This window comes from Amblyomma maculatum, chromosome 6, assembly GCF_055883805.1.
Source record: "Amblyomma maculatum isolate TAMU_Amacu chromosome 6, ASM5588380v1, whole genome shotgun sequence".
NCBI classification, from domain to species: Eukaryota; Metazoa; Arthropoda; class Arachnida; order Ixodida; family Ixodidae; genus Amblyomma; species Amblyomma maculatum.
The window spans coordinates 126,238,359-126,382,537 of record NC_139349.1 but is presented as its reverse complement, the minus strand read 5'-3'; positions in this window follow the sequence as shown (position 1 = coordinate 126,382,537).

The following is a 144,179-nucleotide window of genomic DNA, read 5'->3' as shown; positions in this document are numbered from 1 at the left end:
GATTCTCAAAGACGAGATCTATGCAAGTGCCTCGCGAGGTTGTCACAGCCGTGGGACGCGTTACGAGCGAGAGGAACGGGATGTTCTCCCGCATAAGTGTGAAGAAATTCCTGTTTGTCTATGTCAACATTAAAGTCCCCCACTACTAACATCGGTGTCGGCTCGGGCGGTGCACATATAATGATCCGCCGCCACCGATCTGGCTCTCTGATTGCCACCGCAGAGGGGTTGCATTGGAGGAGTAGCGAAGAAAGGAATTAAGTTCGAGCCGGCGCTTTGACGACCGCAGACTCGCAGGAAGAGGGGGGAGGGGGGCGGCGTGTACACCCAGTGGCAAACGATGGGGGCAGAAGCGCGCGCAGCAAGCGGACAACGCGATAAAGGGAGGAGGGAAGAGATAGCAGCGACTGACTGATGCTGCTGACGCCGACAGTGAGTCAACCCCAGCTGCGGAGTTTGTTTCAGGGACAACGCCGCCGATGCCGACGCAAACAATATGATACCCTCGCTTCCGCAGCGCCAAGAACCAGGTCTAGCCGTGGGAAGGTGGTCACGTATTCGCCGACGTGCCGGGGCCTACGTGAAATAACCGGCGCGTCGGCAACTGAAAAGCGCCCTATCCGCCACACAGGAACAGGGGGGGGGGGGGGGGGGACCCTCCCCTCCTCTTTCTGCATGGCGGCGACGGTGTTCTATGCAGTCACATTATCTTGACTCCAGCGGCGTCAGCGGCATCCAGCGGTATCAGTCGGTAGCTGCTAGCGCTGGGGGGGATGAAAGGGGGGCGGAGCTGGTTACGAGGCCGACGCCGACGCGAAACCCAGGAACGGACGCCAAAGAGCTGCGCTCTAAAAGTCGGTGGCAGGCTAGCCCCCCCCCCCCCCCCCCGCAAGTGGTGGTGACCTACCTGCTCCAGCCCCATCAGAATGTACCTCTATCTTAGTAGAGGAAATGTATTGTCTTCCACACACGTAGATACTTGTACACGCACACACACACACACACACACACACACACACACACACACACACACACACACACACACACACACACACACACACACACACACACACACACACACACACACACACACACACACACACACACACACACACACACTGTAGTATATACATGGGAGGACAAAAAAAGGTGCGATCTAGCAACAATCAGATATTAATAGTTATTCCGTGTTCATCAATACGTACAGAACCCAAGCTCAAAAGGAATTATTACAATGGGAAACTTAATGACAGATGAATAAATCTTATATGGCAATACACTTCCTCATGATTCGAGGTATGTAACAAAGGGTGGGGGGAGGGGTTAGTATGGCAAAGCTGGCATAACAAGCGTGAAGTCCCGAACGACGAAGAAACGGGTGTACCAGCGCTGCAGAAACCGCGCCTCTCCATCTCTGTCCAGTTGATCAGAGAGATGTTTCCACAATAGAATGCGCAGTCGCTGCAGCACTGGGTACATGGCGCTGGCTGGTTGTCTGCGGACTTCAGCAAGGCAACGCCTCTTCCACAGCCGGAAATATACACAGGCGACTACTAGCCGCGCAAAACATCCTCGTGGTGGCCTGGCGCCAGAGCCACCGTGCACGTAGAACATCCTTCTCACGAAGCGCTACATGACCAGCGCGACTGGACATTCAAAGAACTACGTGCGGCCACAGTTTGGACATTGGTCATTCGGCACGACATGCTATAGGCGAGGCGTTCTCGCGTGGGTAACACGCTCCATCGCCGGCGCTACTCGAAATCGCGGACCTCAGAAGGCACACGGCTCACCGCCCATCGGCGCCACTTGTTGACGGCCGTGCGAAGCTGGTCGTCGCGGTTTAGACGCGCGGAGGCAACCATCTCACTGACTTGCATTGCGGGCACCTCAAAAATATTGAGCTCAGGCAGGTCGCTGTCGACCGCTGCCTTAAAGCCTCCTACCGTTTGACAGAACCTGTGAGGCCTTTCGGCCTGGGGGCCCAGGTGCTCTCTGCCTTATTAAAAGTTATATTTATACGGGGGGTTATTACCGAATGCACCTCTATCTTATACCGCAAAAACATTCTTATATTTAAAAGTTGTAGTTCAGTTGAAACGGTAGTAGCAAGAAACTGCAACATCTTGCAAAGTCAAGATATAAAATTCTTTTGAGTTTCTTGCAATGCACAAAGTTGTTATAAATAGTGCGTGAACAGCAGTGGTGAGCAGGATTTTATGATGTAGTTGCAACATCCTCAAGAACTGAATGTGGATAATCAACCCTCATGTGTATCATTATCCATGCATTATTACCGCGAAAGCGTTACTTCGCTATGTTCGCAGAACCCGACCTCGGCGGCTGCGTTTCGTTGTCGTCGAAACGAAGCGGCGTCCGTGTGCTGTGCGATGTCAGCGCACGTTAAAGATCCCCAGGCGGTCGAAATTTTTCCGTAGCCCTCCACTACGGCTCCTCTTTCCACTTTCACTCCCACCTTCATTCCTTCCCTTATGGCGCGGTTGTGGTTTCTACAGAAAACAAGTGAGACAGTTACCGCGCCTTTCCCTTCCTAAAAAACAATCAGTCGCTATGTTCGCAGATGTCTGTCCGCAGACTGTGTCCGCAGACCGCGTCCGCAAAATCTTTTCCGCAGCACTTGCGGATAATTGAGAAGTGGTAGAGAGAGGTTAATTAGTGGTGTCAATCAATAGACGCTGACGCAATGTTGCTGAAGAAAACATTAAATAACTTGATTAGGTAATTAATTAGAATATCCGGTTCACAGGAAAGAAAAGTCGCTGTATATTCCACACTTATTGTGTGGACACCTGAACCGCACTGTAAGGGAAGGGTGGAAGGTGGGACCGAAAGCGAGCGTGGCAGTTCCTGGCCCTACGGGGCTGGGACGGTAGGTCAACGCCGCTTGCGGCAGGGGCTAGGCAGCCACTGTTTGTTATCTGTTGTAGGCCGTTATTGCACCCGCCACCGCTTCGGTGGTGGCGGACGACGGCTGTTGTTGCGGCGCGCGTCTTTCTTTCCCTCTTGTTTTTTGTTGTCTATTTTCTCTTCTGTCCGCGCGAGGCAGCGGAGGTGGCTCAGCTGCAGAGCCAGTAGCAGGCCCTTGCATTTTCTTTTCCTCCTTTCTACAGCCACAACAACAACAATCGAAAGCGGAAAGAGAGAAACGGGTGCCGTAGCGGATATGACGTCAATAATGTGACGTCACGCAACCGGAAGTAGAGCAAAAAAAAAAAGGGCATAGGAAAAAAATGGTGCACAATTTGAAGTACCAAAGACTAAAAGGGGTCAGAAAGAAGTGAATTATTTTGAGGTAGAGGATGTGCCATCAGGCAACCGGAAGTAGAGCCATAAAAAATCATAGGAAGGGATTAGCGCGCAATTTGAAAGTACCAAAGACTAAAATGGGCAAACAAGAAGTGAATAAAGCTACTAGAAGCAACCAGCAGCAGCATCCTTACTTTCGCATTACTCCAATGTAGATTCTCCAGAGCTCTTTAATTTTTTTAATGATGCTTCGATTCCACGACCCAGTGGTTCTTAAGACGACGCACTATTCTAAGGAACAATTATACCCCAGTCAGACGAGAAAGTTTAGCGTCACTTTCAACGAGCGCACTCGCGTTTAGTGTCATTCGCATCGTGTCACATGATGAACTTTAATGTCAATCGCTGCCGAACACACTCGGCGTGAAGTGAGTTTGGCAAGCAAACTCACTACACTTTGTCCAGCAGGCGAGTGTGTAGTCTTGACAGCAGGGCAGTGGCATATCACTCATACATTTTTTAAGAATTACAATGTTTTGAAATGTTTATCGTAATTTCATGACCGTTTCTATTAATTGGCAAGAGATTTAAGCTGTCACCAACTGACAACGATGCGTACACATGAATAGCTACCCTCGCTCTCGGTGCTTGCGCTAAGGCGAGGGCGTTCGTCTGCTGCAGCACTTCGATGGTATGTGGTATCTCAAGCTGCATCAACGAAGTTGGAGTTATTTTAACCCAATCTCTAGAAAGTCGTCACTTGACATGGAGCAGTTTGCTCAAGTACCGACCGGAGACACCACCGCTTTTCCTCCCGCAAGCCGCCAGCGCCAAGCCAGCACCTTTACGGCGCATCCGGCCCTGCTGTCACCGGCGTCAGTAAAGTGTGCGAGAATTTGTTTTTCCCGTAAATAATCATCCCTGAAGTAAAGCAATGTCAGTAATTAATTCTTTTTGGGGATCGTTGACCCATATCGAGTCGCTAATAGGAGTATTTGCTGCAGCACAAGCAAATTTCTGCTCGCAACTTCATAGCCATCGTCGCCGGAGGCTCGGCGCAGCTGACCGTTCGTATGCGCTATCTCCGCTACGTCATCATCGCTTTGGATTGCACCCCTCTCTTATCTCTTTTTATCAACAGACAGCAAGGTTGACAACAAGGCAGGGCCGCGAGTGAACCATAAATCTTATTAAGCTGGCAGCACGAAAGCACCGACCACTGATACTTCGAGGCGAAACAAACTGTAGGCCTAGCGACAACCACGGATGAGCGCACGGCCAGGACTTTCACCGCGCGCTGTGCCGTTCACGGGCGCTCGCAGCCGGTACTACAGCGGAAAGCAAGTAGTATCCGGTGCTGTGAATGCTGCTAACTTTTCGCCTACTTTCGTGATGCTGCGGAAACCGGACCTCATTCGATGTTGTGTACAACGGCAAGCAAACGCTGTGAAGACGTGACGATGCTGCCGTATACGTGAGTGCTACGCCGCTGGACATTTTAGACTGCATACAAGCGCCGTCGGACATAATTTCGCGTGAAAAATGCACGCTGCTCTGAATCATACAGCTCGATAACTTTTCGCTGTCGAACACCGGTGATTCCGCACCATATGTATACGCGCTACAGGCATTTTCTCCATTAACAATGCAAATCAAAGTGGTAAAGCTACGTTCGCGATAACCGCGGTTAGCAGCGTAACTACATAGCATAAACGAGGTCGGTTTTGCATGTGAAAAGCAGTAACCCTGCACGTTAGCGAAAAGCGCGGTTAAACTAACATGCCGGTGCGACATCGCGTTGTTTTTTTAGTCAAATCCATGTACTCAAATGCACAAATAAACTGGATATTAGCTTGGGGTCATTGTGCTTGCCATACATTTGAATTTTAAGGTATTTCCGTGAAAACTAATTAATTTCCACATAGGGCTGCAGCATCCGCATCGGCACTGCCGTCATTTCAAAATGACACTTGATTTTGCCGTGTGACAGCGAGCACTGAAAGTGTCATCCTTCCTAAGTAAGTGCACTTTGCGAAAGTGTCACTAAACTTGCCCGTGTGACTGGGGTATATTACTCATATGGTTTACGAATGGCTTTCCCATTGTGTGTCCTGAGGATATGTTCTCAGGATGTGGAGAGAAGGTGCTACCGCAGTTGAAAAGCCTTAATAAAGTGAATTGTGCAACAATTACGTCGATAAATGCTCAACAAAGTATTTGAAGATTTGCTCAGTCCTTTAGAGTGCATATACTCATCACTAACCTTTACCTGAGACGCAGCCTGATAAATAAGGATGTCAGGTACACGGCGGCGGAATAGCAGAACTGGCTAGACTGTAAGACGGACAGAAGCCGCATTTTGCTTGTTATAATATTCAGCTTTATTATGAAAGCGAAGGTGAACATGGTTGTTGATTTTCATTTAGATTGGAAGATTAACCCATATTTCCTAGAAGGAAAAATCTACAGTTGAGCACTCTGGCACTTTCTTCGTTGAGAAAACTGTACAATAATTTTCTCAAATATTAATATGCTAGTTTTATGCTGAACTTTACATCAAACACCACTATGTGCACTTCAGCAACAAATAGAGTGGTTTTATTCATAGCTGTGATGCTGTTCACTTTTTTTGCACAATGTTTTCGATAATGTTGACTTGCAGGTTCGGGCGTGAGTTAATAGTGCGTTTTATTTTCGTTTAGCAAAAGTGGCGCATTACCTATTAGATTCGAAAACATTACATACCCGTGAAAAATTGTACTAGGGTCGATATAATCTGAGTATACCACATCTGCCAATTTCCACAACGCACTTTTAATAAGCAGCGGCCTCTTGATATAAAGTTTCCAGTTTCTTGCGTCATCCGAGAACAAGCTTCCTTGAATGATATAGGCCTTCAATCGATCTATCGAATGATCAATAATCAATCAATCAATAAAAAATTTAAACAATTGCGCTCTTCTTTTATTTTATCGCAACTGCAAAAAAAAAAAAAGAAGAGAATGCTGCAATGATTACAATGCTGACTACATAAGGTTCGAAAGAAGCGTACAGTGCCAGTGCCAATAAGCGGCTTGCTCTTCTCACAAACACTCAATATAGAATAGAAAGAAAACATTCGAAACTACAGAAAAGCTATTGCTCACCTTCGAATTGGCCTTTCTTTGACGTACGAGGAAATATATTTGCAGAACACGTTCTGAAAATTCAACAAAATCTGTTCGGTCTAGCCAGCATTCAGATTGGAGGACCTGCCGTCGATTAGCTGCGAGTTAAATAAAAGGACACGTGCACTGCGAGTGGTCAGAGAGCAACAGCTATAGAAATAAAAGGTTAAAAATTTGCGGGAAATAGTAAAACATATTGCGTTACCATACCAACGAGGAACAAGGTTGTACAAACTCTAATTCTACAATGGGTGACAGAAGGAGCTAGTCCTACGTTTTGTCTTCTTACATGCCGGTTGTTCGAATTGCCATGTAAAGATTTACTAGAAATCCACTGAGTCAAAAATGTGTGCATTCATAGGAAGGATAAATCATATCTGCCATCCGGGAGGGCGTTTTCGTTTGCCGCATGCACTGCGTTTTTTGCTTCAGTTAGGGGAGCAAATTCCAACCAGCTGGTTTTATTTTGCATCCAATGTTAGAGTGCTTAATTTATATAGCTTGATCACATATTCTCCGTTGTTTAGGGTGGCATGAGTGCAATTTTTGTAAACTCTTCTGTACCTCCAACTATTCTTTCGTGTCACAGGATGTCGAAAGCCGCTAGCGTTATTTGCTCTAACAGGGCAAAAACATCAAAAACAGAATGTTTACACTTGTTATCGCTGCATTCATTGTTCCTACGAGCAGAGAATGAAGAATAATATTAAGCACAGAAACTTAGCAAACAATGTGGAGAAAGAGCACCGTGTATCTAAAGTGATGACGTATACTAGCGTTTGTGGTCTCTGCGTTCTACCTTGATCATCATCATCAGCCTGACTATACCCACTGCAAGGCGACGGCCTCTCCCATATTTATCCAATTAACCCGGTTCTGTGCTAGCTGCATCCACTTGACCCCTGCAAACATTTAACCTTATCCACCCAGACTTTCTGCCGCCTTTTGCTACGCTTTCCTTCCCTTGCAATCCAGTTTGTTACCCTAAGCGACCATCGGTTATCCTCTCTTCGCACTACATGTCCTGCCCATGTCCATTTCTTCTTCTTAATTTCTACTAGAATGTCGCTAACTTGAGTTATTTCTCTGACCCACTCTGCACGCTTCCTATCTATAAATGTTACCCCTACCATTATTTGTTCTATAGCCCTCTGCGTTGTCAACTTAAGCAGAACCTTCTTGGTTCGCCTCCACGTTTCAGCCTCATACGTGAGTGCAGGTAAGGTGCAACTGTTGTATACTTTGCTCTTGAGCGATACCGGTAAGCTGCTAGTCATAATCTGCGAGTGCTTGCCAAATGCACTCCATCCCAATCTTATTCTTTTTCTTATTTCCTTTTCGTGGTCCGGGTCTGCGGTTACTACCTGTCCTAAGTAGACATATTCGCCATCTACTTCCAGTATTTCGCTACCTAATGTAAACTGCTGTTCCTTCCCGAGGCTGTTGAACATTACCTTAGTCTTCTGCAAATTGATTTCAAAGCCTACCTTTCTACTTTTCCTGTCTACGTCTCCAATCATTCTTTGCAGTTCATCGCCTGAGTTACTTAGCAACGAAATGTCATCAGCAAATAGCAGATTACTGAGGTATTCTCCATCTACCCTTATCCCTAGCTGCTCCCATTCCAAGTCTCTGAATACTTCCTTTAAACAAGCTGTGAATAGTAGTGGGGAGATCGTGTCTCCTCGTCTGACACCTTTCTTTATAGGAATTTTGTTACTTTCTTTATACAGAACTGTGGTTGCTGTGCAGCCACTGTATATATCTTCCAGGACTTTCACGTGCGGATCGTCTACCCCTGATTTCCTAATGCCTGCATCACAGGCTAGGTTTTTGCTGATTCAAATGCTTTTTCTTAATTATTGAATACTATATGTTTAAAAGCTGGCTATATGCCATATATATTTATATCACCTGGTTGATGGTACGGATATGATCGTTTCCGAAAACCTGCTTGATCCTTTGCTAAATTGCAATCTAATGTTCTCCGGATTCTATTAGCGATTACCTTAGTAAATACCTTATACGTAACAGGCAGTAAGCTGATTGGTCTGTAACGTTTATGGTCATTATCGTCCTTTTTCGTATGAATGAGGATATTGTTTTCATTCTTCCATGGTTCCGATACCGTCGATGACACCAGGCACTGCGTGTACAGTGTGGCCAGTTTTTTCATCACGATATTCCCCCCGTCCTTCAACAAATCTATAGTTATCTGATTCTCTCCAGCTGATTTCCCCCTTTCATAGTTTCTATTGCTTTCTTCCTTCTTCACTTGTGGAACGTCTTACTCTTTCCCTGCCGCCAATCTCATTACAGTCCTGACTACTTTGGCTACTGCAGAGATCAGTATGAAACTCCTCGGCTACTTTGACTATCTCCTCCATATTCGTGATGGCGTTGCCCGCCTTGTCCCTATCGCATTTTTGCCTCTGCCCATTTTTTTAATATTATTGCCTCAGGGCATAATAGAATATGAAAAATTAAATCTTCATCATCGCTTTATGGTAATGCTTCCCACGTTCTTTACAGCATGCTCAATTTTCTCCATGTTATACATCCTTATATCGGCAATTTTGCGTTTATTGATTAGCTTTGATATCACTGCCAATTCTATCTGGTCTGTTGGATAGGAAAATTTCATACTTTGGCGTTTTTTAATCAAATCCTTCATCTCCTTAGACAGCTTACCGGTATCCTCTCCAACTATCCTACCGCCCATTTCTAAAGCACACTCAGTAACGGTATCTCTGAAATTTTGTTCATTGCTTCTAGGCTAACGCGTCATCTTCGGTTAGAGCTAAATACGTATTCTGTCGCTAGATCCTGAACTCTTCTGCCCTCCCCCTCACCGTAAATTCGTTGATGAACTTCTTTCTTACTAATCTGCTTCGTTCCCTTTTCATACACCTGTTACGGTCTAGTTTTATAAATCAGGGAAGGGGATTTCTTTTTTTTATTCGGTGGAGAATTGCGCGGCACCGGGATTCGAACCCAAAGTCATTATTCATGCGAGGCGGATGTCCCTGTCTAAAAAGCGCTGGAACTATGTCTGTGGAACCTAAACGCCAACTCGCCCAACTGTCTGAGTTAGCCATGAAGAAGTTTTCAAGCACTATGACGGCCAAGGCAGATGTGTTGATCTTGGTGCGCGAAGCACGTTATGTCATGCTTAAGGCATTTTATTGTTTTCCCTCGCGATGTTATCTACGAATGAAGAAAAATTAGTAGATTATTTTTTACTAGATACTGCGTGCAAGATAATCCAAAATGCAGGAACCCTTTGGTGCAGATATTTTTAATTCCATCTTTGTGGTGAAAAATAGGGCAAGACCGCAGTGGTTAAGGAGTAGGTTCAGCCAAACTAAAAAGGCATGCCATGACCTTAAGTGGGATAAATAGGTTTTGTAAAGAACTTAGATCACCTTTGAAGGTTGAGAAGTCTGGCAATCAAGACAAAGGCTTACCATCTTTACTGCCTTTATAGCATAGGCTATGTCTTACAACTGCACTCAGTCGCGATCCTTGATAAATGCTCCACTGCGACTAAGTGAAAGTAATGTGACGTGCCGCGAGGGTATGCTCCTGTTCAACTTTGGATCCTTAAATACCCTCAGTGCAAAATGCACAGGTAAGCGAGCAGTTTGCCCTCGTGGGTCACCCTGTTTAATAATTCTTTTAGAACAACAGCTCTACTTATTACATACAAATCTGAAGGCCATCTGACGCCGAACTTTTGATCTTCATGCGGTGTAGCAAAGGCGTGTCCGTGACGCCATAATACGCGATCGGAAGTACATCTCTGTTGCAGGTGCTGTGCGCGGAACCGTTGGCACTCGCTCGCCTTGCGTAATCTTGGATGCGCAATAAAGTCTAAGCCAAGAGCAACAAATTGTGCAACCATTTCTAACCGAGCTTCAGTTCGCGTATACAGGTACAGCCGCGTTAAACCACTGCTGAATTCTAAGCCTCCTTTATAAGGACGGCGAGAGCACCGCCTACCATAAGCAGCTAAAATCTAAATGACACCAGTTCCAGAAGCAATGCCACCACAAACCTTAAATTTTGTTTTAATTTAGAAGAAAGTGGATACCGAAAGAAGAAGTGTCGCAGTGATAATGCGCCCTCCAGGTTGAGGAACCAAAAAAAGAGACAGAATTTTTTTTCCAGCTGCGCTTGAGGATGATCCTGACCGCACCTAAAGCTCGTACCTGGTTCGAATGACGCCAGAATACCGAACGTTCTTTCTGGAGTTTGTCAATAGCTGCCCTAAATCTGTCTAAAATGATAAATGATTTTAGCCACGCGGTGACTTTTGCTTCGCGTCATATATCACGCTTCCACCAGTTTTGTTTCATGCCAGACGTTACGTTTTACGTGAACGTACTTGGCTGCTTGAAATTCTTAACGAATAGTCATTGCAAGCAACATTCATTTAACTACTTTGAAATCAACACTAATTCAAAGAAACTATCCCAGTACCTCCTTTAAATCGCCCTCGAGAAAGCAACGAGAAACACGTTTAAACCGCTAAAATGTGTCCACGAAACGACAAAAAGCCAACACTGAACGTTAGCCTTCTTTTGCAAAGGAATACTTCAATGCTCTTCCAAACGTAAATAACATTCTGCGGAAATAACACCTCAGGCTAACGTCTTAAGAGCGCCTGCATTTTACCGAAACACCATGGGTAACATGCAAGTGTAACACAAACCTCAGTGATATTCTAGTACATTCTAAACAAGATAACAGGCGTCCAACAGAACCGCATTCTTGCGCTGAACCCAGATGTAAGGCATGCAATAATTTACAAAAACACAGCGCGTTGCAGAACTACTGGAAGCGATTTCACTTTTCACATAAAACCAAGGTTTATTTGCGCATCGTCAAATGCTCTTTACCGTCTAGGATGCCCCTTTTCTCATGACAAGCAAATAGGAGAGGCCCGGCCCTCAATGAACATAAGGGTAAATGATCATCCGGCATACACAGGAAAAGAAACCTTCCGGAAAACAGTTTCCTAGCATTTCAATTTCAATGACTTATGTTCGAAGAAACTAAAATGTTTATTCTAAAATAAGGCTTTAAATATTCAAGGTACAGAAAATATAAGTAGGCATATTTAATCTCTAAAGTTATAACTTCAGAGCCAGCAGGAATAAATATCTCGAAAACAACAATAAAATACCATATAATATTTACTCTGCACCATAACCAGATCGGTCCCTCACGTCCCCAGAGGCAGTCACCTGGCGCCGCCTGCAAGCCAAGAACCACATGTCTCCCAGATGGAGATACATCACGCAAACTGGAAATCCGGAGGACCAATTCTGCAGATTCTGTTAAAATATAGGAACTTTAAAACATATCCTCTTGGAGTGGAGCCACTCCCCGGGCTATAATTTATTCAAGGACGCAGAAGCATGGGAGACCGCGCTTCATAGCGAAGACCCAGCGACGCAGGCCAACATTGTCCGTCTGGAAACCGAAGCGGCGAACCGCTCCGTCTAATAACCCCTGCCCCTTAGGGTGACATCGGGCTCCCTGGACGCCTGCGAGTGGTACCGGAGCTCCGGTGTCACCTCTTCCGGACAATAAAAGTTTCCACCACCACTGCACCATAACCTGTCGGCAAGCAGCCCCATATACCTTTAATTATACAGTACACTTCAGACCCTTCCGCAATAGCATAAGCCTTACGTGTTCCGCAAACACGTTTCCTTCTTATAACTTTCTGCTTTAATTGGCCCTTGAACCTTTGTTTTATTGGCTTGGCAGGTCTGGTTCACTGTCCTGCCATTATTCTGTTTGTTTGGTCTTCTCCCCCCTCTGCGGAAAGGTTTTGAGAAATGTTCCCTTGCACATGTAATAATTATCAGGACCATTTGAAGTGCCTGTCGCTTTATGAAGAAAGATGTGCCTGCACCGAGCCTGCTTTAAGTGCGTGCTGATCATCCAGCCCGCATTATAACTTTTCCTGCTGCTCCCTATTTTTAATTCCTTTTTACTCCCACTCTCATCCCTTTCCTCACGGCGCGATTCAGGTGTCCACAGAGCAAGTTTGACAGATACTGCGCCTTTCCCTTCCTGTGAACCAATTATTATTAATATTTCAGTCCACAGGACACCGGTTGCAGGCTGAGAAATTAACCTTAAAAACACTTTTTCGCTCATTGATCTAATCTCTTCTCACCTCTACTCCTTCCGCCACCTCTTCAGCTTTTCTTCATCGGAAGCAAATATGTATATAAACCCCTGCCATTGATGTTCGCTCCGCCTAGACGAAAACACGTCCACTTGTTGAAACGTTGACTGGGCTTGTGAACTGAGACTCCCCCTCTTCCATTCTTCAGTGCTATTTTAGTCTTTGTAGCCATCTTCTTTCTCTCAATCTACCCTGGGTCCTGCTCAATATAATGCAGAGCTCCTCAATACTACCAGTTCCGAAACTTCTCATAGGGCCCATGTATCAAAAAACGGCGGTTTCGATTGGTCAAAATTTGGCTGTTTACGAATGGTGGCGGCACCCGCGGCTATTAAAGGAAACTGCGTCGAAATTACAAACTTTCTGACTGTTGATAAATGCACTACCATTACGGAAAATAAAATTGGTTGAAGACTTGCAGCCGCCAAAACTGTTAGAATAGAAGCTATATAGTTGATTAAGATGCAAAAAAATGAGAGAAACATTTCATTTCCAAATAGCAATAGCGGCAATAGCAAAAGCTTGCATTGAGCGCTTCCAAATGACGCGACTATTTATAGATACCCGACAAAATGCGTTTAGCAACTGGTATGATCCAAAATCTCTGAATATAATGTGGCTTGATGTCATAAACATTACCTCTAATGATGATTAGCTTGACAAGAGGGAAGAAAGCCAGCTCTTTTGCTGATCAGAGGTCTTAAAGCTTTCGCTTTAAAATATATCGATAATAATTGTGGACAAATATTTTAAACACTGCGAATTGTTAACAATTCGCAGTGTTTAAAATATTTGTCGACATTTATGGCTCAAACACTCTGGTTGCTGCAAAACAAATTTATTTGCCGCATCACCATTAAACGAAAGACGCGAAGAGTTTTGAAAAGAATGGAATAAATAAGCACTGAAATCTAGGAACCTGGCACCCCGCCAGCATTGGTACCGAAACACTTTTTCACTTGTGCCACAGCCGCGCGGCAAAACACGAATAGTGATCCCCATAACTTAGCGAACCATTAGTTATATCTGCCTGGGGCGGGGAAAACTTTCAATTCTCCCTATTTACCAAGGCTAGTTCCACTGTTGTGAAAGTTTGTTTGAGAAGCATCTAGAAAACAAAAAGCGCCAGAACGATAGAAAAGAGGATTAACTTTCACGAGAAATGGGAGTTCGGCGGAGAATGCTGAGAGAGCGGACTGAGAAAAATGCTTTGAACTGCTGCGTTTCTTGTTTTTACTCATACGCAGAGGCTCCCACAATTTTCCAAACGGCTCTGCGGAGAACCCAGTTCTACAACGCCTACCACCTATAGTTAATTTCGGCTGAAATTCTCAAGTACAAGTGAGACCAGACCGCAAACAAAGCCTCCCACGCGAGAAGTTCCACGCCGGAAAGGTGGAGATTATGGGGAAGGGCAGGGTATTTTCTAAAACCTCGATTCAAAGAAGAAGCAATCTTCGATGCAGAGGATCAAATATAGGAGAAAAGCAAATGAAAAATAAACAAAGGGAGGAAAGACGGGTGAGGCCTTCCCCTGCGAAGATCTCCTGCTAAAGGAAATATAAAACAGATAACAAGGATAAAGCTGGTACAATGAACCTGCACCGGACGCATATCTACGCTCAACCTATGGGAAATTCTCCTAATTGCTGGGAGGCTCATTTTGTGGACACTGTACGCAACATTATATAGATTGTTCCCACAGGAGCGCTGCACCAACACTGGATTAGCAGCCGGGTTTCAGCGCGGAGCATACAGGCTAAGGATAAGGCAAGCGAAATACAACGTCCCGGGGGAGTGCTGGGGTTATAGTAACCGTGAACCACTGTCTCAAACAATGGTCGGCTTATCATTGGTTACGCCTGGAACATAGAGAGGAGGATGTTAGACCGTCGGCCAAAAAAGGACGCTCCCAGGAGAGGAAGAAACCTAGTTCATGCGCAAGCATTATTCCATATGGAGTAGTCTCCGCTGCGCTGGATCGAAATAGCTCCAGCACGGCGCTGAGTTGGACTTCATATTTTGCTTTGGTGGAAGCTGATACAAAGGAAATAATTCTCGCTCCGCGATACTGAGACTTCTCGGCCAACCACTGCAACCAGCGCGTGTGTTTCTTAAGCGTTTTTCTTTATTAGTGTTCTGTCTCCACAACGCAAAAATTTGGAGCACTGTACCTGCCGTAATGCAAAGGCACAATTGTTTTGCGTTTCTTTAAACATCGCGAACGTTTGATAGCATGCCATGAACACCTAGAAAAAATTACGAGGGACTTTAGCGACTAAACTAGTGAAAGGCGAAAACCTTAGGGCCGCATTATGCTACGCAACTGGCACAATTAGTAAATAATTAATTACTCATAAGGTAATGAATTGTTTCAATAGTCGGCAAGCAGGTATGTAAAACAATTAATTAGTTAAATACGGCTCACTTCAATACTAATGAATAAGTAAATATTTCATCAATCAGTCATTAATTAGTATTAAATAATTGATTGTTATATGGCCATATAAGGCATGCATTCGCGCGTAGTGTGATGGGGCTCTGTGATTGGTCGAGATTCTATGACGTCATTCCGCCTCGGCCAATCAGAGCCGCCGCAAAAGCGGTACACATATGGTCCACGACAGCACGAGCCACTAAAGGCTTTCGCCTTAAAATTAGAGTAACGAACACATCCTAGGTTCGAGAAAATACTTCGTAAAAATAACCTAAAAGAACTAGACGTTTGCGGCGAAAGTATCCATTTACGGCATGTCTGGCTTGGTTGAAAAATATGAAGTTGAAAGCATTTTCTCGGCGACAAAAACAAAAGCCTATGTCTATGGTCCAATGGACAAACAGCAAGTTTTAAAGTTAAGGAAAGTGCGTTTTTCAGGCGCCCTAATCTTGTACTTTGCGGCTGAAGTTTATATGATAATCACGTTTTCCACAAGAAGATAATACTGATGCTCGATTCATCGTGAATGCACAACCCCAATCCTAAAGGAAACGTAGTACGGGTGGCACCCCGGCGAAAAGCACCTGGAAAACGACGTCATATGAGGCCCATTGGCGTTTGCTACTCAGGCAGTCGACAGCATAAATGTGCACACATATATGGCGTTGTAGATGGAACGAGAAGACGCACTGACGCAAGCGAAAACAGAGAGTAGCGCAAAAACAATAAACAGCTCCTACAAAAACTCAGCGATGTGGGTCAATACGACCTCAGCGTAAAGACACAAGCCGGGCAGAAATCGGTGGCGGAATCAGCTTTACTTAGCTGCGGGCCACCTGAAAGAGAAATGGCGGCCACATTGCGAACAGGCGATGGACGAAACTCTACGCACGGTGATACCGATCCGTCGCTGTCGGTCAGACCTGTCCAATATCTCTGCAATCTTGTGCACTCCAGGCAGACTTACTGACACGGCAGCTCTTATCCACCGCAGGTGAAGAGTAGGCTTCCTTCATTACCCCGCCGGGGTGGCTTTATCTAAGTCGGAACCCAAGCCCCTGACAAATAGGCAGCTCCTGTCTTTCCAATTGCTCGGCTTGGTGAATAGCGGCGAACGTTTGGGAGTTCTATAGGTCGAGTGCACCTTCCGTGGCTCAGTTTGCGACCCCCAGATGAACATTCGAACGACGAAGACAGAAGCATAAAGTTCTCGGCTGTCACGTGCTCGTCTTGCCGATAAGCCAGGCAGTGAGAAAATTCGTTCGCCGGTACCGAAGTCAAATTAAGAGTAAGCAATAAAATGTAAAGGCGCTCCGTCTACAAGAATGAGGAATGGGGGAAGATGGTTTGTGGTTTATGCGGTTCACCGTCTCAAAGCGACTCAGGCTATGAGAGACGCCGTGGTGGAGGACAACGAAAATTTCGACCACCTGGGGTTCTTTAACATGTACTGACATCGCACAGCATACGGTCGCCTTGCTTTTCGCCTCCATCGAAAAGAAACGACCGCCTCTCTTCTCCTCCTACGTCCACTCCCCGTGCCTCCGACACATCGTGTGTGAATTGGATCAATAAAGCAATTGCCTTCGTTAAGAGCTTCTCGGTGACTAGAAATACTCTACCACAACATCTAATTCTACTCCAGAGGCGTTTCAGGTAAGAGTGCAGAAAGTTAAGGGAGTGCAGGGACAAAATTCTTCTTTTTGAGCCAGTTCTGCCCCGCTGTAGCGGTGCAGCGGTGAGACGCCCGACTCTTGTGCCGGATTTCCCGGATTCGATGGAGTTGAAACGAAGTGGCGTCCGTGTTCTGTGCGATGTCAGTGCACGGTAAGGATCCTCAGGTGGTCGAAATTACTCCATAGCCTTCCACTACGGCTCCCCTTTCTCTCTATTCACTTTCACCCCCACGTTCCTTCCTTCTGTTACGGCGCGGTTCAGGTATCCACAGAGCAAGTGTGAGGGAAAGGTTAGCCGTAGTGGAGGGTTACGGAGGAATTTCGACCACCATTTTAAAGATCCCCAGGTGGTCGAAATTACTCCGTAGCCCTCCACTACGGCTAACCTTTCTCTCTTTCCACTTTCACTCCCAACTTACTCCCTTCCCCTACGGCGCGGTTGAAGTGTCCACATAAAACAAATGAGACAGTTACTGCGCCTTTCCCTTCCTATAAATAAATCAGTTTTTTAAATCAGAGCAAGTGACAGATACTGCGCCTTTCCCTTCCTGCGAAACAATTATTATGATTATGTTTACTGCTTGTAGCAGCATTACAATGATGCTCTGCCAATGGGTGGAGATGTATTACATCATCATCATCATCAGCCTGACTATACCCACTGCAGGGCGAAGGGCTCTCCCATATTTCTCCACTTAACCCGGTTCTGTGTTAGCTGCATCCACTTGACCCCTGCAAACTTCTAAACCTCATCCGCCCACCTAACTTTCTGCCGTCCCCTGCTTCAAGCAATAAACATAGGCACGAGCTTATTATTTCTTTAGGCCGCTTGTTTTATGGAACCATCGATAACCATATCCTCCTAAAGGTTACAATGATTATCTCTTATATTATTCCATGTGTACTGCTTGCAAGCGAATTTTAACGGTGTTTTTCGCATTGTGTGGCGTCAAGTCTATTTCATTCATGGCATAGGCAGATGCACCGTTGCCTTAATAAGGCTGAGCAGCCAGCATTACTTAAGTACCATGCAGTTTGGGCAAACGAGAGGAAACGAGAATCCAAATACTAGTAACCCAAATATATCCAATTCAATGAAGCGTAGACAAAAAACACTCGTACCGTATGATTTCAGGAAATAGCACCATTATTCACGAGATGCAACGCATGGATCAACGAGCAAGCCTGATACATTCTTGCGCGCTGACATGGCGTCGAACCCCGAACCGACTGCGGCACCATTTTGGTTTTTGGTACTAGGACTGTTGCTGTGTTATCTTGCTTGTTTGTCTTTAGCCTTCAAATATAATTTTGCTGGTCGATGTCGTTCACACTGCGAATGTACTTCATTCCGATAGAGCCTCCGTCAGCTCATTAACACGTTCCCTCCAGGATGCCGGGAACTTCCGGCCTCTTGTGTCTTACTGCGCAACGGGATTGGTGCGCAAGCCTTGCCAATGACCCTTTGCTTTGAATGACACCAGCAATGCAGAGGCACAAAAGCGAAAGCTACTGAAACGAGTTCGCAAAAAAAAGTGGGGTTCAGCAAACCAAACAAAAAACACTATACTGATACCTCTAAGCTGCGGTAACCCTGGGCAAGGTGAACGCCTGAGACGCTGCAAATCACTAAACAATTGGAGCAGAGAAGCGAAAGACCGATAAGGCAATACTCTCGACGGAGACCTTCGGTCTGTCTTTTTTCTGCGAAGCTATGATAGCAATTACCTGACATGTTGCGAGCTTAAACTGCAGTACGCGTATGAACCATTACAGATTGGTCTATGTTAAACAGTCCAAGTACCAAGGAATGAGAGTGCTTGCGCCAGCGTGGTAGCCGCATGAGATACCGAAGAGTTTGGGATGTTATAATTTTCATTCATAATTCATTTCATCCTATAGAGAAAAACTGATTCTTTAAATCAAAGGTTAGTGAAATCGCACTGACATGTAACGTCTCTTGTTCCTAAGACCATTGAAACGTATTTACTTGCAGTAACGCTAAGACTATAAGAAGCGTGATTGCTGATTTAGCGGCGTTTGTTGAGGAGCCGTGGAGTAGGGAGGGTTGTGTTTTATCTCGATTTTGAAGTAGGGTGTGCTCTCTCATCCTCCTTTCCCCTTACTCTTTGGATACGCGCCTGCAGATTTACACCGTACATATAATTACTTGCAGTGCCACATCACGCCTAATAAATAAAGCACAGGTAGGCGATTCTGCTTATGCGGCCGCCACACGGCCATTACTCTTCCATTCCTTACGGCTTCCCTTCTTTAGACTTTAACTTTATTTAAACCCTTTTTTTTGTGGATTTTCATGCTTTATTTTTTGTTTAGGTATTTCAAGATGTCTTTCCGCTGAGAAAATAGTCTGGAACGAAGGCCTAAGCATTTATATACGGGCACCTCACAGACACAGTGAAATTTTTGCCACTGCCCGCTCAGATAAGTGGGCTCACCAAAAGTACGCCGCGGCACCACGTGCGTCAGCACCACCTGCAAACCCGGGAAACCCAAGTAATCGAAAGTATGGAAGACACAGGGTTGCCGTTGTTATCTTCTTCTTACACTGATGGTGCTATGTCTTGACCTAGCCACCAAAAGCGCATCTTCTCTCCTCATTTTCTTGGCATAGAAGCGCTTGCTCTGATATTATATAGTCCATAACAAGTGCTGCCTAACACAATGTCGATAATTGTGGGAATTAAATACACCTTTTGAAGCAATACCTGCTCCTGTGCTGCTATAAACTGGGTGACATCAAACTTGTAGCGGGAATCCTATTTCTTCCAATCTGGCCAAGCCTAGTAAGAAGAGGCCACTTGGATAGTTTCATTCCTTCCTTCAGTGCATCTCTATCTCTCCCTTTTCCATTATTCCTCGCCTCAAGCCTTGGGCGCGGCGGCTTCAGCTCTCGCCTTAAGTGATCTATCAAATATTCAGGGCGACTAGTGGTAAAGGCGCAACACAGTTCGAGGCAAGCGAAAGCCGTTTTAGGACTTGCTATCCTTCTTGCGCAGCACACATTTTCGTTCTTGAAGAAACCAACATATAAACGTTTTTTGACCTACGCTGGTGAGAGAAGAACGATATGAGCCTTATACGCGATACCGCACCTTTTAGAAAAAAGCTCGTCTCCATCCCTAAAAAAAGAAGACTTTGCAAGACGGGCTTTTAGCGTCCTTCTGAAAAAGTTGTGAGCAGGCTGCTCATGGCTGCAAAAGTGAATTGCGACATGCGCTGACTGTTCATCTCTGTCTAGCGCTCTATATAATATCGAATATACTGGGAAACTAATATGAGGGTAAGGCAGCGAAAAACAATAAAGCAAAATGTTGCTGGAGGGATAGAGTGGAGTGTGCTCAACAAGGGTACATAGAAACAAGAAAAAGAAAGCTTTAAAAAAGTGTCTGTCTGGTGATTCGAATGTCCCAATAGCATCGTTTATTAACTCAAAATCGTAGCCAGCTAATAATACTCAATTTCTTATGTAGCACCGAAATTACGCAATTCAACCATTATTGCTTATACGTGTAAAAATATTGCCGTTTCCAACTCCACTAAGCGAGAACCAAACAAGCATAACTAGCCCTGGTTTCATACATTTTTTACTTGCAAGTACGGGCAAAACTTCGCTGTCCAACATCCCTAAACTGTTCATTCTCTAAACTTGTGCACCTTCTTTATTCTCTCTCCAGGAAAGTGGTGTCTTCCTCTGTTTCGAAAGACAGCTAAGCAACGACCCCAGACCTTACCAGTCGAGTTGCAAAGGTCCGTAACTTGACAAAAACAAAAACCTCACACCATTACATGTTCTCTGCCAAGACGACTCATCACAAAAAAAGCCTACCAAGACAAAGGGGCCCTTCTTGTTGCGCATGAAAAGAAAGAAGCGGACGGCTTATATTGCCGCCGCCCTTTGTTTGTAGGTGAATATATAGTCAACCGCGTAATAGCGTGGACAGAGTAAAGACGATGGCCCGACGCCGCGATAGCGATACAAAAATCTACGGAAAATATGGCACGCTTCTGTTTTCATAGGTTTCGTTAAAACTCTATCGGCAAGAACATGTTCAGGTGGTGTTATCTTGCACTTTAGTTGTTCTTTATTATTTTGTGTACGTGCACGGACAGACTTATGACGTCTTTGACGCGAAAACAATTGTGACATACATTGCTATATGTAGGCTAAGAAAATGATGTGATCACGAAGTCGTTGCCAAGCTGAACGCTCTGCGCTTAGTTCACCTCTTTTTTTTTTTCAAAAGCATCCTTCCGTATCAACTTGATCCATAGTGCTTTTCTGAAATAAAAATAAAATAGTTCATAGCTCTGAAAGATTAAGGTGTAAGATGTCGACATAATTTTGACGCTGCAACTTAAATTGCACGGAAGAGTTGTGTAAAAACAGCACTGTTGTCATTGGCTGATACCTTCATTATGTCAGTTACCCGGAGAGTTCAAGTACATTAAAAAAACAAACACCAAAGAAAATGTCATAAGCACACTGCTCCCTCTGTAAATTTCAACTTGCGACAGAATATTAAAGGCTGCACTGTACCCTCTACAGAAAACGTCCTTTATTGCTTTCCCTACGACTTGGATCCCGAGTTCAGACATCGGTGCATGCCCTTCTTTCCGAATGTTGATACTTAGCAGCGACGCTGACATTCATTTGTTATATTCGTCTTCAAGTCATTCACTTTCGGAATTGGACACGCAGGCTGCAGGCCGAATTGCCTCGCATAATTATATTCCGCTCGAACCACTGCTGCCTTGGTTGAACCACTGAACATAAATTACAGTGAATGCATTAAAAGCATTCACTGCTGTTTGGACGCACAGTACGTATTACGTTATATATTCCTTATCCCGGCATCGGTCACTCAATCAGCATGGTTTCCAGACAAGCTGTAAAGTACAAGGACGCGAAGGTACACACAACAAGCGCAGACTCGCGACTGAATTCATATGAAAGGAAATACATCTCATATGCCTTCAAGCGTCATATCGAGGCCAATGCGCTGTTAAGAAATCTGCCTTCTTTTTATACAAGTTAATCGAACGGTCACTCACACAATCATGTCCACGCTGACTGACGAAAAATGCCTCGGCAAGCTCACGTGCAACCTGATCTCTCCTATTCAATATGTTTGTATTTGTTAGCGATGGTAGGCATGGCTTTTCTTGCAGCTTACGGGCAAGCGCGGCAGTACAGGGATAAATTCGACCCTGTCTTCCGTGTTCATAGAAAGCTGGGGTTCCCTTAAGCGGTCATTTAAAGATCGCCCCGTCTGACCGATGTATGCCGTTCCACAGGTTAAGAGAACCTCATATATAACATCCGCCCGACATCTGACATATGGATTGGCATGAGACTCCACGCAGTCTTGCGTACTTATCCCTTCGGACATGACAAGCGGGCATAATGAGGCCAAATTGCTCGGCGCACAAAGCACCACCGGCACCTCGTATCACTTCGCCTCATCCTTCAAACTGTGGGAAACCCTGGGAAGGTAGGGATGCACTGTTTCGCCTTCTTTTTTCTGACCGGCCATCTTCCTGGCACGGCCTGGCTTTCAGCTTCCGTAGGAGCTTCTCTGCCACACAGGTAATGACAGTATTCAGGAAACCAGCTCTCACCAACCTGTTGGTCTGATTACTGAGGCTCGCGTCTACCAGGCGCACGCATGAATTATCCAAGACGCTTTTCATATAATAAGTTGTGATAACCCGTTTTACAGTATTTGAATGTGCCCATCCAAACTGTAAGAGGTCTTTTTGCGCCCGTGGCGAGTACTACCAACGTACGTGACATGGCGTTAAACTCAGGTTAATATCTAAACACTTTAGTTTGTCATGATCCGGAAGTCCTTGGGTAAAATTTAGACCCTTCCCATGTCGTCTAAAAAGGATAAACCCTCTTCTATGGTCACAGTGAGTGGTATATTAGGTTGATGTTTAACAAAAACCAAACGATCATCAGCATACCTATATACTTTTAGAATAACTTCGTCGTCCAATAGGCGCACCAGATCACAGTAAATGGCAGATAAAAAGATATCAGCCAGCACTGGTGTCACACACGACCCAATGGCCCTTACGCTGAACAAAGCTCTGGCTTTTAAAGGATACAAAGGTTCAGTTAGGCTAAAATTTAAATAAATACATAAAATTGTGCGGAGACAAACCACATGTGTTTTGAAAAGCAATCACACCCGTACTTCATATACAAGACCGGACGGCACAAAACAGGGCATAGTGGGGAATAGAAAAGAACATGATTTTTGAGTCAATCGAAAACGCAAGACCTAAAGATGACATCTCCTGCAGGTACGCAAAGATATCTCCGGAGTTCCTCGTCGAGAAAACATCTTCAACAACCAAATACATTAAACTGTTTTGAAGAAAAACGTTTACTACACGTTACTAGGTGTTCCTTTTGCTAACTATGCACCTGAAGGGCTTTCAACTTCGTGGGTTTTTACAGTAAAGAACAATCATAAACTATCGAGGTTACCGCAATTAACAGCTTTCGACAGTTGTTCCAATCTAAGGTTCTTGCAGAGCTCAAAGGCTTGGGTCTTTACCTTGGATAGCTTTACCTTTTTTCAGAATAAATTTCTTATCAAATCCTTGAGCGGCTTTTTCCCCAAAGAATCCGGAAGGCATGGATGTTTCAGGCAGGGGCACTCTTTTTCCAGACAAGCCCCGTTCAATTTTGCTGCTAGGAATCCATTTGAAAGGATTTTCCAAAACGCTTAACAGGCTGACGATTCCTTATCTAAAAAATGACTGATGCAGCCCCATCGTGTGATTATCTGACCTCCAGTCGCTATAGGTTCACCCTAAGCAGTAATCAGCACTAAAGCTACGAGATACTATGAACGATATTTAAAGCATTGCTTTAAATGTTTCATGTATTTTCCTTATACTGGTGTGTTGTGTCTTAAATCATACTGCGGTATTCCGCACAGGCGCTTGTACACACAGTCTATGAATTTTCTGGCAACGAAAGTAAGGAATAAGTAGTAGTCATGTTTATCCTAGTCTACTGATAACAAGCAAACGTTAAACCTGCGATATAGTATGCATCCGAAATGATCCATGAGCAGCCGGGTTTTTGTCCGTATGATGATGTCATCTTTCTGCTTCGCGGACTTTGAAACCTGATTTTTTTTATGCATATCATGAAACGGAATGAAAGCAGTGGTCATAATGTTGTTCAGGAGGTATAACGTAGCTTGCGAGGGATGGAATTGCACGCAACTTGCGAGGGAAAAAGAGAACAATGTGGTTCGCGGGAATGGGCTCTTGGGCACACGTTTCCATTCATTTCACGTAGAAATATCGCACTACTTTACTTGCTTCATCAAGGTCCGTGACATCTAAGAGGTTTGCAACAATAACACTAGAGTAGGATCTGTGATGAGGTTCAGAGAACTATGTGGGATACCAGACTTGTCACTTCGTCGCGAGATGTAAATATGAAAATTTTCGTTCATTTTCTTTTTAAAAAAGAACGTAGCCACATTGTGCGACAGATTATCCATTTAACACACTTTTATGTGAAATTATTAAAGACAGGCCAGATGAAGAGAATGGATGAGTTTGGAATCTTTAGCTTCGCCAGGAACTCTATGCAGCTGATGTTTTTGTTGTTGTTTTTTTCATTGGCCAGTGATCAAGCACGAGCGCATTTTTAAAGCCGGAGTCATTTCAAAGACCGTTCCTGTTCAAATATGGTTGCAGAGAAATCATGGCGGACGTGCTCGGTTTTCTTTTCGCTTCCGTTTATTAATCCGGGAAAAGCAATCTGTCTAGAAATTGGCCGCTTGTTTGCCGACGAAAGCCGCATTTTCTCTGTCCTAGGTCTCCCGAGTGTTTCGTCACAACATACAATGTTTCAGAAGCGGTGCTTTCGATTCCCTCTCATCTCGAAATTTTGTTTTTGTTTCGAAAATATTTGATATTGAGAGCAAACAATGTGACTTAGGTCAGAGCACTGCGAACCGAACTTCGGTGTCCTGGACAAGATGTATTGCTTATCGCTGTAATTTTTTTACAATGTCTCTGTTTCGAATACAATGAATCACACGTAATTAAAAGTGCAAAAGAAAAAGGTAATGATACCGTTTCTAATCTAGGAGATAAACAACATTATTTCACCTAGAAGTGGATTTTAATATTTTATTGTCTGGCATAAGTGAAAGCTGGAATGCAAGAAACACATGCTGGGACAGGCGAATCTGGCCTTGAGCCTCTGTAAAATTATACACAAGTTCTTTTACGTAATGAATGGCCTGGCTACTTCATTATTTCACCTCAATACCCTTCAACAGGGGTACCTTATTAGAACGCCAAGCGAATAATGATAGAATTGTTAATACATTTTGATCACTTTTGTTAGTCTACGAAAGGCAAAGACTGTTTCTATGCCTGGCACCATACCACGTCTCTGTGGTATAAAATGACGACTAAAAATTAAAACAAGTGATTAATCCTTCAAGTTCTTCAACAATCCAGATCTGAAATGCTACACTGCATAAGTGAAATGCTACTTACGTGTACAACCTAATAAAATATTTTCAGGGGTACAGTCGAGAAGTCAGCACACGGCAAAGATTTTTTAGGTAGCGCGTCGAACGACAACGAAGATGAATTTAGAGATGATGTGTGCATTGGTATTCCGGAGGTGTCCTGGCTGTAGAGCGTGAGTTGCAGTTCCGGGAAACAATTGATACCGGGAAATCACGCTGAGCCATCTTTATCATTCTGATTCGTCTTTGAGCAGTGTTATGGATTTCAGTTATTCTAATTAAGATATGTATTCCGATGTTCCGAGGGTTTCGGAAACGGTACTCTACTATCGATCATATCCATACCATCAATCAGGTGATAGAGAAATGCTCGGAATATAACCAGCCCTTATACATAGCATTCATTGATTACGAAAAAGCATTTGACTCAGTTGAAACCTCGGCGGTGATGGAGGCATTGCGAAATCAGGGGGTAGACGAGCCGTACGTGAAAGTGCTAGAAGATATATATAGTGGCTGCACAGCTAGCATAGTTCTGCATAAAGAAAGTAACAAAATTCCCATAAAGAAAGGTGTTAGGCAAGGAGACACAATCTCCCCAGTACTATTCACAGCTTGTTTAGAGGAAGTATTCAGAGACTTGGAATGGGAGCCGTTAGGCATAAGGGTAGACGGAGAATACCTCAGTAATCTGCGATTTGCTGATGACATTGCCTTGCTAAGCAACTCGGGGGATGAACTGCAAATAATGATTGATGACCTAGACAGGAAAAGTAGAAAGGTAGGCTTGAAAATCAATATGCAGAAGACTAAGGTAATGTTCAACAGCCTCGGGAAGGAACAGCAGTTTACATTAGGTAGCGAAATACTGGAAGTAGTAGGCGAATATGCCTACTTAGGACAGGTAGTAACCGCAGATCCGGACCACGAAAAGGAAATAACAAGAAGAATACGATTGGGATGGAGCGCATTTGGCAAGCACTCGCAGATTATGACTAGCAGCTTACCGGTACCGCTCAAGAGGAAAGTATACAACAGTTGTATCTTGCCTGTACTCACCTATGGGGCTGAAACGTGGAGGCTAACCAAGAGAGTTCTACTTAAGTTGAGGACAACCCACAGGGCTATGGAACGAAAAATGGTAGGGGTAACATTAAGAGATAGAAAGCGTGCAGAGTGGGTCAGAGAAATAACTCAAGTTACCGACATTCTAGTGGAAATTAAGAAGAAGAAATGGACATGGGCAGGACATGTAGTGCGAAGAGAGGATAACCGATGGTCGCTGAGGGTAACAAACTGGATTCCAAGGGAAGGAAAGCGTAGCAGGGGGCGGCAGAAAGTTAGGTGGGCGGATGAGATTAAGAAGTTCGCAGGGGTCAAGTGGACGCAGCTAGCACAGAACCGGGTTAAGTGGAGAAATATGGGAGAGGCCTTCGCCCTGCAGTGGGTATAATCAGGCTGGTGATGATGATGATGATGATGATTCCGATGTTCTGGACTACAAATTTCCAACTTGACTGTACCAGCAGGAAGCCTTTTGATGGCCATGGATGTTTTCTCTCTGTACATAAATATCCCGCCCGCCGATGGCATTATGGCAACTCTAGCAGCCTTTGATAAGTGTAATTCTTTCATTGATATGCACAATTCCACGCTCTCCATTCTCATCGAAAAGCTTCTGAGCTCTAACCACTTTCAATTTAGCGAACAGCGTTATCATCAGATAAGCGACACTGCAATGGGAGCCAAAACGTTGGCTGTAGTTTCTCTCTGGTTAACCCTAGTTGAATTGCGAAAGCAACAGCGGAAGCTTCTTTTGCCTGCTACATTATTCTTCGGTCACAGCCTATCAGTGTAAGATGCCACATTATTGGGGACACTTATGATCATCCTTTAAGGGTATAATGCGAGAGAGTAAGCTACTAGCCCACATATAAAGTCACGCTTCAACCAAGCCGTATGGACGTGCCTGCGTGTCGTAGGGGTAACGAGAATGCAAACGGGTCTGGCAGGCTCATTCTGATATCACCCTCCCATATGAAAGGAGCGACCCGAGTCGTCAGCTTCCGCCCGTGGCAGAGGGGTAACGTGAATTCAAATGCCATGATAGGCTGATTCTAATAAAAGCAAGGGGCGTCTCACATGAAACGAGAGGCCCGAGTGAGCGCTCTTGCTGAGTACACGCTAGCCTGAAATACGCTGCTGACTAGCCTATCATCACCACTACTATCATCCTCACTCTAGAGAACAATTAAGATGCGATATGCACAGTGGCAGGAGTGGCTCTTAATGGTGTGCCTCAGTTAGTTAAACCACTCGGCTGGAGATCCGAGGATCCGAGGATCCGAGGGATAGAGGTTCGATGTCCGGTGGTGGCAATTTTTTTATTTATAGGGAAAGCGTAGATATACCTCTTCACGTGCACGGCGTAGCTTCGGCCACCTGAAGTCTCGCTTTCGCTTTCGGAGTGTTGATTTCGCAACAGAAAAAGGCGAAACGATTGCTAGGACACGGCTCGTCAATACCATTCGTACTCACCGGCTACGCGACGAGGCGAAACCTGGCGCAATTTTGTTTCGTGAAAACACGGCTCCAAACTATGTCAGCATTTTCAAGGCGTCACTTGAAATCCCCTTCTTGAAAGGTGTACGAACAAACCACTTTTCTACAGACGTTTTCATGACGACATTTTTTTGGTGTGGCAACATGAGAAAGCAATAATGGAGTCAATCGTCGAGCTAGTTGGTCGAACAACTTGCAAAGCGGCAGCAGGGCAGGCAACAAAACAGAAGAATCACACACAGACACGAGGACAATACTGCACTGTCAATATATTAACCTGAACCAGCGCATCTTCTTCTCCCTTCTCTTTACCTCTGCAGCTAACTTCTTCCTTAACTTTAACTTCCTGCCGGTAAGCGTAAAAAATCTATTTTCTTTTTCAACAGTACCACCGAAGGCTTGCTAACGCATTGATCTCCCGTGTTCCTGATCGCACATGCCTCTAAAATTTCCCTTGTCCACATGTCCTTATTGCTTCGCAAAACCTGCACATTGTGAAGGTCAGAGAGCATGCTGCGCCCAAAGATGCCCAGCTTACCTTTACAATGTGTAGGTTCCGTAAAGCACAGAATAGATTTATGTTCTTATAGTCATCAGGGAAAATAACGCACTATTGAATTTCTAGAAGGCGAAAATAAGCGGTAATCCGGGGGTACTTTTTGTGGGGCATAAATCAGTGCTTTTTATTTTTTTCCCGTTTCCCCTTTTTGAGCTACAAGCTGAGACAGGGACAGAACAATACTGTTTTTTTGAAATTTGAGGCGGAACGACGAAAACCATATTGCAGCTAGTGCTACGTCACCTTCATGCCACTAAGAGATGAAAGCATTTCTCCCAGCTTTCCGTCATTGTTTATACTGCCTTCACTGAACAGCGCCCGCAAATTTCATTTAATGGAGATCTTTTCTAGGCAACGATACAAATCGGCGCTAATAATTCACTGATGTGCTCATTCAGTAACGTAAAGGGCCTCCTGGCACAGGAAGGTTCTTGGAACCAGTTATATGTGCCTTCTGAGTAGCATCATCGCTCACAGTCTGCTAAAGGTCTCCGATGGTCTTGCTTGTTCGGCTTTGTCATAAGTGTTAACTGCCACGCACCAAGACTGGAAGAGCAACAAAGAGGCAAGCACTAATTTAGAGCATGTTCGAACTTATGTGCCCAGGAGCCACTTTATGCAAAAAACTTCCGCCTGAAGGTTACGTTGAAGCTGTGATTTTTAAAAAGAAACTCATTGCGGGGACTGGCTGCCCTGAATGATGGACAGTTGTTTAGGCAACTAGATGCACAAATATGTCAAAGAAATGAGAGAAAAGAAGGACGGAACACTCAAGAAATCCGAATTTTTCTCTTTCACGCGGGGAAATGGCGTATTATTTTCATCAGTCTATTGGAAATAGAGGATAATGAGAGCGTTCGGGTTTGTTGCATCTTTCGCCTGGGCTCTTCTTACGTGATAGTGTTCATCCTTTCATCCCGCTTTTTGGGTTTTCACAGATGGTGTCCTCTTCACGATAAGGTGACTGCAGTTAAATAGCTGGCATTATTCTGTTTCCTTTCTTTCGCTGAGCATGCCGTATTTTTCACATAATCTGACGTTTTTGTTGCGATCTGGCTGCTGCGGCGGCGGAGGCCTATAGCTTTGCAGGAGACGTCTGACCTCAGTTTGTTGACTTGCCCGTTCGACCAGGCCCAGCTGTCCGGTTGGGTTTACAGGTGTGCAAATATGAATGGGTTCAGTAAGAGCGCCATTCGATGTATGAAAATCTCTTTTACAAATTCTGACGTCCCATCGAAAAACTAAACTCACAGAAGTCTTCTGCTTTTAAGGGGCGATTGTCGCGCAAAACATTTGAACACAGAGACCACATTCGCGGAAATTGTCCACTTGTTGACTTGCCTAAATGACCTTTTTTCTGTCACTTATAAAGTGAGATCATTTCCGGCCACGGCTGGTTACGGAGGTGGTGGTACCGATTATATAGTAAGAACTTCTGTATAGAGCTAAAGTAGTGAGTCTAGAAGATATTTTTGCATGGCGTAACTGTGTTGGAAGCAGTTTATTGCTTTCCTTCATTTGCTAATAGTAAAAGCAGGTTACATTTTTAGATTTCCGGTCCCGCCTTACTAAACGTGACATTTGAAGCAATTATTAGGTCCGGAATTAGGATTAGGAAGGAATCAAAAACACCATTCGCCTAACATACGCGTGACGACCACTGTGGACAATATATTAATAAAAAATGCTAAATTCTTGAAGTTTTTGGAACCTCTGCGTCACTAGATTTCAGGTTTCGCACATACATGCATAAACAACGTGCACACACTCAAGCATCAGGAACGGAAAGGCTTTTAGTTCTTTCAGGAGCAGTCGTTTGCGCAAACTTGCTCGGTGACTGAAGTTTTCCTTTGTAAACACGTCCTGTAAACCACGCATCTCTGTACGAGCAGTGTTTGCACGAATACGGTCATCCAACGTTAAAAGTATAGACATGAACCTTATTGGGCAAGTGGTATTGCTTCACAGAAGTAACTTTTTAACCAAACAAATTATTTTACTGTTTCGAAGCACTGAGAATAATGAAATAAAATATAGGAGAAAGGCATACGAACAAAACTGGACATTGACGCAAACAAATGAAATGACGTATTCAAAATTACAGGATGCACTTAAGGCTGCCTACTTGTGGAAATGCGAAATTATTACGAATTACATGCCTATATCTGTTATTTTCCTTCATTTAAAAATTCTTATACAGCACATTCGTGTCGCTTGGTATGCCGATGGCGTTACTACTATCATTACGTGTCATTATTACAAACTATCACTAATAATATCTATTACTACCTTATAACTAAGCATCTATCTAATCTGATGATGTCACATGATTGTAGTTACCTAAATTGCAGTTGTGTCACAATATACGTCTTATCTATATTTTCTTACTATCCATAACTGACACTACATTATAGGTAACTTCATTACCAATTTTTTATTTTAGCTGCTGACATCGCATGATTACCGTCTTTTTCGCCCTAACTTCCTATTCAATTACGACATGCAAATGCATGCTCAAAGTATTCTCAAAAATGACCTTCAGTTAATTGCCCGGTTATCGCCTTCCCTTGTAGTCCAGTTCTTTTCCTGTTTGGCATCTTCGTGCACCATTGTTCCCCTTCGTGCTAACAATTCCCTGTTAAACGCTGCTCACGTAAGCCCTGGCGCCTTCGCAGCCGCGTGTCACTGCCCTCGGTGAAAGCCTGAAGAGGCGCCCTGTAATCCATTCACCCGGCAGTCGTTCGGCCTCGCACGCCAGCTCGCTACTGACGCGGTAGGATGACGACAAACGCCCCTCGGAAGGACCATGAATTCACACGCGTAGATGGGATTAGCGCCATATACCTTGTTAGCGCCAGAAGTGCAAGGCTTGATAACGATGCTTCCCCTCCGTCTCTTCACCCCTCACGCAGCGTTATTTTTCCTTTCACGCATGCCGCCGACGTTGAATCACGCTCTAGCGAGCGCGCATAGGCACAAGGCAGCGGAGCGTTCCACATCCTCCCTCCCCTGTCCGTCGTTTTTGGCTTGAGGGAGATGAGCCATCGTACATAATTGTGCACATTCACGGCATCGACCTGCCGAAATTCCTTGAACACTCCTCTTCCCCAATATCCTGGGCGTAGTTTGATTGTGGCCCTGTGAAAATAGCTAGAAGAGAGGCGCGGATAAAATTATAATAATACGATACAATTATACAATGGTATACATATATACGAAATATATATGTATAATTAATTCGTTTTCTCCTGGATCCAAACCGCATTTCCAGTTCTCAACTGTGAAATAGTTGTTTACAGGGTGATCGAAATATAAGCACGTCAGAGAATTTTTTGAAGCTAAGTTAAATGTTTTTGTCCCAGGCATCGCCTGTCTGTTTTGGGTTTTAGGTTTCTAGATTGGGAGTAAATTAAAAAGACATATATTTAGCGCACCTGTCCTTCTGAAAAAAAAATGGCTCTATAGTGGTTTCACCGCGCTAAAATATAGAACGACAAAAATAAACAGCACCACGGAGCGCGAACTAACAACCATTGTGGTTTAATGTGTTAGCGTGGTTTAACTACTATGAATAATCAAATAGGCCCAATTCCCGCCATTTTGGCTCTATGGTGTCTACAATTTGTACCTTTATGCGGTTCGGTTCTAATGATATTGATACGTAGCACTCACAAGTAGTGGGATGGAGATGAAGAGGTGGAAGAGCGGAGGCATGCGGGCTGAGAAGCTCACTGTTCGGTGAGTGTTCCGAGAAGTAAATAAATTAGTTTTGCCAATCGCCACTTCATAGCAATATGATGACGTTTTGATAATATCAGTTTCTCCTCTCTGCTTTAAGCGACGCTCATATTTACGTTTCATCTTTAACACTGGTTTGTGACAAAATAGCAGGCGGCACGACTACATGGTGAACTCTGAGCCGCGCGGGAGAACCCATGTATTTCTGTGTTTGGACTTGCTGCTACGTAAGCAGCAGCATTGTGCTTTTCGAAAACGAAAACAATTATTTCCCACACTGCGGATGCACTTGCATACGAAGCATATACATAATGGATGCGATATTCTCAGTCACTTGCCTAGTTTTGCCAAACCGAGTAAAACCAACCCGGGCTGCTACTATGCTCTAAATTCTAAAGAACTATATAACGTCCCGGAGAGTTGTATGCCTTTTTCGCTGTTCATTGTTCAAAGACACCGCAACGAAGTTATCATACCGTAGCGGATGAAATGGTTTTAATTCATGTGAAGGCTTGAAGAATGAAGGCTGGTTGCAAGCATCTCAGAGTCCAGGTCGGTCTGCGCGCATCTCCGCCTTCTTCCTTCAACTGTCACTTCTCAGTAAGCCGCCAGGCGGCGTAAGAATTTCTTCGCGGGCAGACGATTCTCGTCCTTGATAAAATTAGGCACGTTGACGAGCGTTTCAGGCGAGCCACATGAACGACTTGTGTTTTGTGGGAATGGCGGTTATCCGCCCTCACTTGGCCGGGGACGTAATTCACGTCTTTCAGTCGGTCCAATTCAACGAAAGGTCCATCGTACTTAGACAGACCCTTCTGGTACGATCCTCGCTGGCGCGTATGTGGAGATTAACCGGACACTCGTCATTGGGCCTCCACAAATGTATTGTGGCAGGCCCCGCTGTGCCAGGCGGCAACGGGACAGCGAACCACCGGCGTTCAGTCCCGTAGCCACGTAGAATGAACTGCATGTGCTTGGCAGGCGTGCTGAGGCTGTCGTCTTCTTCGCCGAGAGAACGATGGCATGCCATAGCGCCCCTCCCCCCCCCCCCCCCCCCACACACACACACACACTTTAGTGATGAAGCCTAGGCGAAAGGGGAATGGCGAAAGCGGACAGTGGGAGTGTGAACCGTATGCTGCGAGAAGTGGCATGTTCGGGAGGGGTAGCTGTGGTACAGTTTTCGATGACATCTGAGTCAAGGTGGGCGGGTTTAAGGCAATCAACGGAGATTGTGTCCTCCCGGCCGTTGATACGCAGTAGAAAGTACTTGAGCACGCTGGAGCACCTAGTACGGACCATTGTATTTGGGATGGACGAGGAGTGTGGCACCGCCAATGGCCGCTTTGATGCCGCTAAATGCGCGGTCAGCGGTATCGCTCCGAGCGACAAGAGAGACAAAAGCCAGACAAAGTCTCCAGGAGAGTAAGTACTTCACGATGACGCAACTGGTAGTATTCTATCTCGCGGCTTTGAGAGGCAGTTTGCGTAAGTGGGCTGTACTGCGGGCTACGTCGGCACGGGATAGTGTCTGGACAACGAACGCCTTGTCGTTTGGGAAAACTGGAAGATAGTATCGAGGAAAATGCGGGGAGCTCTGATATATAGTAAAAGGGGGCATACCCCATAACGTCATAATTTGCCGTGTTGTAAGCGTACGTATCATGCCGTACCACTCGTCCTAGTTCCGATGATTAGATGGCACGTACGTGGACAACATTGTTGTCAGGGTGCGGTTAATGTGCTCGATGAGACCGCTGAGCTGCGAATGATACGGTGTGGAGGGTCGGTAGTCTGATTAACAAAGCCTAAGCATTTATTGCACGACATCAGTAGTAAATGGCAGTAAACAATCAGTTATTATTACAAGGGGTGGTTCATGGCGAAGAATACTCAAGTGTAGAAGGAATGACGAAACCTCAGCAGCCTTTGCAGTAACAAGATCAGCGGTCTCTGCGCTTGTGGTGAGATAATCTACGAAGACAATAACCCAGCGATGGCCTCCTAAATTTATTGGAAAAGTATCAAGCAGGTCAATTTCAGCCTTGTCAAAACGTGAAGTAGATTGTCTGATGGGCTGAAAAGGACCGGCAGGCGTGGTGGTGTGTGCCTTAAGTCTTTGGCATTGTTCACATGTCTCAAAGCACTGCTTGGTCATCTTATAAATTTGCGGCTAATAAAAACGCTGAGAAATTCCGTGCAGGGTATGAGAGAAGCCTAGATGTCCAGATAGGATGTCATCATGCATAGCGTGCAAAACTTGCGAGTGGAGACAAATCAAGACGACCAAAATCCTTGCAGCATCGTCGACTAAGTAATTCATTTTGAACAAAATACAATCTTTGAGGGTAAATGGCGTTGAATCTACTCTTCCTTCTGCCTCTTCTAAAGAGGCTCGAGTAAGAGGCCGCTGCGTTGCTCTCACCTAAATGTCGCCGTACTTGGAAGCATCGGAGCGACCGAGGCTTAAAATCCTTCGAAACCGTCCTCATCGCTGCCTGAAGCCGGCAATGCGTGCCGTGGCAGGCAGTCTGCATCACTGTGATGTCGCCCACTTTTGTACGCGACACAGAAGTTATATACTTGCAGGTGTAATGTCCAGCGCACCAGACGGCCAGAAGGATCGCAAGGTCTGATGAGCCAACATAGAGAACGATCGTCAGTAACAGTGAAGTAGCGTCCACATAGGTAAGGTCGGAACTTGTGCACAGCGAACACACCTGTGAGGTACTACAATTGGGGGACTGCCTGCTTGCGCTTATATTTTATTACCGTGCGGCTGGTGTAGGCAAAAATGTGCTCTATGCAGATGGACAAGCACAGCGACAAGAACGAGGCCACCGGCGTCAGTGTGAATCTCCGTCACAGATGAAGGGTCGAAGTGGCGCAGGAGTGTTGCAGAGGATATAGAAGACTTCAGCAGATTGAAAGAGGATTCGCAATCGGGGTTCTTCACAAATTGAGAACCCTTATGCAGGAGAGAAGTGACGGGGTGGGCAATTTGCGCAAAGCCAGCATTGAAGCGACGAAATAAGAAGAGAGCCCAAGGAAGCTCCGAAGGCGTTTCAGGGTGCGGGGAGTTCCGAACTCTCGTACTGCAGCGATCGTCTGCGGATCCAGCCTGATACCATGGCTGCTAACGAGGAAGCCAAGAACTAGAGTTTTTTTGTCTCCAAAATGGTAGCTTTTTAATTCAAACTGAGTAACGTTTTGCCGATGCATTCAATAACAATATGGAGTCTCTCAATGCACTCTTGGAAGGTCTTGCGAAAGTGTTGACACCATCATGGGAATACATGCATGTTTCCAATTTAAGGCCACATAGGATACTGTCGAGGGAGCGTTGCATAACATCACATTAAATTCGTACAAACCAGCTGGTGTTACGGAATAGCAGTCTTCTGACGGTCTGATAGATGCAGAGGAATTTGCCAATAGCCAGATCACAAACCAACGGTAGAGAAAAACGAAGTAAAATGCAGGCAATCGACTGCGTCATCAATGCGAGGTAACCGCTTTGCGTGTTACTTTGTTACCGCAATTCAACGAGTGTAGACTACGCACAATCGCCAATAATTGTTTTTTTTCTTGATTTGTCGTGGCAAGGCAATTTGGAATTTGTACATTGCCGCTAAGTACTCTTCGCGTACACTCCTCCTCGTGATAGAAGCGTTGTCTTCAGCTTCCACAATGTTGATGCTGGCAATGGTTGTCATATTGGAAAGGCGGTCGAATTTGGGTGCTATCCGGTCTGATTTGAGCGCCTCAAATATACGGCACTGCTTGATGACATTTGCAACAGTAGCAAGGGTGTCCCGCGAAATAAGTAAGTTATACACGTCCTCAGCGATCACCTTGAGAGCACCCTACCTTCTCTTCTCGTAATGTCTGCCGGTTGACAATGCGACAAAGCTTCAATTATTCCTCGATGCATCGTGTGCATGTCACCGGGCAGCTGGGCCCTCTGGGAAAGTTGATGCTCAGCGCGTTCCCCCTTCTCAAGAATATATCCAAAGTACATGGTGATTTCTTCAACAACCCAGTTCCAGGCCGTGCGGATTTCTTCGTGGTTGTCAGATGAAATCAAAGCCATGCCAACAAGGACGAAAACAAGATTGTAACGGTGGTCGGCAGAGTTCCAGCGCTTCTACTTACTGCACCTGACGTATGTTGGAGCCATTCTTCAATGTTAATTTCGGGCTCACCATGGAACGTACGTGCCGATAGCTGATGGGGCAAGATCGTCTCTTATTCAGCTCACCGGTCCTTAGTCTGCGTCTCTTGGGTGGTCGTCATCGGAAAAAAAACTTTTGCGGTGATAATAAAACCTGATACATGGAGGCTGGGACGGGTATTGCAGCATCCAGGATGATTTTACACATCCCCTAGCGTCAAATGTAGCGGAGAAAATGGCTTTCCTACAGGTGAAGGCTTGACGAATGAAAGCTGGTCGCAAGCGCCCCAGTGCCCATATCCGTTTGTGCAATTCTCTCTCTTCTTCGTTCAACTTCAACTCCTAATTTAACCGACACTCGCCATAAATGTTTTGCTAGGCACGAACAGCCGACTAGATTATTCTCAAATAATTGCACTGGCGCACATCTCTTTCTAATAGCAATTTCCATTGGTCCATTGGAGCTGGGCGCCTGAACCCGAATAGAGCGACCTAAACCGACCGCTGGAACGTGCATAGTGCGCGGCGGAAGTAGTGCTAAGCCAGTTCCGCAAGTTGCAGTCGCATGTGAGCGGCGAAATTTTTACGGTTGATCAAAATGCAGGAGTGCGGCCCTCTGCAACTTGTTTTCGCATAATTTTAGCGCTGAACACATTATAATTAGACACACATCGGTATATAGCGCTGAAAACGATGACGCGCGGTGTCCTCTGCCGATATCTTTAAAGTAAACACAGCCAAAAAATTTCGGAAGTGATGACATCACCGGCTAGAACTTCCGGCGAGATCCGACTTCGGTCGACGGATCGAACTAGAGCAGCTCAACTTTCCCCGAATTGCTCCAGACGACCAGCAGAATACATGCAGCCTATACATGTTGATCAGTGAAATCCGAAATTGTCATCCCGGGGCAGGAAAGCGTGCTTCGGAGCCAAAAGTGGAAATCGCTCTAAGATATTCACGAATACGAATACAATTTTCTGAGCATACGCTACAATACATCATTCTGGCTGTCCGAGCAAATTTAACGCAGCCAGCCACGCAAGCATTCCCTGGTCCTTGCACACGTCGGTGGTTGTTGAGAAATGCCTACTGCACGATGTCAAACAATACAATCCTGGCGACAACGTCACATGCACTCTCCCTCTCTACGTTTTCTCAATGAGCTGCCGCATGCAGCGTCCTGGGGCATCACCGGTGACAGCGTCCAGCCGCTCTCCCTGAGTCTGCATGAACAGACGCATGCCTTGGCGCTGCACTTTCCTCGATCATTCGTTTATACGTACTGTGCACAAAGCAAGACATAGCAGATTCTATCGCTAACGCACGCGGACGCAGCCACAGACACGCAGTCAGACTCACGGTGCCCAGGCGCAAGAAGCACGACCAGCAACGAGGCAGGCAGCGAAGCAGCACGGGGCCGGTGGACCCTGTCAAATCCAAGGCTAATATGGCCGTGAAAGCCACGTAGAATGGACACGACAGTCATACACAAGTGCTGGATGCCCTGGAGAGGTGTCGATTTTTCTTGCACTCTCAGAACTATAGCAGGCGTATCCTCTTCAATGCAGATGACTGAGTTGATTACTGTCTTTTTCTCTTCATCTCGCATCTTTTTGTCATTATGCTCTTCGAGAATTTGTGTCCTTATTCCAGAGCGCTCCAGCTGTTAGCTGTTTCTCCCGATGTTATCCAAAGCAAAACAAGTGCACTCAGGTAAAGGGTTGCTTGTGTCAACATTTATGCTTGATCCGAGGGACGTCACATCAACTAGACACGGGTGTGTTAGCTTTACATATTAAAACAACTTTTTTTTCTCTTTTCCTGTCACATCATGCGCCTGTCATGCTCTACAGTGTTATTGGTTTTTTCCGATCGCAGATCAAAACCCTGCGTATGCAAGCCAATTCAAATGGAAGTAACGAAGACGACAGCATTTACAAGGCACCAACATTTCTCAGTAATGATTCTTTCAGGCTTACAGTAGCGAGAATACTTTCATTCGTTAAATAGGGAACATACGAGCTACTGACAACTGGCATCGTTTTATTGCTTATGTTGGCTTCGAAGTGACGTGTACAGCAAGAAAATTGCCCAAAGGTATTATCAGGTAACCGAAGACATCACGTGTTTGTAGACGTATGCTACAGCCATTAACACAGGCCACACGGAGCCCATCAACTTCACGTCCCAAATACTACCAGGACCCCATCATGACGCCAATCCTGTGTCCTACTGTCGCCTATAATGAATAGACGATATCTCGCACTGAGTATACTGACATTCTGTTTCTAGCCGTGTGTTGCAGAATTCTGGAGTGCGGCTTGAAATTGAAATCCGAATATCCTGAATTACTTGCTGAAATTATTTCTCAAAGCTAGCACACTGAGAATGAAGCGACATCGATACTTGCGATAGCCGTGTCAGCGCCATAAGGCAAAGTACTCTGGAGCCAGGACCCTTGCACTTGCAGTAAACCAAACTGCAGCAGACGTGTAGCCGAGAGATCAGGCATATTAAGCACTTCTAGATTTGGTCCAACCACTCATACGGCGGTGCTGGCTGGGGCGGCCTTTCAGACTAAAGGAAGTAAGAGAGTGCTACCGTCGTTTCTTCTCAGCAACGATTAGTCTACTATAGAAATGCAAAAACAAACTGCGTGTGCTGTGCGATGAACGCGCACCTTATAGACCCCTGGTGGTTGAAAGTATTCCGGAACCTTCCATCAAGGCGTCTCCCTTGTTGCATGCATGCCTTCAGGGCACCAAACACCTATACCCCGCTGTCCACTAGTGATACCTTACGAAACGTAGCACTTCCCGTTATTTCAGCACCCTGGGTCACTAAAACCACAATGCAGTGAAATTTAAAAGGCTGATGATTATCTTTACGTATATGTCTACGTCGTGAGAGCGTTTCAATCCGAATGCAGCCGCTTGTCTTCGTTCTGTGGAGTATTTTTTTAAACACTCAAGCAAGTGAATATTGTTATTCAATAGACGTGACAAGCACCCGAAGCCTTGCTTGGGATAAAAACCATTTGTAGCTAGCAACCGCGATTCTTCTGAGACAATACGGGATATAATATGTAAGATAAGCATGATTACCTAGCGCCAAACGAAACCGAAAACCGTAACCTATCTCCAAAAAGAGCTTAACCTTGCATACAGGAACATTTTAGGCATAATATAGCTATTCACGGATGCGCGATTACACCGCTTTTACTTTGACGCGGCATTACTATGCTGTTTCAGGGAAAACTGAGAAGACGTATTCGCATCGTAAGTGATATGAATTTGAATCTAGAACTGAGTATATACTACCGAGAATAAAATGGCGTGCCCGCCATATAACAGCTGCAGCAATAGAACTCAAACCACGTGACCATTTGCAGTATAAGATCCAGGAGAAATGAGAGACGGAGAGATGCCTTGATGCCGGCAGCTGCCGCGAGGCTGAAGAGGCAGCACTAATAGTTAACATATGGTGAAGATGAACGCCTCGAAATCGGTGCGCATCGTTATTAAGTCAGCGCGGCGCGAAGGAGGCCCGCGCGGAGTCTCCGTCGAACGTTCGACAACGTTCCAGACACGCCATCCGTATGCATCGGCCTCACCCCCCCCCCCCCCCCCCCCCCCTCTACTCATCATCCGGCAGCGACGGTGACCCAACCGGCCGGAAAATAATCGTTTTCTCCAGAATTTTCGGCCGTGCCTAACCAATGATGACTCGCGGCTCGGCGGGAGGAAAAGGGAATGCTTACATGAGTGAAGTGGATGTGCGCGTTGGGCTTTGGCCAGCTAGAATAAACCGACGCGGCGCGCCCTATTTATTGAGGTCACGTAATTTGTGTGATCCAAATGATGTTTTAGCGACTATTGCAGCGAGTTTGCAAGTGCTACTACTCGGCTCCCGCGGTTCACCCGCTGCTGGCAAGTCCTCAGATCTGCGAGGGAGCAGGGCACATCTTACATGGCGGCCACATCATGACTATCAAGGGGTCAGTCTGCAACGGTTCCCGGGGAACAATTTAGTGTTTGTTTATTTCACTTTCTCGTGTATTTTTCAGTGTTGAAAGCCTCTATTATTGAATACCTCTTTATTTGAATGTTTTGCATTGCCTTTATGCCAACCTCTCGTCTCTGTATTGTAAGTGCTAGTGTGAATTTATCTGTATCGTATCTTGCTGCGTATAAAGTTTGTTCTGCTTGTTACTTCTGACTCTGACCCTGGCTCTGGCAAGAACCAGCGAAAACTGGCCACCAAATGGCCACACCCTTCTGTCACTATAAGGTAGCTGACTTCCGTCTGAGCTTGCCATGCAAGTCGAGGGCATCTTCTTAGAGACCGGGACAGCTACACCCATAAACTGTAAGAATGGAAATGTGCGCACCAGTAGTGGAGCATCGTTTATAACCTCTAATTATCAACGGGTGACAATAAGAAAGTAGATGCAGCGGATTGCGAATCCTTGTATGCTTGATGTATGTATGAAAAAAGTTTATGGTCAGCTGGGTCTATCTATGCACTTCCATAGTAAGCCACACTGTGCCGTTGAAATAACTACATGCAGCTATAATAACGTCCATACCACTTTGGCTATGCCTTCTGAACCATATGAAATATTCCTACCTACTATCGAATACCATAAGTTCCAGAAGCTATAGACCAATAAACATACGATTATCTTGACCTGCCTATAGAGATGGGAACGGCTCTATAAGCTACAGACTGCAAGCCATAAAATCAGAATTCGCTAGCCATAGAAACCTATGTCTCAAATAATATTTACCAGTAGTCAGAGAATTATCTTCATCTGTCTAAAGGGGTGTATGTGGCTCTAAAACTAAAGTCTGCAAGCCATAGCAACATTCTTACCTCACTATATATATAAAAACGTGTATGCTCCTGAAGCTATAGACTGGTAGCCATACAGTTATCTTTAGGTGTCTCTAGAAATGTAAATGTCTCTAAACACAGAGGCTGCAAGCCTTACAAGCTGTTTTGGCTGGCTATAGAAAAGAAATGCTTCTAAAGCTACAGACTGGTAGTCACAGTTATATTTTGCTGTCTCTAGAAATGTGAATGCCTCTAAAAAAGCTACGGACTGGAAGCGATATAAACTTTTTTAGTTCACTATAGAAAACGTCTATGCTCTTGAAGCTATACACTGGTAGTCATAAAGCTATCTTAGCCTCCTGTAGAGATGTAAATGCCTTTAAAGCTACAGACTTCAAGCCATATAAGCAGTTTTAGCTGGCTTTAGAACGAGTATGCCCATGAATCTATAGACCAGTAATAGTGCTGTTATCTTGAGCCGTTTATACAGAAGTAAACGCCTCTAAAGTTACGACTACAAGCAATTTTTGTTGTTTTAGCTTAGTATACGAAACCTATTTTCTTGACAATATACACAAGCTGTCATACAGGTATCTTTAGTCGCCGATACAGATGTAAATGTCTTTAAAGCTACAGACTGCAAACCTTGTAATCTTTTAAAGTGGGCTATAGACAAGTGTATGGTACTGAAAATAAAGACTGATAGTTACAGAGCTATTTTTAGCTGCCTACAGAGAAGTGAATATATTTGAAGCTACAGATCGCAAGTCATATATGCTTTATTATAAGGCTGTAGTAAAGTTTGTGGTTTTGAATCTTTGAATCTATAGAGTAGTATTCGTACAGTTATTTTTAGCTGTCCATAGAAATATTCAGTACAGTCGTTCAGTCGTGTCCGGCTCTTCGTGACCCTATAGACCGTGTCCCGCCACGCTCTCCGGTCTATCACTATCTTCCTAACATCACATAACTTCATCTGCAGCGCCTCGAGGATGCCATCTAACCATCGCGTTCGCTGCCTACCCCTTCTCCGGCGACCCTCAACCTTTCCCAACATCAAATCTTTCTCCAGCAACTCCTCTCTTCTCATCAGATGACCAAAGTATCTGAGCCTTAACTTCAGAATTTGACCCTCCAATGAGCAGTCACGGTTTATGGTCGACAATATCGACTGATTTGATCTTCTGGCAGTCCAAGGAACTCTCAAGAGTCTCCGCCAGCACCACAATTCAAACGCGTCAATTCTTCGGCGGTCAGCCTTCTTCACAGTCAAACTCTCGCATCCATACATCACAACTGGAAAGACCATAGCACGAGTTATACGGATCTTGGTTGACAAACTAATGTCTCTGCTCTTTACAGGCGGTCAAGGCTAACCATTGCTCTCTTTCCCAGAAGCAGGCGTCTCCTAATTTCATGGCTGCAGTCTCCTTCCGTGGTAATCTTGGAGCCCAAGAAGAGAAAATCTGTCAGCTTCAACTTCTTGTCCCTTGATGCTCCAGGACTTGATAGGACAAGACGCCATGATCTTTGTCTTTTTAATGTTCAGTTTAAGCCCGAACTTCTCACTCTCTTCTTGTACGCGCATCAGAAGTCTCTTGAGTTCCACTTCACTTTCTGCCATTAAAGTGGTATCATCCGCATGCCTAAGGTTGTTGATACGTTTTGCAGCGATCTTCACTCCACCTGAAGACTCGTCCAGATCGGCATTCCTAATCATGCACTCTGCATATAGGTTAAATAGGCAGGGCGACAGTATGCAGCCTTGACTCACTCCTTTCTCAATCAGACACCAATCAGTAAGACCGTGCCCAGTTCTGACTATGGCTTCTTGCCCATCATGCAGGTTCCTGAGGAGACAGATGAGGTGAGTTGGAACTCCCATCTCTTGGAGAGCTTGCCACAATCTGCTGTGATCTACGCAGTCAAACGCTTTCGCATAATCAATAAAGCAGAATTAGATGGGTTTCTGAAACTCTCTTACTTTTTCCATGATCCAGCGAAGGTTGGCAATTTGGTCTCTAGTTCCCCTGCCCTTGCGAAACCCAGCTTGCACGTATGGAAGCTCCCGATCCACATACTGCTGCAGCCTACCTTAAAGGATTTTCAACATCACTTTGCTAGCATGCGAAATAAGCGCGATCGTGCGGTAGTTGGAGCAATCTTTGGCACTGCCTTTCTTTGGAATGGGGATGTAAACTGATCTCCTCCAATCCTGTGGCCACTGCAGGGTTGTCCAAATCTTCTGACATAATGTCTACAGAATGTTAACAGCGTCGTGGTTTAGGTTTTGAAGCAACTCAGCTGGAATGCCATCAATTACGCTAGCTTTGTTCTTAGCAAGGCTGGCTAAGGCCCATTCAACTGAACTCTTCAGGATGCCCGGATCGAGATCAGTAATCACAACTGTCTTATGTTGGGTTTGCACATTCGGGTCCTTCTTGTACAGTTCTTCTGTGTATTCCTGCCACCTCTTCTTTATCTCTGAGGCTTCAGTGAGGTCCTTGCCTCGTTTGTCCTTTATCACGCCTAGCTTAGCACAGAAGCTTCCTTTGATATCTTTGATTGTCTTATACAGAGCTCTTGTGTTCCTTAATTGGCTGTTGTCCTCAACTGCTTGACACTGTATGTTCAAGAAGGCATTCTTATCTCTCCTTGCTATTTTCTGAAAATCCGCATTGAGAACCTTGTATCTTTCTCTTTCCCCCATACCTTTTGCCATCCTCCTTTCCTCAGCTATTTGCAAAGCCTCTTCAGATAACCAGTTTGCTTTTTTGCATTTCTTTTGCTTTGGAACTAGCTTAGTAGCAACTCCTTGCATTATATCACGGACATCAGTCCACATCTCTTCGGGCTCTCTGTCTTCTAGATCTAATTCTTGAAATCGATTCCTCACTTCCACAGCACATTCTGAAGGAATTTGATCCAGATCATACCTGAAAGGCCTTCTAGTTTTCTGCGTTTTCCTCAATCGAAGCTTAATTTTGGCAGCAAGAAGCTGATGATCGGTGCCACAATCGGCCCCAGGCCTTGTTTTTACTGCTTGTATAGCGTTTCTACATCTCTGCCGGCAAAGAATATAATCGATCTGATTCCTGTACAGACCGTCCGGTGAAGTCCATGTGTACAGGCGCCTCTTGATGCTGTTGAAAATGAGGATTCGCTATGGTCAGGTTGTTTTCTTGACAAAACTCTACTAGCCTCTGCCCAGCTTCATTTGGCTCACCAAGACCGAACTTGCCTATAATTCCGGATATTTCTTCACTCCCGACCTTGGCATTCCAGTCTCCTACGACAAAAACGACGTCTGATGATGGAGTGCGGTCTAAAAGGCATTGCAGGTCCGCATAAAATCTCTCAACGTCAGCTTCTTCAGCAGTAGTGGTCGGTGCATAGACTTGGATAACTGTTATGTTGAAATGGTGACCTTGGATCCGAAGTGAAATCATTCGGTCGTTTTTGGGGTTGTACCCTAGCATTGCTCTGCCCATTCTTTTGTTTACTATGAGAGTGACCCCATTCCTTCTCTTGAATTCGTGCCCACAATAAAAGATATAATGGTCGCCGGAGGTAAATTCTCCTATTCCGGTCCACTTGAGCTCGCTGTTACCCAAGATATCAATGTTCAATCTGTCCATTTCTCGACGACATCCAGTTTACCTTGCGTCATAGATCTTACATTCCATGTTGCTATGTGATATATCTCCTTGCAACTTCGGACTTTACGGTCACTCCCCGACACATCCACAACTGAGCGTCCTTTTGGCTTTAGCCCAGCCGCTTCATTCGTCCTGGAGCTACTAGGAATCGCCCTTTGTTCATCCCCAGTAACATGTGGGACGCCTTCCAATCTGGGGGGCACATCTTCCGGCGCCATATCATTAATGGTATTGTGACTGGCCATGGGTTTTCTTGGCAGGAAATACTGGAGTGGGTTGCCATTACTTTCTCCAGTGAATCACATTTTATCAGAACTCTTTGCCGTGACCTGTCTATCTTGGGTGGCCCTACACAGCAGAGCTCACGACTTCATCGAGTTTCGCAAGCCCCTCCGCCACGACAAGGGAGTGATCCATGAAGGGGATATCGCGCGCTATAGATAGGTAATTATCACTTGCATTTAGAAATCATTGATGTGCGCGTTTATGTTATCAGTAGATAATGTTGAAATAACATACCTTTGTGAACTGGGTGATAAAAATGTTCTAAACTTTCGACGTGGTTCGAAATTTTGCTTGTGAATTTCATAAAATATTTACCTCCAAAAGCTTTTTTTTGTTTGAAAGTGTTTGTGTGATTTGTATATGCGCCAAATTTATTAGATGCTACGGTCTGTTCATTCGATAATCTAGGTATAGAGTGAGCACATTCTTTTCGTGCTCTTCTGTCGCGAAGAAAGGTGCGCAGTCTTAACTAACATCATGCGTTCTTACGTCATTGCAACCTGAAAGCACGAGTGCATGCAAGTTTTCGCTGCTTAACAGGGAACAGGGACAAGAAGACTTGTGGCTTGTGGGGTCCCAAAGCGACTCAGGCTATGAGAGATGCCGTAATGGATGACTGGAAAATTTGACCACCTAGGATTATTTACCGTGCACTCATATCGCATAGCAAGCGGGCGCCTTACTTGTTCGCCGCAATCGAAAAGCGGCCGCCGAGGCCGGGATTGCATCCCGCAGCCTTGTGCAGTGAACTGAAGGCACCATGTGTCTATAACAAAATGCTTCCATATTTTATTACTCGCCAAGAACACAGCTGAAATAATTTTGTAATTAGACATGCTGAAAATCGTGCTCAACGTGCAGGTAGATTCCAAAATGTTTTGCGCCGGATATTAGGATTTGTTCTCAACCAGAGATTACGAATGCTACAACTTGCAGGCTGGGATATTACATAACGATGTCAACTATGGCGGCCTTACGTATTACAACTTAGAAATGCTTCCTGTGCTGACCTAGGTACAATTCTGACCAAAGTAAAAGCTCGCCTAGCAGTGCTCACCGCCATCTTCGTACTGCAGAGGGGATGAAGACCACGCCAATTTGAAATCTTACTATATACGACGTCATTTCCAAAACTGCAATTTTATTGATTTGGATAAGAGTTTATTGAAATTGAGACAAATACACTAGTCTGAATGAACAGGTAAAGATTCACATTATCACCTGACTATTTCCTACAGAACGTATATTGATACTTCCACAGTTTGGACATAATCCAAAAACTATATCACAAAAGACATATCAATAAAAATAGGTATGTAAATAACGCCTTTGTTACAAAACATATTGTAACCCGCGCTAACCGTGTCCGCTCTGGAGGGAGAAGAAGACGAAGTTCTGCGGAGTGCGCGTGGTTCTGGGACGCCGCTGCTTTTGCCTGGTAAAGCGCCTGCTCTCTGCCTCCTGTGCCTCAACCCCGTCCTTTGACTCTGTCCTTCTGGACTGCCGTCCGGGTAACGAGAGAACCCGTGACAATATGAACGAAGGAAAGAGATAAACACAAACAACATCACTTTCCAGAACGAAAACAAAATATCTTGAGAAACAGTGCATAACCTTCTAAACAAAGGCAAACATACCGGCATTACAATGTTACACACACGAGCTGGTTTAAACATAATTTAAGAACATCTTCACCAATTCCGGTAAGCAGATAGAAAAGAACAGGCATTCATAACATCTATCAGGTCAGGATAGACGTTCAGCAGATTAGGAAATTGCCAAATGAATAGATAGTACCTGATGTCGTCCTTCATTCAATTTTGTTTTCCTAAATTTATAATCAGTGTCATGTTTTTTTTAGATGAATAGTGCTCGATCACTTTGTAGTATCAGAAAAAGCAACCTGTGACAATCGCAGCTTAAGCAGTCATTCAATGCCCAGGACTCGATTCAGCTAAAATTATAATTATATTGAGTCAAGTCTTAATAGCTTGGCAATAAAGCGCGCTCTTTTTCTGCATTAAATAGACAGTTTCCATATTTGACCTAGTGGTGGCTCCCCATTCAAACCAAAATAAATAGAGCTGATCCCATAAATAAACAGGCAACAGTAAACTGCACTATTACACATACCAATGCATTGTGCAACATTGCTTTGAGGGAAGCAAACATGACAATACCTTTTTATGTTTTCCTTCAACTTACACATCAAAATCTGACTTCTCAAAACCTGTTATAGTGGTCGCGCCTGGAATATAACTTCAATACTGCTATAAACAGGCCTATTAACAGGAGTACATGCAATGTACTTTTTTTGTCAACAAATAACGATGGCGCATTTGAAACTAGCCAGTCAGATAAGATATGAAGCCATAAATTTATATGCGGTATTAGGGAGCCTCAATTTTGCGATGAATACACTTGTTTCTCCAGCTTCAATCATAGCAGCAGGAGTTTGTGGGATTTATTATACAACATCCTTAATGTACAGACGTAGTCGAATAGGTCCTAGAATGGACCCTTGTCGAAACACAGTTTTAATGGCCTGGGAAATACATATATAATTATTTACTGGAACATATTCATAGCGACATCAAAGGTAGCTCTGCAATAATTTAAGTATAGCGCCTCGTACTTTACCATAAGGCAATTTGTTAAGAAACAATCCCTGCTCGGACCTTTTGCCACAAATTCGGCCAGATTAGCCCAGAGCAGAATGGCAGTCGTAGCATAATTTAATGGGCCACCTAATTATTCTGAGTGGCTGGAAGATTCGCAATAGAAATTTCTACAATATTCATTCTCCCTGTCTCAGATATTGAGGAAACCACAGTCGATGTGGGAAGCGTCCGTTGTACGTCATCATCAATGGTACAGCATTTGTCAAAAGCATAGAGCCCAGCGGGTCTGCTTCTCTGGCGCTGGTTTAACATTAGTGGAGGCCCTTCCCATTGAAGAGGGTAGGACAAAACATTTGCCACTTAGAGATTTGGAACACTGGAAATGCATTACAAACCATACGAAGTGGCTGAGGAGCAGACCCCCTCAACTGTACACTTTTGACAAAAAAGACTGTACATCCCTTTGTAAGGGTGATCTATGAAAAAAATGGCTAAGGCTTAGCTTGGTTAAGCCTGGTCAGATGCGAAGCATATTGATTGCTAAACTCGGCTTTCCATGGTTACACTTGGCTAAACTTTTCTTTCCTTGGCTATACCACGTGGTCCGCACAGCGTGCAACCGCAGCCGACGGCGCGAGCCGGTCCCCGTTGTTGTTGTTGAAAACCTTTATTTCCACCGAGAAGAACTCCGTTTCGGACTCCCCGGCACGCAGGCCTGATGGAGCCTTACTCAGGAGCGTCACGAACTAAGGTCTGGTGAATATGCATTGTTGCTTCACAGCCTCAGCCGCCAGGCGGATGGCTTGCTGCTGCTGAGCGGGGTCCTCGCTTCGCAGCAGGGTCTCACAGGCGTCTCTATCTATATTTTCTTTAGCTCCAGGGCTGTTGTTACATTCCCAAATAATATGATCTAGAGTGCCCCATCTCCCACATGTTATGCAATGTAGATCCTTTTCATCTTTTGAAATAGTTGCATATACCCAAAAGGGACTAATATGATTGCCCCCTTGTAGTCTCCTCCATGCAATTGCCTCCCCGTTTTCGAGGGAACAGTCTGGCGGTAGATAGACCCTTCTGCTTAGTTTATAGTGCTCTGTAACCTCTTTATACGAGATTAGGCTATCTTTTATATCCATGCAAGAGGGCTGCTCGGCAGCCGGCCGGTGATAAGAGAGCTGGAAACCCCCGTCTCTCCTCTGTCGTGACGTCAGCGTATCACGTGGTGTGACGTAGCATTCCACATTCTTTGCACGGCGTGTAACCGCCACGAAGGGCTGTGGTTTACCTCTAGCAATATGCTTCGCATAAAAAGAATGGTATGTCCTGTTGGCCCAGTTGTTCCCTTCAATGCCTGCGTGTGCAGGTACGCTGAAAGTCGCCGCTCCAGTGTTTAGGCTCAACTTCATTTCCTAAAGTCTAGCTAATAAAGCAAAGGTGATATAAATGTAGTTTGGTGGTCTCGCACGTGGTAATCTGAAAAAAAAAAACGAGTCTCTTAGATGTCACTTAAGAGGAAAATGGCGAAAGCCTACCATCTCTATCCTATAATTTGCCTCCCATCGTTAGCCTCTTGTCGGTATTCGTTGCAGTGCTGCATATAATTCGTTCCTCTCTCCGATAAATGTGCGTTTAGACGGTACACCATCGCTCCTATCGCATGGCGTTCCTTGACGCGCGTTTAAGTGTGGGATTGCACATGGCAGAAACGCTAGACAAGATTAGACTTTTTTTATTGGCCTTCGTTGCAGTGCTAGATATAATTATAATTGGTTTACAGGAAAGGAAAGGCGCAGCATATATCACACTTTCTCCGGCAAGTGTCAGTTTGGATGGTACATATCATGGCTCCTGTCACGTGGCATTCCTAGGCGCGCGTTCAAATGTGACATTGCACATGGCAGGGACACATCCAGCCTCGGCCAATCAGAACGCCGCAAAAGCGGGACACACTTTGTCCACGACAGCGTGAGCCAATAAACGCTTTCGCCTTAAAAAAAATGCGTCAACTTCTTACAGATGTCATGAGATTATCATGACTTGGACTAATGCCTAACCTAAAACCTCTCCTCTACTTTTCGCAATTTACTGATTATGAAAAAGTGCAATTACCCAGGTATATATATATATATATATATATATATATATATATATATATATATATGAAGGAAAGAAGCCAACAGTGGCGATGCCAAGGAAAGCATTGGGGATTGTACTTTGTCTTTTTTTTTTATTTTTACTTCTATAATCACATAAATTAGTAATGTAATCTGTTCAGAGGAAAGGCAATTAAACACAAAGTAGAAGAAAAAACAACGTGCCGATGGTGGGATCCGAACCTACGACCTCCGAATATCGCGTCCGGTGCTCTTCCAACTGAGCTACATCGGCCGCTGTCCCCCCTGCTACTTTCTTGGGTATTAATGTTGTCTGTATACGAACCTTGAGAGTGTTCACCAGCGCCACCCTCAATCAAAGCGGCGGACGTGGAACGTCCTGTGTTACCGCCAGCGTCACGTAGAACGTGATCAAGAGCGAGGGCGGAAGCTGTTCTAAAACCCTTTACGCTACCTATGGTTTCAAGACTGCCAGAACCGAGACCCCTGTAAGCTACAAGCAGATAAATGAAGGGGAAATTGGGGTGCTCGTCATAATACATGAAGGAAAGAAGCCAACAGTGGCGAGGCCAAGGAAAGCATTGGGGATTGTACTTTGTCTTTTTTTTATTTTTACTTCTATAATCACATAAATTAGTAATGTAATCTGTTCAGAGGAAAGGCAATTAAACACAAAGTAGAAGAAAAAACAACGTGCCGATGGTGGGATCCGAACCCACGACCTCCGAATATCGCGTCCGGTGCTCTTCCAACTGAGCTACATCGGCCGCTGTCCCCCCTGCTACTTTCTTGGGTATTAATGTTGTCTGTATACGAACCTTGAGAGTGTTCACCAGCGCCACCCTCAATCAAAGCGGCGGACGTGGAACGTCCTGTGTTACCGCCAGCGTCACGTAGAACGTGATCAAGAGCGAGGGCGAAAGCTGTGCTAGAACCCTTTACGCTACCTATGGCTTCAAGACTGCCAGAACCGAGACCCCTGTAAGCTACAAGCAGATAAATGAAGGGGAAATTGGGGTGCTCGTCATAATACATGAAGGAAAGAAGCCAACAGTGGCGAGGCCAAGGAAAGCATTGGGGATTGTACTTTGTCTTTTTTTTTTATTTTTACTTCTATAATCACATAAATTAATAATGTAATCTGTTCAGAGGAAAGGCAATTAAACACAAAGTAGAAGAAAAAACAACGTGCCGATGGTGGGATCCGAACCCACGACCTCCGAATATCGCGTCCGGTGCTCTTCCAACTGAGCTACATCGGCCGCTCTCCCCCCTGCTACTTTCTTGGGTATTAATGTTGTCTGTATACGAACCTTGAGAGTGTTCACCAGCGCCACCCTCAATCAAAGCGGCGGACGTGGAACGTCCTGTGTTACCGCCAGCGTCACGTAGAACGTGATCAAGAGCGAGGGCGGAAGCTGTTCTAAAACCCTTTACGCTACCTATGGTTTCAAGACTGCCAGAACCGAGACCCCTGTAAGCTACAAGCAGATAAATGAAGGGGAAATGGGGGTGCTCGTCATAATACATGAAGGAAAGAAGCCAACAGTGGCGAGGCCAAGGAAAGCATTGGAGATTGTACTTTGTCTTTTTTTTTATTTTTACTTCTATAATCACATAAATTAGTAATGTAATCTGTTCAGAGGAAAGGCAATTAAACACAAAGTAGAAGAAAAAACAACGTGTCGATGGTGGGATCCGAACCCACGACCTCCGAATATCGCGTCCGGTGCTCTTCTAACTGAGCTACATCGGCCGCTGTCCCCCCTGCTACTTTCTTGGGTATTAATGTTGTCTGTATACGAACCTTGAGAGTGTTCACCAGCGCCACCCTCAATCAAAGCGGCGGACGTGGAACGTCCTGTGTTACCGCCAGCGTCACGTAGAACGTGATCAAGAGCGAGGGCGGAAGCTGTGCTAGAACCCTTTACGCTACCTATGGCTTCAAGACTGCCAGAACCGAGACCCCTGTAAGCTACAAGCAGATAAATGAAGGGGAAATGGGGGTGCTCGTCATAATACGTGAAGGAAAGAAGCCAACAGTGGCGAGGCCAAGGAAAGCATTGGGGATTGTACTTTGTCTTTTTTTTTTATTTTTACTTCTATAATCACATAAATTAGTAATGTAATCTGTTCAGAGGGAAGGCAATTAAACACAAAGTAGAAGAAAAAACAACGTGCCGATGGTGGGATCTGAACCCACGACCACCGAATATCGCGTCCGGTGCTCTTCCAACTGAGCTACATCGGCCGCTGTCCCCCCTGCTACTTTCTTGGGTATTAATGTTGTCTGTATACGAACCTTGAGAGTGTTCACCAGCGCCACCCTCAATCAAAGCGGCGGACGTGGAACGTCCTGTGTTACCGCCAGCGTCACGTAGAACGTGATCAAGAGCGAGGGCGGAAGCTGTTCTAAAACCCTTTACGCTACCTATGGTTTCAAGACTGCCAGAACCGAGACCCCTGTAAGCTACAAGCAGATAAATGAAGGGGAAATGGGGGTGCTCGTCATAATACATGAAGGAAAGAAGCCAACAGTGGCGAGGCCAAGGAAAGCATTGGAGATTGTACTTTGTCTTTTTTTTTATTTTTACTTCTATAATCACATAAATTAGTAATGTATTCTGTTCAGAGGAAAGGCAATTAAACACAAAGTAGAAGAAAAAACAACGTGTCGATGGTGGGATCCGAACCCACGACCTCCGAATATCGCGTCCGGTGCTCTTCCAACTGAGCTACATCGGCCGCTGTCCCCCCTGCTACTTTCTTGGGTATTAATGTTGTCTGTATACGAACCTTGAGAGTGTTCACCAGCGCCACCCTCAATCAAAGCGGCGGACGTGGAACGTCCTGTGTTACCGCCAGCGTCACGTAGAACGTGATCAAGAGCGAGGGCGGAAGCTGTGCTAGAACCCTTTACGCTACCTATGGCTTCAAGACTGCCAGAACCGAGACCCCTGTAAGCTACAAGCAGATAAATGAAGGGGAAATGGGGGTGCTCGTCATAATACGTGAAGGAAAGAAGCCAACAGTGGCGAGGCCAAGGAAAGCATTGGGGATTGTACTTTGTCTTTTTTTTTATTTTTACTTCTATAATCACATAAATTAGTAATGTAATCTGTTCAGAGGGAAGGCAATTAAACACAAAGTAGAAGAAAAAACAACGTGCCGATGGTGGGATCTGAACCCACGACCACCGAATATCGCGTCCGGTGCTCTTCCAACTGAGCTACATCGGCCGCTGTCCCCCCTGCTACTTTCTTGGGTATTAATGTTGTCTGTATACGAACCTTGAGAGTGTTCACCAGCGCCACCCTCAATCAAAGCGGCGGACGTGGAACGTCCTGTGTTACCGCCAGCGTCACGTAGAACGTGATCAAGAGCGAGGGCGGAAGCTGTGCTAGAACCCTTTACGCTACCTATGGCTTCAAGACTGCCAGAACCGAGACCCCTGTAAGCTACAAGCAGATAAATGAAGGGGAAATGGGGGTGCTCGTCATAATACATGAAGGAAAGAAGCCAACAGTGGCGAGGCCAAGGAAAGCATTGGGGATTGTACTTTGTCTTTTTTTTTATTTTCACTTCTATAATCACATAAATTAGTAATGTAATCTGTTCAGAGGAAAGGCAATTAAACACAAAGTAGAAGAAAAAACAACGTGCCGATGGTGGGATCCGAACCCACGACCTCCGAATATCGCGTCCGGTGCTCTTCCAACTGAGCTACATCAGCCGCTGTCCCCCCTGCTACTTTCTTGGGTATTAATGTTGTCTGTATACGAACCTTGAGAGTGTTCACCAGCGCCACCCTCAATCAAAGCGGCGGACGTGGAACGCCCTGTGTTACCGCCAGCGTCACGTAGAACGTGATCAAGAGCGAGGGCGGAAGCTGTGCTAGAACCCTTTACGCTACCTATGGCTTCAAGACTGCCAGAACCGAGACCCCTGTAAGCTACAAGCAGATAAATGAAGGGGAAATGGGGGTGCTCGTCATAATACGTGAAGGAAAGAAGCCAACAGTGGCGAGGCCAAGGAAAGCATTGGGGATTGTACTTTGTCTTTTTTTTTTATTTTTACTTCTATAATCACATAAATTAATAATGTAATCTGTTCAGAGGAAAGGCAATTAAACACAAAGTAGAAGAAAAAACAACGTGCCGATGGTGGGATCCGAACCCACGACCTCCGAATATCGCGTCCGGTGCTCTTCCAACTGAGCTACATCGGCCGCTGTCCCCCCTGCTACTTTCTTGGGTATTAATGTTGTCTGTATACGAACCTTGAGAGTGTTCACCAGCGCCACCCTCAATCAAAGCGGCGGACGTGGAACGTCCTGTGTTACCGCCAGCGTCACGTAGAACGTGATCAAGAGCGAGGGCGGAAGCTGTGCTAGAACCCTTTACGCTACCTATGGCTTCAAGACTGCCAGAACCGAGACCCCTGTAAGCTACAAGCAGATAAATGAAGGGGAAATGGGGGTGCTCGTCATAATACGTGAAGGAAAGAAGCCAACAGTGGCGAGGCCAAGGAAAGCATTGGGGATTGTACTTTGTCTTTTTTTTTTATTTTTACTTCTATAATCACATAAATTAATAATGTAATCTGTTCAGAGGAAAGGCAATTAAACACAAAGTAGAAGAAAAAACAACGTGCCGATGGTGGGATCCGAACCCACGACCTCCGAATATCGCGTCCGGTGCTCTTCCAACTGAGCTACATCGGCCGCTGTCCCCCCTGCTACTTTCTTGGGTATTAATGTTGTCTGTATGCGAACCTTGAGAGTGTTCACCAGCGCCACCCTCAATCAAAGCGGCGGACGTGGAACGTCCTGTGTTACCGCCAGCGTCACGTAGAACGTGATCAAGAGCGAGGGCGGAAGCTGTTCTAAAACCCTTTACGCTACCTATGGTTTCAAGACTGCCAGAACCGAGACCCCTGTAAGCTACAAGCAGATAAATGAAGGGGAAATGGGGGTGCTCGTCATAATACATGAAGGAAAGAAGCCAACAGTGGCGAGGCCAAGGAAAGCATTGGAGATTGTACTTTGTCTTTTTTTTTTATTTTTACTTCTATAATCACATAAATTAGTAATGTAATCTGTTCAGAGGAAAGGCAATTAAACACAAAGTAGAAGAAAAAACAACGTGTCGATGGTGGGATCCGAACCCACGACCTCCGAATATCGCGTCCGGTGCTCTTCCAACTGAGCTAAATCGGCCGCTGTCCCCCCTGCTACTTTCTTGGGTATTAATGTTGTCTGTATACGAACCTTGAGAGTGTTCACCAGCGCCACCCTCAATCAAAGCGGCGGACGTGGAACGTCCTGTGTTACCGCCAGCGTCACGTAGAACGTGATCAAGAGCGAGGGCGGAAGCTGTGCTAGAACCCTTTACGCTACCTATGGCTTCAAGACTGCCAGAACCGAGACCCCTGTAAGCTACAAGCAGATAAATGAAGGGGAAATGGGGGTGCTCGTCGAAGGAAAGAAGCCAACAGTGGCGAGGCCAAGGAAAGCATTGGGGATTGTACTTTGTCTTTTTTTTTATTTTTACTTCTATAATCACATAAATTAGTAATGTAATCTGTTCAGAGGGAAGGCAATTAAACACAAAGTAGAAGAAAAAACAACGTGCCGATGGTGGGATCTGAACCCACGACCACCGAATATCGCGTCCGGTGCTCTTCCAACTGAGCTACATCGGCCGCTGTCCCCCCTGCTACTTTCTTGGGTATTAATGTTGTCTGTATACGAACCTTGAGAGTGTTCACCAGCGCCACCCTCAATCAAAGCGGCGGACGTGGAACGTCCTGTGTTACCGCCAGCGTCACGTAGAACGTGATCAAGAGCGAGGGCGGAAGCTGTGCTAGAACCCTTTACGCTACCTATGGCTTCAAGACTGCCAGAACCGAGACCCCTGTAAGCTACAAGCAGATAAATGAAGGGGAAATGGGGGTGCTCGTCATAATACGTGAAGGAAAGAAGCCAACAGTGGCGAGGCCAAGGAAAGCATTGGGGATTGTACTTTGTCTTTTTTTTATTTTTACTTCTATAATCACATAAATTAGTAATGCAATCTGTTCAGAGGGAAGGCAATTAAACACAAAGTAGAAGAAAAAACAACGTGCCGATGGTGGGATCCGAACCCACGACCTCCGAATATCGCGTCCGGTGCTCTTCCAACTGAGCTACATCGGCCGCTGTCCCCCCTGCTACTTTCTTGGGTATTAATGTTGTCTGTATACGAACCTTGAGAGTGTTCACCAGCGCCACCCTCAATCAAAGCGGCGGACGTGGAACGTCCTGTGTTACCGCCAGCGTCACGTAGAACGTGATCAAGAGCGAGGGCGGAAGCTGTGCTAGAACCCTTTACGCTACCTATGGCTTCAAGACTGCCAGAACCGAGACCCCTGTAAGCTACAAGCAGATAAATGAAGGGGAAATGGGGGTGCTCGTCATAATACATGAAGGAAAGAAGCCAACAGTGGCGAGGCCAAGGAAAGCATTGGGGATTGTACTTTGTCTTTTTTTTTTATTTTCACTTCTATAATCACATAAATTAGTAATGTAATCTGTTCAGAGGAAAGGCAATTAAACACAAAGTAGAAGAAAAAACAACGTGCCGATGGTGGGATCCGAACCCACGACCTCCGAATATCGCGTCCGGTGCTCTTCCAACTGAGCTACATCAGCCGCTGTCCCCCCTGCTACTTTCTTGGGTATTAATGTTGTCTGTATACGAACCTTGAGAGTGTTCACCAGCGCCACCCTCAATCAAAGCGGCGGACGTGGAACGTCCTGTGTTACCGCCAGCGTCACGTAGAACGTGATCAAGAGCGAGGGCGGAAGCTGTGCTAGAACCCTTTACGCTACCTATGGCTTCAAGACTGCCAGAACCGAGACCCCTGTAAGCTACAAGCAGATAAATGAAGGGGAAATGGGGGTGCTCGTCATAATACGTGAAGGAAAGAAGCCAACAGTGGCGAGGCCAAGGAAAGCATTGGGGATTGTACTGTCTTTTTTTTATTTTTACTTCTATAATCACATAAATTAGTAATGTAATCTGTTCAGAGGGAAGGCAATTAAACACAAAGTAGAAGAAAAAACAACGTGCCGATGGCGGGATCCAAACCCACGACCTCCGAATATCGCGTCCGGTGCTCTTCCAACTGAGCTACATCGGCCGCTGTCCCCCCTGCTACTTTCTTGGGTATTAATGTTGTCTGTATACGAACCTTGAGAGTGTTCACCAGCGCCACCCTCAATCAAAGCGGCGGACGTGGAACGTCCTGTGTTACCGCCAGCGTCACGTAGAACGTGATCAAGAGCGAGGGCGGAAGCTGTGCTAGAACCCTTTACGTTACCTATGGCTTCAAGACTGCCAGAACCGAGACCCCTGTAAGCTACAAGCAGATAAATGAAAGGGAAATGGGGGTGCTCGTCATAATACATGAAGGAAAGAAGCCAACAGTGGCGAGGCCAAGGAAAGCATTGGGGATTGTACTTTGTCTTTTTTTTATTTTCACTTCTATAATCACATAAATTAGTAATGTAATCTGTTCAGAGGAAAGGCAATTAAACACAAAGTAGAAGAAAAAACAACGTGCCGATGGTGGGATCCGAACCCACGACCTCCGAATATCGCGTCCGGTGCTCTTCCAACTGAGCTACATCAGCCGCTGTCCCCCCTGCTACTTTCTTGGGTATTAATGTTGTCTGTATACGAACCTTGAGAGTGTTCACCAGCGCCACCCTCAATCAAAGCGGCGGATGTGGAACGTCGTGTGTTACCGCCAGCGTCACGTAGAACGTGATCAAGAGCGAGGGCGGAAGCTGTGCTAGAACCCTTTACGCTACCTATGGCTTCAAGACTGCAGAGTTCACTACAATATATATATATATATATATATATATATATATATATATATATATATATATATATATATATATATATATATATATATATATATATATATATATATATATTGTAGTGAACTCTGCGAAGATATTATGAAGACGAGGATGAACTAGGCGAGGATATCACAAAGACGAGGAGAAGAACGACGAAGTGCCGCTGCGCTGCTCGAGCTCGCTTGTGGAAGGCCTAGACTGGCTGTGCTCTTGTGTGGTTCTCTGTGCAACTTGGAGAGGGCTATTATCGCCGTTAAAGGACAGTAAACACCCCCTTTCACTTGGTGGAGGTGCGGGGTTTCGGAGAATTTCTCAACGCTACTATTGGCGCGGCATGTACGGCTATATTCGCAAATACGTCCGCTCCTGTTCGCCTGTCAGCGCCGCAAGTCATCCACACCTCGTGCTTCTGGCCCCTTACAACCACTTCCATGCCCGTCCCGCCCTTTTAACCGCGTTGGCGTTGACCTTTACGGACCACTTCCCTGCACGGTCTCTGGGAACCGGTGGATTATCGTCGGCATCGACCACCTCACCCGGTATGCCGAGACCGCCGCTTTACCCGCCGCTACTGCCCGTGAAGTTGCCCTATTCTTGCTACATCATTTTGTTCTTCGCCACGGGGCGCCGCGAGAGCTGCTGAGTGACCAAGGACGCGTCTTCCTTTCCAACGTCGTTGAAGCTCTACTGGCCGAATGTCGCATCATACATCGGACCACAACGGCCTACCACCCTCAAACTAACGGGCTGACTGAGCGCTTCAATCGTACTCTTGGAGATATGCTCACAATGTACGTTGCCGCTGATCAGACCAACTGGGACGCTGTTCTTCCTTACGTGACGTACGCATACAATACCGCCACGCAGTCAACCACTGGATTCAGCCCTTTCTTCCTGCTTTATGGGCATGAGGCATCGTCCACGATGGACACTATTTTACCATATCGTCCTGACTCCTCCGAGTGGACTCTCCTTTCGGACGTTGCCAAACATGCCGAAGAATGCCGCCAGTTAGCCCGCAGCTTAACATCGGAATCGCAAGGCCGCCAAAAGTATCGTCACGACAAAGATCAGACGCCACACGTTTTCCCTGCAGGATCCCTTGTTTGGCTCTGGGTTCCTGGCACCCCACCGGGATTGTCATCAAAATTTCGAACCGAGTACCACGGCCCCTACCTCATTGTCCGCCAAACCTCCCTGTGAATTACATCGTGGAGCCACTCACTCCCTCTTCGGACATGCGTCATCATGGCCGCGAAACTGTGCACGTGAGCCGCCTCAAAACGTACTACGATCCGCTCCTCTTGCCCTCACCCTAAGTCGCCAGGATGCCTCCTCTTCGCTCCGGGGGAAATTGTAGTGAACTCTGCGAAGATATTATGAAGACGAGGATGAACTAGGCCAGGATATCACAAAGACGAGGAGAAGAACGACGAAGTGCCGCTGCGCTGCTCGAGCTCGCTTGTGGAAGGCCTAGACTGGCTGTGCTCTTGTGTGGTTCTCTGTGGAACTTGGAGAGGGCTATTATCGCCGTTAAAGGACAGTAAACACCCCCTTTCAATATATATATATATATATATATATATAAACGCGCACACAGTCTAAGCGTACCAAATGTAATACCAAGAAGAAAAGTAGATAACAAACGCCAAACATTTGACTGGGGCACTCTTTACATTAGCGCAAGCATTTTCACTTCGCAAGGCGTGCAGAGTTCTCAGTAAGTTTCACTGGTGGCATCCAAGCATGAGCAAAAACACTGTTTTTTGTTTTGCAAATCTAGTTTTCTTGCTTCCATTTTATTCGGTAATGCAAAAGCATTACTTCGCTATTCTCCACATTTCTGTCTGCAGACCGCGTCAGCAAAATTGTGTCCGCAGCAGTTGTGAGTAATTGCGAAGTGGTAGAGGTTAACGAGTGGTGTCATTCAATAAAGGGTGATGTAATGTTGTCTCTGGAAAAATAATGAGGCCAATAAGTTATTTTAGTAACTAATTATAGGAAAAAAATTGTAAAACATGATTGCAGCAGTTGTGAGCAATTGAGAAGTGGTAGAGGTTAATGAGTGGTGTGATTCAATAAAGGGTGAAGTAATGTTGCATAAAAGGGTAATTAGGACAATAAGTAAATTAGATATTTATTAGATGCAAAATACACAAAATTGTGTCCGCAGCAGTTGTAGTTGGGGAGCGGTAGAGGTTAATGAGTAGTGGCAATCAATAAAGGGGGACGTAGCGTTGTGTTCGAAAAACAATTAGACCAGTAAGCTAATTAAGTAATTAATAAGAGCAAAAAGTAATAGCGAAATTGCTATCAGTAGCCAGTAGCTTGGCGCCACATTTGAATGTATCAAATACTAAAGTAGTTAATTAGATCAGTCACTTAAGGTGACGTCAAGGATTTTACGTCACGCAACCTTATGTCGAGCCAAAAGAAGGGTATATGAAGAGATTGGCGAGCAATTTGAAAGTACCAGAGACTAAAATGGGTAAACAAGAAGTGAATTATGCAAATAGAAGCAACCAAAACTAGCATCCGTGCTTTTGCTTTACTCCAATGAAGATTCTGTATTTGAGTAATTATTTTATATAGTGTAGTAATCCCGATCGCCATCAGCTCGCGCGCTAACCCGAAGAGGGAGACAAAGTAGAGCTGGAGCCTTGTTGGCACTGCAGTGTTGGCAAGCTGTTGGTTCGAACGCTACTCCCGTCGCTTTGGTTTGCGGACGTTGCATACGGTCTTGGTGCTCCAATAAACACCTCACACTTGGTGGAAGTGTCTCGATCGTCGCCCCAGTCCTCCTCGAATATTTCACCCTGGAACTTCGGAACCGCACGCTACCGCCTTCGGTCACAACCATGCAGGACGCTCCCAGCCAACCATCGGCGCCCATCCCTGCCACTCCTGCCACCATCTTCTGTCCCGGGGCACAACGCCCCCGTGACCCACCTTTCTTGAGTGGTACCGACGACCACGACGTTGACGACTGGCTGGCCTCTTTCGAGCGCGTCAGCACTTATAACCGCTGGGACGATTCCATAAAACTGAGCAACGTCCTCTTCTACCTCACGGACGTGGCAAATCTGTGGTTTCGAAACCACGAAGCCGATCTTTCGACATGGTCTGTCTTCAAGAAGAGCTTCGCGGATGTCTTCGGCCGTCCTGCGGTACGCAAACTCCGCGCCGGACAACGCCTCAATGCACGGCTTCAACTTCCAGAAGAAACGTTTACCAGCTACATTGAGGACGTGGTTGACCTCTGCAAGCGGGTCAATCCGTCCAAGCCCGAGCCCGAAGGATTCACACATGTTCTAAAAGGTCTCACTGATGATGCATACTATATGATGTCGGCCAGGGACCCTACTTCCGTATCCGACATTATAACCCTGGGCCAGAGGTTTGACGAGCTACGAAAGCAACGCGCTTCTACGCGGCGGGCTGCCGCACCTGCCGGCATTGCTGGTTTCGCACTGGCTACGTCGTCGGCGGAACAGTCTCAATTTATGCAGAATATTCAAGACATCATCCGCGAAGAAATTGCACGCCAGCTGTCCCTCCTCCATCCAGTTCAGCCGACCGTCTGCACTTCGCAATTAGCGCCGGCCAACGCGCCATCCATATCGCCGGCTATCCGCCAAGTTATCGAGGAGAAAGTCGCCGAAGCGCTGCCTTCTAGTGTTCCCATCGCTCCTGTGCAAGCCCCACTCACTTACGCTCAAGTAACCGCTGGAACGCGCGGCCCGCTTCCTACATCGTCTTACCAGAATGGCCCTACATTTTATGCTCCACCTCGTTTCATAGCCCCTCAGTCTCCGATCCCTCGACCGCGACACCGCATTACGAACCCATGGCGAACCGCCGACAATCGTCCAATATGCTATGCTTGCGGGCTCCCGGGTCACGTCGTTCGCCTTTGCCATCAGCGCCCGCTTCATCCTGAGAACACAGTCCGTCAGTACCACTACGATCCCGAGCCGCCCTTGATCAACGTCTCTTCTGGATCGTCTCCACCTCGGGCTCAGCACTCGACACGCCACTCGCCTTCGCCTCGCCGACGTTCCATTTCGCCGATGCTCCGGCGACAGGGCCCTACGCAAGGCGAAAACTAAATGCCGCAGTTCCGGAGGCAAGAACTGCGCGCTTGACGAACTCGTTAAGTCCTCCGCCTTCTCCCGCCAACGTCATTGAAGTGTTCGTAGAAGGTTTTCCCGTTCTTGCGCTGTTGGATACAGGTGCTGCCGTTTCCGTAATTAATGATGCCCTTCGCCGCAAAATTCGCAAGGTCACGACGCCGCTTTCTGCCTTTTCGCTTCGCACGGCCAGTTTAGAGCGCATCACCCCTGTGGCAGCGTGCACGGTACGAGTTTGCATCAAAGACATTACATATCTCGTCGAGATGGTGGTGCTTTACGCCTGCTCCCACGACATCATCCTCGGCTACGACTTTCTGTCGACTCACAGTGCTGTGATTGATTGTGCCCGTGCCGAAGTTGAGCTTTCCCCTGTGTGTAATGTTTCCCTGTGTGACCCGCCTGTGCGCCCTGCTAAACTCCTTGTAGCTGCAGACACCGACATTCCTCCCTTTTCTTCTGTTCTCGTTCCCCTTATTTCGGCATCTGCCCTCCCTAGTCCTGTTCTCTTTACGCCCAAACTCGCCTCCGCCCACCATAACCGCCTCCGTCTTCCTTTCGCCGTTCTAACGATTTCTGAAGGCAGCTGTGTCATCTATGCTTCCAACCCTTTTCCCTGCCCGACGGTTGTTCTTCGCGGGGAGTGCCTCGGCTACATTGAAGAGATGGACCCTGATCGCACTTACATGTTCTCCGAACCTGAAGTTTTTCCTCACGTCGCTGCCCTGACGTCTTGTGCTGCTACAAGTGATGAGCTTCCTGTCGACGCCCTTCATCGAGCTATCGCGACCGACCTTCCGTCCGCCCAACGGGACCAAATAGTCGCCCTCCTTCAGCGCTTCAGTTCATCTTTTGACGTGTCCCAGCCTTCCTTGGGCCGCGCCTTGACCCTTTCTCATGCAATCGACACTGGTTCTCATGCTCCCCTGCGGCAGCGACCATATCTCGTGTCGCCCACTGAGCGCCGCATCATTCGTGACAATGTCGCCGATATGCTTTAACGGGGCATCATACGACCATCTCATAGCCATTGGGCCTCCCCCATAGTGTTGGTGACGAAGAAAGATGGCACGATCCGCTTCTGTGTGGACTACCGGCGTCTTAATAAGATAACCCGCAAAGATGTTTACCCATTACCACGAATTGACGACGCGCTAGATTGTTTGCAAGGAGCGGAGTTCTTTTCGTCGCTAGATTTGCGCTCTGGCTATTGGCAAGCACCGATGGCTTCTATGAATTCAATGTGATGCCATTCGGACTGTGCAACGCCCCCGCCACCTTCGAGAGAATGATGGATAACATTCTCAGTGGGCTCAAATATGAAACGTGTCTTTGTTATCTAGATGACATTGTCGTTTTCTCGAAAGATTTCCCTTCCCACCTTCTGCGACTTCAGCGTGTCCTTACGTGCCTTACTGAAGCCGGCCTACAGCTCCACTTGAAGAAATGTCACTTTGCCGCTACCAAGCTCACAATACTTAGTCATGTCATATCCAAGGATGGCGTTCTACCGGATCCTACCAAACTTCGTGCCTTCGCAGACTTCCCCAAGCCCACAATCTTGAAAGAAGTTAGAAGTTTTGTCGGTCTATGTTCGTATTTCCGCCGTTTTATCCGCAACATCGTTGTATCATCACTCCTTTAACGCAACTTCTCGCCGAAGGCCCGAACCTCTCCTCTTGGTCACCAACCTGTGATGCTGTGTTCAGTACACTACGCCGTCTACTGGTCTCTCCCCCTATACTCCGCCATTTTGACCCTGCCTGCTCGACCGAAATACACACTGATGCAAGCGGCGTAGGTATGGGCGCTGTTCTTGCTCAACGGAAACCTGGATATTCCGAATATGTCGTCGCGTACGCTAGTCGTACCCTCAAGAAAGCGGAATCGAACTATTCTGTGATCGAAAATGAGTGTCTGGCTATCATATGGGCCATTACCAAGTTTCGTCCCTATATTTACGGTCGCCCATTCTACGTTGTTACCGACCACCACGCGCTATGTTGGCTATCCTCCCTCAAAGACCCCTCCGGCCGCCTCGCCCGCTGGGCGTTACGTCTTCAGGAGTACGATATTCACGTCATATATCGATCTGGACGCAAGCACACCGACGCTGATGCCCTTTCCCGTTCACCGCTTCCTAACGACTCGACGGCTGGCTTCGTTTGTGCCTACGATATGTCGCCGCTGAACATTACCAACATGAAATCTGAGCAGCAGAAGGATCCATGGATATTGTCCCTATTAACATTCCTGTCTACGCCCGCAGAGCTGTCTCCGTCACGTGCACTTCGTCGGCAGGCCCACCACTTCGCCACTCGTGATGGGCTTTTATACCGCCGCAATTACCATCCTACAGGACAAAAGTGGCTTCTCGTGATAGCGCGACATCCGTGCTGAAATCTGCGCCTCTTTCCACGCCGATCCCCAATGCGGCCATGCAGGTGTCATGAAAACCTATTCTCTACTGCAGATGAGATATTACTGGCGCGGTATGTACCGCTTCATTCGTCAATACATCCGATCCTGTACCGCCTGCCAACGTCGCAAGAATCCACCCCCTCAGCCAGCCGCTCCGTAGCAGCCATTGCCTTGTCCCAGCCGCCCTTTTGACCGTGTCGGTATCGATCTGTATGGCCCGCTTCCGACCACTTCGGCTAACAACCGCTGGGTCATCGTAGCCGTTGACCACCTAACCCGTTACGTGGAAACATCAGCCTTGCAGTCTGCCACCGCACGGGATGTTGCTTCGTTCATTCTGCATCGCCTCGTTCTTCGTCACGGCGCACCGAAAGAATTGATCAGTGACCGCGGACGTGCGTTTCTTTCCGACACTGTCGAAGCCCTCCTCAAACAGTGCCAGATCATTCACCGGAGCACCACAGCGTATCACCCCCAAACGAACGGCATGACTGAGCGATTTAATCGCACTCTTAGTGACACGCTAGCCATGTACGTTGATAGCGCTCACTCTAATTGGGACCAAGTGCTGCCTTTCGTAACGTACGCCTACAATACGGCTACGCAGACTACGACTGGGTTCTCCCCCTTCTTTCTTTTATATGGTCGTGAACCCACGCCCACCATGGATACTATCCTGCCCTACCACCCCGACGCTTCAGAGACCACTCTACTGTCAGAAGCGCACACATTTGCCGAAGAATGCCGACAATTGGCGCGCTCCTTCACAACGGAGAACCAGGCTCAACAAAAGCATAACCGGGACCCTACAAATCCAGCGCCTTCATATCCCTCAGGTGCCCTCGTTTGGCTATGGGTGCCTTCCTCAGCACCCGGCCTCTCATCCAAACTCCTATCGCGCTGTCATGGACCTTACCGCATTCTCGAACAATCTTCTCCCGTCAATTACGTAGTAGAGCCCTTAAACCCATCTCCAGATCATCGCCGCCGCGGCCGAGAAACTGTACATGTCGACCGCCTCAAGCCGTATTATGATCCCCCTACCCTTTCCTCACCATGAGTCGCCAGGATGGCTCCTTTTCCGCCGGGGGGTATTGTAGTAATCCCGATCGCCATCAACTCGCGCGCCAACCCGCAGAGGGAGGCGAAGTGGAGCCGCAGCCTTGTTGGCACTGCACTGTTGGCAAGCTGTTGGTTCGAACGCTACCCCCGTCGCTTTGGTTTGCGAACGTTGCATACGGTCTTGGTGCTCCAATAATTGCCTTACAATAGTATTTTATTATACACTCCCGCATCACCAAGCTTGTTAAAAACGATAAATTTAGTCTGTTTCCCTCGATGTGCGCGGAGAACGAAGAAAACAATTTACGACAGGAAAATGTTTCAATTACACTAGCACGATTCTTTTCAATCAAAAGGAGGCTGCGAGCCTAACATTAATGTAATGCCAATGTGAGCATAAAGTATTTGTTATATTTGTTTACATAACTGAATTACCCTTTTGGATATCGAGCTTAGTATTCGTGTAAAATATTCTTTCTTATTATAGAACACAATTATGTTGATCGAGAGTGCTAAACGGTGACGTAATGTGGACCCCACTTTTAAGATGTCCGGTGCTGAAAGCGATTTCTCCGAAGATAGACAATAGAGCTTTTTTCGTTGTCGCTGCCCCTGATTTCGGACGAAGTTCCGACGGAAGTCTTTAATATAAAGCACTATCGCTTTGCCCTATGTGTACAAAGCAGACGCTGAGTCGCATTTATAGCGACTGATGGCCCGACATGCAGATATAAAGGCGGCCGTAATATTCTTCAAGAGTTCCTCAGTCTTGTTCGCTTCGACACGTGAAACTTGAAGCATTTCCCAACTCGAAGAAAAAAAAAATGATAAAAGCGGTGTCTATGAGACAATAGAGTGCTAGTTAGCTTTCTAAATTCGCACCCAGCACGCGTCGCGGACGAACAAATATATCCTACGTGAGACCTCGTCTATCAAGCAGCTCAGCTGTCTGGTGAGCGCTATATCAAATTTGGACCTTTTCTACTGGCCTTTATTCCTTCCAAGCTTTCTTAGCTTTCTCGTCCATCTTCCTGCCTTCATTTTGTTTTCCAGCGCTCTTTTTCGTCCTGACGTTTTCGCGTCTCGTAGTGAAAGCTCCAGCAAAGCGCGCCTCTGGCAGAAACGCCTGGGGGTCTTTTGGCCGGCCATCTATATTTCCCGTGTCGGACTTGAGGACAAATATGGGCATCTAAGAACAACGTAAGATGAGGAGAAACCGGAAAAGCCGGACAAGAATCCTCAAATCTAGGAGGGGGCATATAAGTTTCCGGGTTCAACGAATGTGAACAATAACGTGTTGCCCGTCATGTCCAGTCGGAATTACGCTTACCCTTCCACTTCGCCACTTCTTTCTTCTTGTTCTTATTTTGTTCTCACTGTTTTCTCATATCCTTTCATTTTTCGCGGTTTATCTTTGATATCTGTGATGTTCTCGTCATCCAAGATGTCTAGTTTTAGCTGTCTTTTTCCTAAATCCTTCCTCCTTTTCTCCGAGCTCGCTTTAACGGAGTCCATCTCGGTGCTGCGAGGGGAGGCGAATGGATGGCACGGGCTTTTTCGAAGAGCGCGGTGAGCAAGACAGAAAGGATGTCTCTGATTCAAACCTTAATAAAATATCTTTTCTATAACTGGTAAATGAAGAATCATCAAATCTTTTCATTGGGTGAGGGAGAAGAGATTTAAAAAAAAATGACCATAGGGCACTTTTTGACTGTAGCTTTGAAGGCCTCGCCTTCTAGAGAACCGGCACGTGAGCCAGGGTCTCACCCGAAAGGTCAAATTCACAGTTAGTGTGAAAAAATGGTTTATTCGGAGTTAACAGAAATGGAGAAAAATCCTTTTCTAAGATTGAGCGTTCCACGCCGCTGCGATGTGAAGCATGCGATCGACGCTCGCGACAGGGCATTGCTTAGCTACAAAAGTAAGGGGGCAGTGCTTTTACACAGCGATACAAAACATAGCGGAGTGAGGAGAGGGCGTGTGTGACACGGAAATAGGGCTCCGAGTTGTACAAAGTACACTGCTCTCCGTGTGGCCGCCATTTTAGCAAAAAGCCCAGCTCAGGACGCACCGCTTCCGTCTTCATCCTGGTAACGCTCTTCTCGGCGGTCCGTGCATATCAGGATGCTGGGACTCCCGCCGAACTTCAATAGTTCTTCTATTCCGTCCCCTATTTGCTGCTGCATTGAGCACATATCACGCACCGCGATAACTTTCGCACATGCGCAGTTGCGCTGCCCCCCCCCCCTCCCGTGAGCACCCACAATAGGGAAAATATTTAAAAGGCTCGGAGACGCGTAGTAACTCCGTAAATTATTCATTGCAGTTGCTTGAGTATGAATGGCGACAAGAGTAAAAGATTCACTAAACTCGCAAATGCATCCTGAGAACCGAAGCATCTATTATTTTTCTTCATAAGTTTCGTTTATTGCTATTCTTCTGGATCTGTTGACGATCCTTCGCTAGCAAAATACACATTACTTGCTTCGAAATGCGGTGTATATATGGATCAATGTATTGCTCCTTCGCGATTCACGCACGCAACACTGATATATAATGTCCAAAAATATGAAGCTTGTGATCGCTATTAGGAACCGCAAAGCGGCGTGGTCGAGCTTTAAATCCGTTCCTAAAAATAAACTTGCAGACCTGTCCTCCTTGAGTTCCTGAAAACGGGTGGAACTCTTGATGCCTTTAATTTAATTCATGCTTTTTCTAGGGTACAAAATATTATATCCGGTCCAAGTAGAGACTCTGAAATCACTACACGGTAATCAAATAAAACACCTCAACTTAAAGGGCCCATGAAAAGCTATGTGAAGCCCCTCCTCTCAACCCTAAACTCAGCCCACGTGGGTGAAGAAGAAAAACAAGCTAGTCGTGACGGCACGGTACACTTCCTGCCCACGTACATTAGGAGCATACAGTGAGCGGGAGTGCCTAGGGAGCCCCACTAACGGCTTAGGGGAGGTTTATCCCTTAAAAGGGTTAGGGGCAGTCGCCAGGAGAACTTTCTTGAAGTAATTTGTAAATTTTAGGCCAGATTTTGTAGCCCTGTTCGGGCGCGGCAATTTTCTGCTCACTAGCGTCCCGCCACGTGACCGTTTCCTTGGGGACTGCGTGGCAGCGATATATCCATGCTGCCGCGCCTGCACAGTAGCGACGATCAGGGGTTCTCCGGGTGCTAGAGAATATTGTAGAAGATATTTTCACCGCACGTTTTGTTAGAGCAAGTTTTTTTGAGCCAACTTAGAGTGAAAATGGACGCGTTATTTATGGGATGTAGTCGGATATTAACGTGAAATGTTGGCGTCCAGCTCGCCGCTGCCTGACCCTATATACTCCTGGAAAACGTGTTTGAAAGCATTGCACTTGCGTGCAATGTTTGTACTCAAAAGTACTCTTGACCATTCCTTCGAGTCCTAGCGAACCACAAGAATTTGACTGTGTGGTCGCCTGCATGGTGGGGAGACAACCAAATCACATTAGCAAATTATCGCTTTGTGCTCGTCTTAGTTCCCAAGCTAAAAGCAGGCAAGTTTTGTTTGCAATTTATTGCTGAACAGAGCCGCATGAGGGTTAATACCTTCGTGGGGGCGAGTCGGTGAGGCATCGGGCAGAACAGGCGCGCAAGAAACCAGGACACAAGGAAGACACTGAAAAACAGGACCGGCGCAGTCCTGCGCTATTCCTGTTTTTCAGTGTGGTGCTTGTGTCCTGGTTTCTTGCGCTCCTGTTCTGCATGAAGATTGTTCGTTTCTATTCCGGGAAATTAGTGCCTATTAAGCCATTGCGTGTGCATCTCAGGCATGATGCATATTTTCAAATTATGCACGTATACATTGTACACATGCTAAAGAGGGAAGTGGCAGTAAAAGGAAGCTAACTGGAGCTGGAGCTGGATGCGCGGCTGCCAGGTGTAGGGCACGTTAAAGAAACACAGGTGGTCAAAATTTCCGGCGCCCTCCACTACAGCGTCTCTCATAGCCTCAGTCGCTTTGGGACGTTAAACCTCACAAACGAACCAAAACACGGTTGCTTGAATTCACTGCAAACTTTCGTAAGAACCAATGTGGATAGGAGCGTGTTTAGGGCGGCATTTAAGAAAAACAAGGAAATTTCAAACAAGAGCTAGGATGAGGTCGATATGGTGTTGCCCGTCAGAGACCTCCTTTTCTCCAACTGAACGCGCACCCCGAGGTATTGCTAAGTATTTGATAGCTCCAAACTATTTTCATTAAGCTTGTAAGTGATTGAAATGCGGGTTGTGGGATGTTTGAAATATATCTTTTTGTTATAAAAACGTTTAAAGTCATTGCTCCAACTAACTTTGCTAACCATTAGTTAGGTCTGTTACGGCTACGGAGAAATTGTCTTTCCATTTCACCTTGTGCTTTGTATCCAGTTTCACTATTTCGAGAGTTTATTTCAGTTCCATTCAGAAAAGAAATAGTCACCGAGCAACACAAAGGAGGATTAAATCTCACGAGAGATAGGAAAGCAACCAGTTTTTGAAGTCCGGCGGAGAACGCGTTGAGAGCGGACTGGGAAAAATGTTTTGAATTGTTCTGTTCCTTTTTTTAAATCATACACCGTCAGAGATTTCTCCTTTTCTCCAAGCGGGTTTGCGCAGAATGGAGTTCGGCACGTCTACCAGTGATTGTTCATTTCGGCTGAAACCATCCAGTGCAAGTGACACCAGAAAGCCTCCCCCGCGAGAGGCCCCAGGCGAGAAAAGGGAAGAGTATGAAGGGAACGAGACGGTCATTTCGTCAACTGGCATATAAGAACGCGCCATTTTCCATGCAGAGGGCCACATAAACAAGAAAATGCAGATGGAAAAAATAATAAAGGCAAAGAAATCGCTACATCTTCCTCGCTCCAAACATCTGCGGAGAGATTCTAATGGAAATATAAGCAAATAACAGGGATAGAGTCGCTGCAATTCACCTGCCCAAGAAGCATATCCACATTCAATCTATGGAGAGTTCCCCTAATTGCAGGGGTACTTTCATTTTGTGAACATTGTGCGCAACAGGATGGGGACTGTTCCCACAGGAGCGCTGCGCCGACACGGGATTAGTGGACCATTTTCAGCGCAGCGCATAGCCGGTTAGCAGAAGGCAAGATGAAGATAATGTCTAGGGGGAGTGCTGAGGTGATAATAACCTCAAACCACTGTTTCGAACAATAGTGGTCTTATCTATGATTACGTCTGGAGAGCAGAGAGGAAGACGTTAGACCGCTGGCTGGTAAAGCGCGCTCCTATGAGGTGAAGAAGCCAAATTCAAGTGCATGTGTCCAATTTAAAGTAGTCGCAGCCTGTGGGATCGAAGCAGGGCGAGCACTGGCTGAGTTGGGCATGATAATTCGCTTCGATTGAGACTTACATAAAGAAACTATTTCTCTCTTCGCTGTACTTACACCTCTTGGGCAACCGCAGAATCGAGCGTGCATGTTTCTTAAGCATCGCTGTTTATTAGCCTTCTGCCTCCACAACGCAAACTATTTGGAGCACTGTACGTGCCGTACTTCAAAGGAACGAATGTTTTTGCATTCTTTGAACATATCGCACATCTGATAGCGTTGCATGAACATTTAGATAAACTAGAGCAAGCAGCGCATTGCTGTTTTGAGAGAGTACCTTCGTAAAAATAACCTAAATGAACGAGACTCTTGTTGCGAAAGGCTCCGTCCGCGGAAATTTTAGCTGTGATTAAAAATATGAAGATTAAAGCATTAGTTTTACCGAATTTTGTCAGGGGCGAAACAAAAGAGAGTACATTTATGATACACTGACCAAAAATCAAGTTTGTAAGCCAAGAAAAGTGCACAGTTCTTTATTCGGCTGCCCCAAGTTGAAGTTCACTCTTTGCTACTAAATTTTAACGATCATTGCTTTTTCCATAAAAAGGTTCTTACTGATATGAATCAGGGCTTTTGCAATCGTCTGTGAATGTAATAGCTGGGCCCGCTTGCACAAACGATCTTAAGACTGTCTTAGCTAAGTCCAGACTTAACTGCAGTCTTAAGGATAGGCCGTTAGCATGGCTGCTTAAGACTGGAGCCAAGACTGGGCTTCAGTCTTGACTTGAATAAGTCGCTTGCAAGATTACGACTCTAGTGCCGTCTTAGCTAAGACACAAGGATGGCAGGTACCTAAGTAGCGAAATAGGGGAAAGCAGGGACGTGCTGGCCCCGTCCCAGCTTTGAGATGTAAACATTGCCATTCTTGCGTTGTGCTAGATCCGTGCCGTTGCTTTTTTGCGACTTAAGATTGTGTCATGAGGTAAAATGACTAACGTGGTTGCTGAGGGTGTTCGTGGAAGCTACTCTGGTGAACACGGGCCGAGCCGAAGTGAGCAACGAAGATTGCAGTCGGGTGCTTTGCTGTTTGGCCTGTGCGCTCACTAGTTCTTTTTTTCCTCTGTCAGCATTGGTTCTCCAGCAGTCTATTTCTCTGCAACTGTTGAAATCACTGGTTCTGCGTTTCGGCATCCGGCTGCAAGCGTACGAAGCATTTGGGCCCCTTTCGCGGCGCAGTAAGGCAGCCAAGCACATCGTTAATCAGTGAGCGTTCAGTGAAAAGAAAGAAAAAAATAGAATGTGCGATAAAATCGTCCTTGTGACTAAGTGCGTCTCCGGTGATGGCCGAAGAGCTTCCGCGTCCAACGCGCATGCTGTGATGTGTAATTTTATTCGACGTATGTGTGTGTGCGCGCTTATGTGTGCGCGCTGTGCACCGTGTGCATACGTCTCGTGGCGAAGTGATGAGTTGTGCGCGTGATCACGCCTGTGTCACGTCTGTGGTCGTCGGTGGCTTTAATGCAATGCTGTGCTCTCTACATGCCTCCATTTTACTGTCTCCGTACTGTAAACGACCGGTGATCAGCACGAACTTTCGTCCTTGGGTCGTGTTTGTATTCACAAAGCATTTGGGCTGCGATTGGCGTGAATTGCAGTAACATTCGCGCTGCAATTAACGCACAAATGGCAAGAAAGGTTTTATGAAGTTGGATGTGAGGAAAAATCGGGAAGAGACACGCACAGACCACGTTTTCGCTAGTTGCTGCTATCGCAGCATTTTATTTTCTTCCTTTATTTTTGCAATGTGCGCCACAGAAGTGCTACCATTTTTCCCCCCGCTTTAGTACAGATATGTTCTTTGTATGAAGATTGGGAAAGACTCAACCTTGCTAATATCTTTGTTTTTGCTGGCCGTATTTTTACCTTTTGACATAATAGGAATTGCGGTATGGTGTGTTGCACTGCAGAAAACAGTATAGTTTGATAGCTAACAAGGGGTATATTCATTACCTGTGTTGCTTGATGTTGATTAAATATAGTAAGCTTGACAGACAGGACTTTTTGTGTGGCACATGTCTTCAAAAATCGGAACAGCTGTCAGACGATTTGGTGGTGCTCCACATTTGTGAACAGGGCATACACATGCATACACATAACAGCGCATGCACATAAAACATCAAGTGCTTAAGCGACTCTTACTAAGCGGTGTCAATGACAGGACTTGTTGCCGCTTGGCTGGAATACCAAGCACTCATGCATCAATTGTAGTCGTAACAAGTCACTGCTAGACATTTGGTCATTACAAGTCGTTTTATTCATTTCTAATCAATTGCAATTACAGGTCGTCGGTACACATGTGGGTCATCACAAGTCATAACCTCTAATAATCAATACCACTATCATTTTTCCTTTCACCTGTTCTCATATGACAGACACTTCCCGGTGACCGGTCCGCCGCTCACCTACTGAAAATTAACAAATCGACTATGTCTTCATTCAAGCAAACATTTAGTGCTGTCTGTACATCCTCTGCCCATACGTTTTGAGAACATGATTTTTTTTGTTTACAGGATTTAGCATGTCAAGTTTTAAGCAATGTCATAGTCGGGATGTGCACAAGCTTACTGTGCCTTTTTTTTTAACATACACCGAGATTGCCCAGTGCACGGCCAGCTTTGTGTTTAGTCACCATCGAAACGCAGACACCAAGGCAAAATCGAAGTAGGGTTCTCCAAATCTAACAGTCAAGTTCCATAAACTGGGCCACTGCGTTGTGCTGAGACGACATTAGTACCCATAGGCCGCCGAGCTGCAAGCTGTGATGTGAATGATGTAATTTAGGGCCTAGGAACAACACAAAGGCTTGGTAATGAGAAATTATTGAGGCTGAAAACAAGGCAACTAACGAAGGGAACAGTTTATTTTGCAAGAGGAAATTACTGAGAAAAATTATTCTTGAAAAAAAAAAAAAAACTCATAAGCAACAGGCATGCAAATGCTTGCTGGGCACTGGCCTTATTAGACAGTGACCAACTAGCATGAGCCTCTTGCTGCTGGCTGAAAACATTTTGCATGCACTTGCACAATGACATCGGCAAAGATGTTCATAGAACGGCTGAAAAAAGGAAACATGCAGTAGACTGAAATCAGTGCCCCCCCCCCCCCCAACAGTCCTAATAATAACTGTCAGCATTTCCAAACAAGGACCACTGAATAGGAATGTTGCATGTTTATGTAATTTTATTTAATATTTAATGTATTTAATAAAAATTGCATTGTAATATTCTAAATGTTACACAGGTACCTCTTGAAAAATTCAGTGCACCATGCATCACATTGTGAAATACAAAACAGCAATTTAATAATAATAATATTATAATATACTTTATTTTTCCTTTAATACAAGGAAAGGAGCAGCCGTTAAAAAGCTGCTTCGAAGAGCAGCTTGACGCCCCGGCTGCCCCTGTATGTGATGGCATTTAACAGCAGAGAAGTCACGCTTACACAATGAATAAATAATGAATGGAGAAATAATTAAATTAGATTACAAAAAAGCACGAGGTAAATTAGGAAAAATACATGAAAATAATACAGAGACATGCTGCACAATAGAACACTTAATTTAAAAATATGTATTCATAGAACATTTTACGGATTATTTTAATGAGAGGAAGAGAGAAATCTTGACCACTATAAGGGAATTATTGATTTAATATGGTAGAAAGCCTGAAGCGAAGCATCTGCTTGACATAGTTCGTCCGGCATGCTGTAACGTGCCAATGCTCCGGGTTACGGGTGTCGTATGTGTGTTGTCTTGAAGCGCTGCTATGAGCGTTAGTGTGTTGTCCTTTTTATTGATGTCTTGTTTATATAATCACAAAAGCCTGTAGGTATACAAAGATGTTACTTTACCCATTTTTAGCTGCTTAAATATCGGTCCTGTATGTTCGAGGTAAGAAGCTTTAGCAATATTTCTTATTGTACGTTTTTCTGCTGTTGTTGCCCATACTAGCAAGGAGTAGTTCAGAACTGACGAAAAGAGTGAATTATAAAGCATAATGTTAATGGTAAGTGGAAATACTGGGAAATGTCGGCGTAGAGAACCTATTGTGTGTGGTAGTTTGTTGACTAAATATTCAATGTGAACTTCCCATGTCATGTGCCCTGAGAAGCACACGCCTAACGTTTTCACAGAGTGAGCAATTTCTGTTTTAGTGCCACTGAGTGTATTGATAAAGCTCGATTGCTTTATTTCTGGGATGGAAGAGAACTGCTTTTGTTTTATTGTCAGTGAGTTTTAGACTGTTTTGACACGCTCAGTGTTCAGTTTTTTTCCAAGGTTATGTTAGCCCGACTGGATAGCTGTATGCCCGAGTGACAGAGAAAAACAGACTTGTATCATCAGCGTAAATGTGTTTTGCAGATGAATCTGTGGAAACAAGATCATTACTGTAGAGAATGAAAAGAAGGGGGCCTAAAAGACTGCTTTACAGTATTTCTCTGTATACCATATTGGTGGGCATGTCCCCCCCCCTTTTTTCCCCTGAAGTTTCGTTTAAACCCAGCCAAACACCCCATTAAAATTGTATCATCCCATCTACTTTCAAATAATAGGTTAACCATTGTCAATATGAGCTGCTAGTGCACATGCGGTTAAAGAATCACAGTGTTCGGATATTAGCGAGGACAAAGAACATACTTTCATTAACGGTATTTAACGTCCCTTATGAAATCAGGTACGAAGGAGAGTGCATAAATATGTCAACAACCATTTATTGGTGCTGGGTGTTGTGACCGTGACCTACTTTGTCTGCTGTAATCATTAAAAGTATTGAAAACCTCTGCCTGGAGGCTGAAAACCACTGAAAACCTCATGCCTGGAGGCTTTGTAGGAGGCTTTCACTTAACAGCAAAAGCAAAGATTAAGATGCTAGACAAGTGACGATACTGCACTTATAGAGCTGACGTGACGAACAGTATGCAATTTTGTTCTGCTGTACCACAATCGAGCTATTTCTCTGCTGAAATATTCAAATTTTTGTAAGCAGGAATGTGTTGAAACAAAATGCTTTCAAACTTGGCATATTGCAATCATTACACTCAATTGTTGGCCTTTTGTGATTCACACGAATATTTCAATGATGACCATTTGGAAGTGAAGTGCGGCATAGCACAACCACAAGGAAATGTGTACAAACAATTAATATATCATGATGCAGAATCTTAGCAAAATAGCCTGTTGTGCACATTGTTTCCATGCACTCAGCCTGCTCAATAACCTAAAGAAAAACTAATCAATTTAAAAAGATCATGAGCCTTAAAGGGTTGAATGTTGAAGGACTGTAGTTTGTCATGTAAAATATTGTGATGCTACTATCTGAAAAAGCCTGAGCCAACGGAAAATAAAGATGAGACGGTTTTCAGCGTTCTGTACGTCGTAGTGCAACTAAGTTTCTGTGCCAGCAATTAAGTGCGGTTCGTGCAACACTGACAAAAATTCGAATAGTTCAGGCTTATTAACAATACTACGGGCATTAACATTTAGCAGATTGAGTTCCTTATTGAATATTTGTCAATGGTCTTTATCGCATGAGCTGCCGCGAGTGCTGCTCAGCTTAACACGACTGTTAGTTTCCATGTTCCAGGTAAAGGCTACACCATTTACTGTCAGTTTCTCACGGATAAGTTTAACTTTTGTGCCTGCGTCTTTAGCGTCTTTTGCTGATTGCCACAGTAGCTTTCACAGTAACATAATACATAAATAAATAATGCATAAAGGACAAGCCTTGGTTCAGAGCTGGATTTTGCTACAACACATTTTTATCGTGGTAATGCAGCCTGAAAAATAGGTCTTCGAGACATGGGACAGAATATTCAAGGGAGTTGGAAACATCTCTCACATTCTTGGCAAACACATAACGTACCTGCCTGCAGCAACAGGTAGTATCAGTATTCAAAACACATTGCTCACATTGGATACAGGAGTATGAGTATGTGAACTCTGTGGGATAATGAAAGGGTTCCAAAAGTTGCATATGCAGTAATACATTTTAAACAGTGTATTGATACTTTGCTATAAATGAATGCAATTGCCTTTTTAATTGCATAAACACTTTGCAAACATCTGCATTCTTGTGAATCACACTTTAAAAGCAGGCCGGTCAGGACTCCACCAATTGTCTCCACAAAAGTGAGTGCTTAAATATGCTGGAGCCTGATACAGCAACTTTTAAGGTTTGCTAGATATGTTAGAAGTCCAACATTGGCAGCTGCAGCTTCACATGTGTTGACACTGATTATTTCGGCACCACACAAAGCTGACAAGGCTGACACCAACAGCACAGGTGCAACGGGTCTCACTTCTCTAGCGGCACTGTGAACATCCAAGTTGCACACACTGAACACATAGTGCTGACACCAAGCACACATGAGCAATCAAAACGATCTGCAGCTGGTCTCACTTCTGGTGACGCTGTGAAGGGCTCCACACAATAAGCACGCAGCGTTGACACCAAAAGCAGCGGGGGCGCATAAACATCCAACCATCAACGAGCTACTTGCGAGCTGCTACCTGAGATGGCAGAACAAGCGCTGTTTGAACAGCGCAAAATCACTGAAGCACTAATGCGAAGACGATCAGTTGGTTTGTGCACGCTCTCAGATGCAGCCCAGCACTAGGATCTTGAAGAGAGTGCAATGAATGGCGCCCACGACACGTTGGAAGCCTCCCAAAGCTTTGATGTATTCACGCCAGGCCCATCCTCCGGTGAATGACGGCTGGAAACAAGACGTACGCGTTTCACTTGTGACACATGTTTCAATTGCTCTTGATTTGGAACCTACATGTAGCGGTACGAACGCATGTTTGAGCTGCACGCCCCATTTTACACACTGAGCGGAAAGAAAGAGGCGATTAGCAAGCGAGACTCATGCGAGGTTTGAAACCGGCAGCTCGTGCCGCGTTTAGCCGTATAGTCACACCACTAAAGGCCCCCGTGGGATATACGGTGCCAGTACACACAACAGGGAAAACGAAAAAAAAAAAAAGAAATATGTGCGTCGCAACAACTACGACGACAAATACGGCAACCAAGAAATGGGTTCGGAAACGCACCATCAATTATTCTGTATCGCCCGGTATCATAGCACAAACAAAACGGTGATGAAGAGCATCACTGCGTTTCGCGTACTATTATTATCTTTTTTTACTGCATTCACCGTTTAATACACGAGAGACGTATCATAGCAAAGCACCCGCGCAAAAGAATGGCGAAAATGTTCAAGCTCACCTCAAGCCGACGAAGCCAGCGCGACTCGCATGGCAGTCCAAAGAGCAACGGAAGAACGTCGACACAAGTTCCCAGTCACTAAACAACTCCGAGAGGACGCGTGTCACCTCTGCATCAACACGAAGGGGAACAGAAAAACTTTGTTGCACGTTTTCCACGCTCGAAGGGGTCTATCATGTGTATCCAGCCGTAGCAGCCGCACTGCAGCCATTTTGAATCTTAATAAAGTTCGCAGTTAAGACTGCCTGAACGCTGTCTTTAAGCTCCGTCTTAACCGCAGTCTTAAACGCGCACTGAAAGTTGTGTGCAAGCGACTTAAGCCGTAGGGAAATAAATCTAAGCTAAGAACGCTGGCCATAGGGACATACAGAGCCAACCGAGATAGACTTGATGCCTGCACAAAGCCTATGAACGAACTGGACAGTCACGACGTTTGCCGCAATATTTCACCGAGAGGTGGCAACGCCTTAGAAGTAGCGCTTGGCTTGACGCTCATATACGCGTTTTTGTTTTTGTTTTAACCCCTTGCCTTTCTTGCGTTGTTTTGTCAAATAAGGATGTGCGCGCCGCTTCTCGGCAGCTTTACAAAATAACTTAAACTGCACTAAATCCCGTCGTCATGTTTTGGGAGGCCGTAAAACTAAATAGATGGTCACTCGTTGTGTGTTGATCGGCGTGGTGTGCGTTCGCTCACGTTTTCTCGTTCGTTGAATGCCTGCGGAGCGTCAGTATCGCGTGCTGCCCGTTGCAGATCTCCACTTGTGTCGTGAACGTGCTTTCAGGGACAGGAAATATCCCTGCGAGTTTGAGCTGCAGCTGCGATCTCGCTTCGGCAGGGTCAGCATCCGTTAACCGAGCCCGACTCATCGCAGTCATGCGGTAACTTCATACTGCCTGGTGCTTCTGGCGTTGAAGTGTTTGCTACCGGCGGCTTTCTCATAAAGGCTAGTGAACCGGTCGGCGCGGACGAGTCGACGCAAGCCGGGCAGTAAGAAGAGTCGTTGTCGCACTGAAACGGAACGCCGCAGCCTGGACACGGTAAGAGCCGCCGTTGTCATTTTACCCATTTTGCCTATTGTGATGTTTCTTGACCAGTAGAGTCAAGGCAGGAAGAAATAGAAGAAAGTGCTTAAATCGTGTACCTTTATTTAGCGGTTGTTGTGATATACAGGGCCCATAGCGGACGTTAGCAACAGCGAAGCAATATTTTCAGGAACGTTTATTTTTTTCACCTATTACGGTCATAAGCGTTTATTGCCTTGATCGAGCACAACGGTACCGATTGCGCTCCTTGACGGGGTTTGCATCATACGGGGTCTACGACAAGTTTTTTTTCTTTTTTTTTTTTAAGGCTTGTCATGTGGCATAGAATGAGGCTGTCTTTTAACTTAAAGGGAATCATGCAGTCTATTTTATTCAAGGAATCGGAGCAAGCTCCGGCTCTTAATTTGTCCATTAGCCACAAGTGTAAATGTTCCTCCTGTGTAGCCGACAGCCGATCCAACTTCTTGTAGTCGTCTTATTCTTGACGGCTGCATTCCTGGGCATGTCCATAAAATGTGGCGAAGATCCATCTCGGCAGCTGGCCTTGGACACTTAGGGCATGTGCTCTGCACTGCAACCTCTTCAGAGCCTCATCGGCACGTCACCGATGGAGTAAGGGACGACAAGTCTTGCTACGCAATAGCATCAGCATGGAATTCAATCTCGGTTTTGTGCCGCCACATGATTACCTGCAACTGTAACCGATGAATATGCGCACCAGAAGTGATACAGGTTTCCTGCTTTACAGCTGGCCATCCTAGGATGAGCTGCCGGGCTGCATGAGCGACTTCTGTGCTGCTGGAGGTTTCCCTGGCATCGTGGGCACCATCGATGCCACTCATGTCAAGATCCAGGCCCATGAGCTGTACGAGGGAGCGTACATATAAATAGGCATTTCTACCACTCCATCTTCGTGCAGCTTGTGGTGGACAGCAAGTGCCAGATCCTCGATGTGGTCGCAAAGTGGCCTGGTGGCACATATGACGCACGAGTGCTCACACACAGCACCCTCGCTCAGCTCTTCAAACCGGGCACTTACACCGGCATCCTGCTGCAGTGGCTATCCATGCAGACTTTGGCTCCAGAATGCGGACATGTGCGGCAAAAAGCGATACAGTGCAGCTCACGACACCACCAGAGCAGTGATTGATAGGTAGGTGCACAGCACATTCTAAATATTGGATTGCATGGTATCCTGGACACTGACCGGTTGTGGATGTCCGTGTTGTTCGAACAGCTTGGTACAGTTGCAAGTGTTGTTGAGCGAACAATGTATGCTGAAAGAAATTAACTGATGTCGCATTTGTTTACTAGTCAAATAACACTGCAGTCAAATAACTTTGGCCAAGCCTGGGGGGGGGGAAGCTTTTCAGCAAACAAACAAATTATGGTTGGGTGTCAGTTAAGTTATATTTGTTGAATGACACATATCAATATTTACTTAGCAATTAGATTTGTTCAAAAATCATAGCATTATTTTGTCATTTGAGCATGATATATATTTCCTTAAATGAAGGTATCGAAATATTACCATTCATTAATGATGCAAGGGTATTTACTGCATTACATTTCACCGGACACGTTTACAGGTTGTGTGATAGCCTGGAGGAACAAATGCTCAAAACATACATTCCATGTACAGCATATTATGAAGCTTTCAGTTCCATAAACCACAGGTTACTCACAGCAGATGTGGCGTTATTTGAAATGCATCATGATGGAGAGAAAATTTTTATTATTCTGCATATGCATTCACTTTTACTGCAGCAACTTGCATTACGCGCGCAACCAACTTTATAGTGGCATTGCATAGCCCACTCACGATGGTTTTTTTTGTTTTTTTTTAGGACAATAGGGCAGCTGAAACGCTGCTTCCATTCCCTCCATGATCAGCAGCACATGTCACTGGACCATGTGTGGACCAGCATCATGACGAGGTGCTAACTCCACAACGTGTCCCAGGAGTATGCGTGCAGCATAGGCAAGCAAATGGAAGTGCAAGATGAAGTGTCTGTACATGCTTATCCTCACTGGGGTTATAGATTTATGCTACGCAAAGGCATGGTGCAGCAAGATTTCTCCTGCTTTAAGTACAGTTATGTGAAATGAATTATGCCTGTGCTAGTCACTGAGTTTAATGTTTTCACTGGGTGACTTCTCATGACCGGATAACTATGCCAATGTGCTTATTTCACTATGTGCTATGTCAGTCTTGTATTGACATCCTGAAGCCTACGCAAGAGTGTGCATTGAAGTATTTTCTGTTGAGCTGTTTAACATTGCAGTACATATAGAGCATAACAGATGGAGCATAAACATCTTCTTTTTACTTCATTTTGGTTGTAACATCCAATTCGAGACATGTAAACAGGAGATTATATTTGAGCACTAAGCTTAATGTCTATCTGCAGTGGAGTTACAGTGGTTAGGGTGCTCAACTACTGCACCCGAAGATGAAGGATTGAATCCTGGCCATGGTGGCCACATTTCAATGGAGAAAAAAACATAGGCGCCCATCTGCTGTGCAATGTCAGTGATTGTTAAAAGATCCGAGGTGGTCGAAATTTTCCTACCTCTCCACTACTGCATCTCTCATAGCTTGAGTCACTGTGGGATGTTAAGCCCAATAAATGAAACCAAGCGTAACCTTAACATCGGTTACACCAAGAGTAGGTTCAGTGTGGTAAAGTATGGTACTTAACAGATTACAGATATGTTTTTAAGCTGTGAGTTTGTTATTTTAATACCTACAATATATATTTTGTTACAGTCTGTGCAGTGAATTGTTAAACATGCAATATGTTTTTCCATCACTCAAAGATTGCCATTTTGTCAAATACTTGCATGGCATCAGAGTGCAATGGTAAACTCTGGGAGACTTGGTGAATGTATGCAAAAGTAGAAGCGCGGGCTACCCTATTGTGGTAGGTGTTCACAGCCCCAGGTTTTGTATAAATTGTCTCGTATGGCATCCACGGCAGCAATGCTCGGACGAGCCATGTGGCATAAAAATAAAATGCAAACTACCTGCTCAAAGTGTAACGAGTAATTTTGCCATCAACTTTCAGTGATCACACCTGTATTATTGGCAGTGCTTACATTGCAATTACAGTTGCGACAACTGAAGAGTATATATAGGGCCACAGAAAACTGTCTTATTATTTGCAGGTACAATATTCAACAACATTTTGGTTAACCTTGTATTAGAATGTTTATAGCCTTTTGTAGCACTCCTCACCCACCGTGATTCAAATCATGTGCATGTTTTGTTGTGTCAAGTTTTTATGTCAACTAAGCTTTTCTGCATTATACTCTTGCAAGTGCTTCAAAAGTATTAATTCCACCCTTTGAGACCAATACCTGTAACCATTACAAACTGTTGTTTGCTATTTATTCTCTGCTGCTCACTATGTAGCGTGACCTGCAGAACAAATATCAGCATGTCTGGTGTGTGTAAGGCATCTACAACTGTCATTTTGTACTTTTCTCAAGTATATATTGTTTTGCTTGTATGATAATATTTCTTGCCAATGTGGGCCACCATTTCCTCAATTGTATGCTGCGAGAACAGTATGTGCAAATGATTTTGCTCAATGTCGTGCTGGTGCTGGTGCTGGTCACATGCTTGCATTAAATCACCTCAAGGGCTACTGATCTTGCATATCTGTATATGGTTGCAATACCACTCGTAACCTGTGCACATCCAACACCCAGAACAGGCCAAAATTATATGACAGGAAGAAAAGTACCTGGTCATTTTTGTTTATCTGCAGGAAAAAACGGTGAGAGCAAATGCTGTGGTTGCACAAGTATACCACATTACTGTCATGGTGGCAACTGCTGTAGTCATATGAACAGCTGTATTTGTCAACAATACTGTAACATATTTGTGTTCATTTGTGTTTCAGAAATTGGGGTGTGGAGTACTGACATTTTGATATACAAATCGAGTACATTTGTGGGGAAGAATGCATTAGAATAAATATTCTACAAACTGGTGCAAAAATAATAAAAATTAATAAAAATAAAATTTTGTCATTTTTGCCTAACATTTGCACATGACTGATATTGTGCATAGGCATACACCGAAACTAAAAGTACATTACAAATGTTACACAGCTTTGGACATACAATTTTTTTTTCAATAAGGCCCTGCATAAAACTAGTGGGAGCTGTCATATTGTGGCAGAATGCAGTAAACTTCCATATACCTATATCAGCCTTTAAGGATCCAGAAAAATCTGCGCTTTATAAGAAAGCATTATTTATTTAAGGGGCCCGAATAAATCGACAGAAACCATTTGTACCTGACGTGCACTTGCGCGATTTTGTCTGCTTTTTAAATGAAAGCGTATTGAGAACGACGTTATTATCGGTTTTCGTAAAGCGCTTTATTGGGCACACCGTCGCAATGGCCCTCTTTACGAAACGGCCCCGTCGCGTTTTGAGAACACTTCACTGCATGGTCCACGCGATCACGGTGAAGCGTGGAAGCTTTCAAAGTAAGGTGATTGAGAAATTAACGGTATATTTGGTATTTTTACACTAGTCACAAATTCAAATCAACTTTTCGGAAGACGGATAGATTAACAAGCATATTTCAATCGTATAGATTTTTTCGCGAAGCCCCTCTAAAACGAAAACCGCATATCTTGAAGTTCGTCAATACGTCCCCGTTTTCTATTCAGGGGTGTTGCAGGCATGTGTACCAACCTGTGCCGCTGCTAAGCGCAAGTTATTCTTTTAGTGCTATTGCGGTCCGTTTTGTATACCGCTGGTAAGTAGGTTTACAGGCAACGTTCCGAGCGACGAGCCTGTGCCAGCAGTGGGTAAGGAAACCGTGTCGATGAAAGGATGTGGTGACGGCTCCAAAACTTGGAATGTGTGAGCGTGGCAGCTAGTGAGGCGTTTTCTAAAAACGGAATGATATTGAATATTGGATTGATATTGGTGAATGAGCGACTCGACAGTTTCGCGTCAAGATAAAATGCATGATTGGTGAATCTTGCGTCGAGATAAAACGCACGATCCGTGAATGAGCGACCTTTAGAGAGGTCGAAATTCTGTGAGCCTTCCAATACGGCATCTTTTGTCACAACCTGATTTTAGGTCACATTTGCGGCGCACATAACCTCGATTGTAGCTGCAGTGCGTAGAGTGCTCTAAAATTGTGGGAGACAACTCTCAGCTTTTGATAGCTGTTAGGACAGCGTCTAAATGTAACTGGTCGATTCCTATAATATGCCTCAGTAGCGATTCAACCGGCACTGACGTCAGCACAATACTTGCTTTTGAGGATGCAGTTAATTAAAGCTCCCTAAAAGCGCTGCTACGTACAAGTCTGATATCCGAGGCCTGTCTGCCCCCCCCCCCCCCCCCCACCCCCCCCCCCCTCACACACCAGCACCAGTACGCGCACGTACTTACACTGCTTACCGAAATGCATATAACCGCTGCCCTGGGAGGCTTTTTGAAGTCATCCCGAAAACGTGTTGTGGAAGGGCGTGGCGCGTTCCTGTAGGCATTTTATGAGAGGAAAAAAAAAACCCAAGCAAAGACGTGGTAATTAATCAAAATGAGGCAAATGCTTGAGAAAAACTAGCGGCTTAACATTTTAATTGTCATTGCTAGAATGAACATTCTGATTGCCAATGAAGCACGCACGACGGCTACGGTTTCTGCTGCTTAAGACGTGAACGTCGCGTCATATGCATGCGAAGTTGAGCTCTGTTTTAAACAGCAACGACTGCAGCACGCTTTAACGTGCGCTCGCATCATGCCCCCTAAGAGATTAGACATGCAGGAAAATTCGACTTTGGAGGCGGCCTTGCTTAGCTGCTCATCGCTAGAGTCCCAACGGGCAATGGTGATAGCTTTGTCCAGTGGCCTCCCATACTAGGCATTCCGCTCATGCAAAGGACCCTTGACCTGCACTCTTTCTTTTTTTTTTCTTCAATAAAGTTTTTCACCCTCACCACGCCGGACAGACGGAAAGCACCGTCAGGTGCCACGGCGCGTTCCCTAAGCAAGGGCCAAGATTTCCCATGTATAGGTACCCGCTGTCCTCAAACTAGGTATCCACTGTCTCTATGGGTATGTTAAGACAGCCCTGAATAACTCCGGTCTTGAAAAAGTCTGGTCTTACTAAAGACACTGTTTAAGTCTCGACTTAGCGCGGACTTTATCGTGCAAGCGGGCCCTGGTCTCAGGGCAGCATATACATCGAAAATATTTTTGACTTCAAGGTTCTTAAAGAAGCTGCCACTGTAATGTATGAGGGTTTTAAATGTTGAATGATTATCTCTGACCTCTCATTTGCTTTAGATAAAGCTTTTGTGTCTCCCCGATGGGCTATTGTTTTCTGCTACGAATAAAGTGGAGGGGAAGGGCTGGGGGTGCACTTGTATTCTATACAGTAATTTGAAACCTAGTTTGTGTCAAAGCACCTTGAAATACAGAATATGACATCATAAAAATAAACATTCATAAAAACTTCTCATACATATTTTGTACTAAACACAATTTTTTGGCTCATAAAAGAAGATATTTATATGCCTCGCAATTCTCTTTGACGCTCAAATTAGGGTCACATTTCTTCGGCGGAATGTTGGCGACCTACGCCGGCAAAGGCAAGAGCGTTAGGGTGAAAGAAAGTTAATCGCATCTGCACCGGGGTCAATATGAGCGACACGTCTAGTCCAGACCTCGATGCAATACATTATGCAGCGGGTGTTTGCTGAGATCAGTACCTCCACTAGGCTCTTGTGAGATACACGACACAGTGGCCGACATAAACAGAAAACTTTCCTTTCTCGATTTATTATGTTCCATCCTGTATCTTGTAAGACCGAAATAGGAGCAAAGAATAGTCAGCAAACGACAGGGCCAGAGGTAATAGGATGGTTCGCGATTGAAATTCAGGAGAGAGGCGTAAAGCTCGAGCGTAGGCGTTGGGTCAAAATTTGCCATCAAAAGCATCTTTTTGCGGAGCTCTGTCCCCTGCAGCGCCTCTTCTTTCTTGTTCTGTTACGGGCTGAGAATGGTGAAGCAACTAACATGGCGTCGTGACGTGGCACCGCGAAAAACACAAAAAAACGTTGCTTATCATCATGCATCCATGGAACACGAGGGAGCAGAGGTTTTAATCGATCGCCAACGCTAGTCATCGGATGCTTCGGGACGAAAGAATTCGACGAAACTGGGCCTTATTTACACCAGCGAATGGACTTTGCAAATATGTGGCATCTATGTGGCCGGTGTAACCTAGATCGACGGACAGCTACGGGTTTGTGCGTGTGTGTGAGCGTGTGTGGTTGTATGTGCGTCCGCGTGTCTTCGATGTATAGTTTGGGAAGGCGGAGTAGGAGCAAGCGCCATAGTGGACGCATACATCCGCAATTTATTTTGTGCTCATGCGAGTTAGATTGTCGTCTTGATGGTCTAGAACTTTCTCTTGCCCCCAGTCATAGATAGCTACGTATTTCAATACTGGTCAGTCGATGAACGCATTATGTATTTCTAGTGGCATTAAAATACCGGCCGCAAAAAATCACATAATAAATATATAAAAGGAAACTAAAACATTTGGAGGTGCGCTGCATATTGCCTACAATGCAGCAGCTCTTTATGTTCTATATACCGCGGAACTATGTGAGTCAAGCATAGAGCTTTCGCACGCAGAACCCGGTGTCACAGTTATCGCATTCCCCACCTTATCATTCTCATACTCCATGGTCTTCTGCACCTCACTTCACGTACATCAAGCCAACATGCCCACATCCCTGATTTGAGGTCTTCTGAGCTGTGACGGCAAAATAAAATACAAATAAACGCCTGAATTTTATTTCCACTCACCACCAGCGTAACCCTTAGTGAACAAGCTTAAAATCGAACGCTGCCGAAGACACTTTCTAGCTACGTCTATTGCTGATTGCCAGGGTGGAATTAAATATCCTCAGTTCACCGCTGAATGTACAACTACAATCCAAAAGAGAATGAAATACGCATGGTGCCCCAATGCACTGCAGCTGGAAACTGGTGTCATAAGAGGCCTGTCGGAGTTGCTGCCCAGTTAGTCGACCACACGAACGTGCAGATATGGATAGCCTTATAGAAGAAACTAGAAAACGCAGAATAAAGCAGAAAATAGAGCTAAATAAGGCACGGCGCCTACATAAACTCAACGATATGGGTCAAGACGACCTCAGTATAAGGACTCAAGCCGAGCAGGCATCTGCGGCAGAATCAGCTTTGCTTAACTGCAGGTCACCCAAAAGAGTAATGGCGGCAGCATTGCGAACAGGCAACGGGCAAACCACTGGGCAAGGTGATCGCTGATCCGTCGTCGCTTGTCAGAGCGGTCCAATATTTCGGCAGTCCTGTGCGCGCCAGACAGATTTACTGACTACGACAGCTCTGGTCCACTGCCTCAGAAATGTAGGCTTCCTTGATTACTTCGCCGAGTGACTTTCTTTAAGTCGGAACCCAAGCTCCTAACAAATAGGCAGCTCCTGTCTCCCTGATAGCTCGGCTTGGCCAATAGCGTAATAGCTCTGGAAGTTATAGGTCGGGTTCACTTACTGGTACTTCAGCTATGCACCCCCTCGAATACACCTTCAAACGGAGAAGACTGAAGCATAAAGTGCTCGGCTGTCGCTCCACGTCCTCGTATTTTCGACGCACTGGGCTTAGACAATTCGGTGCCAAAGCCAAATTAAGCGGAAGCAATGAAATGTACAGGTGCTCTGTCTACGAGAACGAGGAGTGGACGTACAGTGACGACCGCCTCTCACGTCCCCGTACTTCCTCTATCCATGATTCTACCCTACGAGAATGTGAAGTTAATTGGATCAATAAAACAAGCGCCTTCGTTATGAACTTTGAGGTGAGTAGAAAAGGACGTCCACCAAACCCAATTCTACACTAGAGGAGTTTCAGTGAAGAGCGCGGAAGGTGAAGGTTGTGTAGAGACAAAGTTGTACTTTTTCAGCTGGTTCAATAAAACATTTATGGTAGCTGCTCGGAGCAGCGTGCTACAGCTGCGCTTCAAAAGCGGCAGATATCATAGTACGCTCCAAGCATTCAACATAAGCAAGAGCTGGTTACCTTTGGCCGCTTATTGTATGAAAACGTCAATGGCAATAGCCTGTTTCAGAAGATCTTGAAAGTTCGAAGGGCTCTTGCCGACAAACCAGGTTACTGCTTGCAATGTAAATTACAACGGCCCGTTCCTTACTGTGCATTTGCAAACTTTATTCGTTCACGCCACAGGCAGATACATCATTACGTTATTAATGCTTAGCAGCCAGTGCTGCCAAAGTACAGTGTAGTGCTTGCGAGCAAGAAGATCGAGACACGCACACGCGAATCCACACACAGATGACCACTAATATATATATATATATATATATATATATATATATATATATATATATATATATATATATATATATATATATATATTGTAGTGTGGTAATCTTCGTCTATATAGCCACTGCCATGCATCGCGTGCTGACACACTCGAGGACGAAGAAGTTGCTCGCTGCTTTGCTGATTCGTCACGCCTGACGCTCCGCAGCGAGTTCCTCCTGAGCGGCTGAATCCATCTGGGTTTACCGAATAAACACACCCCTACAATTGGTGCAGGTGCTGCTGGGTACGTTCCCGTCCACCCTGGAACTAAGAAGCCGCCCATTGCCATCTGCTTCCACTATGCCGGACGATACTGCCTCAACATCGCAGCCCCTCCCAACCACGGTCCTGTGTTCTTGAGCTCTACGGCAGCGTGACCCATGCCTCTTCAGTGGCACGGCCGATCAAGACGTCGACGATTGGTTGTCGGCATACAAGCGTGTCAGTACTTACAACCGATGGGACGACACTACGAAATTAGGTAACGTAATCTTTTACCTGACTGACGTGGCGAACCTCTGGTTTCGCAACCATGAAGCAGACCTGCCATCTTGGTCTGCATTTAAGAAGAATTTCGCGGAAGTGTTCGGCCGCCCTGCAGTTCGCAAGCTCCGAGCAGAACAACGCTTGCGCGAGCGCACTCAGCAGGCCGAAGAGTCGTTTACCAGTTACATAGAAGACATCGTTGACCTATGCAAGCGTGTCGACCCCTTAATGTCCGAAGCGGATAAGATAGAAAACATCATGAAAGGCATATCTGACGACGCGTGCCAGATGCTATGGGTTAAAAATCCTGCCACGGTCAATGACGTAATCAAACTCTGTCAGAGCTACGACGTGCTTCGTAAGAAGCGCGCTTCTACCCGGCGGTCCGGTGTTAGAGACGACACCATCTCTGCTCTAGCTCTGGGCGGTTCTACTCCATCAGAGGACAGCCTTTTGATTCAACAAATCAAAGCCTTCGTTCGAGAAGAGGTCGCCCGCAACCTATCACTGGTCCCTCAGTTACAAGATACTGGCCGCCTTGTTCCTGACGTGGCTCCATCTTTGGCCCCTACCATACGGCGTGTCGTGCAAGACCACATTGCTGATGTCCTTCCGCCCAGTTCCGTGCTCCCGCCCAGCCCAGTGCTGCCGACCAGCCCAGTGCCAGCGAAAGTAACAGCACCACTAACGTACGCCCAAGTTGCGGCCAGGCCGCTAATGCCATCAGGACCTCTTTCCTACCAGGCCGCTCCTTCTAACCTTCCTTCGCCTATGGCTGGGTCTGCATTCAATGTCCCTATTCCAAGGGTACGCCAACGCCCTACGAACCCTTGGGGCACCGCGGACAACCGGCCAATCTGCTATTCTTGTGGGCTGCCGGGTCATGTCGCACGCCTTAGCCGCCAACGCCTTCCACCTCATCGCCCTAACCTTTGCAACTACTCTTACGATACCGACCAGCCCTCGCCGAGAACTCCGCCCGGTTCCGACTTTGTATCTCGCGACAATCAAACATATACCACTCGCCGATCGTCTTCCCCTCGTCGCCGTTCACCATCTCCGCTACGGCGTTCTACCGGCACTGTTGAGGGAAACTGGTTCGAACTCTTTAAGTCCTCCGTGTTCCCCACTAACGTAATACAAGTGTTTGTCGACGGCGTCGCAATACTCGCTCTTGTCGACACAGGCGCTGCCGTATCCGTCATCAGTGAAGCTCTTTGCCGTCGTCTTCGCAAGGTGACCACCGCGCTTTCCGACTTTTCGCTTCGCACCGCCTTATCACAGCGCATTCATCCCTCAGCGGCGTGCACGGCCCGTGTTCTCATCGAAGACGTCTTGTACACCATGGAGTTTATTGTACTGTCTCACTGCTTACACGACGTCATCCTAGGCTACGATTTCCTTTCCACTCACCGTGCCGTTATTGACTGCGCCCGCGCGGAAGTTTTCTTTTTACCTCTTTGTGATACCGTCTTGAGTGATGTCCCTACCCAGTCTGCAAAACTCATTGTCGCCAATTACACAGACATTCCTCCATTTTCTGCTGCCCTCGTTCCACTCTCCTGTGAAAGCGTTACTACTTCGACTGTTTTCTTCACACCTTCCGACGCCGCTTCACGCCATCCTGCCTCCTGCTCCCATTTGCTGTTCTGAAGTTCGAAGATGACCTTAGTGCAACGTACGTCTCAAATCCATTTTCGTGCCCGTCCGTCCTGCTACGCGGCGAGTGTCTCGGTCGTATTGAAGAACTTGATCCTGCGCTTGTAAATACTCTTCCTGCCACACCTACTTCATTAGACGATAATGTTCTCAGCTCCTGCGATATAGCGACCGCTTGGACACCACCCGATGTTCTTCAACAAGCCATTGACGCAGATCTCTCGCCCACACAACGCGATCAACTCGCCGCTCTTCTACAGAACTTCACTTCTGCCTTCGACCTTCCTCACACCGCGCTGGGTCGCACGTCTGTCGTTACGCACACAATCGACACTGGTACAAGCGCTCCTTTACAACAGCGTCCCTATCGCGTGTCGACTTCTGAGCGCCAAGTCATTGCTGATAACGTGGAAGACATGCTTCGCCGGGGCGTCATACAGCCATCTAACAGTCCATGGGCTTCTCCGGTTGTTTTGGTCACTAAGAAAGATGGTTCCATCCGGTTTTGCGTCGATTAGCGTAGGCTAAACAAAATCACGCGCAAAGATGTCTATCCTCTGCCGCGAATCGACGACGCCTTGGACTGTTTACAGGGAGCCGACTATTTCTCCTCTTTGGATTTGCGCTCCGGCTATTGGCAGGTACCGATGGCTGATGATGACCGCTCGAAAACTGCCTTTATAACACCGGATGGCTTATACGAGTTCAACGTTATGCCCTTTGGCCTTTGCAATGCCCCAGCTACTTTCGAGCGCCTGATGGACACTGTTCTTCGTGGACTCAAGTGGCAGACCTGTCTTTGTTATCTAGATGACATCGTAGTTTTCTCTACCGATTTTTCTTCTCACCTTATCCGCCTAAAGCATGTCCTCACGTGTCTCGCCGACGCTGGGCTTCAGTTGAATTTGAAGAAGTGCCACTTTGCCGCTCGAAAACTCACAATTTTAGGCCACGTAGTCTCTAAGGACGGAATTCTTCCTGACCCCACCAAACTTCGCGCAGTTGCAGAGTTCCCGAAACCAACCTCCCTGAAGCAGCTCCGGAGCTTTATCGGCCTCTGCTCCTATTTTCGACGCTACATCTTGAACTTCGCCTCTATCATTGATCCTCTGACCCGGCTCCTTGCCGGCAACTCCGACCTTTCCGCCTGGACTCCAGCCTTCTATAAAGCCTTCGACACTTTACGCCGCCTTTTGGTTCCGCCTCCCATTCTACGCCACTTTAATTCGACTGCGCCTACGGAGATCCACACTGATGCCAGCTGTATCGGGCTTGGTGCCGTCCTTACACAACGTAAGCCTGGTTACAGCGAGTATGTTGTGGCATACGCCAGCCGAACATTGACGAAAGCAGAGTCCAATTATTCAGTCACAGAAAGAGAATGTTCGGCGATTATTTGGGCCATCGAAAAATTTCGTCCCTATGTGTATGGCCGACCGTTTTATGTTGTGACCGATCACCACGCTTTGTGCTGGCTGGCCTCTCTGAAAGACCCATCCGGTCGCCTTGCTCGCTGGGCTCTCCGCCACCAGGAGTATGACATCCATGTCATTTATCGATCAGGTCTGAAGCATACGGACGCGGATGCTCTTTCCCGCTCGCCGTTGCCAAGTGATACCTCGTCTGACCATGTCTGTGCTTACGATTTGTCGACTCTTGCCACTATCGACATGGCTACCGAGCAGCGGAATGACCCCTGGATCAATGCCCTTTTGGATTTTCTCTCAAGTCCTACTCCCGGTCATTCATCCAAAGCACTCGTCCGGCAAGCCCACCACTTCTCCATTCGTGACGGTCTTCTCTATCGCCGCAATTATTTTCTTGATGGACCGAAGTGGCTTCTAGTCATCCCGCGTCATCTCCGTGCCGACATTTGTGCTGCGTACCATGGTGACCCACAATGCGCTCACGGTGGCGTATTGAAAACCTACACGCGCCTACGTCTGCGATTTTACTGGCGTGGAATGTACCGCTTTGTGCGACATTTCGTGCGCTCTTGCGACTCTTGTCAACGCCGAAAAACTCTAGAGCTCTATGGCCCTCTTCCTACTACTTCCGCTGGAAACCGGTGGATTATCGTGGCAGTACACCATCTTACTCGTTACACTGAATCTTCACCGTTACCCTCTGCTACTGCAAGAGACGTTGCTTTGTTCCTTCTCAACAACTTGATTCTTCGCCACGGGACTCCGAAGGAACTTCTCAGTGACCGCGGACGCGTTTTCTTGTCCGACGCTCTTGAGGCCCTACTGAAAGAATGCCGCATCATTCATCGCACCGCTACTTCTTACCACCCACAGACGAAGTGCCTGACAGAACGCGTCAACCGTACTCTGAGTGACATGCTGGCCATGTACGTCAACGACGCTCATTCCAACTGGGACCAGGTTCTTCCCTTCATAAACTACGCGTACAACACTGCGATACAGAAAACCACTGGATTCTCTCCCTTCTTCCTTCTATACGGGCGCGAGCCAACCTGCACAATGGACGCGCTTTTTCCCTACCGCCCTGATGTTTCTGAATCGACGCCACTCTCGGACGCCGCCCAGTACGCAGAAGAATGCCGTCAGCTCGCTCGTTCACTTACAAAAGAAAACCAGTGGCAACAAAAACACCATCGTGACACCGGCGAGGCACCTTCATATGCACTCAACTCCCTGGTCTGGCTCTGGGTTCGTATCACAACTACTGGCCTTTCAAAGCTTCTTGCTCGGTATCACGGTCCATACCGAGTCCTTCAAAAAACATCTCCTGTCAACTACGTAGTCGAGCCTGTTACGCCCTCTGAGGACTTGCGTCGCCGTGGGCGCGAAACAGTTCATGTGAACCGAATCAAGCCCTACTACGATCCGTCTGTTCTTTCGGCTCCATAAGTCGCCAGGATGGCTCCTTTTCTACCCGGGGGGAAAATGTAGTGTGGTAATCTTCGTCTTTATAGCCACTTCCATGCATCGCGTGCTGGCACACTCGAGGACGAAGAAGTTGGTCGCTGCTTTGCTGATTCGCCACGCCTGACGCTTCGCAGCGAGTTCCTCCTGAGCGGCTGAATCCATCTGGGTTTACCGAATAAACACACCCCTACAATATATATATATATTTCATAGAAACACTGAAAAAAAAAAAACAGTTGCACAATGTGGCTTCAGGGAATGGCACTTTTATTCACTCCAATCCGCAGTCTTGTAACACGTTTATAGAAAAAAGCAATTTATGTTTGATACCTAATGTATAACTTTGATTTTATGCCGCTATCTCTCACGTAATACCCTACACCTGGGGCCTTTCAGGTGTATTCTAAATAAATAAATAAATAAATAAATAGATGCAACGCATGTGTTACCAAGCTAGCCTGGTGCACTCATGCGCCTTGACGCGGCGCCGAACCTCGAATGAACTGCGGCATAATTTTGGTTATTGGTGCTGGGGCTTTTGTTGTATTACCTTCCTTGTTTGTCTTGTTTATCTTTCACTTAGCCTTTTGTTGCCCGAAGTCATTCAGAATGAGACTGTCCATTCCAACACAGCCTTAGAAAACTGTTTAACACGTTCCCTCTAGGACACCGGGAACTTCCAACATCTCTTGTGTCTTACGGTGCAACAGGTTGGTGCGCACGCTTTGCCAGTGGCTATTCGCTGTGAATGACGCAAGCAATAATGAGGCGCAAAAGTGAAAGCGACTGAAACTAGTTCACAAATGAAAAGCGGGGTCAAGCAAACCAAAGAAAAAATACTCTATACCGACACCTCGAAACTGCGGTAACCTTGAGCCAAGCGAGCTCCTAAAACACTGCAATTCACTAAACAATGGGAGCAGACAAGCGAAAGGCTGATCAGGCAATGCCTGCTACGGGGGCGTTCGGCTTGTGTCGCTCCGGAGTTATAAAAAATACTCGGCGGGCGGCGAGATTGATTTCCACTACGCGTATGCTCCATAAAAGATGAGTCGAAGCTAAAGCCAAAGAAGGACTGCCAAGGAATGAGAGTTCTTTCTCTAGCGTGGTAACCACATAGGACACCGGATAGAGTGAAGACTATGTTAGGTAATGGAAATTTTTTTTTCTCTTATAGCAATGAATTATTGCTTTAAATCACAGGATGGGTGAATATGCACTCATAAGTAACGTCTCTTGTTTCTGGGCACCATGAAACGTATTTCCTTCCCGTGGTACTAAAAGGAGATGGATGCTGATTTGGGGGATGTTTGTTGAGGAGATAGTGGTTAGGGAGGGTTGTGTGTTATCTAGATATTGGGTTCGGTTGTGCACTCCCCTTCACCCCTCCCTTTAGCTCTTGAATACGCGTCTCTAGAATTGCGTCGTTCTTAATATTATTTTCAATACCGCATCACGCCTAATAAATATAATACCGACAGACTATCCTGCTTATGTGCCCACCACACTGTCAGTACCTTTTCATCTTTACGCTTACCTTTCGTTTGAATTGGCCTTTTTTTAACCTTATTTGTAGATTTGCATGCTTTATTATTCCGTTTCTACAGTTCAAATGTAAATAATAGGGTGCCTGTCTACTGAGAAACTAGCCTGCTACGAAGGCCTAAATATTTACACACGAGCTCCTCGCCGACACAGTGAAATATTTTGGCACCGCCTGGGAGCATCACGTGCATCAGCACCACCATTATTACAGCGAGGAAACCTCCAGTAATCTAAAATGTGTGAAGAAACAGAGCTGTCGTTGACGTCTTCTTCCTACACTCATGATGCTCTGTCTTGGCCTACCCACCGAAATAGTACCTCCTCGCCTCCTTTTCTTGGCGTACAAGCGCTCCTCTCAGATGCTAGTCTATTAAGCGTGCTGCTTTACATACCGCCCATATATGGATGAAATAAACTTTTTTAAGCAATAGCTGTTTGTATGTTGCTATAAACTGCTTGACATCTTTCTTGGAGCGGGAGTCCCATTGCTTGCAATATGGCCTCGCATCGGAAGAAGAGGCCGTTTCCTTCCTTTCTTTGGTGTGTCTATCGCTCTCTCTTTTCCATCATACTTCCTCGCCTCCAGCCTTGGGCTCGGCTGCTTTAGGTCTCGCCCAAAGTGATCCATCAAATATTCAGGGCAGATAGTGGTAAAGGCACATCACTATTCCAGGCAAGCGATGGCCGCTTTAAGGCCCACTATCTGCCTTACGCAGCGCAGATTTTCGTTCTTCGAGAAACGAACGTGTAAGCGTTTTTTGGCCTCAGGTGGGGGTGAAAGAAGAACGATATGAAGCTTATATGAGAGATAGCACTTTTTAGAGCATAGCTCGTCTCCATTCCTAGGAAGGATGATCTTGCGTGACAGGCTTTTAGCGTTCGCCTGAAAAGGTTGTAAACAAGCTGCTCATGGCTGCAAAAGTGAACTAGGACACGCGCTGAGTGTTCATATTTGTCTTGCACTCTTTATATTATAAAATATATTGCAAAATTATAGTGAGAGTGAGGGTGCAAAAAAACAACAAGCAAAATGCTGATGGACGAATAGAGTCTAGTCTTGTGAACAAGGGGTCATCGGAACGAGAAAAAAAAAAGCCGTAAAAGAGTACGCGCCTGGCGATTGAAAAGAAACAATACATTCGTTTAATAACCCAAAATCATAGCCAGTCTTTAATCCTCAAGTGCTGGTAGGACGCCGAAATGACCGAAACAACTTCTTCGGTACGGTTTATACGTGCAAAATGTCGGCATTTCCAGTTGCGCTAGACGAGAACCGAACAACCATAACTAGTCCCAGTTTTATTCGTTTCGTACTTGCAAGTCGGAGCATAGCTTCGTTGCCAAACTTCTACGAACTGCTGAGTCTGGAAACTTTTTCACCTTCTTTACTCTCTCTCCAGCAAAGGGCCTTCCTCCATTTCGGAAGACAGCAAAGCAGCGACCCCAGACATTACCGGTCGAGTTTAAAAGGTTCATAAAATGACAGAAAAAAAACAAAAACAAAAAAATCCGTAGTATTACTTGTTCTCTGCCTAGACGACTCGTCGTAAACAAAGTCTCCCAAGACAATGGGGCCCTTTTGCTGTGAGTGAAAAGAAAGGAAGCGAACGGCTCATTTGGCCGCCGCCCTTTGTTTATAGGCGAATAAATACTCAACCGCGTGGGCGGAGTAAGGAAGGTAGTTCGACGCATAAGCCACACAAAGAAGCAGCGTAAACAAATTGCACATCTTTGGTTTTTTAAAATAGGTCTTGTCTGCGAGAACGCGTTCTGCTGTCGGCAAGAACGCGTTCATGCAGCGTTATCTCGCATTGTAGGTGTTTCGATGTTTTATTATTTTTGTCTTTGTACGTTCACTGACAGACTTAAGATATATTTTTCGCGTAAGCAGTTGTGTCAACTGTGCAGGATTGGGGCTCTGAAAATGATGTAATCAGGCAGCGGTTGCAAACCTGAAGTCCCTGCGCACAGTTTGCCTAATCTTTCAAAAGCGGTCTTCCATATCAATCTGATGCATAGGCATTTACTTAAATAAAAAAAAGTTCCCTTCACAACTTTCCAGGTTGCTGTTTAACGTTTTGGCTAGTTGTGACGTTATAGCTTGAATTGCAACGAAGATTGGCCAATTAAATGCCTTTTGTAAAAAACAGTCCAATTCTCTATGCCTGATACTTTCATTATGTTAGTTGACTGGACATGTGTGCTAATATAAACGGAGATAAATAGCGGACAAGATATCTTACGTGCACTGCTACCTCCATAAATTTCAACTTGAAGAAGGACATTCAAGCCTATACAGTGACCTCTACATAAAATGTTCTTTATTGTGGTGCCTACGCCTCGGAGCCCAAGTCCAGGCATTCCGTGTGCTCTCCGTTCCGCATGTTGAAGCTCAGCACTGGAGCGACATCAAGCGTCCATTCGTTATACGGCTCTGAAAATATTTCAATTTCGGAAGTGGACCCGCACTCGGCAGACGAAACTGCCGCGCATAAGAATATTCCGCTTGAACCACAGCCGTCTTGTTTGATCCACTGGCCATAAATGAGCTCTGAAAGCATTCACTGCTCTTTGCATGCATACTGCGTGGTTTCTGAACAAGCCGTTCAGTTCTGTTACGAGGAATCGGTTATAAGTGTTTTCAGAAAAGCTTTACGGGTCGCCGCTTCTTTTCTTAGAAAGTAATGATACCTCCCAATAATTTGAATATGCAACCTCCAATCACTATAGTTTTACCCTAAGCAGAAATTAGCGTTGATTCTATAAGATACTAAGAAAGGAAATTTAAACATTTCTTATCCACGGACGTGTGAAAACATTTTCCTTGCACTGGTGTGTTCTATAAAAGCTTTCTTAAATTATACTGCCCTATTCCGCGCTCGCGCCTGTTTACACAGTCCAGGAATGTCGGGGGACCAAAACAATGAATAAACAGTGGAGCAGAAGAAAAAGAGGGCGGAAGGCAGGGATGTTAACCAGAAATAATTCCGGTTGACTACCCTGCACTGGGGAAGGGGAATGGGTGGTATTAAAGGGGGAGGGTAGAAGAGGAGAGATGAGAAACAGTCTGTCAATCAAGCTAGTCTCTCTTAAAAAGCGAAGAAATGTCATGTAAGCTCTGAACGCAGATGATTTTTGTGGCCACGGTCCCAAGATCTTCCCTTCCGTTAAGGGGCGAGCGTCCAGACGATCCAATGCAGTACGCAGCGTATGTCATTCAGTCGCAAAAACAGGGCACTCACAAAGTAGGTGCTCAATCGTTTTATCAACGCCCCATCGTTCACAAGCAGGGCTGTCAGCCATCCCGATCAGGAAGGCGTATTTGTTTGCGAAAGCAACGCCGAGCCATAGGCGGCAGAGAAACGTTGTTTCACGACGTGTTGTGTGGTGGGGAATACGCAGCGCAGTCCGGGGTCCAATGCTATTAGGCGGCGGTTAGAGAACTCTCCGGTGTTCCAAGTTAAAATTCTCCTAGCCCTCTGCTAACAAGCAGACGTTAAGCCTGCAATCTAGTACGCATTTTGAGTAGTCCATTCTCTGCCCATGTGATGATTTCATCTTTCTGCTTCGTGATCTTTGCAGCCTGATTTTTTTTTTGGTGCATTTCATGAAACTAATTAAAGCAATGGTCATTAACGTAGCTTGCGACAGATAAAGTTGAAAGTAGGTTGCTAGTTAAAAAAAAGTGTTCATAGAAAAAGACTTTAGTGGAATTGTTCCCAATCATTACTCATAGAAATATCGCACCACTTTTGCCTCATTAGAAGCCGCATATCTAAACGTTTGAAAAAATACAGTTGTAGTAGGTTCTCCGATAGGTTTCAGTCAGGTATGTGGGATATTACTTCGTCTCGAGGGATAAAGATTGGAAATTTTTCTTCACGTTGTTTTTCGTACATTTTTTTTTTTTCAAAAGAACGCTGCCCCAGACTGTGACAGAATATGTGCGATTGTTGAGGAGAGGACAGGCGAAAAGAATGGATGATTTGGGAATCGCTAGCTCCTACAGGAACTCCATGCAAGAGATCTGTTTCTCTTTTTTTTTTTTCGGTCAGTGATCAAGTGCGAGCGCATCTTTTAACGGTGTCCATTCAAAGATCGTTCCTGTTAAAATATGGTTGCTAAAGGGCCCGCCTATGGCCGTACAAAATCATGGAGAATTGGTTTCATTTTTTTCGCAGTCGTTTTCTAATCCGAAGAAAGCAATCTATCCAGAAACGGCCCTCTTGTTTTCCGATGAAAGATTCACTTTCTCCTTCTCATGTCTCACGAGTGCTTCGTCACAACATATCATGTTTAAGAAGTGCGGACTCCAATGCCCCCTCTTCTACAAAATTTATTTTTTGTCGACGAATATTTGATATTGCGATGAAATAATGTTACTTAGGCCACTGGAATGCGAGGCTAACTTGTATGTCCTGGACAAGATTTCTTGCTTATCTCTGTATTTTTTTCTACTTTTCCTGTGGTGTTACAGAGGATGGATGCCACGTAATTAACTGTTTCAAAAAAAAAAAAGGGTAATGACACCTAACGTAGCTGATAAAACAAGTTTTCACAAGCTGCTATAAGAGTGGATTTTAATACCTTTATCTGGCATATGCGAAGGCTAGAATATACGAAACATGTGGCGGGAAAGGTGTTCCTGCCTCGAGCCCCTGTTTGAGTAATTTTTACACAAGTTTCGTTACGTAATGAACGGCCTGACTACTTCATTACTTCGCCTGAATACGTTTCTACAGGATCACTTCATTAGAATTCTAATAAATTTAAAACGAAATTCAAGATAAATTTTGGTCACTTTTGTTAGCCTACGAAAGGAAAATAATGCTTCAAGATATGGCATCATGCCACCGTCTTAAAGTTATAAAATAACGATTAACTGTACAAATACGTGATCGATCATTGACGTTGTTCGGAATTTCCGATTCCAAACTGCATGTTGCATAAGCAAAAGTTGTTGCCCTGTGTGTAAGATAAGCAAATATTGTTAGGGGGTGCAGTCGAGAAGTAGGCAGAAGACAAGAATATTTTGGGCAGTGTACTAAATGATAATGACGCTGAAGCTGATGCCCGTGTGTACGTTCATCTTCCGGCGGTGTTCCTGACTGCAGCTCCGCAACGCCACCTAACGATATAGCAAACGCACAAGAACAATAATGAACGCAGTTCAATTGTGCTGAAAATATTTAGAAAAGAAATCAATACCGTTAAAGCACGCTGAGCCATCTCTTAACATTATGGCGCATTCTCTTTTCAGCAACGCTATGGACTCCTATATTCTAATTAGGATATCGGTTACTATATTCTGGTCTACAGATTCCTACCGATTATAATATTAATTATCCTTCGCAGTGTTCTGCAACTTTGTTTTTCTTGGCATGCATCTCACAGGCGTTCCGGCGAAAAGAATCATTGGTGCACACTTTTCTCAAGTATTTACCGGCGTGTTTCATAGTCTTTTTGTCGGCGGTCGTGCAGTTAAACAGTTCTTAAGCGGAAATAAAATGAAAAGCATGTCACTGAACAGCCTTAATTAGAGTGAGGTAACAGACATAACGCCCAACATAAGACAACTAGAGACGCGATGTAAGGAAACATATTGAACCGTAAAGTCCTACATTGTGGCAGGTATACTACCCTTACGTGTGCTCCTGCACAGTTAACACATTTCGTCTTTAGATGTTTTCTTCGTTCTCTCCTTAAAAAGACTCTCTTCCAAAACTAAATATCCTCTTCGTCAGAGCACTGAATCAAAGCCAACCTCGGTCGAAAAGGAGGAACTACGGAAATGCCGCAAAAAAAGCAACCGGGGTGTGGGATATTGAATTAAAATATTTACGGCAACGAAGACTTTTTTGTGAATTTTATTTGTGTTCTTAAAGGCCTGAATAGACATGGTACTAGCTTCAAACGAGAATTGAATCATGCGTCTTAAGCCTCCTGGACTATTAAATTTTATTTTTGGAAGCAATTTTGAGATTGGACGAGTCATCCGTCTCTCATGTTTCTAGGATGGAAATTAGTAGTAGCGCCATCTCCAACAGGAACGCCGGAATTCAGTTCCCGCACACGCGCAATGCAGAGGAAGATTTCCTGGAAAACTTTGGGCCTTCCGTTTACCACCATGAGTGCTCACGATACGTTCCCACGATTTGACGTTTTAATTCTCTTATCCGGCACGTAGCGGCTTGCAATTGATTGACGCGCCCTGCAAAGAGTTAAAGTCGATCCAGTATATCTATAGAACTAGAAGCGGATGGCAATAGTTCGAATATGCATAATTCGATACATCAGAATTGAATCAGATTTGCGCTATGTCTAAGTACTTACGATATATCACATTGCAGTTGAGTTAGTGTAAGTGTCTTGCCGAAAACGGCTACCCAGCTGACCGCGCCTGGACCCTGCGCAGCGTTTGATATTAGGGCCATTTTTTTTAACCTGCACCAGTTACACCATTGTAGCAAATCTCCAATACCTCCAATCGTTTTTCTTACACTAGTGTAGCTGGTGTAGGTTTAATAAACGACCCAATTGTGTGAAGTTCCAGCCTGCTTTCGCAGTCAGGCCGGTAAAACTTTTGAAAGCAGTCGGTGCCTATCATAAGGAATTAGAGGAGGAGGAAAGGAAGGGAGGTTAACTGGGAAAAACTGCTTCACTGCATGAATACAATGTGAGGTGGAAATAGGGTTTCGCAGTGAAAGCTCTGGCTGGTCAAAGTAAGGCTCTCGCATGTATGTGCAGATATTGGCAGTTCAGATCAGTTCAGTCTTTCAGTCGTGTCCGACTCTTTGTTACCCTGTGGAACATATCACGTCACGCTTTCCGATCTTCCACTATCTTCCTAACATCACATAACTTCATCTGCAGCGCCTCGAGGATGCCATCCAACCATCGCGTTCGCTGCCTACCCCTTCTCTGGTGACCCTCAACCTTTCCCAACATCAAATCTTTCTCCAGCGACTCCTCTCTTCTCATCAGATGTCCAAAGTAGCTGAGCATTAACTTTAGAATTTGACCCTCCAATGAGCAGTCAGGGTTTATGGTCGACAATATCGACTGATTTGATCTTCTGGCCATCCAAGAAACTCTCAACAATCTCCGCCAGCACCACAATTCAAACGCGTCAATTCTTCGGCGGTCAGCCTTCTTCACAGTCCAATTCTCGTAACCATACATCACAACTGGAAAGACCATAGCACGAGTTATAGAGATCTTGGTTAGCAGTGTAATGTATCTGCTCTTTACTAGGCGGTCAAGGCTAGCCACGGCAGTGTACTATAAATAAAATTATAGCTAAATAAGTGAGATACTCTATATATTCTGAGCCCTAATGTACAGTGAGAATATCATAGTCTGGTAAAGTGTTCTGCATATTTCTCAATACAGTTGAATGTCATTTTGGTTTCTATAAAATTGTTATATTATCCGCTCTGTTCAGTACTCGTTAACGTATTGTGCTCCCAGTTGGAACATAGAATCTGATAATTTCAATTATTCATATTACTGCATTGTCTACCCCTTTGGCTTAACTTTTGCACCTCTTTAGCACAATTTTACATGCGTACGTTTCTACTGTAATGCTTCTTCTTTGGCGTTGTATTGTCATCTGTCAGTTGGATTTTGTTTTCTTTTTTGTTCATACCGATGCCACCTCTATGTTTGCCGAGACGTAGTCAGGGCAACTGATCTCTTGTCTCACTTGCGGTTGCTATATAGAAAGGGAGTATAATTTAAACGCCAAGTTATTGTACAGCTGCTTTACACAAAAAATTCGGCAACGATGCGTGTGACGCACGTCTGGGAAAAACCCGTAAACAGAAATGCCGGCTTCTCTACATTACTACAATAAGGTGTAGAAATAGAGTTTCGCAGTGGAAGCGTTGGCAGTTCAAAGTAAGGCTCCCGCTCCTTTCCCACACACAATAACTGATAATAGCGCCATTGGGGAAAAGGCCACGGGAAACAAAGAAGAAGGGGATGTTGTATTCCATATAGCTGGTGAGATTGCCGTTGTATATAGACAATATTTCATAGTACCCAATTCTATATATCCAGGCGTGGCGCGAGTATATCATGCAGCGTATCACCATAGAGTTCGAGAAAAAATTTCAGCATGAATACACAACATGAAAAACGTGAATAAAAATCTTAATGACATGGCATAGTTGGCGGTGCATAGTCAAATATATGAACAAATTGTGATTTTGTCCTGCAATTTATGACAGCGTTGATCAGTTCCATTGCGCCGACAACCGCGGTTTCGAAGCGAAACAATTTAGGCCTAGTGACAACTAGGGACGGTTACACACAGCGCCGTCGTTCGCCGCGCTCGCGTGCTCCACCACCGCGGTAAGTGTAATGTAGCTCAGCCCGCTCGCGGTATTCCGTGCTGCAAGGGTTGCGAACTTATGTACACTTTCTTGATACAGCTATGGCCGCGCATGTTTTGAAGTTCCGCTCATCAACATGCCGCGTAAACGATACTGCAGGCAGGACGGGAGTCGCTGCTTTGTCGGCATTAACGGAAGACTTCGGGTGGCACAGTAGATACCGCCTATTCTATAAGCATATCTTTAAATGGGATATAGCGGGCAAGTGAATAAATTGTTGAAGCAGGCCCCCTCGTACGCTTTGGTCACTCAGGCGCCGAAGAGTAGCCTCCATCAACATACGCCGCCATAACCTTGGTTAACGACGCAAACTGAGGTCGCCTATCTCGGTTTGCAATAACCGCCGTTAGTGGTGCAACCACGGTTTGGTCCGCCTTTTACCATGGGCTAATCACGATTTTGTGTAGCCGCAGTAACGCTAACCGCGGTTAACCCTGTCCGTGAAATGAATGCCGTCACTAACCACAGCAACACTATGTATCTTCTAGTATTACGCACAGATAGTTTGCCGAGCAAATAAATCGCACCTAATTTAGCAAGAAATGAAAGAGGGCGAAATCGAGTGTTGGAGGTCGAGTTGAAAATGTGAGCCTGACATTACCAACTTGTGAAGGGAGCGGCAGACTGTCCTAATCTCACTTAACATTGGTAAAATTAAGTCACTTTATTACTTTGAGTATATGGGCATCATCAGAAAAACGGCATAGAAACTTGAGGCTGAAGTTTCTGATCTAGAAGAGTATCTCTTTCACAATCAATTGTACCTGTCTAGAATTATCGATATGAATCGCAGCACTCTCATTCGTCGATAGAATTGCTACGGTCTTTTCTTCCAGCGAGAACTGAACACTGCGCTGCATGTTATGATTTCTCGTATGGATGGTTAGTTTCATTCTGCAGTGTTTTCGCTGGAATATCATTATTAATCCAAGAGCACTAACATAGGTCAGTTTAGGACCAATAGGATCAGATAGGATCAGTTTAGGATCAGATCAATATCACAAAATATATGGTTTTTAGAAAACAACGTGCGAAAAAAAAAGACAGTTACACACTTCAAGCCTTTTTCCTACTCTCCGTGCACCCATGAATAAATGCATTGTTTTATGTCTTATAGCCGTCGAGGAAAATAACGCACTCTCGAATTCTTAGAAACACAAGTACGATTTCTTAATACAAAAATAAATGGTAATACATAAAAAGGTGTGCAGTGTAAATCACTTATTTATATTTTCTACCGTTGCTCCACGTTAGGTTACAAGCCGAGACGGAGACCACTATCTAGTAATGCCTAGGGCAACTTGAGACGGAATGGCGAAAACCATTGCAGCAGGCTCCACGTCAGTCCCAAGCCACAAAGAAAGGAAAGCTTAACTCCGCGTTTTCCCCGGTTGTTTTCACGACAGCGACTGAACAACGCTCGCGGACTTCAATTTCTGCAGGTCTTTGTGAGGGAACGATGCGAATCAACCGTCATTGACTGATGGGAGCATTTAGTAACATAAAAGGCGTCTGGGAAAGGAAGGTTCTTTGAAGCAGTCCCTTCCGCGTGGCACTATCGCTTTCAGTTAAACGACTACAAAGTTCTATCTCGTTGGAGTTTGTCATTAGGGTTAACTGCATACGTACCAAGACTTAAAGAGTAATAAAAAATTCAAGCACTCATTTCGAGCGTGTTCGAAGTTTTGGAGCTCTGCCCAGGAGCCACTTTATTTTAAAAAATGCCCACCCGGAGATAACATTGAATCTGCGCATTTTCGAGAAAAAAAAATCATTTTGCAGGAGCTGGTTGGCCTGAAAAATGGTCATTTGTTTAACCAATCAGATGCAGAAATATATCGTAGAAAAGAGAGAAAAAAGTACGGAACACGAAGGAAATTCCAGTTTCGGAACGAAAGTGTCACTGGGCTAGCTCCCACGTGCTTCGCGTATGCCGCAATGCCGACCTTCAGCCGCGTGCCTAGCGGCACGTGGCCTACTCGCCGATCGCTTCTTCCTCGTACATGTGATGTACAGAGTTGCCGGCCTCCATTCTTATTCTGCTGATGCTTCTCTTCTTTCATATAGCGCACCTCACACTTCACCCCACACCTGGAAAACTTCATTTCGCCCCGTTACATATCGGCAGTCTCCGCAGAGCGCCACGCGAGATATCATTTAGATATGCGTCGCCCAGCACATGCGCGAGGCTTTTTAGTTGATACAGCACAGCAGGGGATATAAGCCGCGGAGTAGCTGCTCGATGGCATGCGCATACGCGATAATTGCAGCGAGTCTGTAGTGCTATACCATTGATGGGGCAACAACGCCTAAGCCGAATCTACTCATCTTGCCGATATCGGTCGCTGTGAAGAAGTGGCACGTTGGAAAAATGAAGCTGAAAGAGCTAAACGAGCGATGGAAGCTTCTGAAGAACGAGAAGAGAGAAGACTGCCAAAGCAACGATTCAAGGCGGTGGAGAGCAATATGCAGCATGAACTACAACACTAGAAGTGATTCGGTCTCATTCACCTATTACTGCTTTCGTTTTGTATATCTTGGCTTAGCTAAGTTGAGCCACTGCCAAGTTTTCCCCTTTAACGTGACTGAATTGCGTATAAATTTAGTCACTGTATTCGAATTAGGATATAATGAGAGCGAGTAGGGTCTGTTTCATTCTTAGTCTTTCCTCTTTGTGCATGGTAGTGTTCACATTTTCATTTCACTTATTAGGCATCCACAAATGCTATCCATGCATAACAAACTGTAATAAAAAAACTGACATTGTCCAGTTTCATTTCTTCTGCTCTGCACGCCATGCTTAAGACATAATATTTTTAATTATAATGTGGCTGTTAGGCGCCGGATGATCACCGTGGCCCAGGAGCCGTCTGACCTCGACTTATTGATTGGCCCGTTCGACTAGGCCCAGCTGGTCGTTTGGGTTTACGCGTGTACCGATAGGAATGAGTTCAGTTAGAGCTCCGTGGGTTTTATGAAAATTGCACCGTGCAAAGTCTGATGTAGCAACGGAAAACTCACAGAACTCGCCCTTTTAAGGGACGACAGTCTCTTGAAACGTTTTCCCGCAGAGAAGGAAAGATTCGCTGTGCTAACAAATAGACCAACTCGCCCAGCAATTAGTTTTACTTTACTGCCTAGAAACCACATTCGCGGAGATCGCCCACTGTTTGTTCAGCCTTGATAACCTTATCTTATGTCACTGAGACTTTGAGATAATTTCGTGCCACGGCATAAGTTACGGAGATGATGGCACTGGTATTATAGTAGGCACTTCCATATAGAGCTGTGGTGCTTGACTCTAGGATATTTTTATGAATGGTGTATTATTTAGCATTTTAATGCTCCGTTGTATTGCTTGTAGTAATACCATTTTCTTTTTCACATTTAAATTCCTGCCATAGCAGACTACATTTGAAGAAAATCATTAGATCTGAAATTCCCCACAAAAAACAATGGTTGCTTATAGTGTAGCCCCTCGTTCCCTGCCAATGGCTGAAAAATGAAATTAAAAAGCTCCATTCATCTAACGTTCGCATACCAGTAACTGCGAGCGCCATTAATAAATAAATTACAAATTAGAAAAGCTTTTGGAACCTTTTTTGTCGCGGAATTTTGATTTCCACCTTTCAATGCACAAAAATGGAAAAGCATTAGGAACCGCAGCTTTTTTTTCCCTTCCTTCAGGAGCTGTCATAAGCACAAACTCGCTAAAAAGGCGTCCTTGTTCAGTGCAATTGAAGATTTTTTGTTTAAACGCGTCCTGTAAAGCATGCATTTCTGTACTAGCCATGTTGGCGCAAAGAAGCTCATATAAAATGGAAAGTAAGCATTTAATTGGGCAAACAGTATTGCTTCAGAGATGTAAATGTCTTACCAAAATATTTTACTGTATCCACGCATAAGATTAATGAGAGAAACGATAGGAGAAAGGCAGAGTAATGAAAGTTGGCATTGACGCAACGAAGGAAATAATAATAGTTATAATAATAATAATAATAATTCACAGCTTTGAGACTTCCTTTTCAATAAAGGATGTTCAATCAATCAATCAATCAATACTAATAATTTAATAATAACTAAAATAATGTTTATTTTCCCGTCAACGATGATAGGGGCCCTATGAAAAAGCTGATAGCTTGATGAGAGGACACGCTCCCTTCTGCAGTCGATAGAAATGCACACGTGAACACACACAAAAATGTATTGTTTATGGCCAGACAAAACAGTGAAATAAATTCAAGGCTGTTAACATTCATGGCAAATAAAGTGGCGTAGCTCGCTAAACGTGGCGCAAAGTAAATGAATTTAATATTCATTAGGCCCCTCAAAGAAAATAGCCTGTATGTGGGACAGTTTTACACGCAATAATTGGCCGAGGAGTGACCACCTACAACTAGTCAGGTTAACTCGCAGTATAGGCAGCCATCTTTATTTGCAGCCTAATTACATATAAAAAAAGAAGCGGTTTTCGTTTATTTCGCGCTTAAATGCGACACTTAACCAATAAGGGCATAATGAGAATTATTGAGAGTTGCCTGCTTGTATCCGTTATTTTACGACATTTACAAATTCTTGCCTTGACACGTTGCTATCAGTTGCTCAGCCGGTATCTTTACCGTCTCCATTACTTATCACTACTGACTATGACTATTTTTACCTATGACTGTCTTATTAGTAAAAAATATATCTAATCTGATGACGTCGCATGATTACCGTTACCTAAACTCCTGTTCAGTTATAATAAAATCTTATATATATTACCTCAATATTATATGCTTAACTCATTATCTGTACCTTTATACCAAATTTGTATTTAATATAACGACATCGCATGATTACCGTTATTGTGCCCTAAATTCATACTTGGTTACGTAAGCAGTCTTATGGCTCAAAATGCAAATGTGTGCCCAACGTATTCTCATTAATGACCTCATCTTAATTTCCGGTTATCGCCTTCCATTCTCGACTAGTTCTCTTTACTGACATATCCTCATCGCACGCCATTGTTTACCATGTTGCAACCAATTCTTTGTTAAACGTTGGTGTCATGTTCTCGGCACCTTCGCAGCCGTGTGTCACTGCCCTCGGAGAAAGGCAGAAGGGGCGTCCTGTAATCCATTTACCCGGCAGTCGTTCCGCTTCGTACGCCAGCCATTCAGTGGGAAGCGGGAGGATGACGCGTCAGCCGTGTCTCGGAAGGCCCATGAATTCACAAGCATCCATGGGATTAGCGCCGGAAGTGCAAGGCTCGGCGCTACGCTTTCGCACGCTACTTTCACCCCTCTGCTAAAGTTATTTTTCTTTCTCGCAGGCAATGACGTTGAAAGGCGCTCAAGCGGACTCAGGCTCAAGGCTGCGGAGCGTTTCGCACCTTCTCTTCCCACTTCGTCGTTTTGGCCTCGTGCATCGAGATGAACGATCTCACCTAATAGTGCACCTGCACGGCATCATCGTGCTGACAGGCCTTCAGCATTCCTGATCCCCGAATGCCTGCCTGAAGACAGCTACAAGACCACCAATGCGTGCGTCTGAAGGGCGGTAATGTTCCAATCAAGCTGCGACCTTCCCTTCTGAGTTTGTGTGTACCACACCATCCTACTCACCGCCTCTTTTTATGTCTTTATTTTCTTAGAGAACGTTTGATGGGCCAATGCTGCTTCGCTTTTTAGAAGCTTTTTGCCTAATCTCTACTGGAACAAGAAAATTATTCAAACATTTTGCTCAGCTGAATTGTCTGGAGGATGGTGCGTGTACAGGATGTTCCATTGGCAAGTAGTCAAGCAGAGCACGATCATATCGACGTTTTCAAGTAACACAGAGGTGTCCAACTCGTACCACATGTAAATGCTTCGATATCTTGGCCCATTTAAATCTGCAGAAAGGAAACCAATCCTAACATCGCCATTCCAGTAAACTTCAGGAGCAACACAAAAGAGAATGAATGTTAATCTGCTCGAACGTCAGTGCTTTGTTAATTCGGGCAGGCCATACTTCGCATAACCAGCACCGAGAGCAGGTCCATGGTTTTTCTTCACGAGTCCTGGTCCAAAGCCAAAGCCAAATCTCCTAACACAACACAACATCTTGTAAATCTGAACCAGTGTTGTTTGCCCTTGGAAATATGCATGTTTTTCTTACCTGCATAACCGAATGCAGCCCCCTCCATTAATTACCTTCGCAGTTATTCGCGCTCCAGACCATTTCTGCTCACAGTTTACCAGTGACTACATTAAAATTATAAAAAGGTGCGCATATATATGAATTATATGTATTATCCGTCTTGCCTTCAGGTCCAAGTCTCATTTCCAGATGTCGGCTGTGAAACAGTCTTTTACTGGATGAATGAACTAAGGAGCACATCTGAAACATATTTGAAGCTACGGTAAATGTCTTGACCGCAGACTTCGCTTGTTTTACTTGGGACTAGAGGTTTGTAAATTCGGAGTAAGACGAAGATAGTGCAATTTTATCCCGCCTCTTATTTTGAGGGGGACGGCTCTTCAGGATTTTCCTCTTGTATGCCTATGCGCTTGGTCCTAACCATTTGATGACGTGTTGAAAAGAGCGGTTCTCCGCTTCACGCGAGGCTCATAGTTACGTTTCATCTTTAAGATTGTTTTGTGAAAAATTGGTAGGCGTAAGGCTAACCGGTGTCCTCTGAGTCACGTGGGAGGACCCCTGCATATCTGGGTTGATATGTGCCGCTACGGTAGCAGCGCATCGTGTTTACTGAAAATGAAATAAGTAACCCACCGTGACCCCTTCATGGATCACTGCCTTGTCGTGACGGAGGGGCTTGCGAAACTCGATTAAGTCGTGAGCTCTGCTGCGTAGGGCCACCCATGATAGACAGGTCACGGCAGAGAGTTCTGACAAAATGTGATTCACTGGAGAAGGTAATGGCAACCCACTCCAATATTTCCTGCCAAGAAAACCCTATGGCCAGTCGCAATACCATTTATGATATGGCGCCGGAAGATGAGCCCCCCAGGTTGGAAGGCGTCCCACATGTTACTGGGGATGAACAAAGGGCGATTCCTAGTAGCTCCAGGACGAATGAAGCCGCTGGGCTAAAGCCAAAAGGACGCTCAGTTGTGGATGTGTCGGGAAGTGACCGGAAAGTCCGATGTTGCAAGGAGATATATCACATAGCAACATGGAATGTAAGATCTATGACGCAAGGTAAACTGGATGTCGTCAAGCGAGAAATGGACAGATTGAACATTGATATCTTGGGTATCAGCGAGCTCAAGTGGACAGGAATGGGAGAATTTAACTCCGGCGACCATTATGTCTTTTATTGTGGGCACGAATCCAAGAGAAGGAATGGGGTCGCTCTCATAGTAAACAGAAGAATGGGCAAAGCAGTGCTAGGGTACAACCCAAAAAACGACCGAATGATTTCACTTCGGATCCAAGGTCACCCTTTCAACATAACAGTTATCCAAGTCTATGCATCGACCTCTACTGCTGAAGAAGCTGACGCTGAGAGATTTTATGCCGACCTACAATGCCTTTTAGACCGCACCCCATCATCAGACGTCGTTTTTCTCATAGGAGACTGGAATGCTAAGGTCGGGAGTGAAGAAATATCCGGAATTGTAGGCAAGTTTGGTCTTGGCGAGCCAAATGAAGCTGGGAGAGGCTAGTAGAGTTTTGTCAAGAAAACAACCTGACCATAGCGAATACTCATTTTCAGCAGCACAAGAGGCGCCTGTACACATGGACTTCACCGGACGGTCTGTACAGGAATCAGATCGATTATTTTCTTTGCCGGCAGGGATGGAGAAGTGCTATACAAGCAGTAAAAACAAGGCCTGGGGCCGATTGTGGCACCGATCATCAGCTTCTTGTTGCCAAAATTAAGCTTTGATTGAGGAAAACGCAGAAAACTAGAAGGCCTTTCAGGTATGATATGGATCAAATTCCATTAGAATATGCTGTGGAAGTGAGGAATCGATTTCAAGAATTAGGTCTAGAAAACAGAGAGCCCGAAGAGATATGGACTGATGTTCGTGATATAATACAAGAAGTTGCTATAAGGTAGTTCCAAAGCAAAAGAAATGCAAGAAAGCAAACTGGTTATCTGAAGAGGCTCTGCAAATAGCTGAGGAAAGGAGGATGGCAAAAGTTATGGGGGAAAGAGAAAGATACAAGGCTCTCAATGCGGATTTTCAGAAAATAGCAAGGAGAGATAAGAATGCCTTCCTGAACATACAGTGCCAAGCAGTTGAGGACAACAGCCAATTAAGGAACACAAGAGCTCTGTATAAGACAATCAAAGATATCAAAGGAAGCTTCTGTGCTAAGCTGGGCGTGATAAAGAACAAACGAGGCAAGGACCTCACTGAAGCCTCAGAGATAAAGAAGAGGTGGCAGGAATACACAGGAGAACTGTACAAGAAGGACCCGAATGTGAAACCCAACATAAGACGGTTGTGATTACTGATCTCGAGCCGGGCATCCTGAAGAGTGAAGTTGAATGGGCCTTAGCCAGCCTTGCTAAGAACAAAGCTAGCGGAATTGATGGCATTCCAGCTGAGTTGCTTCAAAACCTCAACCATGACGCTGTTAACATTCTGCATACATTATGTCAGAAGATTTGGAAAACCGTGCAGTGGCCACAGGATTGGAGGAGGTAAGTTTACATCCCCATTCCAAAGAAAGGCAGTGCCAAAGATTGTTCCAACTACCGCACGATCGCGCTTATTTCGCATGCTAGCAAGGTGATGTTGAAAAATTCTCCAAGGTAGGCTGCAGCAGTATGTGGATCGGGAGCTTCCGGACGTGCAAGCTGGGTTTCGCAAGGGCAGAGGAACTGGAGACCAAATTGCCAACCTTCGCTGGATCATGGAAAAAGCAAGAGAGTTCCAGAAACCCATCTACTTCTGCTTTATTGATTATGCGAAAGCATTTGACTGCGTAGATCACAGCAGATTGTGGCAAGCTCTCCAAGAGATGGGAGTTCCAATTCACCTCATCAGTCTCCTCAGGAACCTGTATGAAGGGCAAGAAGCCACAGTCAGAACTGGGCATGGTCTTACCGATTGGTTTCCGATCGAGAAAGGAGTGAGGCAAGGCTGCATACTGTCGCCCTGCCTATTTAACCTATATGCAGAGTGCATCATGAGGAAGGCCGGGCTGGACGAGTCTTCAGCTGGAGTGAAGATTGCTGGAAAACGTATCAACAACCTTAGATATGCGGATGATACCACTTTAATGGCAGAAAGTGAAGTGGAACTCAAGAGACTTCTGATGCGCGTACAAGAAGAGAGTGAGAAGTTTGGGCTTAAACTGAACATTAAAAAGACAAAGATCATGGCGTCTTGCCCTATCAAGTCCTGGAGCATCAATGGACAAGAAGTGGAAGCTGTGACAGATTTTCTCTTCTTGGGCTCCAAGATTACCTCAGAAGGAGACTGCAGCCATGAAATTAGGAGACGCCTGCTTCTGGGAAAAAGAGCAATGGTTAGCCTTGACCGCCTAGTAAAGAGAAACCTACCAAGATCCGTATAACTCATGCTATGGTCTTTCCAGTTGTGATGTATGGATGCGAGAGTTGGACTGTGAAAAAGGCTGACCGCCGAAGAATTGACGCATTTGAATTGTGGTGCTGGCGAAGACTCTTGAGAGTTCCTTGGACTGCCAGAAGATCAAATCAGTCGATATTGTCGACCATAAAACCTGAATGCTCATTGGAGGGTCAAATTCTAAAGTTAAAGCTCAGCTACTTTGGTCATCTGATGAGAAGAGAGGAGTCGCTGGAGAAAGATTTGATGTTGGGAAAGGTTGAGGGTCGTCGGAAAAGGGGTAGGCAGCGAACGCGGTGGTTAGATGGCATCCTCGAGGCACTGCAGATGAAGTTATGTGATGTTAGGAAGATAGTGAGAGACCGGAAAGCGTGGCGTGACATGGTCCATAGGGTCACGAAGAGTCGGACACGACTGAACGATTGAACTGAACTGAACTGAACCCACCGTGATGGATGGACTTGTTTACGATGCATATGTGTAAAGGGTGTGCTATTCTGAAAGCCCCTTGCCTAGTTTTTTCCAAGCAAGGAAATCTCACTCGGGTTGAGGCCTACGTTCTAAATTCTCAAGAACAATATAACGTGAGGAATATGGTACTACGCTTTTATTCGTGTTCCTTGTTCAGAGCCAATGTAACGCGATTTACCATATTGCTGTCCACAAATAGCCGGTTAGACTACTCTCTAATAATTGCATTGCGGCACATTACTCTCTAAGATGCAGGAGAATATGAACTCAATTTGCTCAGCGTAAGCCACAAGAAATCATGCTGGCTGCTGTCGAAGCATGTTTTCCGCATGGTGCCGCGCATACATCCTGCTGTCCTTGGACGCGTAGACTCTTGCTGACAGAAGCCATTTGCGTATTGTCAAACGATAAAGCTCTAGCGACAAAGTCGCATGCATACTCCCTCTCTACGTGTTTTTATTGCGCTACCACATGCAGCGTCCTGGGCCATCATCGCGGGTGAGAGCGTCCGATCCGCTCTTCCTGAGCCTGCATGCACAGAGGTAAGCTTTGGGGCTGCTTTTTCCTCGTTCCTTCTTTATGCAATGTGCATAAGCAAAGAAGCAGGGGCTTCGATTTGCTGACACACGCGGCCAGAGCTACAGACAGGCAGCCAGACACACGGTGGCCCGGCGCAGACAGCAGGACTAGCAACGAGGGAAGCGGCGAAGAAGAACGAGGCCGATGCACCCTGTCCAATCCGGGGCTTAACAGGTCGGAAAAGCCACGAAGAATGAACACGACAGCCAAACAGGAGTGCGGCGGGCCCTGGAACGTTGTCTCTTTTTCTTTCGCTCCCAGAGCTATAGCAGGTGCAGCCTCGTCCATACAGAGGACTCAGTCTTTATTACTCTCTTTTCGTTTCATCTAATATATTTTTAAATCATCTCTTCAAGAATTTGTATTCTTTTTTGCAGCAACACTTCAGCTGTGACCGGTTTATCTCGATATCAGCCATAGCAAAGCACGTGCACTAGAAAAAAAGGGTTGTTTGTGTCAACATTTACATTCGATTCAACAAGTGTCACAACCTCTACCGTCGGGTGTGTTAGCTTTCGCTGTTAAAGTAACTTTCGTTTCTCTTTTCGTATTACTTCATGTCCGTGTCACGCTGCATAAGCGTGTTAGGTTTTATTATTGCATATCCATGCCTTGCGTATGGTGAGCAAATCCAAATGGAAATAACGCAAATCAGAGCATCAACAAGGTCACAACATTTCTTAGTTATGATTTTTCTGAGCTGACATTATTTTCATTCCTGTAACAACGACAGATTGGCGGCTGGCATTGTTTGATGCCTATGTTGGCTTCCACGTGCCGCGTAAAGCAAGAACGTTTCCCGAAGTCGATACTAGCACAGCAAATACAGCGCGTGTTGATGATCGTATTATACGGTCTTAACCTAGGGCCTCACGCAGCACACAAACGTCGTATCCTAAGTGCCATATACCAAACCCATCATGACTCCAATCATGTTTCACAATGTCGCCCACAGTGGATACATGTCTAGCACTGAGTATACTGAATGATTCAGTTTGCAGCCGTCCGTTGCAGAATAGTGAGGTGCGGCTTGAAATCGGAAATAAAATTTTCTAATTCACTTATTTGCTGAATTTATTTCTGGGTGCAGGGACCGTAATGATGTGGCGACAGCCATACTTGCAATAAGCATGTCATCTGAGATGTCAGGAATAACACTCACTTCAATATTTTGTCCCTCCACAAATTCGTTGGCGTAAGTTGCTGTGGCTCTTCATGGTAAAGGAAATAGAGAGTGTTGCCGTCGTTTCTTCTCAGCAATGATTATTCCAGTTCAGTATGCAAATACATTATAACCTCTCCCGTGTGCTGCGCGATGCAAGCTCGCGTTACAGACTCCTGGTAGTTGAAAGTGATTCGGAACATTCCACCATGACGTCTCTCTTGTTCGATGCATTGCTTAAGGGCGTCGGAAGCACCCGTACCCCGCTATACTCTACTGGTACCTTGCAAAACGTAGCACTGCCCGTTATTAAGAGTAGCCTGGATCACTAATACCTCCATGGAGTGAAATGTAGAAGCCTGGTGGGCATTGTTGTGTATATTTCTACTTGGTGAGAGTGTTTCAGTCAGAATTAAGCCAATTGTCTCTTTCTGCTGGGGCATCTTTGAGATGGTATGGAGCAAACAAAATGTTGTTCTTTAACTGATGTTAATAAACACCGGACAACCTGCTTGAAACACACACTGTTTGAAGCTAGCAATGAGATATATTGTGTAAGTGATCATGCTTCCCCAAAAGAATTCAAAAATGTCACATGGTGAAAGAAAGCTTGCGCTTGCAGGGAAGGAACATTTTGAGAATATTATACCTATTCAGAAAGTTAGGTGTGCGGATGAGGTTAAGAAGTCCGCAGGGGTCAAGTGAATGCAGCTAGCACAGAACCGGGTTCATTGGAGAAATTTGGGAGAGGCCTTCGCCCTGCAATTGGTGTAGGCAGGATGCTGCTGCTGCTGCTGCTGCTGCTGCTGCTGCTGCTGCTGCTGCTGCTGCTGCTGCTGCTGCTGCTGCTGCTGCTGCTGCTGCTGCTGCTGCTGCTGCTGCTGCTGCTGCTGCTGCTGCTGCTGCTGCTGCTGCTGCTGCTGCTGCTGCTGCTGCTGCTGCTGCTGCTGCTGCTGCTGCTGCTGCTGCTGCTGCTGCTGCTGCTGCTGCTGCTGCTGCTGCTGCTGCTGCTGCTGCTGCTGCTGCTGCTGCTGCTGCTGCTGCTGCTGCTGCTGCTGCTGCTGATGATGATGATGATGATGATGATGATGATGATGATACCGATTCACTGGTGCGTCATTGACGAGTTTGCGCGTTAGCGCTGCATTGCTATGCGATTTCAGGGAAAACTCAGATAGCGTATTTTTACAGTGTGGGATGCGACTTTGAATCTAGAACTGATTTACATTTTTGCATCAAAGCCAACATCGCTTCATTTCCCTTTTTTCGCCACGTTTGCGCAGTAAACCACATGTCCGTCATATAAGAGCTGCAGCATTACATTTCCAAACACGTGGGATTGCACAATAAAATATATTTCCCGGAGAAATGAAAGACGGAATTAAGCTTTGATGTCGGCAGCTGCTGCAAGGCTGAAGAGGCAGCACTGATAATTAACGAAGGGTGAAGATGATGTAGTGGTGCCGCGCATTGTGAACTCATAAAAAAGTAATATATATGCTTCTACGGAAAAGCGTATTGTCACCTTTGTCTATCTATGGACTTATGTAGTGAGGCACAAACTGCCGTTGAAATACCTATAGGCATCTATAGAAAATTCATTACTTCAGCTATAATTTCACAGCAATAAAAAATCTCTTTAGCTAGTCTAGAAAACCATATGTCTCTTGAAGGGCCACTGTCCAGGGTATGACTTTTGTAAATATTTGTAAATGTTACTTGAATAAAGTTTAGTATTACTATTAATCTTATTATCATTATTATTATTTTGCCTTGCATTTCCGCCCATGCATGAGCGATGTGTGAAAGAAATAGGCTGCTTCAGACTTGCTTTTCTGCAGTATTGCTAGCTGTAGCCTTAGTTCCAACAAAATATTTTTCAAAGCAAACGTTCTTGAATAGCGTCGCGACGTATCCCACGAGCAAGGTCGTTTATTTCGAATTCGATCCCCGACTTTTGCAGGGGAGTAGATGCATCTCTGCACGCCTGAGCTGCCACAACATAGTTTCATGAGCATATCGTCATTTGGGAACTCATTTAGGGCCTATGAAGGACAATTGCGGTGGTGGCCGGAGAAGTCAACGTCACAGAAGAAAAAATAGAGCCTCGGCCCAAATGTCGAGCTCCTCTCGGGCTGTCGAGCTATCTCGCGACCGACATGAACAAAGATCAAGATTCAATTTCGGGTTAATCTCTTGCGCTGCAGCAGCCTAAACTGGCAGCATTTTCGGGAGCAAACGCCACGGAGCTTGCTTTGGGGTCCGGAGATTTAGGTCTTCTGTCATCTGTCTTTGGTAGTATTCCGCTGACCTAGATGGTCCACCAATGCGCTGACGGTGTTGAAGTATGATTTGTGGCGCCGTGTTGACAGGTCCTCTTCCAGATAATCAAGATATATTTGAAGCAGGGCGTAGACATTTGATAATGGGCACATGAAAAAAACTGTGCAAAATCCGAGTCATTTCAGCAATGAACGTCTAAATTAGCAGCATGCCATGTATTTATTCGCTATATGCACGGCCTAAATCAGTCTACTTAGTTTTCATGATAGGCCTCACCACTTTAATAAAAGCACTTGACGCAGACGCAGGCTCAAGGGACACTACGCTCTCATTTTCACTTACTGCACTGAAGGAAAGGCAAGCATTGCGAAGCTAGGGTTTCAATTCGGGAACTGCGCAGAAAAGTATCTCGTAGATTTTTGAGGCAATAATCCTTCACAGGAACAGTTAGCTCTATAATATTGTGAGGTTCTTTTCTTTAAGTCTTCTGGCCACCTTGTTCTGTGACTTATTCAGAGACAGCAATCTAAATAGACGACCAGACCGACCAGTTTACCGACGAATACTTTTATGTACAGACATGGACGGGACGAGAGTAGAGCGAGCAAGTGGGACGATGGCAAAACACAAATTGTCAAAAAGTCACCAAGTTGTTGGATGGAGAAGCCGGTGCAGACTCTCCGGTAGTCAGAGTTCTGCAGGGTCGGTGCAGTAGGGCCTCGGTAAGCCCAGCGGAAGGCTAGGCCACCGGACGGGGCCCTGTAGAGGCAAGAGGCCTCGAGTTGCCTTTCCACAGCCGATGCGTTAGGCCTCCCCGACGTGCCTGGGCTCAGCACGGCGCCCAACGCTCGTGCCAGTGAAGAGCTGGCGCTGTGGCACTCCCGGGCCCGACCACCGTTCCGTGTTTCGTGGACGACAGGAGAACAGGACAGGATACGGCCGGCAGGCCCCAGGTCTGGATCCCCGGGTCAGGCCTGGCAGAAGACGCACCGCTCCGAGCTCCTTGGACAGCTAGCCGATCGGCTTTGCTGCTCGCCTGTTCTCCCCTGCTCGTGCCTCGCGCTCCTCGAGCCAACCTTCACGTTTTCCTCTTCTCCTTTCTCCAAACGTGGTTTTCTTCGTCTTTTATCCAATTATCACATGTTCTTCACAAAGATGTATAAAGAGGCGTGAATTGTCAAGATAGCACAATGCGGCAGCTGCAAACGACAAGTGCCTCTCTTCTTTATATTTCGTATTTCTCTCACGGTCTGTGATTCGTCTTTGAATGTTTTCACGTCGATCTTAAAACCTTTAACTTCTCTGTCAACACTACATATCTATATGAGAGATAAAACGCATGACAAAGTGCTTAAAATATACAATAACTATAAAAAACAAGCTGCAATCTGCGTGGCCTGCACATCCGTTTAGAGTACATTGTTCATGCCGTCGTTTCAATAATGGTAGTTTTGGGCGTCTCTGCGTGAGTATACAACCGTTAGGAGTCTTCCGCCGTTACAGGTAAGTAATTACGTAAGACGAGGATGCTGGTAACCTAAGTTCTAATAATTTTATTCGGAGTGTCTACTTATCATATCTCCTGCACTGTCTTTTCAGCTAGAGGACAGACACTATAGGCAGGACCAAGATTCTTTAACAGCTTTCAATTCTGAGGCAGCTGGGGTGTATTATACGACAATGATTTGCAGATGTCGATGGGTATAATATCTATTCTTTTACTGCATGACAAAAATTTGCGTTTCGGTTCTCTCCGCTCTTAGCGAGTAGATCAGTCTCATACGACGTCACATCCGGTCATGACGTAACGTCTTGTCATGACTAATGACAACACCAGGCGGTTCAACCATGCGAAGCTGGACGCCCGTGCTGAGCCTTTCACTTGGCGCTTCCTTCAACGACGCACGGTCAGCACAAAGATAAAGGTGCAGTAAAGCAGGAATCAGCGGCGTTTCAAACAAAGGCTTTACCCTCATCTCACTTTAGTGCTCCAAAGGGCCCCCTAGAACTTTACGTTTTTTGAAGCAGACGTGCTCAACTTTTGTGTAACTTGCAGATAACGATTACAAATATTTTTGCGACGGACTTTGAGACCTCAACACGACCACAGATTACTAACGCTACAACTTTCAAGCTGGGATATTGTCACGTGGTGGTGACAAGGCCGATGACACAAATAAAGAGTCTGGGAGTGCACTGAAAAAACTCTTTATTGGGCTGGCTTGCACCCGCAAAACACCTAAGTGGTTCAGCGGCCGCGTCAGCAACAATCGTGCCCGGCGGTGGTGGAACAAAGAATACCTGTCGCACACGTGAACGGTCAATTTAAAGGCGGCTCAGAACTATCTAGATAACGTCGCACACTATTACTAGCACAACCTGGAACATTGTAGAAACATACGCGAGTGGCCGCAATGTTCGATACAGATCTCGGCGCATCTTGCGCCACAAAGAAACTGGTAAAGGTGCGTCTCGGGGCATCTAGCATTAACAACGAATACAGAACTGGTATGCGTGCCAAGATCAGAGTGATAAGGCCGCAGGCCGGAGGCTGATAAAAAACAAAAAAAAAAGAACAGTTTTGAAGGTTTCGCAGCAATATTACATAAGGATGCCAACAAGGGCGGTCTCACATTTACAACGTAGAAACCCTTACAGTTATCACGTAGGTAAAATGCTGAGAAAAATAAACTCTCGCCTAGCATTGCTCAGCGCTATCATTGTACTATGCCCTGTAGAGGTGTATGAAAGCCGCTTATAATTGAAATCTCACTATATGCGACGTCATTTCAGAAATTCCCTGCACTTATGTTTGTTTATTTATTTGATTTCGATTTTATTTTAATTTAGACAAAAACAATAGTCGTGTGAAGATGGCTAAAGATCACTAACATGATCACCTGACTAGTCCCTAGAAACCCTGCATTCATACAACCATAGTTTGGACATAATGCAAATGACATTCTAGTCGAAATAAAGAAGTGGGGATGGGCGGGACATGTAGTTCGTAGACAGAATAACCGAAGGCCTCTAAGAGTAACTAATTGGATTCCAAAGGAAGGTAAGCGTAACAGGGGGCTGCAAAAAATTAGGGGTGGATGAGATTAAGAAATTTGCAGAGGTAAAGTGGATGCAGATAACACAGGACAGCTTTGATTGGAGGAAAATGGGATAGGCCTTCGCCCTGCAGTGGGTATTGTCTGGCCGATCGGGATAATGCATATTTTATATTGCAGACAAAATGCACAATATTACAGGAAGACTGAAATGTTATTGGCATCGCAATGAAGAAGTATATGAAAGACACCTTAATATAGTAGATATCCACAAGCAAGGTCACTCTCAAGATCGAAAATAAAAAGATAATAAGAAGCAGTGCATAATCTTTTAAACAAGAACAAACATAACCGACAATACTTTGCTACACGCACCAGCTATTTTAAACATATTTCAGGGATCTTTTAGCCTCTATCGGAAAGCAAATAGACAGGAACAGGTTTCCATGTCATCAGGTCAGGATAGATGTACCGCAGGTTAGGAATTTTGCCAACTCAATTTTTGTTGGTTAATCAATTTTTGTGTCCCAGAGTTCGTCCTATGCGCATTTTTAACAAAACTGGCTTTGCTAAATTCGTAATATGGCCTATGTTTTCTATATATTGTGATGAACAGAGCTTGATCAGATTTAAAATCTTAAAACGCTACCTCTGACAATCGCCGCTTAAAAACTTATTCTGTGCCAAGGATTCGATCCGGCTTAAACTACATATAATAACGTTGAGTCAAATCTGGATAAGTTTTAAATGAATCGCGTGATCTTTTTAAACAAATAAAAGTTTTTAAAAAAACAAATTAAAATTAAAAATTACTACATTTTGTAATTTTGTAATTAAAAATTACAAAAAGGGGATTGAAATTTCTCAAAAGCGAAAATGAAAAGGAAATGCGTAATGATGGTAATTCAGGACATTTTGGAAAATTATCATTACGTTTATTGAAATACTTGAAAAAATTTAAATTTAAATAATAGGGTTCAAAGGTGTCCAAATGCTAAAGATGAAAAACCAGTGCATATAAATTTAAAAAAAGTTAGAACGTTTAATACATCAGTGTATGCATCTACATTCTACTTAAGTTGAGGACAACCCAGATGGTTATGGAACGAAAAATGGTAGGTGTAACGTTATGAGATAGGAAGCGTGCAGAGTAGGTCAGAGAAATTGCCCAAGTTACTGATATTCTAGTCAAAATCAAGAAGAAATAGGCTTGAGCAGGGCATGTAATACGGCAAAAAGGTAACCCATGGTCGCTAAAAATAACCAATTGGATTCCAAGGCACGGAAATCTTACCAGGGGACGGGAGAAAATTAAGTGGGCGGATGAGGTTAAGAAGTTCGCAGATGCCAACTGGGTGCAGCTAGCGCAGGAGCGGGTTAGTTAGAGGAAATGGGAGAGGCCTTCGCCTTGCACAGAGTATAGCCTGACTGATGATGATGATGATTCATCGAAATAATGAAAGTAATAAAAACTACAGCTAGAGGGTTCCAAGCTGTCAAAACACTCTGAATGAATGATCGATCGCTTGATGCCCCTACTTGAAAACATTACGTGTGCAACTTATCAAGCAATCAACTGAAAATAATTATGAAAATAAAACTTCTTTCAAATATTTGAAACTGCTCAGAACTGAGAGCCAATTTTTTTTTTTATGCTAGGCACGTGTTAACGAGAAGATAAAAAAGCGAGTAAAAATTTAAAGTTAAAAATAAGAAACTAAGAAGTAAAAACTATCGTCTGTTTGTGGGAAACGCTATATTGTCATACCCTAAAGAGTGCAGCTAAAATTTCTCTGTAATTGTTTCTGTAGACTTAAAATCGACGTGCTGTTATTGAAATGTTTCTGTCGCTAATTAAGGCTCGTGCTGTTTCCCTTCTGAAATCAAAACACGTACCCTTGCAGACCTGCCTTAATTTGTAAGCCTTCTATCGTGAGCTATTGCATCCAAATATCTTTATCTGTCTTCTCGTTTGAAATCACTGGGAAAGCGAAGCCCATCGCAATATCGTCCACATAGCACAAATTACGTTCTTATCTTATCTTATCTCTGTCTAGCGGTCCAATGAGCAGAAGGTACACCAGCCTCTAAACGCCATGGCTGGTATGCAGACATAACGGAGACATACAAAAACAAGAAAAGCTATCCTAAGAAGCCAACTCCGATGTTGCTATCGAACTCTTCTAAAATAGCGAAAACCGATTCAGCGATGCTTCTTCGACGCAATTCGAGCACTGCTCGACAGACGCTCACTCCTACAAAAGCGTGGCGGCCTTTGCGGAAGGTTGCCGCTTTCGGCCTAAAGCTACGATGGCCAACACTGCGTCAGAGCAATAGCAGCGGTGCGATTAGCGTCACGCAGAATGGAACGAAAATTACATAAAAAGGAGTAGTAGGTGGTATAGGCGTGCCTTAAGGACACGGACTGGCGAAAGGAAGAGCTGCGAAAGAGGTAGCTGTATACAGGGAAAAAAGTAGCAGCGGAAGGCGGAAGCATCAATACTCCCGGGCGCATGTTTGGGTGCGTGAAACCAGGCGTGATGTACGCGCCCTTCGCTGACATCGATTCTCGATGTTCTTTACCCCCGGACGCTAGACCCATTTGTCAGGCCCAGTTTCGTAGGGCTGAACAAGAAAGCGAAGCGCGGCGCTAACTCTGTCCGGAGCTCCACTCCTCTGCCTCTCTCGATAGAAAGTAAGTGAGCATCCTTCCTGCCATTCTCCCTCTTCCCCTATTCTCGCGCATTACCAACCACGTGGAAAGTAGTTGACCCTACATTGAAGAATACCCGACTAGGGGAGGGCGCAGTGACAACATCCTTCATGCTTGCCCTGAAGTCGGCGCCGCGGCGACCTCTTAACCTTGCGGGAGGCACGATTGCACTTGTCCGGAATGAGGTCGAGTTCGTTCCCTTACCCTCCATCTCGCTCGTTTGCCGATGTGTCGTTCCTATTTTAGATTCTGCAAACATCGTCCTTACTACGCCCTAAGTGCGATTTGTAAGAGCGTCCTCTCTACAGCAAACCTCGGAAGCAGAATTTATGGTTACTGCATGAGTCTGATGAAAACTAATCTTGGCTTAATGAACAGCAGTGATGAAGAGCGTTTGTAAAGCCACCCCGACACAATGCACCAGACCTGTGGTTCGTTAGTCAATATCCGTCCCTGTACTTAGGAGTGAAACTTTGGTGTAATTTACATGTCTAGAATTTCGAAAGACATCCGCACATAGCTGTGAATTGGCATTGAAGCTCCCTAGAAAGCTCGTGGCCAACCAGATGTCAGAAACATTCCCATCGCATGGAAATGAAATCAGATGCCATTAGCACAGCTTTCCATGTGATGGTCCTCTCGGTGGTTGCTTGAACGAAAGCGGAAGAATTTCACAAAGGAGCGTTACTTCCATTCAGCTGACCTCCGGAACCCATGGCTTATTGGAACCGTTCTTGAGGCTTTTGAAGCCGTTTCTTGTTGTCTCTGCGAACACGCCAAATGGAGTGGCTAAAACCTAACCATAATAAGTGAAGCGGTCCATATCTAGCATGTGAAAATTGATTTATGTATTTTATTTTTTATGAATATAGCTTCATGAGTGGCGCGTACCTCTGCTCCCTGTATTTCTCTGTTCCATCTGTTACTATAGTGAGGAATTTGTATTGCTTGGCCGCAAAAATCTTTGTTGGGTACATTCGGGGCTAGTGCACACGACGTCGAGAAATCGGGATTCATAAGAATCAGTGGTGAAAATACCTTCAGTCGCACTAGGCCCATTTAGCAAAGTCCCCACCGGGGTGGTGAAGTTAGGCCGCTCTGCTGCAGCGCCTAAGGAAGGGAAATCGACTCCCGCCCACATCTTTCGATGGAAGCGAAAGGCAAGGCGCCCGTGTGCGGGACGATGTCAGTGTACGTAAAGAACCTTAAATGATCGAAGGTTTCGAAGCTCTCATCTACTGCGCCTCACATATCCTCAGTCGCTTTAGGACGTTAAATATCCCCATAATCTCGCCTAATTCAACTGGCGAAGGGTTTATTTTCACATGGCCAAAGCGCGATAGTCTCTTCCAGCTTCAGGTCAAGAACCTGCCAAAGAATAGTTATCGTGCCGTCTAAGCTCAAGGGCATTTAAAGTTGTAACGACAATGAAGATAATATTATAATAACTAACCATTCAGGTAGGCTAATAGAGATTTGATAGCCTTTTGTTTTTGTCTGCGCAAGCTTCGGTCGAAAGGCTATACAAGCCAAGCAGCAGGCAAATAAAGGTCTTCCATCTAAAGAATGAAAATTTGCCCGTAGCTATCCACGTCAGGTATAGGACAACCCACCAACAGCATACAATGAGGATGGTCAATCCATTAAACTGAACTGTTTTAAGAAAGTCACAAGGTTAAGCTATGAGCCTATAGGTCATTTTACGTCATTTCGCAAAAGCCAATAATATAATTGTTTTTATATTATTTAAAAAAAACAGATTGCGACCAAAACGGCCTAAAGAAGATGATATACAATGTCTTGAATGTAGGATTTGAGGAAATCAGGATATCATGGGTTCGCATTCCAACGGCAACCTGCTGCTGTTCTTATACTTTCTAACCAATTGCCTCGATGATTACGTTATTATTTCATACTTGTAAACAGAGGCGAAAAACCATGTTTGCACGCATTGCTCTTGGCTCGTTTCTTAATAACGAACCTCTTACTTTCTCTGTATTTGTTGCTAGGCTTCATGAAGGCTATGAACCTAGCAGCCTTGACGTCATAGCAAGCTCAAAAATGCTACCACAACACCCCCCCCCCCCCCTCACCCCCTCCTATCCTCCTATTGGGTTGTTTTCCCCCTGACTCTCGCCGTGTGAGAGGACGATCCACGTACGCCGCTATGGAAGAAGTTGGTCCTGGCAAACCCTCTGAAGAACCGATTATGGGCACCTTAAATATCTAGGTAACAAGGAAATCGAACAGCCGCTGCCGGAACTCAGTCGATAGAGCGCCGGACACGAAATTTAAAAAAAAATGTGTTCGGTTTTCTCCGTTAAGACGTGACTGTGTCTAAAGCGATATCGTTAAGGTTGCTATTACACTAAAGATCCGAAGTAGGCATTCTCAGCGAAAAATCGTCACTATGGCTCTGACAGGTGGTAGCTGCCAACTGATATGGTTGAGCACAGAATGTTCGACGACTTGGATAACTTGACGAGAACGCATGATATCAGAATGTTGAAGGAAGCTGCCAACCCGGGTTTCTCATTTGAGACGGAACAAATATCAACTTTCCAGTGGTCATGTATGCCGATCAAAAAACGCTATACTTTTAGGTCAGGCAGGCACGTCCATACAGCTTGGTTAAAGCGTCATACCCGTAAAGCGGAGCATATGCAATTTATAATTTCTAATCTTCTAATTCCTAACCAGTTATCTCCAGGAATACTCTAAGATGCACATACAAACACCACCGCTATGCTTTACTCTGTTGCAGCATCTGTAAGGTGCGGTCTTATATATTCAATTTCTAAAGTCATTCTGAGTAATATTTTGCCATTTGCTAGACATATATACCGGTTGCGCCTTTGAAAAACAAGGAACATTACCTCCGTTCCGCTTCCTTTTTTGCGCTTCTCCCATTAATGGGCTTTACCTTAAATAGAAAAAAATGAAAATGCTACAGGTTTTTGGGACCACTTGGAAGAAAGAGTGAAGCCGTGCCGATTTTATTGAATCATCCAATGAGATGCTGCTTTTTAAAATACGGCAAGCACAGTGCAGCCACGTCTGGTACCAGGGCGAAGCATCTTACTAACCCCCTACAGCACCGTTTCAGTTCTCCGGCATCATGTAACAGGCATCATGTAAGGTCTAAGCCCGACGTTCTTTAAATCTAGGCACTGGATCTAACTATATGTATCAGAGTGCGTGTGCGAAATAGAGAAAGAGGTTGAGGGAGATGGCGAGGGGAATCAGAGCCTTTTGCTTCTACTTGAGTTGATGACGCAAACTGGCGCAATCTGGGCAATCAAGCAACCAGGCTTTGGTTTAAAGAACCAGCCAAGCCCTGAAAGAATTGCACCGGTGCATGTTCTGCTTTGAAGAGCCAACGAATGCGCTACTTAATGGTGCAGTTACCATATGCGCTCAGTACAGACTCAGAGCAATAAAAAGGCACATTTAGAGCAAGACATAACGCGGGAATAGAAATAGCCTTTGCCGTTTTCATGCAATGGGAAGGAGCACCCCTCAGCGAAGCAAAGACGTCATGAGCGAAGTAGGGCTTTACGAGGGTAGGTCACACCCGTTCCTTTAATATCGTTTACTGCCACCGCCGATATCAGCGCAAGAAAGATCGCGGACGCATCTCTTTCCGAGCCACAAAGCAGCCAGTGTCAGATGATGGCGACGTTTTGAGGTCAGTTAGGTGTAAATGACTCCTTTCATACTTGTCAGCACTGAGGTCAAAATAAAGAAAGGAAGCGTGCCTGAGTAAGTGCGAGGAAGAGGAAACGAGAACGTCCCTCATTATTTGTACGGTCTTCCCCTCCTCTAAGCTTTCAGGGACATTTTGTGTCGTTGTCGCCTTTTCCCTTCCCTAAGTAACGATCTTCTCTCTGGATCTGGTACCCGCAACTAATTCCGGCTGCCTCGACAGCGAGGCGTGGCCCTGCAGGGATACGGCTGCACTGTTTGTGTTTGCTGACAACAGCGCAGTTGTTTCGGCGAAGAAGAGCTTTGCAACATTTGAGAATGTCTGGAGTGCCATTTCTGTTATGGGCCCAGTGAGATTGCTAGATGTTAGCGAAATAATAACGCTTTCAGCTGCACTGTGTGAAAGTTGTAAGTTGCTTCCCTGCCCTTTAGCGCGCTTCTTTATTTTGTCCTTCCGCAAGAATGCGCGAAGGCTGAAAAATACCACACACACACACACACACAAATAGACGCGTACGTACGCTAACACACGCAAACACACATAGGCGCGAACAGTCTTTCTATTTTCTACTCCAGCATTCAAGATATTTTCATTACAGTCTCTGTCATTGTAAATGTTTAGCTTTAGAAGTGCGGCGCGGCCGCCATATGATACCATATCATAGCATGCATTGCCATACCATACAGTATATCACACCAAACAGTCCCATAAGCAATATGCCGCATCATACCATAAAATGACACTCCATACCTTGCCATATTCAACCATACTAAACCACTTCATACGATATCATCCTTTAGCATTCGAATACCATACCAACTACTTCGTTTTTCTTCATGGGGCATAGAGGTATATCCCTCAATGGCCTCCAGCCTCACTTAACCAAGCCGCATTACGCAAGACCATTATATTTTGCTCAGCGGCACCCTGCTGACACTGGAGCCGCTTGTCAGAGTTCTGGGAGGCTCCTTGACGGGGCTCAGGTGCGAGCACGGATGACGTTTGTGTAGTATAGTTGCATGAAGCTAAGAAATGGGGACAAAAATAAGTGTTTTTCTATTACACAAGAATCCGCTGAATGAACCGATTAACGCCATCGCATCATTTTCTTAAGCGGAGCATATGGGTTAGTTATGTGTTGGTCTTTGTGTCCTGCTCATTAATTGACCGAGCACAGGTTGGAAAATTTTCACCGTTGCTGGTGTGTATAGATATTGGTCATTTGTTGTATCTTATTCTGTGGAGCATAAACATTCGCTAAGTCGAACAGTTTTAAGGATTGCGCTGAGTCCTCATGTCATTTTTTTCCTCTTAGTAGCAACAGCTTGCTGCTCCAATATAATATTTATATACCCTACTGAAAAATCTTGTATAAACTTTGTACAGGAAATCGATATAAGGTTTACTGTAAAGGATCTGGGATACAGGATTGTGGGCTATTTCAGAAAATTTCTGTACTGCCCTGGAAAGTCCGGAATGAAACCGCGCGGAGCTCTGATACCGGAATGGCCTGTATGGTTGATGGCCCTCGTTGGAAAAAGCGTCGCCAGGCTGGAAAAAGCATGCAACCATATAAAATAACATGACTACATTTAAAAAATAAAATATAAACTTTTATTGCCAATTGTCAATTCGAACTTCCGTCTCCTCGATCTTGAGACGAGTACCTTAACCACTGCTCCACTGCGGGTAATGATACCGCTGGTTACTATTTAGTACATGTAGCTAATTTTGCTCTTTGTATAGTTTCCTTGACTGTAGAATTTGTGGCCGTAATTCACCGATCGCCGTTAAATCACGCTCTTTTTCCAGGCTATCACGAGGGTTCACAAATGCCCGTATCTTTATATTGCGGCGCTTTATTGCAGGCAAACCTCAAGCTATCATAATTTACTAGTGCTGATGTGTTTTTCGTCTACGAATGCTTGTAAGTTTTCCTACATGCAGATATATCCGGTGCACTAATATTTGTAATACTGGGCGTTTTACCTTCACGTGCAACCAGCGGAGCAGCGACGTCAATGAACTGAGCGCCCGCCGGGGTGGCTCAGTAGTTACGGCGCTCGGCCACTTTTCCCAAGGACACAGGATCGAATCCCGGCCTCGGCGCCTCCATCGAAAAGCGGCCTCGGCGGCCGCTTTTCGATGGGGCGAAAAGCAAGGCGCCCGTGTGCTTTGCGATATCAGTGCCCGTTAAAGAACCCCAGGTGGTCGAAATTTCCGGAGTCCTCCACTACGGTGTCTCTCATAGACTGAGTTGCTTTGGGACGTTAAACCCCACAAACCAAACCAAATTTCCGACTGAGCGGTCTCAATATGTAAACATTCGAGAACGCGTCGCCCGTTGCTGGGCTATCTGCGCATCTTTCGATGGTCAGCGATGTTTATTTTTTCTCGAGCAGTCTGTCATCGCTAGCGAAACGATACGTTCGTGCTTCCACTTTCGCGTTGAAGGCGGCAGATCTACAGTCGCAGATATGAAGACGCACCGCAAGATCGTACGAGCTGCAGCGACTATTGCACGCGCAAAAGCGACGCGACGCGCGTATATGCTTGCTAGCGCACACTTCGACGGCTTCGTATTTTTGATGTATTTATGAAACGAAGCGTGCTCTTTATATACAGAATCGTTGTATAATATGTTTGGTATAATGCTTATTTAGTGCGCCGGCGTGTCCGGCATTGTCATTCTAGTTGAGCTACATCAATCGGCCCGGCTTCTGTTCAGAAGCGGAAATACTCTGCCCGGTATCAGTTCCAGAAATGACGTGTTCGTCCGCTTCCGGGTTAATTGATACAGGCTGAACCGCAATGAGACCGCGCGGAGTTCACATTCCGGAAATTCCTTTATGGTCCGTGGCCCTTGTTTCAGAAAAACAACTGGGCGCCAGGCTGGAAAAAGCATGCAGAGCTATAAAATACCATTACTGCATATCAAAAAGATAAAGAAAACTGTCCGTTTGTTGTGATTCGAACGTCGATCTTCTCGGCCGGCAAGCACTCGCTTTAACCACTACAGCACGGCGGGATACAGTAGTTGTGGTCATAGTTCTGCTTATGCAGTCAACATCGCTCTTTCGTACTTTGTGTATTTTTGTAGGGTGTACCATAATTGCTCTCGTAATTGAACGATCTCCCTTTAAACACGCTGAACTTTTTTCCTGGTTATCACGAAGGGTTAACCGTGTCCCGCATCTTTGCAATCTATCACTTTCTTGCAGACAAACCTCAGAATGTCACAATTTAATAGTGCTGATGTGTTTTGTCATCGTTTTCGAACGCATTCAATTTTTGCTACATATAGATATATGCGGTGCACCAACACTTGTAATACTGCTTGTTTTAGCCTCACCTGCTGCCATGGAGCAGCGACGTCCATGAATTTACTTCCGACCAAGTGTTTTGCATTCGTAAACAATCGAGGAAGCGACTCCCGATGTGCGGCTGACCTGTGCACATTACGATGGTCAGCGATGTGTTTCATTTTCTCGAGCGTATTTTATCCTCGCTAACGAAATGCTACATTCTTGCTTGCGCTTTCGCGTTGAAGATGGCAGATTTTCAGTCGCAGACATGAAGATGCACCGCAAGGTCGTACTACTGCAGCGACACGCAAAAGCAAAACGTGATGCGTGTATGTACTTGCTAGCACACACATCCACGGCTTCCTATCTTCTAGGTATTTGCAAAACAACTCGTACTCCACATATACAGAAACGTTGTAACGTATAATATGTATGGTTTTATGCTTATTTAGCGCGAAGGCATGTTCCGATGTGGTCATCCTGGTTGAGCTTCGCGATCCGCCCGAATTGTGTTGAGAAGCGCAAATACTCTGTCCCGTATCAGTTTCATTCATGACGGGTTTGTCCGATTTCAGGTAAACCGGTCAATCCTGTGTTGTATATGAGCTCAATAAAGAACTGGTCCGCCCTGTTTCATATCCATACCGGATTGTGATGTCCTGTATGAGTTGCATACCGGAATTGGTCGACCCTGTAATAACTCTATACCGGATCGGACCGTCCGGATTGAGATTCATATCGGACATAACCAGTCCGCATAAACCCGTTTAAGCTTCATACAAGATTGGGCACCCCGGTATGAAATTTATACGTGATAATACAGGACCGGTTCAAACCCCTTTGCCGCGGTACAGGATCTTTCATATAATATATATATATATATATATATATTGTGAGCGCCGTGCGTGAACTTTCACCTTTTTCATCTGTATAGATCCATCATCATCATCATCATCGCTGACTGCTGCTTTGTAGTCAGACGGCAACCGTTTTGTTGTCACTTCCATCGACCATCTAACGCAGTACGCTGAAACCGCCCCTCTTCGCTCTGCTGCCACCTCTGAGGTCGCCGATTTTTTCCTGCGTGCGATAGTTTTGCGTCATGGAGCTCTCCGTATTCTCATTAGCGACCATGGAAAGACATTTCTTTCTCAATTCCTTGAGGAAGTACTGCGCGCCGCCAACACCGTCCATAAGACTTCTAGCTACCGCACCCCAGACCAATGGACTCATCGAGCGGTTTCACTGCACTTTGTCTGACATGATATCCATGTATATCGCTCCTGATCACCGAAACTGTGACAACGTTTTACCTTTCGTCACCGACGCCTACAATTCCGCTGTTCAGCGGACTACTGGTTATAACTTTTTCTTTTTAGTTCATGGCCGTCAACCATCGACAGTATTCGACACTACTTTCTTCTCTTTATTCTCTGCTCCCACCTCTACGTCTGAATCTCTGGGCGAAGAGTTCGCCACTCGTATGGCCCAGTGTCGCCAACTTGCCCGTTTTAACACTGAAGATGCCCAACAAGAACGCAAAGCCCTGTATGATCAACGCCATCGAACTCCCTCCTTTTACCCCGGTGATGAAGTTCTCCTGTGGACACCAGTCCGCATTCCTGGCCTGTGTTAGATGTTCCACCATCGTTACACTGGCCCTTATACAGTGCTCTAACAAACGTCTCCGGTGAACTATCGCGTTATTCCCTCACACACCGTCGCAGATCGATGTCGTCGCTCCGAAGAGATCGTCCACGTCTCGCGCATGAAGCCTTATGCCCGTCGTCCCTCATCCCTGTAATCAGCGACCAGGGTGGTCGCTCTCTTGTCGGGGGGATTTGTGTGAGCCCAGTGTGTGAACTTGCACCTCTTTCATCTGTATAGATCCATCATCATCATCATCATCATCATCATCATCATCATCATCATAATCATCATCATCATCATCGCTGACTGCTGCTCGGAGTGTCGCGCGCTCTGTGCCAGCTGGTTCTAAAAAAGAACAGACGTTCGTGCAAGTGCTGCTTTACAATATATATATATATATATATATATATATATATATATATATATATATATATATATATATATATATATATATGTATATGTATATATATATAAAAGTGAAAAATTTCTTCATACTGTTTCCAAGTTTATTTGGAGTCGACGTTTCGGCAGGAGCCTTGCCTTTCTCAAGACTGAGGGTACATAATTCTTGTTCCTCTTCTTATAGTGTTGGCAAGAGGTGAGACAAACAGAATATGGGCACATACAGGTGAACCAGCTGAGCACGCACAACACACACATACACACACAGGTGCGGAGATTATGCTAAGCCTAAAGGGTCATCCACCCAAGGCACCAGCCGCCGGGAGTCATCTGTATATAATACAGGCAGCCACGGAACAACCTCCGGAAAAAAATAATAAAAAACACAGGTGGGGGAATGTGTTTGGTGCAGATGATGAGAATTTTTTTTTCGTTCTCACTAAAAGATGGGAGCGCCAAGCATGAAGGAGGTTTTTTTGGGAGAAGTGGTCAACTGTTGAACCCATGCCATCATTCGTCTTCAAAAAAGAGCCGTGCGCATAATGACCTTCTCGCACTGGCACTCATCTACACCTTTATTGTTCCTCAGAGCTACATATACTCCCGTTTACTCTTGCGTCGGAAATGAACGTTTGCTGTGTAGTAAATGCCATTCTTCTGAATACTCACCCTTTACCAATTACAATATTTGTTACACCCAACAGGAACACCAGAAATGCAAGCAATATAAACTTTAACCTTCCTATCACAAGAAACTTTTACGGCCAGCGCCTAATACAGTATGTCGGTGTAAAAATATAGAATAATATTTCACTTGAAATTAAAATGGCAAATAACTTTTTATTTTCCATCAAAAGATTTTCTTTTTGACAGAATTATACTATTATAACACTAAATAAAAGAGATAAGAAATGCTTACATTTCTGGCGCTACCAAATGTGCATGTCTTGGTTGTATTCATTTTCTTCAGATAGGGAACTGTATTCCGTGATCTCTCAGTTAAGCAAGTCGCCTAAATTAATTTGTGTATGTGCATGCCTGCTTTTCATTTCTTTGCTATTATAATTTTTTTTTGTACTTTACTTTGTGTGCTCATTGATTGTTACGTTTGCTTGTGTATAAGCCTGAAAACATTTTTTACATGTCCTTTAGCGTGCCTCCACTGCTGTGTATATGTATGTATGTATGTACGGGCCTAAACTAGCTTCGGCTATTGGCCAAACATTTTTTTTTGCAATTTCTATGTTTATTGAAATAAATGATTGATTGATTCATTGAACTATCAATGGTCAAGGCCTTGGCTTTGAAGATTTTTTCTTTTTCTCTGCTGTACCTGTTATCCTCCCCACCCTTGCTCCAACCCGCTGCCCAACAGGATAAAAAAAAAAGAAAAAAAAAGCACAACAACCAGGTGGACATTGCTGGTTAGAAAAACCTGACAGCGGCGAGTAAAGTTCGAGCCTGCTTAGAGCGGTAAGCAAGTCGCGACGAGAGATGAGCCTCAAAGAAAGAAAAGAAGAAAAAATATATAATAGTGGGACAGTAGAATGGTGAAATACTTTGAGGTTTTCGCAAAAAGGTGTGAGCGCCAAGCATAAAGAAGATTTTACGAGAAGTGGGATGTGGAGGGTATCAAAGAATCGGGAAAAAAAGAGAGGGGGGAGGGGGGAAGGAAAAAACCCCGAGGAAAACTGTCAAGGGATAATGATTGATATATGTGCTTAGCATTAAACTTGCAGGGCTCGTAAGGACGACATTGCCCCAATGTTTTCATTTATCCCAGTAATAATTGTCCTTAACTTATAAAGTATGACTCACGCTGCTCCCGTTTTCGTGTATTACTGAATCCCCCACTGTTAGTTTGACTTAGTCGAATGAGTGCTGTTTCTGGTTGATATGTTTTGTAAAGGAAAGTTGGGCAGAGAGCGGACATGAGCACGGTGATTAAACCGCAAACGTAGAGGGGTAGCTGTCTGACCAATATACTGCATGCGGCATACACCGCATTTTAGGAGATATATAACGTTTGAGGCATCGCAATCAAATTTAACATCTATGCTCCACTTAAAATTTGACGCTGTGCTAGTTGCGCAGCTTGATGTCTGCATGTGCCTGCACACCTGGCATCTACTCTTTCCGCAAGGCCGGCACCCCAACCGCGGGTTATTACCTATTTTTGAGTGGACTAGGATGTTGCGGATGTTTTTCGGTTGTCTGTAGGCAACCTGGGGAGGAGTCGTGAAAATATTGGAGAGACGTTCGCTCTGTTCTGGAATGTTGAAATGTTTAGGATTTTGTTCACGTTGGGGGGGTCACTCGTGTAGGTGAGTACCAGGCTTGTTGGACGGTCTATGTTTTCCTTTCGTGGACGTCCCTCCAGTATTTCCTCTCGGTTGAGTTCATATGCCTTATTTATGGCGTCGTCAACAATATCTGGCGGGTATCGTTGTTTAGTCAGGACTTCCCGCATACGTTTTGCGTTTCGTGCGAAATCCTGATCTTGGGAACAAATTCTTTTGAATTGATGAGCCTGAGAATATGGAATGCTTGTTTTTGAGTGATGAGGATGACAGCTTTGAAAATTTATGTAATTTTGTCGGTCTGTGGGTTTTCTGTATACGCTTGTGGTGAGCGAACCTTCATGAACCGCAATTTCAACGTCCAGAAAGTTTATTTTGTTTCGGGAATATGTGTGCGTGAAGGATATGCTAGGATGGAGGAGATTGAAGTTTTCAATGAAATGTAGGAGTGATTGTTCTGTGTCAATCCAAATTAAGAAAATATCATCCAAGTAGCGTTTGTATAGGGTGGGCTTAATAGGGGACGTAAGTAAAAATTCAAATTCAATGCTATGCATGAAGATGTTAGCATAAGTAGGGGCATTTTGTACCCATGGCGGTGCCGTTAATTTATAAGTAGTGTTCACTGTCGAATTCAAAGTTGTTGTATTCTAGTACTAGTTTCGTCAATACCTCTAGGACTTCTGGAGTGGGGGATCCTTCCTTCCTATTCTGATTATAGGCCTCAATTAGAGCTTTGATTCCGTCGGAATGCGGGATATTTGTATATAGGGAAACTACATCTAAGGTTACAAGGAAGGCCTCCTGAGGAAGATTTAGGCCTGCTTTTCGCGAAGGAAGTGGTTTGTGTCACGTATGTGGGATGGATGTGTTTCAATTATGTGTCCAATTAATGTGTCAATGTAACTGGAGATTAGTTCTGTGATTGTGCCGATGCCGGATACTATAGGGCGGCCAGGGTTACCCCTTTTATGAATTTTCGGAAGCATGTAGAATCGGCCCGGCGACAGGTGTGAGGCGGTCAGGGCTTTGCATAATCGCAGGGAGATGTCCTCGCGAGCTCATTTAGAGTCCCTGCTATGAAGTTTTGATGCTCTAGAGTGGGGTCCGCTTGTAGGTGCTTATAAAATTTAGTGTTAGAGAGTTGTCTAATTCCTTCCTCAATATACTTGTTCTTGTCCATGACCACTATGCCGCTTCCTTTATCTGCCGGTTTTATGACCACATCTTTCCGTCTACTGAGCGCCTTCAATGCGTCACGTTCCTTTTCGGAAAGGTTTTGCTTCCAATATATATATATATATATATATATATATATATATATATATATATATATATATATATATATATATATATATATATATATATATATATATATATATATTTATACACATCTGTATGTATATATTATGAGCAATTATCGTGAACTACAACCGCATCTGTGATTAGCTATCATCACCCTTCCTTTCATCTTAACGTAATCCTCATTTGTGAATCATCATCATCAACATTATGTAGGTTCGTTCCTAGACACCATTGTTGGCTGTGGCATTAACACTTGGTCGCCCAGCTCACAATGTATATATATATATATATAGAGAGAGAGAGAGAGAGAGTGTCGCAGTGAGTGCACTATGAATCATATCTGATATAGTCAGTTTATTCACACTTCCAAAGATGCCTAGGTTGATTTCATTAACGATTTGACGAGGGCCAGTCTTCACCAGAATGTTACCTTTTTAGATGGCGAAAAGTATTCGCGTAGTGGCAACGTAGTAGTCGCGTATAGCAATGGAACTGTAGAGGCGTTCACCCTTAGAACAGTAATATGCAGCTTCACCTACATGCTCTCCTAAAAGAGGAAACCCCTAATATTATTGCATTACGAGAAACAAATGCCTCGTTAAAATTGCTAAAATAGACACCACAAATGGTGTCACAATCTCAACAACACAAGGTCGCGGCAATAGTAAGTCTGAATTAAAAACCCGCGGATCACATCCTCGAAATACAGGCTCGATGATTGTCTAGTGGCCGGCTGCTCTCCAAAGAAAGAAAAAGCCACATATTTTTTCTCCTAAATATTTACGGTCTAAAAAACGAAGCCGGTACCTTTAATAGAGGCCCTACAACGTGCTCTCGTCATCAGCGCTAACCACCCATTAATCATAGTGGGGGATATCAACACAAGCCACTGCGGCGGGGGGCACATGAACCATTATTCGAAAGGCTCAAATCAAATAATATCAATTTATTTGCCACCTATAAATTTCCACAAAAAGGGAAGCTGCAACAAAAGCTGCCCGTTGGCAGCTTGACTGGCCCGCTACACCCAGTTTGGCTCAGCGGCAGCATCCGTCACCAGCACACAAACATGTAAAAAGAAAGATAACTAATGCATAGTACAGCTTTAAAATACAACAAGGTCAGTCATCATTAAAAAGTTTGAATGAGAACAATCATATCGTCAAGCAAAAGTGAGAAACCAAAGAAACGCAAACACATGCTCACAAAGGCAAATACTGAAGTGTCACAAATAAAACTATATAAAGCAATTCTACGCATTCATGGATATGTTACAGCACACATGGGGTTCACGGCTAGGTAGGAATGCTCAAAATAGTAGCTATGCCAAAATTGTGTTCGTGGAGAGAGCGAAAGTCCTTCAGGTGCATGAGAATAAATCAAAGCCATTCAATTCATACTCGTTCAATATAGACGAAAGATGACAGCAGAGCCTTTCATTTAACAAAATTAGTGAAGGAGTGGGTACAAGCCAGATCACGTTCGTGCTTGGGTAAACAGTTCGTGTACCTCACATTAAATCGCCTACTCGATGACATGCCATCCCGCGGCATATTTCACACGTGCAGGCAAGTCGATTGCTAAGGTACCAATTTAATGTTCAAAGTGCAGCACCACCACAATGCACCACTGAGCGCACAAGCTCCCAGGCCTGGGCAAGCAGAATAGGCCGGCCACATCTCATATCAGGCCTTCCACAAGGCCAACAAGAACCTCGCTGCCATATCTCCCTAAGCCCGATCCCTACCTATTGCCCTGGTAAACCTAGCATAAGCTGTATGTTTTCAGAGCCTTCCAAAGGAAAATCCCCTATTCAAATGTCCTTCTAAATCCAATGCTCGAAAGTCGGCTATTTCTCATTATCCACTGTACACTGTAGCCCTGCTCTGGCTCTTGATGGCTCTCTGCGTTTGGGTTCTCTTATCAGACCCTTTATTCCGGAGATTGGCTGAGTGGACGCATTTCCTGACAGTGGATCTAAAGTAACACTAATTTTGAAAGGCCAGCTGTTGACCTCTGGTTTTCTGGCGAGCATAGGTCAGCAGGCCTACGACGCTTGGCCTTTCTCTGACCAGACCACACCCAACGATTGAGTCATGGCAACCGGCCTCTAAAAACCGCGCATTTGGTGAGCCAGCGCACCATGACCTGCAGAGGACATGTGGAAGGGCCGACACTTCGGCTCCGGTATGCATGCAGCTGGAAGGAATTCGATTCCTCCAAACTTCGCGTCGCTCACTCGTTAGACATCCCAGACACTTTGCAATAGAGCAAAGTCTAGCACTGCAACTAGAGATCGAATTTCACCGACTCTGACATCAAGAAACGTTATCGACGGCGTTTCTCACGAGCGCGCTCTCGGTTTCCGCACTCCTCTCGCGCTTTTTCGCTTTGAGAAACTAAAGTCGGTTTTGCACCTCCGTACTTTCAGCCTGCAAAGCTGCGTCTAGTCGGTCCTGAGCTCACGTGGCCTTTTTTTTTTTTAGGGTTTTCGTGCTCTCACTGAAACTTGAAAATCGCATCGCGGACCCCATTTGAGAAACACTTAGGTACAGAACCTCGTGGGCAAGATAACGATATGCAATTGTGCAGTGGAAGAAAAAATCTAAATCAAAGTCTACCCCCAGCAGCCGATGGAGACCCAATATAGACAATATCAGCTAATCGTTTTTTTTAACACAGAGTACTCGTGTCGAACGTTTAAGCTATCTGTCGTGGGCCCTTAGAAGACTAGAACAAGGCCGATGTCATTGGCAACTTTGCTTCAAGCAAAGCCAGGGATATAACCTTGGAAACCACAAGAATAACTAAATCCTGAGCCTCAAGACAGGACACTCGAATGCCCTGTATGTAGCCTGCTGTGATGATTTTGCTCAAGTAAAGTATCAGCTTATTCTATTGCAAAAAAAAAAAATCATTGCTAAGCTAAATGGCAAAGATTCGTTTATATAATGCAACGTCCAGAGCATAAAAAAAAACTAGACTGACCTATAACCTTGTCACAATTAAGTGCAGTCTAACCATGATTAAGCTTGGTTGCGGTAAAGGCTAACCACAGTTAATGACATTCACACGATAAACCTGAGCGTGGTTACTTTACTAACCACTGCTACCGCAAATTGAGATTGGCCACCTCAGTAAGTTCCACTAAATGGCAAGTCGACGGCCTCCATATCCAACGGAAGTTGCTCGCCTTCCTGCGAAACGTCCTCTCAAAAGCGCTTTAGCTGGTGTGCGGCTACCACAGAGGACTTAATGCGCATTTGGGAGCACAATTTGAGCAGATTGCCCTCAAATACGCGCGATGCGCGCATTTACCGCCTTGTGGCGGATGCCCTCAACTCGGGACCTGCCCGCGGATGATGGCCGTTATACGCCGAAACAATTTGGGCAGAAGTTTGAAAACCTAAAACGCAGTACCGGTGACCAGTATGCTCCTTCTATAGTAAATAAATGATGAAGTCTATCGCAGTTTGCGTACTGTGTAGGCACAGGCGAGCGAGAGATGCTCGCCGCACTGCTACCACTAGTGCCATTTAGGCCTTGCACCGCGCTAACTAGTTGAGAACGGAAGACACGCGGCCTTTTTTGACTCAGTTTTCTTGTATTTACGGCGTTAATATATCATTTCTAGGCATTTTTGTATACGTCATCGTTTTATCGGCACCCAACAATTATAGCTCTGTGTAGTTACCTATATTTGACTTCGGCCGCGAAACTCTCGCGAAGGGGACAAGCGCGGTACCCTCGCAGCCACCGAAACGGACGACGGGAAGACGACGGTGCCCTCTTGTCTCATTCCGCCGTAATTTTTGCATAGATGCAAAGGCCCTTAAAATTACACGGACGATACGCATTCATGTCACTGTATTGGTGCGGTGGACACAAATGGTCGCTTTCACGTACTGTAGGAGTCATTGCGGATAGTTCCATATAATCCCTTAAATATTTATGTGCTGTTTGACATGTAAACAATTTCCTATTAAAAAAAATCCCTCGCCTGTTCTATTTCGAAAGCGTAATATTTTAAAGTAAGCATTGAATGTGCTAACTGTTCCTGCATCTCAAGCAATTGTTTTTTTGTTTTCTGAACCCTTTTTGCTTCTGGCCTAAAAGGTAGGCGGGTGCTTCACTCCTCTTAAGTACTTACAAGTAAGGCAGCCTATTCGTTTTCAAGACATTGCAAGACACTGGCTCAACCTCGGCACACTGTGTGGTCGTCTCATAAAATATAAACAGAGCAGATGTACGCATTTGCATTCTGCAGAATTTGATGGTTTTAAGAAAATGTTCTGTGCAGAAAGCTGAGGCGCTGTGGCACGACAACAGGCTCCAAGGGCATCGAATGGCATTTTTACAGGAGCCTCCATTTCTTTCTTGCCCATTGCCAGTAAATTGCAGGGATCGTGTTGAAGGAAGTTTAGAGGTAACCAGATGTTTTCTTTATTATACTGGTACTGTTCACTGCGCAGCTAATGCTGCAGCTTCATTTATGTTCATAATAAACACATATTTCTTCAGCCTGCCATACAGTTTCCACTCCACATACTGTCCGCCCTGTAGGGCGGACAGTATGAATAAACAAAATGAAATAATTCTGCTTTCCTACTAGCGTCTTGATAGTCACACACTGGTTCCAGTAATTGATTCGGATTTGAAAACGGCGAATTCACTGTCAGCTATGAAAGTATGGCCGACGTGCCGACTACGAGCCCTGTCTCAGATGTTAAAATTCAAGCGACTGCTTTATGTGAAGTCCCTGAGGAGTGCTGGCCCATCTCATATCACCTCCACCACCACTGCCACCACCAGAAGCAACAGCATTACAAGAGCCAACCGAAAAAGACCGGCTGCTTCAGTGCTTAACAATCTGCATATGCTGCAACAGCAAGCAGAGGAACGTGCGGCCAATGCCTCTCCGACAGCCATGAGCTGAAAAACAACTGATCGAGCTGGGGAGGGTATCAAATGACACTTAAAAAGTCGCAGGATGATTAAGATTGTGCAGCAATAATTTGTGTACAAGCAGAAAGTGAATAATTTTCGCTTCAATCCTCGCCTGTTTGTACTAAATGAAACAATATTAGCTGCAGTACTTAGAATAGCAATCTGAGAACATCATTCTATGTGAGTGCAATATATTACGGCACCTCATTTTATCTAAAATACCACGGTGTGAATAAATGCCTCGGTCCAAACAAAAAGCATCACACCTGAATAGAACGCAAGGTATAGCCCAACGTGGACACAAGCGCTGGAATTCAGCTGGTTAGCAATCTTCATGCGAACTAGCCGGAATGCAAGCTATGGTTAGTTCAATTTCAATGTAAATCGCATGTTGAAACAATCACAATTATGTCTAAAAATGACCACCAGGTAAAAGCAAGTAAGTATTCTCTCTGATAAGCAGCCACCTAAAGCAGCTAATCCAACCTGAATTGGCAGCTATTAGTCTCGGCTGTGAAAATGTATTTGCACCCGTGAAGAAGCCATGATTCTTCCTGCATGGTATACTGGCTAATTTCTGCACACAAAAAAAGTCGCGCCAATGCCTAAAGAGACTGTTAAGCACTAATCCAGACACTGGTAGTGGGCACTGGTAGCGAGCAGACCCGGAGCGGTGGTGTCTTGACTTGTAGTCAGCTGGTCCGCAGAAGCACTTCCTTTTTCTCGGCGATCTGTCCGCTTAAACAGAACTTCTTCCTCACAATCTGCCCCCCTCCCCCCTCCCCCCCCCCTTCAGAAAAGAGGAGCCATCCTGGTGACTCAAGGAGACGAAAGGATAGCGGTATCGTATAAGGCTTCAAACGGTCGACGTGAACAATCTCATGCCCCCGGCGGCGAAGGTCGGTGGAAGCGGCTGGCGGTTCAACTAGGTAATTGACGGGATAAGTCTCTTGGAGCACTAGATAGGGCTCGTGGTACTTGGCAGTAAACTTGCTGATCAGACCTGATGGTGCCGATGGAACCCACAGTCATACGTGAGCACCGGGAGAGAATTCGTGGACAGAGTGGCTGTTGTCGCTGTGCGCTTTCTTCTGGGCTTGTTCCTCCAAAGTAAGCGAGCCAGCCAGCTTGGGACGTTCTTCAGCGTGCCTGGCAGCTGCTGAAAGTGATGTATACTCTGAGATATCAGGACGGTAGGGGAGGATGGTGTCGAGTGGAGACGAAGGTTCGCGCCCGTAAAGCAGAAAAAAATTACGCGAATCCAGTAGTTACTTGAACAGTGGTGTTGTAGGAATAGATTTTAAATGGGAGAAGCTTGTCCCAATCGGAGTGGCTGGAGGCGATGTACTTGGACCTCATGTCACACAGTGTGCGGTGGAAGCACTCTGTGAGTCCGTTGGTTTAAGGGTGGTATACGCTGGCTGGCGGGTAGATGGTTTGACATTCGCGTAGGAGCGCTTCGACAACCTCGGATAGGAAAGACTTGCCTCGATTACTTGGAAGTTCTCGAGAGGCCCCGTGCCGCAGAAGGAAATGATAAAAAAGAAAGGACGCGATATTGGGTGCGGTGGCATCCTGAAGTGCTGCTGTCTCCGCATAGCGAGAAAGGTGATCGACGGCCACGATGATCCAACAATTCCCTGCAGGTGTATACGGCACAGGTGCACTCAAATCGATGCCAACATGATCGAATGGTCGGTATGGGCACGGAAGATGCTGTAGTGGAGCCGGCTGATAGAGAGGAGGAGGCTTGCGACGCTGGCGATTGATGCACGAAGCCACATACTTACTCACAAATGTATACATACCGCGCCAGGAAAAGCGCTGTCGCAAACGTTCATAAGTCCTAAATACACCCACATGGTCACACAGCGGATCGATATGATAAGATGCACAGATATCACTACGGAGGTGGCGAGGTCGACGAGCAGCCACTTACGGTTACCTGGCATATAATTGCGTCGATAGAGGAGATGGTCACGACGGGCGAAAGGCTGCGCTTGACGACGAAAGACACGTGGACTCAGTGAAAATGACGACTTCGTAAGAAGGTCGATTAGTTATGTAAGCCACGGATCCTTGCGCTATTCAGATGGCATATCGTGGATGGACAGGGAAGAAAAGGTGGAGTCGGAGGCAGGGGACAACGGAGCGTCAGGGGGCATCGGCGAGTGAGATAAAGCGTCTTAACCTGAGTGCTTGCGCCCTGTACGATGGATATCTCGTATATCATATGCTTGCAGTTTAAGCGACCTGCAGTCTAGACGGCCGGTGGAGCTTTTAGTGAAGACAACCAACACAAAGCGTGGTGGCCTGTAACCAAATCGAAAGGGCGCCCATACAAGTATGGCTGAAATTTCTGAAGCGCCCAAATAATGGCCAAGCATTCCTTTTCTGTCACCGAGTAGTTGGTCTCGGACTTGGTCTACGTTCGACTTGCGTACGCCACAACGTATTCATCAACACCGGGTTTTCGTTGGGCAAGAACAGCGCCGAGGCCGGCGTCGCTGGCGTCGGTGTGCACTTCGGTAGGAGCAGCCGGGTCAAAATGGCGCAATACGGGGGTGAGATAAGTATCCTGCGCAATTTAGTAAAAGCAGTATCGCAAGCCGGCGACCAGGCAGAAAGATCTTTGTGAGCGCTGAGAAGTGCCGTCAGAGGGGCAACGATGGTCGCAAAGTTCCGAGCGCAACGCCTAAAATAGGAGCATAGGCCTATAAAGCTGCGTATTCTCTTGATAGATGTTGCCTTCGGGAACTCAACGACAGCGCGAAGTTTAGATTGATCAGGAATGATGCCATCCTTGGACACTGAATGCCCTAAAAATAGTAAGTTGGCGAGCGGCGAAATGGCACTTTTTCAGATTGAGCTGCAGACCGGCGTCGCTAAGACGTTACAAGACAGTTTCAAGGCGAGTTAGGTGGGTCGCGAAGCCTAATAAAAACAGGGCGATATCATCCAAGTAGCAGAGACATGTGAGGCACTTTAAACCGCGAAGAATATTGTCTATCATGCGTTCAAATGTGGCGGGCGCAATACACAGGCCAAACGGCATGACGTTGAACTCATAGAGCCCGTCGGGAGTGAAAAAAGCTGTCTTGGGGCGATAGTCCTCAGCCATTGGAACCTGCCAATAGCCAGAACGTAAATCGATTCAATAGAAAAGTTCCGCTCGATGCAAAGTGTCCCGCGCGTCGTCTATACGTGGTAGCGGATAGACGTCCTTCCGTGTGATCGCATTAAGGCGGCGGTAGTCCACACAAAATCGAATAGACCCGTCTTTCCTCTTGACTAAAACGACCGGGGAAGCCCAAGTGCTACTGGAAGGCTGAATGACACCCATACTGAGCATCTTGTCGACTTGTTCATCA